This window comes from Phalangium opilio, unplaced genomic scaffold (genome assembly GCF_054372755.1).
Source record: "Phalangium opilio isolate 3A_F unplaced genomic scaffold, DU_Popi_V2 ptg000070l_1, whole genome shotgun sequence".
Lineage (NCBI taxonomy): Eukaryota > Metazoa > Arthropoda > Arachnida > Opiliones > Phalangiidae > Phalangium > Phalangium opilio.
Window position 1 is genome coordinate 9270543 of NW_028324182.1, and position 137948 is coordinate 9408490.

At 37.6% G+C, this 137948-nt stretch overlaps 1 protein-coding gene and 3 long non-coding RNA genes across 5 annotated transcripts; 1 reads left to right on the top strand and 3 right to left on the bottom strand.

Moving 5' to 3' along the window:
• Window positions 1–11342: 11342 nt before the first annotated feature.
• LOC149661437 (uncharacterized) lies at window positions 11343–106098 on the top strand. Of its 2 annotated transcripts, none has more exons than XM_089842955.1 (5): window positions 11343–11461; window positions 45196–45321; window positions 90188–90396; window positions 101084–101216; window positions 104256–106098. In XM_089842955.1, exons 2-5 carry the CDS (start codon window positions 45198–45200, stop codon window positions 104420–104422), a joined length of 633 nt encoding a protein of 210 aa, XP_089699081.1. In that variant the 5' UTR covers window positions 11343–11461; window positions 45196–45197; the 3' UTR covers window positions 104423–106098. The 2 variants fall into 2 exon arrangements, with proteins under 2 accessions (XP_089699081.1, XP_089699082.1); XM_089842956.1 differs by lacking the exon at window positions 11343–11461 and adding an exon at window positions 63376–63816 and having other exon boundaries at window positions 45228–45321.
• LOC149661438 (uncharacterized) lies at window positions 15197–15566 on the bottom strand. The gene is made up of 2 exons (XR_016369109.1): window positions 15513–15566; window positions 15197–15404 (listed from the first exon to the last, which is right to left on the bottom strand). It is a non-coding gene; the product is annotated as an uncharacterized LOC149661438 (long non-coding RNA).
• On the bottom strand, window positions 24334–25762 carry LOC149661439 (uncharacterized). The gene is made up of 3 exons (XR_016369110.1): window positions 25524–25762; window positions 25391–25463; window positions 24334–24424 (listed from the first exon to the last, which is right to left on the bottom strand). It is a non-coding gene; the product is annotated as an uncharacterized LOC149661439 (long non-coding RNA).
• LOC149661440 (uncharacterized) lies at window positions 30786–31441 on the bottom strand. The gene is made up of 2 exons (XR_016369111.1): window positions 31372–31441; window positions 30786–31301 (listed from the first exon to the last, which is right to left on the bottom strand). It is a non-coding gene; the product is annotated as an uncharacterized LOC149661440 (long non-coding RNA).
• Window positions 106099–137948: the final 31850 nt, after the last annotated feature.

Here is a 137948-nt window from a genome sequence, read left to right on the forward strand (position 1 = left end):
TTTACGATTGCGAATAAAGTTAATAGATAAGTAGATAAAATGTTGGCTTTCACCTCGGGATAATATTTTGAGATGAAGAAATATAAGCTAGGTGAACTGGCATGGAATATTTAGTACGGAATAGTCATTAGACTTTTAGTTTAGCTCGATTTCGACGAATATTTATGCAAAGGCCTACTCGAATTTTAGTCGATAAACATAACTCTTGTATTACTACAGAGCAGACAACAAACACTCATACATATTATTGACTAGTACAGTGAGTCCCTGGCCAACACCCTAAGGATCAATGGATCTAAGTGGGCCATGAAGTTTCATTCTCAATGGAGCCCAAAAGAGAAGGGAAAATGGTGGAAAGAAAATGAGTATGATTTCTTACGTACTATAACAACACTTCATTTCAGATTCTAACGAAGGAGTCCCTACTTCTTGTTAATTGCGCTGATAACAAACGATAACTGTTAAACTTAGAGAGCGTACCTTTATGGATAGTTGATTTACGTATCTATTATTCAACCTTTCCTCCCAAATTTTGTATCTACATATTCGCCACTTCCCACCACTTTTATTTTATTTCATTTTTTCTCTCTCTTGATTCTATAAAATATGAAAGAGAACGAATGATATTTTATTACGAACGTACAGTGCGGGAAATGCAACGATTCACCCCTCTTTTTAAAATTATGACGTTAGCCCTGCCTTTAAAATGCGGCACGCTAGCCAAAAGTCGTAAAAAAACTAAAAGGGGCGTAATATATGTGAGGACGAATTTTTAAATGTCAAAAATGCTTAATGTTTCTAGATTTTCAGAGGTTTTATTTTTTAACCCGTTCCGTTTGTATAAGGTTTAAGGTTATTTTTAAAAACCCAACTTTAGAAAAATAACGGAAAAGGCGTTATTACTATTTTTATCTTAGTTTTGAAGCAATAAATGAGGTTAGTGGTGTTAAAACGAAACGTTACGAGAATTTTAAACGTGTTTCAACAAAATAAGCGATTAAAACAATGACAAAAATAGGCATGCAAGGTAGAATAAATTAATTTGCCTGTCAATTTTGATGAATTGGCATTATACACAGATTACTATACATTTTCGAATATGGAAATCTACCAAAACCATACGGTGGTCGAATATAAACGCTTCTATACCTTCAAAGGACTTTTTATCTAGAGAAATTTGTTCTAAATCAAAAAATATTAAAAGAAAATTGTTTCTGAAAGTTCACTAATTAATAAGGAATTACATATATTTAATTTTTGCTATGTGACTTGCCTATAATGTAAGGAGTTCAGGAGCAATTGCCAAATTACTGAACGTGTTTGGTATACGTAGGCTATGTTAAATTTTTAAGAAAGAATTAACAATAGTGTTTGTCAAGTGCATGCGCTTGAACACGCATGAGCAAAGCCAAATGTTTGACCGGACTTCAATGAGCTTTGTTTATTTTGGTCCTGTTTAAATTGCGACGGGCAGTCTGTCATACAGTGTGGATCGGATAAATAACCGGAAACGTTGTCAATAGTTGAAGTTATACTATTACTGACGCGTGTTTTGAAAACTTAACGCTGTTTTAGTTACGAAACGAGACGCCTTTGATCCGAACCACGCTTGTATTTAACAACAGCTCAATCTCGCGCTGGTGCATGCCTAGTCTTAACTTCCTTTTCTACTTACTAACTTACATAAATTAATTATTACGATATATTTGTTCTGGGCGAGCTGCGAACGAGGTAAGCTATTTATTCGGATAAAAATTGCGTGATAGCTTTCTTTCTTTCACCCTCACTCTTGGTTTAACCCTTTTACTCGAAGCTTTCCGGCAACCCTTCTCAGTTAAATTATGGCCTATTCATCGGCCTACGCTTTGTTTACTCTTAGCATAAAACATGGGGACCCCGTTACCAGGCCCTCAGAGAACCGTAACACAAAAGACGTATATACAATATAAGAGAAATCAATAAGTTCTTAATGAATAGGAATGTGTTAAAAGTTCAGCACCAACGGTTTATGAAAATATTGCCTACAATTTTAATTAAAAAATTAGTTAAGCCTAAATAGGATATGAATTAACCAAATTATTATTGGAAATAAATTTAATATGGCTAAGAAGATTAATTTTGAATTTGTTTCTACTCTCTAAAAACATGAAATTTAAATAATATACTTAAAATAAATATAAAATAATTCAAAATATTGTTCGATTTTTACTGGAAGCTCTGATTTAATTAATTAAATCGAATCTTCATCTTAAGTAGGAACTTTTCTATGAAGTAGCTACGAATAAATCCGACTTTCAACTCTTTGTTTTGTTATTCGACCTCATTTTTCGTTTCCAAAGTGCAAAATAAGCCTTTGTTACAAGACTTTACATATTGCTTGGTGATAATTAATTGACTATTGAAAAACCATCGCATTTTTATGATTTCTCTCATTCTAATAAAATATTTTATATTTTTATTTTCCCATTGATTACTTATTCAAACATTTGTAAATAAATATCGAGATTGGGTTGAAACTTTGAAACTTCTTTGCTTAAACTATTTTATTATTAACGATGGTAAATAGAACACTGCGAAACCTTTCGCGAATTAAGTAGAATTAAACTTTGATGAAAGAGAATTTGTGTTTACGGTTTTAACGGTTTCTTTCAAAATATCAGAAGTTTGTTTCTAATTTCAGCGAAGACGATGGGTACTTTAAAAATAAATAAATCGAAGCGAAACTTAGGTATATGAGACATGAAAAGAAGTTGGCACGAGTTATAAAAGTAAATCAATCCATATTAATGGTGCATATATTAATTTTAAACGAGGGTTATATGGAGATTATGAAATTTGCAAAATGTCAGTCAGTTTTTAGAAAAAAAAAATTAAAATGTATTTAATGTATTTAGAATTAAGTTAAAAACTCATTTTCTTATGTTAACTTAGACACCCACGAAGTATGAGTACATAAAAGAAACGACAAAGGGAAATTATTATAATGGCCTAAACAGATAGAAAGGGATTAATATTAATATAATTTTACCTCATTGTGTTCAACCAAACCCCATATTGGTTATTGATTATATGTATGCATGTATATATTTTTAATAAAGGTTAAGGGTGCTTATTGCTTTATATTGCTAAAACCTAAGGGATCCTGCTTAGTGGAAATTCCTCTCTCCATTCTCTCAAACAATAGAGTAAAGAGAGAGGAGAGAGAAAAAATGGCATTTCTCTTCCTGATTTTTTTCCTTTCTCGGAACTTGACACGCGATGCCATTCTGTCACGGGACGATTCACTCGGAGCTCTCTTTCTCCAACGCCACCGTTTTTAGATAAAAGGGCGCAAAAAAGTTCTAGAGAGAGATGAGACGGCTTTTGACACACACGGCAGCGCGTGGGTGAGAAATTATCCGCATCTTCCGCATCCTCATCTGTTTCTCTCCTCTTTCTTTATAGAGTCTTCTACAGTCTTTAGTACCTTGGTTTTTTCCATGGAGAAACACACTTTTTCAATGGTGATTTCAGGAAAAACCAAGAAACTCAAGGACTATAACGCGAATCGTAATCGCGATTGAGAGAGAAAAGGGGAGAGAAAAGAAGGGATTCTTGTCTAGTAAGTTCTCTTTTTTTTCCGTGAAGGTACGCGGCCAAGTTTAAACGATCAGAAATTCAACTACCGGTATGGAAGGAAATGAATAACTAAATCTGACAAAAGCATTAATAGTTATATTCGTTTATTTGAAACCAGTCGTGTCAATCCGTATTTGACGGGACGGAAATGAATGGAACCTTTGGGATTTCAAATTCAAAGTTTAATTATTGAACACAGTTTTAAAGGGATAGTACTAGCGCGAAGAAAGTTTGATTTTCTTGAGATAAATGTTATTTTAAGGGTCTATGGTAATTTCAATCAATTTATAAACGCAGCGGTTACGCTTGTAATTTGGGTCACGACACAAACTTGCGAAAGGGACCCAAACGCGGCTCAAGTGACTACTTAATTAAATTTTAAACAAGGAATCTCTTTAACAGTGAACAAATTGCGTCTCTACGGGAAGAATTACAAATTGCATTTAGAATATATTGCGAAACTGCTTAATTTAAAACGTTCAAACCAAGTGGTTCTTTCAGAAAACAATATACTATCTTAACAAAGAAGAAATATCTTCAATTCATTAAATTTAGTATAGAGAAATTGATGAAACTTTTGGACCATTGGTTAAAACGTTCAAACAGCATCGTAGGTTGAATCTGAAGTCCTCTAAAATTGAGTGAGAGTATCCCTTTATTAAGTTTGAGTCGCTGTTATTCAGAAATGACAATCAAATTCAAATATTGCCGGTTCAATTTACGAAATGAAATTGGTTATTTTTAAGAACGATTGTCTCAATGGAATGTAATGGTCCTTCTATATTCTGATTGATACCCGGAATTGAGCCGATTAAACCTAACGAGAGAGAGAGAGAGAGGAAGAGAGGAAATAAAGCCGAAACGATCAACTCCTCCTGTCTCATCGGAAGGAAGAGGAAGAAAGATTTTATAAGCCGAAGCTTCCTGGTGGTTGACCCTCCCCCTCTCCCTCTTTCTAACATCTCGACAAAACGGGGAATCCTCTATTAAATTAATACTCAAGACTGGCCCCCATACAGAACTGAAGTAGTTAGACGGTCAAGAGAAAAGGTCAACTTATATAAAGGAGAGAGTTCATAAATTAGAGTGCAAGTACTCACGAAGAAAAATTGCGATTTGAAATTAATTAACGTAATTTGACACTTTGAAGAAATTTTCCATCATCGCTAAAAGTCATAGATAACATAATCATCTCTAAGTAAATTGATCGAGAAATTTTTGTCCGGCGCAAAAAGTACCCAAAATTATATAAGTTTACAAATCAATATTTAGGGTTAAAGAAAGGTTTTTGTTGTGAAAACAGATGATGGTCAAATATTTAAGTCACTTAATTTGGTACATAGAGAAAAAACAGGGTTTTCAAGTTAAATTTAGGTAGTAAACTATATTTTCATCCCTTATGGAATTTAGTTAATATATATTGAAAAGAACAAACTTAAGATGTAATGTTACTTATGTAGTGGACGGAGACCAAAGGGGGGTGAGGGAGACATAGATAGAGGCGCTTCAGGTTTTATGGGCACTTTCGTATTATCAGAAGCGAATCTCGCTTGGTCGGCCTAGCGAATCTTTGTTCAATCACACTTGCTAAAACGGGGGAAGTTGACGCGTAATAATACACGATGATAAATCCGGGAGAGAAAGTAGTGTTTCAACAAGAGTAAGAGGGGTTTATCACTTCTGTTCAAGGACGGACGAAGGGAGGGAAGGACGGATTGCGCTTGATTAGTTAAGTACACGGATCGCATCAAAGAACTAATTTCATTTTCTCATGCACCACTAATTAATCTCTTAATTACAGAGTGCGGGGCCGTCTATAGCCTTCCCTAAAACCAAGAGCAGCTTGTCGAGACGCTGGCTGGCCCCGTGGATTTCCTCTTTCCATTAATACCTACTACACCCTAACCTGTTCCCTACTCACTATGGCGCGCTAAAAGCTCCTTGGAGAGAAGCGAAGAGGCTGGCTACAAGTACTACAAAACCGAACAGAATTAGGGTCCATTTAACCACCATGGTTAAGCAACGCTACCGATGGTACGTCCCTATTACTTACGTATTTAAAATATATTTAGGATTAGTTTCCTACGCGATGTAAACTACCAGTGAAATGGATATAATGTCGTCCCATTTATCCAAACTAGATAAAAAGAAGAAGTGAAGTAGTCGCGTCTTAACGAAGTTCTGCTCAAATGTTTTAAGAAATAGATGCTATTTTCCAAGGGAAGACTTTACACAATCCACATGAAATAAGGCTTTCTCATCTAATTGTAGTCGTTGAGAACTGACTTCATTTAAAAAACATGGGGTATCCGAACCAACCAATTTATTTACACGCCCAACCAAATCGAAATTGGAGGAGAGATAAGGGTGAGACAAACTTCATTAGCATAATGAAATGAGGACCTGAGGATAAGTTGGGTAAATGAAAATATACAGTCGTAATTTAAATTAAAGCGCGATTAGATTTAAATATTGATTATTGCGTATGCGATAACTTTCAACCAATCTACGATAATTTCGATAAATTATTCATTAGGATTCGAGTAACGCATAGACGATCGATTCAAATGATATGGTTTGAAAAGGCAAACACGGATTTTGATTTTTATAAAAGTAATTTTGATTTCCTGAACCTTGGTTCTTTTTTTATTAAGTTAAGGAAGCACATAAACAAAGTAATCGTAATGCTTTCTGTTAAAAGTACTTTGATATAGAGAGAAATATATTTATAAAGTTTAAGTGAATTTCACGTAATAGAATCTATTAAAGTATATACTGTTAAATACGAAATTTAAAACTCTAGACTTTTTAGTTGCATTACAAATATTTGATGGGGCTACTAGTTTGAAATGTGATGTCTGTAGTAGTGGTAATTGTAGTAGTAGTTAAAGTTTTCGCTTAAGTTTTGGTTGTTCTTCGACTGAAGATATTAACTAACCGAATTACCAATTTTTTAAAAAATTCTTAAGGAAAGTGGAATAATTGAAGTAAGGTTACTTTTAAATAGAAATTCAATTAAAATAAAAATATTTTTCTTCTAAAAGTAGACCAATTGGAGTGCTTTTCTTTTAATAGAAACGATAGGCCAAATATTATGGCACAACACGTAGACCATCTTGTTCCATTCCCACTCCCCTCTTTCGACTTCATTTTAGATTTTTACCTCATCAGAGGAATGAACTATTTTACCTTTACGAAAAAAAATCATTACTGAAATAAGCTTAACGGTACAGTGGAAGCTGGGCTCTTAAGTAAACAATAAACGAGGAAAAAAGGGAAGAAAAAAAACCCGAAGGGTGACGCAGCCCAAACGCTGAAGAAAATGAAATAGGAACCACCCATACTCCTTCTTTCCTTTATACTATTTCCCTGCTCAGTTTTTGGATGGATGAAAAAAAAACGAATCCAATGATTCTAACGAGAAAGGGAAATAAAAAAGGACTGAAATATTAAACATCTTCGAGACGTTTCGAGCTCTTTTTAACTAAATTCGAAAGAAAAACCCCTTTTTTTCCTTGGGTAGGTATACTGAGACTGTAGGGAGCTCGCTTGAGTGCAAAGGCCAATTTTGAAAGGGGGAAAGGGTTAAGAAAAGTAGAAAGTTAGTTTTAGGAGCTCTAGCAAAGTTTCATCGTACTGAAAATTTTCTTTTTCTTTGGTGCTTGCCGTTTTGCCAAGCTAAATTTACTTTGACGTCCTCTACTCCGTAACATTGACTTTAAAAACTCTTTTTCTCTCCTATAGTTTTATCAATTTTTGATGTTTGGACACCTCTACACTACAGCGACCCGTTTCAATTTGGCAATCAAATTGACTCCTATATGCCAATGGTGCAAAATTTTACAACAAAGTTTGGAGTTTTTTAGCAATCAGCTAGAACTTTTTTGAACAATTTAAAAATGCAAATTTCAGCGAAAACAACGTTCAACTTGTGCACTGGGTATTTTTCAGTTTAAGCCGTATTTGGATATGCTTTGAAAATTGATAATTAAACCTATTTAATTACATAAGCAAAACCCTTATAGATTAAAAGGTAGCCTAAATAAAAATGAATCACCAATTATCTGACTTTAAAATGAAAACCATCTCCATATAAATAACATGGATTCAAATTTGCAGCATTATTACTCTGGTTCTAGACGAGATGCAAGGAATACCTTTGAGTGTGACAATAGCAATACCAAATACATGTGGTTTCAACAATCAAGGCTGGAGTAATTAAGGTAATTAGGGAAAAAAACCATCTCCCAATTGAACTAACACGGTATTAATTATTAGCAGCGTTATTACTCTGGTTCTAGACGAGATACAGCAAAATCCTTTGAGTATAACTTGTTCGCTATCGCTTCATAAAGTTTTCATGGTGCATTTATCATTAGGTTTAAATAATGTAGGCCTTTCGGCTAACTGACTCGGACAGTATGATTCATTTTGTTATAAACAGAGTAAATGATATCCTGGAAAATATAGCCTAGACGTATATTTTGTCTTTGTTTCGGAGGTAGAAAAGTTGGTATAGTACACCTCTTGGGTTAGACTCTTTCCAATTTTCTTTTTATTTTACCTTTGGCGCGCTAAGAAAAAAGCGGGAAAAACGAAAAATCGCCACTCTTCTCCACTCGGAAACACGGTTACAAGAAACAGAACCCCACCTGCTATGTTTCAGCCCGCCTTCTGTACTATATATTGGATAAGAGGAAGTACCGTAAGCCTTCCGGAAAAAGAGGAAAGGAAAATCCAAGCCTCGTTCCTTTCTACGTAATTTTATTATGACGTTTTTACTTTTGTCAGCTCGGCTATAGCTCAAACGGCCACCAAAGAACAAAAAGCGGCATCTAGAAACTTAATGCTAAGGAAAAATAAGAAGAACTTCTGCCTTTGGAAAGTGTTCATGATTTTTAGGGCGAAGTTTTGGCGAATACCAAAAGCAGCAGCGCGAAGTTACAGTATGTGCTTGGAAGAAAAATCTCAGTTTCTTAATTGAATTGTCATCTTTTGTTAAGAACAAAACCCAATTTCTACAAGAAAATACCCTAAATCCTACTAGAAGAAACCCCTTAATCGTACTAGAAAAACCCCTTGATCCTACTAGAAAAACCCCTTGATCCTACTAGAAAAACCCCTTGATCCTACTAGAAAAACCCCTTAATCCTACTAGAAAAACCCCTTAATCCTACTAGAAAAACCCCTTAATCCTACTAGAAAAACCCCTTAATCCTACTAGAAAAACCCCTTAATCCTACTAGAAAAACCCCTTAATCCTACTAGAAAAACCCCTTAATCCTACTAGAAAAACCCCTTAATCCTACTAGAAAAACCCCTTAATCCTACTAGAAAAACCCCTTAATCCTACTAGAAAAACCCCTTAATCCTACTAGAAAAACCCCTTAATCCTACTAGAAAAACCCCTTAATCCTACTAGAAAAACCCCTTAATCCTACTAGAAAAACCCCTTAATCCTACTAGAAAAACCCCTTAATCCTACTAGAAAAACCCCTTAATCCTACTAGAAAAACCCCTTAATCCTACTAGAAAAACCCCTTAATCCTACTAGAAAAACCCCTTAATCCTACTAGAAAAACCCCTTAATCCTACTAGAAAAACCCCTTAATCCTACTAGAAAAACCCCTTAATCGTACTAGAAAAACCCGTTAATCGTACTAGAAAAACCCCTTAATCGTACTAGAAAAACCCCTTAATCCTACTAGAAAAACCCCTTAATCCTACTAGAAAAACCCCTTAATCCTACTAGAAAAACCCCTTAATCCTACTAGAAAAACCCCTTAATCCTACTAGAAAAACCCCTTAATCCTACTAGAAAAACCCCTTAATCGTACTAGAAAAACCCGTTAATCGTACTAGAAAAACCCGTTAATCGTACTAGAAAAACCCGTTAATCGTACTAGAAAAACCCCTTAATCGTACTAGAAAAACCCCTTAATCGTACTAGAAAAACCCCTTAATCGTACTAGAAAAACCCCTTAATCGTACTAGAAAAACCCCTTAATCGTACTAGAAAAACCCCTTAATCGTACTAGAAAAACCCCTTAATCGTACTAGAAAAACCCCTTAATCGTACTAGAAAAACCCCTTAATCCTACTAGAAAAACCCCTTAATCCTACTAGAAAAACCCCTTAATCGTACTAGAAAAACCCCTTAATCCTACTAGAAAAACCCCTTAATCGTACTAGAAAAACCCCTTAATCGTACTAGAAAAACCCGTTAATCGTACTAGAAAAACCCGTTAATCGTACTAGAAAAACCCGTTAATCGTACTAGAAAAACCCGTTAATCGTACTAGAAAAACCCCTTAATCGTACTAGAAAAACCCCTTAATCGTACTAGAAAAACCCCTTAATCCTACTAGAAAAACCCTTTAATCCTACTAGAAAAACCCCTTAATCCTACTAGAAAAACCCCTTAATTCTACTAGAAAAACCCCTTAATCCTACTAGAGAAACCCCTTAATCCTACTAGAGAAAAACCTTAAATCCTTCAAGAAAAAAACCCAATCCTACTTAGAAAAAGTCCTTTTTCAGTTAGAAGGATTACAATTTCTACAAGTACAGTTTGTAATTAGTTAGACTGTTTGACAAAATAAAACTTGGGTAACAGATTGCAACTGTATTACTCGCTCGGTAACTTCTCTGTAAGATTTAGTATAGGGTATAAAATGAATTAACTCGAAAGATAAGAAACATCCAACAAATCCCGTACGAGAAAAAAAAAACTATTTGATAAAAGGCTGGTTCTACGATTCCTCTGGCCGTTCGAAATCTCTATTTGAAATTAGCCCTCATTTGTAATTAAATTCGAAACACCTGTTTTTCGTTTATCCCTCGCGTTTTAAAAGTAAAGTGAGACAGAGCTAGAAAATCCTTAATTAAAAGCCTACGCTCTCTCTTAAATCGTTAAATTCTATTTTAAACCCTAGATTAAAAATAAAGTGACTCACTCTATATCCTTATCCCAAAATGAATAAAGATAAAGCGAGGTTTCTTTTTTTTAAAAAAAATTGAAGCTCGATTAACATTATAAAAGACAAAGGATTGTTAAGAAGAAAAAAAAATAGGACCCAAGTATTATCAGAAATCGTTTTTGGTTCGCTCAATTAGTAAATTTTGGCAACCTCGTTGCTTATTACTCACTCAGTTTTTGTCTGTCCGTCTAGGCCTACTTCTTCATCATTTTGCGTTTAATTAGGGCAAAGATATACACTTTAAATGGATTTAAAATATACACTCGGTTTGGTAAACTTGGGATTATGCTGGTTAGCTTCCATCATGGTACAAACCTAGATTGGAGTAGATAAATATCCTGAAGTTAGCTTTAGAAGTGGTTAATAGACCCCGTTATTTCAAATTCCCAGAGAGCCAGCAACAATTTACCTGATTTTAATAATTATATTTATAATAATTATTGTATCGTTCCTTCAAAATTGCTTTTAAAATATTTATAACGCTAATTAATTGAAAATTTTCACCGTAGCCTACATTAACGTAGCCTAAAATTTAACGCGTAAATGCCCGGAGCACCGCGAGCAAATAGAACTAGAATTATAAATAGGATATTTCATCCCATAACCTCAAGACAATATCGCTTAAATTCGATTAAAAGACCCGTTACAGTATCCTCCCCCTATACCGCAGATGGGGCAGTATTTTGTCTTACTCCCCCCTCCCCTCCTCAACGCCAGTGTACATGTATTTTTTCTTCAAGTTCAGACAAACCTGACTCATTAGTAGTGAGTAATACGTGGCAGCAATTTGCGTCGATAATTGAAGTTATTGAAATCGCTTATAAATCGTCGTTAATTGCGTAAAGATGATTCCAAAAATGCACGTAAGTAGTTCAAGAACGTTAATTAATATAAATTTGTACCCAGGTTTAGCGTAATTTCGATAAATTTTCTTGTATTAGTTTTGAAATTGTCGGCGTTAGGCCTAATTTACGTTGTAAGTTTTAAGGGGGCGGATTTCTCGCGATAGAGGGTGGTGTGCAGTTGTGGGAAAATTGCTAGTGAACTTGGGCATGTTTGGGCTAACATGAGCCTGAGGAAAGGAAGGAGGGAAATTATTGAAAAATTCGTGAATTTGCCCTTCACACTGTTGCGACTAAAAATTGTGAAAATAGGCGAAAAATAGACCAGCAAAAAATAGAGATAGTTGTTTTTTACAATTTATGTACCCTTAAAATCGTATACAGCTGAAAGGGTGTTTCACTAAGTGGAGAACGCTTTTTTGGATGTTTTGAAACATCTTAAAAATTTAAGGCAAACGTTGGGGTTAACTTGTTTATTTAAATATTGGCTTCGAAACAAAATATGGATTATAATAAGTAACGCTCGAGTTATTTTTTTCCCCAAAGTCTTTTCTCTTTTGGTAGGGGTGGTACCCAGTGGTTCAAAAAAAAAATCTTTTCTTGCTTCTAGCTTTAATTATGTCATTGGAGGGAAAGAGGAGGTTGAGGGAAATAATTAATTGTCGAGAAGGGAACAAAGTCCCATCGGTCGGATACTTGCTAAATTAATTATTGTCTAAAATCTTAAAATCTCTTAAACAACTCAAAGTAATTGTCCAGCTCCTTGAAGTTGGGACCCATTTTTTTTAACCACCCCCAAAAAGCTGCGCTGGAGTTTAAGCCTGGTAAGAAAGAATAAAATGTAATGGCTATCCTAGAAAAATTTATTGAAAAAATTTTATCAAGAAAGGAGAACGCGGAGAAAACGACCAGTTGAAAAAACATGGTTCGTATAAACATAAATCACTAAATTATTTTCATTAAATCTTTAATTTTAAAATTAAAGGATGAAAATGGATTAAAGTTAATTATTATAGGCTTTTTTATTTAAGCCTTGTTGTAGAAATCAAGGCGTAAATTGTTTATATTCGAAAACCAGGTCAGGAAATTGTTTTCCACATTTTCTACGAACCATGCAATAATAAAAATAGTAGGTGGGGTGCTTTCCTGCTGAGATGGATTCGAGCTATTTTCCGTCGGCCGCGTATATAGCTATATATCATCTTAAGCATCCAATCCACCGATGTAAATGAGAATCACTTTAAAGTTGGATGGAAAAGATTAATCAACTTCTTGCTAGCTAAGCCTTTGCTCCATATATTTTTAAGGGTGTGAGTCGTTTTCGAGAAATTTCGCCCTTACCTTATGTCCGGCCCTAGTCGATATCTAGCGTTAAATTGAACCTGGGTATAAGGTTCTACGACGTCACTATGAATGGGTTAGAGGGTTATGTAACGAATGGAATAGCGTATGCCTCATTTGCTTCGAGAGGAAATTCACTGAAAGTTTTACGTGATTTCCTTTCTAATAAAATATAAAATAACTTCTGGTTAATTTACTTTCGTGAACGTGAATTTTTACGACTACAAGAACTAAAATAATAGATGAAATATTATGGAAGGGAAGGAAGGAAGGTGCTAATTAAGTATTGGCGAATGATAAATAAATGATAAGATCCTTAAATCTCCAACACTGTTTCCGGGAGAAAAAGAGTGTAGTGGTGACAGTACACAGGCTTTCTATTGTAGACTACGAAAAGATAATATAGGGTTGCCACTACTAAGAGGAGAAAATGCCGCGCTATAACTCCATCGATACGTAAATGAAATTGTTTTAATTTCATGCTTAAAGGATTCGAATATCCAAAGAGACTCGGGCTAATTTTAAAGATAATTCCCCTTTGGTTTGAGCAAGGATCAAAAGGTCAATATAGCCAGGCAATCGTCGCCTTTGACTATGGCCTTTTCTAGAGAAAAGACGACAAAGATGGGCGTTATAAGACAGCGTTACCCTCAAAGGGACGGACGGAAGGGGTTAAACTCCGTATCTTAAAGATGCTCGCTCCATCTCGAGCGGGTCGAACCAAACCCCTAGGGTCCGCCCGCTGCTATAGTACCAAAGTGTCCAACGCCTTATCAACTATCTCTGGTCGGTAGCTCCACCGTGTAAAGCCCAAAGGCAAGGATGGTGTGTAAAGTGTCATCCACGTAGAGACCAGCGTCACTAGACCTAAGGAACCTTGGGAACCTTTGAATTCTACCTCGGTATAAGTCTTCTTTCACTTCGGGAAGGAAAGGAAGATTCGAGAAAAGTCGCGATTTTCGCACGCTATTTCGCTTCCTATCCCTTGGTCCGCGTAAATAGCCTTTTCCCTTTGGACCGAGGCTGGATATACCCACGTCTTAAGACGCTTTACGGTTGCTAGCCATCGATTTTTTTTTCTTTTTACAAGACACGGTCGGAACGGGTCGCTATGATGGCTATCGCTTTTGGTTTAGGTTATTTTCTTTCTGTGTCTAGCATGTATCCACAGTACTTGGACCTCGCTGTCAAGTGTCTACAGTATCGTCTCTTCACTATATGGCTTCTCGCGTTTCGAACATTGCAACGCGAATGAATAATACTGAAGTAGCTGATAAGTAACGAACGGAAGTTGCGCAAGCCAAACTTGACGGAAATGATAGGTAGTAGGAACCGAATTGACACAATTAAACAAGACTTTGGTTTGGGTTTACCAGATTTGAGAATTTCGTGATAATCTTCTTTTTATTTCATACGTACACGGTTTCTTTTTCTTGGGACGCGATGTCTTTATAGGAACATTCCCACTGACTCTCTTCCACCGACTCTTGTAAAAAGCTGACGTCTCTTTTATTATACATTTACGTATGGAGTTGGGTTCGTTTCATTTGGCGTCGCGTCGCTTCGTCTTTCGTCTTTCGAAACGGGTTTGGGCGTATTACGATTGACACTAAACGCCCATGGTCCCGACACCTTATTCAATATAACCCTGTTATTCCTCGAGTTTACCTAACTCTTCTAGTAAACAGATAGATAGGAAGTGACGTTATACTTCACCTCAGATGGAAAGTGTTCGTATATACATAAAAGGGTTTAGGGACCCTGGTATAAAGAGTGGCCTCGTAAAAAGACAACATTCCCTTTTTTAATATCAAGCTATATAGGGCGGATCGAAGCCAGTTGGGTGCTTTGGAAAGATTCCATGCTACATAATTTCTTATCCAAGTCGCTAAGAAAGGTTTCCTGTTGAGGTCAACCGTCAGAAATCGTGCATCTGTGTTGGAGTAAAGATGAACGTTTGAAAACGTTTTTGATTGGAGATCTTGATGTAACACTCTAATCATCGCGTGACACAACACTAATATCATGATTGCTAACATGAAAGGGAAGATATAAACTTAGAGAGTTATTTTTTACTTATGAATCTAACTAAACGAAGGAACGAATGTGCCATTGATTTTTATCCCTTTCGAAACGAGATAGGATAGAGACGGGAGGGTCCATAAGTGTCAGTTTGGCTCTCCTTATCGCGCCTGGAACTTTAAGAAATGTTCCAGCCCTTCTTATTAAAAGGGACTTTAGCTTTAGCTTACGACAGAAGATCACACTCTCATTGAAAGCAAAAGAAAAAACTCTTACATTCATTATCGAAATAAGACGTTTTCTGGTACCGATGCGTGATAACCCAATACACAATCATTGATCAATTAACTGATGCCTGTACCCTTAAGCCTAAATGAGTTTCATTTTGCAAAATTTGCGCAGAAATCAGTTTAATTCGTCTGAAATTTCACATGAATTCACTTTAAGGTTTCTTAATATAAATCGTGTTATACGGATTCAGACTAATACAATAAGAATTAAATATTTCATTAAGTAAAGGCCCGGAAGATATTGATTTACCACACGGACAAACTGAGGTCAACGGTCGAACAGCATTGTCCGATCTTTTCTCTCTCGTATTCTATTGTATTGTTGAAATGAGAAACCGGAAATTCCGGTTTTCGTTCCGTTAGTTAATGGGCTACGATGAGAATAAGATTGATTCCGGGAAATTGTTAAACTTATTTACCATCGTCATGTGTTCCCAGAAACTTCTCCAAATTGGTTGGTAACCTAAAGCTAAGAAAATTATTAAATTAATTCTTAGCGTAATAACAAAGGGTTGCGTTTCAAAACTTATCTACACTAAAATTAAATGATTACTCGGCCGCGAGATTGGTGTAAGCGCCTTTTCTCGGCTAAATACCACCAGGGTTCGATTCCTTGTTTAGATGAGTTGGCCGGCCGCTCTCTTAAATATATATCCTAGCCTAGTCCATTTGATTAAAACTTCAAAAATAATACGGAGCCGAATGTGGGCGCGGGGCGAATGCCTCGTTACGCGTCCAGGGCCGCCAAAGCTAACGATTCTAATTTGATTAAGTATCATCAAAGATTTGGGGGGTTCGAAAACAGAGAGGAGATCCGAGCGTCGATGGGGATGGAATTGGGGGAAGTGTGGCCCCGAAAATGTAATCTTTCGGGCTCATTAATTTCATGCCCAAGCTATTGCTATACCTCTTTCTCTCTTTCTAATTCTCATTTTCTCGCTAGCTCGAAATCCACTCTGGCCTCGTTACAAAGCCCCCCCAACCCCATCCCCTCACCCTTACTTAAATAAACTAGCGGGTAATAAATAATATCGAAAAACAAATAAATTTACGGATCGGAATCGACCGTGGTGGAAGGGCCGGGACCCTTTAATAAGTTGTTCCGAATTTGGTGGACGAGCTTTTCAGTCAGGAAATATTCGACACCTACTTAATAAAATAAAATCAGGGATAAAACGACGGAACAGACCAATACTTTATTACGAATTTCAATAGAGATGGAAGGAAATTAAGAATATTAAACGCGAAATTATGAAATCGCTATTTTCAGGGTGACTCTTCCCATATAATTTCATGATAATTCCCTTATTTAAATTTTGAATAGTTTCAATTCCATAAATTTCATCTTATTTTCCACAAATTTTACACCTTATTTTCCACAAATTTTAACACCTTATTTTCCACAAATTTTACGCCTTATTTTCCACAAATTTTGACACCTTATTTTCCACAAATTTTACAACTTATTTTCTGCATATTTTACACCTTATTTTCCACAAATTTTCCTATAAATCTTACACCTTATTTTCCACAAATTTTCCCCTAAATCTTACACCTTATTTTCCACAAATTTTCGACTAAATTTTATACTTAAAAACGTATTCTTATATTTTCCTATAGGCCTACTTTGAAGAATAAATTTCGGTTAAAGCAATTTGAAGTTTTCATGTTCCCAAAAAGACCAAATTCCACTGGAAAACAATTTTTAAAGATTATCTTAAGGTTATAACCGACCATCTCCTTAAAGTCTGGCATACTCACTCTACAAGCATTCCAAATTAATCAACTTAACCACGGATACGTTTTGGAAGCACTCGAGGTATAGAGATTTCGTCTTATTTTTCCGGTATATTTAACTTCAGGGTCCACGCGACTTTATTAAAAAAACTTCTTAATGAAAGTGAAAAGGGTTGATGGGTAGCTCAGGGAAACCCTGTTAAGTAAAAATGTCGCGTAATCGGGTTGAATGGAAAAGCGGGGAAAAGGCTTAAGCCCAGGATTTAGGGGTATACTCCATTAGATTCGATATAGAGCCCAGTTTCCACGGGCCACTCGCTCGACGGGGGATTGGCAAAGTATATATATATATATAATATAATGGTTAGGGATTCGTCAGTTAGGCGGTGCTGGGATTTCTAATGGTTTATGTAGACGCAATTTTGAAGGCTATGCGTATTATTTGGAAACTGGCTCAAACTCATTACGACTTCATTTATCCAGGGGAAGAGGGAGCCGTCTATAATACTCCTATGTATAATATAGACGACGAACTTTATAGTAATGGCAGTTAAGTCCCGTACGCTTTTTAATAGGAAACTTTATTAGGCTATGGCATTATCACGCCACCCGTTACAGGATAAGAGTTTAACAAGCGACTAGACTGGTCGACGTTGTACACTATAATATCCAGAAATAAATTAAAACGGAAGTACAAGTTATCATCCCATGTTTATCGCTAGATCATAGTTATGGAACCATTATTAGATATTCCTATCTGAGAAGATGATTTACTCAAAGGGTTAGTAAGCGCCATGGGAAACACATCATGAAACTTGAGTTGAAACGATTCGTGCCAATCCTGATACATTTTCAATGAAAAATCCTGAAGACTCGAAAAGAATTTTATATTACCTTCGAGCTTATTCACTTTTGTTTATATGTATGTGTATACTTTTGACCGGGCCATGATATTAGGTAAGGAATAGGATAGCACGGACGACCATTTTAATGAGTGAATTTGAGCCGGCATAATGGCCCGGGCAACTCGGCCACAAACACGACCCTGCTATAAACCCTTGTCACTAACTAGATGCGTCCATGTATACTTGCTTCAGTTTATAACTCTGCACGGAAGAGACATTTGTATTACTAGAACATTGTACACGCCCAGATTTAATCCTTCCATGGAAGGTTTCTGTCTTTATGACATCATATAAAAATGGAGGTTTTTTTTAAATTTTTTCTTAAAGGCTGTGATAAAATCTAAGATTTCCTGTTGGTTCTATTTAAAATTAATCGTTTTACTAAGGGAAAAATGAAATTCAAGAGCGTAGATACAAACGGAAACGATCTCTTTGCGACTGTATTTACTCTTTGACGTTTGCGAAACTGATTTTCCTTCACTCTTCTCTTTTGATATATCCTAACGTTAAAGGGCCAATAACCATTTTAGCTGCCAAAAGTCTCGGCTATAAGCCTCGGCTTTTATAGATACTCCGTTATTTGACCTTTATATCCAGCAGTGAGTCACGTGATCTCGTCATCGTAAAAGCAAACTGCCTTAGCCGCCCTGACCCCTTATAGCGAAGGCGATGTATGTAGGTCTGTCCCTTTCCTTCCGTGGCTTACTGCTACTACTTGTTAACCGTGCCGGCAAGCCAACGAAATTGGATGAAGGGGAAAATAAAAGTATAGGTAGACTGCAACACGCCGCGTTTTCGCAATGGTGACTGCTAGTGTAACAAAGAACAAGTGGTCGATGGCCAGGACTTTATCCATAAGCCAATGGAAAGATATTCACGAGGGATCGGCCAATATTTCGACTTCATACTAAATTAAAACTTGTTGCAGTTAATTGTACATCGGCTTGAAGATTCATGTTGCACAGCATCTAACTTCCGGGTTGCCAAAGGTCATGTTATTTTGAATTAGCATTTAAAGTCATCTGTTGTAAGGAAATATCATATACATTCCTAGGGGTCAGCGGAAAACACGCAAAGGGCAAAGGAAGTTATGTATCAACAGTGTTTATTCAATCCAATCCCATTTGGTCAAACAAACGATGAAATTCATGCTTGGGAAGAACATTTTCGCTTACGTCATGTTTTCGGCAGTCCTTGTTGACTAATGACGTATGGTAAAATAGACTATGATATTTTGGGAGCCCATAATCCTATCCTATTTAGAGCTGGGGTATTTTTATTACCCAATATTGGCTTTGAATCTAGATATTTTCGTGTATTCCAGAGTATCGGACCCCTTGGTAATATAGGTGGAACCGTGGGAGTTATAGTTTCAATGGACAGAAGGATACCAAGATGGGTAGGTGAGGGAGGGCTAGTTTTTGCGGAGGGACACCAGCTGCGTCATAAAGTGGTTCAACAAAGCGTAATCCCGGGGTTCTTACAAAACCGGAAAGCTTGTTTGAGATTACCGACCTAAAAAACCGCAGCTGAAGAAAAAAGGTGATATAAGAAAACGGTGGAGAAAATCTGTAGTAGAAATACATATTAGACCCTACTTCTAAGTATCTCATATTTTTTACCTTCATCTATCTTTCTTTGTTTTCTATAAAATTAAATTAAAAGAAAGTGAAGAGTATCTTTGGTTAAATTTTTATCGTTTTACTCACACTGAACATAAGTTAATGTCTACAATTTTAAGTTCAATTCACCCATTGAAGTTCCTGTCAACCTTTAATCGTCAGAAACCATCCTCTAACGTTTTTACGTTCCAAATACAGCCTATATTCCGAAAAACTTAGTGCGGGTTACTATTTACTTATGATTAGAATTGAGAACAATACCCCATCCTTTGTTTTAAACTAAAGCTTTGCAGTTTCCTCTGAGTTTTCTGCCTTAAAAAATAAAGGAAATTCATAAGAGTTTGGAGAGAAGGGGAGAAATAATACTCCGTAGCACGGTGCACGGTGAAACTTTAATATTTGCTACTTCGTCGCGTAATAAACTGCTAGACGATCAGTATGTACTATAAAGGCCAGAGGCTTGTACACTTTAGGCTAGAGATGGAGTCTGAGAAAAAATTGAAGAGAGGCTAGGAGAGAGGAAGATGCGATAAAGGAAGAGAATTGGAGGGGAAAAAGCAATATTGGAAAGCAGGAGGGCAGAGACGCGCATATCAGACGTCAAACTATTATTGCTCGTCAATGTTTTCTCTCATATAGAGCAAATAAAAAAGTCGAGAAACAAGAAGAAGCGTTTCAAATCTTCATCTTGAACTTTTTCTTTTTACTAAGTTCGTCCCCTCTTCCTCCAACCCTTATGCTCCTTTTCCTCGAGGAGATTGCGCGTTAGACCACGGATGATATATACTACTTCCCCTTGGATGTGTTGTTTATAGCTAACTCAAACACGTCATACTCGTCACCCGCACTGCTTTTAAATGTAGCAATATCTATGTTCCTAATGGAAATTAACGAAAATATTTTGTGTTTACCAAAAACTTTCCTTAAATCTCTGTAATGGGATGGCTTAAAGTTTAAGATCGTATCCTGGTGCATGGTGTTTTAGCAGTCATCCATGGCCAAGGGGAAGCTTTCGTAGTGTGTGACTGTCCTTCCATCATCCTTCGTCTGGTACTTTACTTCCGGGCAAGAAACGTCGAACGTCTTTGAATCCTTCGCGTCTGTATTTCGTCTCGAGTCGAAATCTTTCTCTAAGCTGACTTTAACGTGATTTTGGAAAATACTCGGACGCGTTTCTTTTTCTATCTGTAGCCATGCAGAAATAAAAAGTGGGAAAAACGTGTTACGGATTGTGTGACAAGTCAGCCAAGCGATAACTTATAGATCTTCGCGCTCTCTCTCTTTCGTATACCTTCTAAGATGTTGGTCCCTCGCTCCCCAAATGTCGATTCACCCTCTATAAGTGTTTATATAGCCTTACAGGGTACCTACCTACCCATTAGATTCGTCTATGCCTATAAGGTGTTGAAATATAACGGATGAAGGGTGATTAGAGCTCTCTCGACGTTAAAAATAATCTTTGGAAAGATATTTTAAAGATTTTTTCCCAAAAATTTCACGCGTCAAGTTTTCGTTATGAGCAGAAGTGAAAAAAATCTTTTCCCAAAATTCCTTTAATATTTTGAAGGCAGTTATTTATGAATGCTCCAGGCTAAAACCCATTTAGGATTTCTTATATATATATTTTTTTTTACTATACATATATAGGTTATATCAAATGAAATTTGGGGAACGAAAATTATCCAGTCATAAATCAAGAAAACCGATTTCGTTTCTAGGCTAGGATGGTTAATATTAACCTGCCAGTAATAATGTTAGGTTGTTGCAAAGGGTGCAAGGTTTTAATGAAAAATAAAATGATGCAAAGGTACACTTTCCCAAAAATAAACATTATCGTTGGAGATAAGCGAATTTATTAATATTAAACGCTATATTGATTAAATGAAACTTTTTAGAGTCAACCAATTAAATTGCATTTTATCATTCTTAGCTAATAAACGGACAAATTTATGTGAACAGTTGAATCAATTCCCAAGTAGACATAAATAAATTAAACTCGATATTGATTTTTAAATTAAATGAATTTTTTAGGATCTACCAATTATATTACATTTTATCATTCTCAGCTAATAAATTTACAAATTTATGTGAACAGTTGAATCAATTCCCAAGTAAATATAAATTTAGGATCGAACTGAACATGGCAATACCGCTCGAGTTTTCATATTATATCCGGTCGAATTCTTTGAACCGATAAACTAAAGAGGAAATAAGAAAAATAATAATAAAAAAATGAAAACAATAGTAGAAAAATCATTCTCTCTCAGAGATGGTCATAAGATTGGGAAACGATTGGCTTTATCTATTTTTAGACCTATAAGTGACTTCTATCGTACAAAGAGTGAGTGGCTCGGATCAAAACAATCAATTCATTTGCGCGAGAAAATTTGTAGTATTGCACGTGGGAAATTCGGAAGTGAAATTTCGCGATGCACGTGCAATGTTAATTTAATCTCAATTCATATTTTATTTAGAAATATCACGAGGGCGGAATATTCACAAACAAACTTCACTTTCTTTCTATTTGCCCTTTTCGTTCCGATCCACGCTACAGCATAAAGTCTTTATCCAATACAAACCTCGTCATTTCTCCTACAACCTTTTAAAGGAATAGAAGAAAAAAATTGGTCCTTGTGCGCAAACAGAAGACTTATTACTAGACCAAGCTCAACCTCTACAAGTATTAGTCTTGAGAACTAGCTAGGCCCTGATAGCTTATGCCAGGGCTCTGAGCGACCCAACCGCGTAAAGAATAGAATCTATATAAACGCAAGTAAAAAAAATAGCTCCGTAGTCATGGGATGAACAATATAGATTTCATCTTATTTTTTGAACCCCGGGGAAATCTTCTTCCTCTAATACAAAACCGTCCAGAGAAAAAAGGAGTTTGGAAAAAGATGAGAGAGAGAGAGGACGGGGGTGTAGGAGAGTTGCTTTTTTAGAGGTTTTTAGGAATATGGGAGAAGCTATAGGCAAGCTCGGCAGAGGGGACCGCCTTGCTTAAATATATATTCTAGAGGATGCTCATAATTCGAAGTAAAATAGCCTTGAGGGTCAGAATAAACTTTTCCAAAGATACAAACGGAACGTAAATTAGTCGGAGGTTAGCCAAGCTTCAAATTTGTTTCATAATGTTCATAGGTTATTTAATATAACTTATGGAGAAATTGCTGTCTTTTGAAAATTATCTTTTTCTATCGCGTTGAACCAGAAAAAATATATCAAGGATACTGATGGTATCTCTCCTTCAGTTTTATACATCTGGTTAATGGTCTTCTGATATTACAAAAGCAAAGCTCGCTTAAATCCTGACCGAAGGCGTCGCGCCGCGTTATAAGATGGGCCTAATGTTAAGCGATTCGTCCAGGAATTCCGCTGCCACCGACAACCAGCCAGGAGAAGATGGGGATGGGATGAAGAGGGATGCTGTGGAAGATGATGGGGAGGATCGAGGGAAAGAGAAAAAAACGGAGATTTTTTTCCTCCTGTCGAGAACTAATAATTTATGATCGTGTCATAAGCGAGACGAAGGGAAAATGCGCGGATAGAAAGGATGAGGATGAGGATGAGAATGAGGAGGATGGAAGATGCTGGGGGATGAAAAACGGTAATCCCTAAAGGGGGAATTTTCGTTAACCTTCTTCAAAGTAGAAGAATAGAACGAAAAAAAAAGCTACACGCGAAAAAGAATGATACTCCACACCCGTTGATATATATTCTTAAATCGTTATCATCAGAATTCGTTTAGTTCGCTTGGTTTAATGGCGTTTATGGCGTACTAAGCTTAGAACTTTAAAGACCTATTTGTCTAGGAACATATATAACAATCCCGCAACCAACCACCGCGAGTCGGATAGGGTTTTAGGGGTTTATTTAGCTTGAAGCCTTACTGGCTTTTCTTTTTACGGTCACAATTTAAGACGTCTTTCTTAACCATGGAGGACCTTTAGGGTTCATCAAGATTCCCTCTCCACAACGTTTGGTAAAAAACATGCCTTTAAATTCTATTAAAAACTCAAGGAATAGAGGGTTATTAAAACATTACAGTAAGTTTGTGAACTACTGTTAATTAACTGGATTAGAATTTTAAAAGTTACTCGGAGAAGTTATAGTTTTGGGATGGAACAAAATAGGGAATTCGTCCTAAATTTAAATTTTAGGTAACATAGTAGGCCGTGTAAAATTATCAGTAAATTCACAAACACCAAGGCTTAGCATGATTAATTCGCGACGAGAAACAAAACAGGGAATTGGTTAGAAACTTTCAAAAGCTTTACACGAAGTTAAATTAACTTCTATCGCAGTTGTAATTAATAAAATAAACGCGGCACCACCACATAAATTAATAATTTAAATAATTTAATTTTGACATTTGCAAAACTTAACGGAAATCCTTAAAGACAAATAGTAAGGGGATTAGCCTGTTGTGTATATTCTGAAAACAAAGCCGGTCTAAAACTGTAAACATTGAAATTTTACTCACCAGGTTTGTAAGTTAAATTCGCGAAGGACTTATTAATATTTTATATCTTTGAGAAAATTGGGTAGGAAACGAAAAATAATTCGCACATTTCTATATCGTTCTTAGTCGCAGGTGCAAAACAATTTTATTCTTCTAGAATGAAACAAAAAATATGGATTGAGTGTGAGTGAGAGATGAGGAAATATCTTTCCCAAACTGATTTTCGTATTTCACGCGACGTCAGGATTCCCGTTTTTTTTTTTATTACTATTTCGAAAGCTAGGGAAATGGGAAGAAAAGAGGATGGTATTATAGTTGGATCAATATCATTCGCGGCCAGAAACAAAAAGAAAAGGGAGGGCTAAAACCGATTCGAATGCCAAAGTATGGGGAAATAGAAGATTCCAACTTTCTCCAATCGAACCCAAAAAAAATGCACCAAAAGAATAAACCAAAAAATACCAAAAGTGGGTCCATCTCGCGCCATTACCCAAGGTCCGTTGCTTCCATATATACGTCCCTCCTTGTTTTTATTTCCTGTAGGCAATTTTTTGTTCCGGTTTTTTTTTTTCTCTACGCCTACCATCGAATCGACTTCTTCCTCTCTTGAAAAATAAGAAATAAGACGATATTCAAAGTGGGTCTCCAAGAAATAAATATAAAAAAAATAAAAAAAAACTGCCTAGAAGAGAAAGAGAGAGAGAGAGAGAGAATGAGAAAGAGAGAGAGAGAGAATGAGAATGAGAGAGAGAGAGTGAGAGAGAGAGAGAAAGGCTTTCCGTGTTGAAATATGACTTTTAAATGAAACTTCAGTTCTTTTTTAAACGAGTAAATTTCTTTCTCTCCAACCTCTCCCCGCGCAATTACGGTTGAAAAATAAGTGAGACCTTTATGAGGTCGTATCATTTTTCGATTCAAATTGCATTCGTGATTTCGTTTGACTTCTCAATATTAGATCTAAAGTTTAAAATGATGAAATTGTGTTTTAGAAAGAATGGTAATATTGTTTGTTATTGTTTTAATTGGGATTGAATTTCAAACTGGAAGGTGATTATAATTTTGGATTAATATACTTCTTAGAGAGGCGACGGGGCGTAAAATTAAGGTTCGAAATGAATTTCATAATTATAGTTTTTATTTACTCAAACCGAGTACTTCAATTTTGAATACAACTTGAATTCCATTCCAAAAATTTCAGTTTGTGCATCAAGACTAGGAAGTAATTGTTTCTTTTCCGGGTCGACCTGTTTAACAAGGCAAAACCCACGCGTGGTTTTCTAAACCAATGCGTGAAGTGAGAGGAGAGAAAAAAAAAATCATTTTCCAATTTCGCTCGAATAATTTTGTTAATTAAAAGCTCGACGGATTAATCGGGTTCATGTATGTACGTCTAATCTCCGAGACCTTTAATGAATAGCGCGCGCCCGCTACCCAAAAAGCGAAGAATAGAGAAAGAGAGGACGGAAAAGGTTTTGCAAAGCTTTCGTATATTCAATATAAATAAATTAACGCGACGTTATTATATAATTAAAAAACAGCATTATTTCATTGCCTTAGTTTTAAAATTGTACCTGATTTGCGTTTATTTAAATCACAAAATTCCATAAGGTCGGTAAAACGGAAGTTCAAATGTTTTTTGACCCTCTAAACAATGTTTTATGAATGATTTCATAATTAATTAAGCATTTTATTTAATTTTCTTACTTAATTTTAAAGTTATCATCAGCAAGAGACTAGTGAATGGTGCATGGCGCTTCGGGCATAATGTCATTCAACGTTTTCTAAACAAAATGGCCGTTAGAACTCAGTATCACCCTTTATGAAACAACCGGGTATTTCGTGTTAATTTACTTCCCCAAATGCCTAAATTAAGATCGACGCAAACGCGGTCTGCGGGACCCAAGAAGTAGGGAAAAAAGCGATGGCGTAGGCTGTTTTCCTTCTTCCTTGAAACGTCGGGACCCCAGCCAGGTCGTACGTCGCCCTCTCCATAATAAAAAAAGAGAGAAAAATTTTGCCCGGGTGTAATTAATTTTTGGAGTCATTTCCAGCAGCGTTAGGCCTAGGAGAGAAAGAACAATTTTGCAGCTCGGAGAAAAACCCTAGTTCCCCCTTTTTTGCATAAAGCTTGAACGACGACCCCCTACCTATCTCTCTAATTAAGCAATGGGCTCCTTTTATCCTTCGAGGCATTCAGAATTGAATGAATATGGGTCACGGTATTGATAAAATACCCATATTCAAATTCTACATCCCAGAGGGACAAAGGAAGATTAGCTAATTAGGACAAATTTTTAGAAAGATCACCACTACGACCGCCCCGTTCTCGTCTGAGCTCGAGCTGAACTTAAGGAACCCATCTTTTCCTCAAAAGGAATAGACCATCCTGATTTAAAACTTCTGGTTCCTCTAGATATTAATTCAAAGATAATTTAAATCTAAGATGAATGGGAATGTTAGTGATAAAATAATTTTTATCTCACTGAAAATAACTTTTAAAAGTGGCTAACCTGGAAAATAATAGGGAATTTGAGCTACAAAATTTTATGGTAACTCTATCTGACATTAAACGAATTATGAAGCTAGTTAATTAGACGAAGGAGGCTGAAATTTATACTTCCGAAATATTTTTTTGTTTTTGAAAGCACTTTTCCTTTTAACAGAGCATAGTAAATATACGTTAGCCTATTTTGTTAACGGGGTCTCTCCTTCCCGGTTTTAGTACAATAGCTTTTAGAGCAGTTCATCCCTTTCTTAATATACTTTAGCGTTTAATCCGCATCCTCTCTAATTACTTTAGAATGTTCGCGACGTCGGGCATTAATTAGTCTCCCCAATTTTGTAAAAGAGGGCACGTTAACTCCGCGCCAAAATTCCATGAAGTGTTGATTCTGTCTGATCTCTCTCGGCTGTACAATACCCAAGTTTAATATTTGGCAAAGATCTAAGGAATTTGACCAATTATATTTGAAATCTGTCGCCAAAGTTAAAATATTTTAGAAACCCCTGGTGGCTTACTTCTCCCTAAACAGGAATGGAAGGCGGAGAAAACACTACTATAGGCGTGAGTGATTTTAATTTTGAAATTTGATTTGGATTTTTGCCTTATGTTATTATCATTTTCGCATCTATTATCGGTATATTTGATCGTATTTAAGGTTTTGTTGACCTGCGAACCCCTTTAGGGTTCTTCTCTGCTACAGAATGGATCGTTTTAAGTCAAAAAACATCCATCCATTCATTCATTCAAGTTCTCTTGTAAACAAAAATGTAATATTTATTAGCAAACGTCTGACACTGTTTAATAGAATATTTGGAAACCTTTAGGTTTAAATTTCTTTTATTTCCTTTTGGGAATTGTTGTAGAAGATTCGAAAATAAATGGTTTGGGAAGGGCCCAACCATTTTCTAAGTTGCTCAAAGACTACAAAGAAACGACGAGTGAATTTAAAACATATTGACTCTTCGTTTCAGGGGAGTGTCAAAGGACCTAAAAAGGTCTGTAGCGTTTTTTGGGGCGTCTGCCCATAAGATCTGGTTGGTTTTTGGCGGTAGAGTCTATAACTTTGCCGTGGGACGTTAGATAGGCGCGAAAGAAGCAATCTCTATGGGTCCCACGTAGCCTCTTAGATTCTCCCCCTTTTTCTCGCCTCGACACGGCTCCTTTTGCTAGCAAAATAGGATAATAACGTACCCAGTTCGACCATTTCGATGTTGAAGTCTATTTCTCTTATAATACCACCATTTTTACTTTGAAAACGTACCAAAGTTGAAGGCAGGGTCAATGAGAATCCGAATGTACTTATATTTTATGGAGTGTTGCTTACTACCCCGGTTTCTTTTAAAGTAGACATTCAGGATCTGTTTTCGACTGAAACTAGACTCGACTTTCGGGACTATATATTTTAACCCTATGGCTTTTCCGTCTAGGAATTATGGGCCTTTATTCCAACCTAGGCTTACAGGATAGATGATAATAATAATAAAATTATGAATTTATTATATTCACTCATGAATACAACTTATATTTGCGATGTGTTTAATTTAAAAAGACTTTATATTATGATTTCACGTAGGGTTGAATATATTTACATGAATCCCTGACAAAATCGCGAAATCCAGTACCGATTTCTTTGGAAACGTGTAACTCTTCGATATTGCATAGTTCAGCTCATTATTCATGGAGAATTAAACTAACTCAGTCACTAATATAAGGTTGCAAAATACCATCCGATTCTCCGGAGTATTAGCTTATTCACTTTAGACGCGAAACATTCCAGTATTTTCTCGGTTATTTTGTTTACAGTCGTATAACCTATTTTCGAAATGATTTGAAACTGGTTTTTATTACGTACAAAAATATGGGCCATTTTCATTGTAATTCTCACTTAGGTCACGTTGTTTATTACAATTTATCTCAATAGAAGGCATTTCAGGAAGTCGCTGTTGTTTTACCATCGAAATGGTCCATTTTAACACCGTGGAAGAATCCATCTTGAGTTCGAGAGTAATACGCTCTTTTGTATAGCATCGTGGGAGTTGTAAAGAACAACTTCTTTTTATTTTATATATTAAGGTAACAGTATAAGATTTCAAGTCGAGAGCGGAAGGGAAGCTGAATCGTAGATAAAAATAAAAGACAAGGTGAAAGATTCGCGTTGGAATAAACTCCGAGGATTACCGTGGAGAAATCTTTCCGGTGCAAAAGTGTAAGCACTTCAGCCACTAGACCCTATAGTATGTAGGGATATACCAATGTAGGGTTCAGGTCCTTGGAGCAAAAATGTACTAATTGAATTCGTTCAACCTTGGGCGATTTTGGATCTGAACCATGAATATATATTTTCGGAGTTATCTTGTTCTTACACTGTATTAAGGACGATACACGACCCTGGTTTATAAAAGTTAGAGAAGGTCAAATTTTTTTACCAAGGCTTATACTTGTAGTGTTGGAATACTATCTCTGGTTAGTGGTAAGCTCATACGCTAGAGTATGGAACGCTAGGGGCTTAGAAGGGTGATTACGGGAACGGGGCCGCCTGCTCCCGTATATTATATAGGACGTACCCAACATCACCGTGTCCGGGGGCCCCAAAGTAAACAAGCGGGAAAATGGGGCCGACGCTGCAATTGGAGCTAATTGAAATAGTAATTAAAGCGGATTTAGCTCTTCTTTTAATTTAGTAAAAGCCCGAGCGTTAATTTCGGGGGGACCGAACGGACCAGGGACCAACTAAATTAAGTTTTAACGCCTTATGTGGCTCGTTAATATAGCGCGGTCAAATATCCGCCCCTTTTAGTTTTGACCATGGAATTATCGAGGGGTCACGTACCGTTTTAAATAAAGAACAGGATCCAATTTCACGGTGTATTTGCATAACCGGGTATTGAATCCCTCGGAGCTTGCTATAAAATTGACAAACGATCCATTTGACTGCGGGTTATCTGAAATATCTGCAGTCTTCCTTTGCATTTAAGCCCCTCCTGTATTTCAAATGACCGGAAGTTTTCAAATTTAAATGTTATTTATATTCTACTTAAACCGTATAATACGAAACGACGGTTCGGTTCAGTTTATAAATGAGGAAAATTGTTGGTAATCCTTACCGCAAACAACTACGGAAACCCTTGGTTTACGAGGTGTGATCCCCTAAATGTACCCGTATGTTGGCCTTGCAGGCTTAGAAATTTTAAAGGACGAGTATGTAAGGTGTATGGAATACGTGTACTGTACAGAAATTGAGGTAAGATTTGGTGATTCTTAAGTATGAGGCTAAATCAAGAGCGCCACATGGATCCGAAGGGTGCAGTCTTACTATAAGGCAACGAAGTATTTCCATTCGACTGAAATTGTGCTGTCGAATGTACTATACAGTATAGTTAGGTTAGTTTAACATACTCGAAATAGGTCGAATTAGTTTCGGTTAAATGGAACAAAATGCTGCTCAAAATTAAGGTCCAGATGGTCAAGATGAGACTTATCCTTTAAGAGACGAGAAAGAAGCGCGTGAACCCGTTTTGCCATGCAATTTCAAGCGATCTAAGCATCAGTTTATAGCGTTTCCTCGATCAGGCAGAATGAATTTATCCAACCCCTATATAGTATACATATATTTCTGGGCATCCATTTAGAGTTGTTTATTTTAGGGGAGAGGGTTAGAAACGAATTCGGAATATTTCACCATCGCATCAATACCCTAGAGTTCCTAATCCAAATAAAAGGAAAACTTTCGCAATGGGTGATGGAAGCTGTATATTGGTCGATGAGTTCGGATCCTCTCCGCTTTCTACGATTGTTATTCTAGAGAATCTTTTATAAACGCTAATCTGCATATTCATAGATTTTAATTTTTTTCTTGGCACCCCGTTCTAATATTGGCTTCACAATATTTTTTTTCCAATGACAAAATCTTGGTTTTGCCAAACTTTCAGACTGCGTATGAATTTGAACATACTGGGTGGGTCGGATCAAAACACTTAAAGAAAAGGACCACCCATTTGTAATATATTTTATATTTCAACCTGAAATCATGCATCCATCTACAATTTGAAGAAGATATAGAAAGTATTTTCGTTAGGCATCAGTAATATGAAATTTCCCTCTGGTGATGCAAGCATAATCCGCTTTTGGTGATACTTAGTTCCATAGAATTTGGAACAGTAAAACTTAAGGCAATTTAACTTTAATGGAGATTACTGCGTCTCTTGTATATTCGGTGTTGTGATGTAAGAACTTGAATCGAGGAAATTGACCATATTATTTTACTGTTGCGTTTGGTGTCTGAACCACTCTGTTATTGTATAAACTCCCTTTGCGAAATTTCTTCTCAATCTTCGACTTTCTTCGTTTCGCAAATCCCAAGCTTCTTATTTCTATTCAATCCTTGAACAGGGCAGAAGAAAAAAAACTAAATCTCAGTTTCCGGAGCAACTATAGCTTACGCAAGCGGGTATAAGTAAAAATGGAATAAAAACATAAGCTCTTGAATTTGCCTGAAGCTGATATCTTTCAATAATTCTTTGGATTTTCTCCTACGCCTTTGACTTCTCTTTCTTTGGTGGAGTCTAGAGTTTCGAGCTATATATGTTGCGGATGAGAGAATAAAGACTTTCAAAGTAGGAGGAAGTTGCGTATTATAAAGTCCAAGTACTCCGAGTGTTTTAGCAAAAGAGAGGTTTAAAATATTCGCGACTCCGGAAAAGCTTTCGTTAAATACTTATCGATATTCTAGGCATCTTTTCCGGGAAACTAAAAGTCGACCGAGTCTTAATGAGAGTTTAAGAGAGTCTCTACACCTCCCTGTAATATATGATCCTATACACTGTCGCTTCTCTTACTGGTTCCTTTTTGCTTTGGCAATCTTCCCCCGATGTCCGATGTCCAATTTCTGGTACGTCCAAGTGCGGAAAGAGATTTCTTGGGCGTTTCCTGTTCTTTCCAAACTGTCTCGGCTATCGTCTCTTCTCCAAATTCCGACTTATCTTCGGATTAAGGAGAAACAATGAGACTAGAATGGACGGTAATTTCCCTTAAAAGGCTGCTAGTACTTACTCCCGCGGTAGCTATACTGAAACATCGATCGCCCTACCCCGAGTTAGTCTTAGCCACTCGGTCCACGCGCCTCTCAAAGCAATGATAAAGAACGAAAGAAAGAATACACTTGGTATAAAAAATCCACTTTTTCCGGCCTGAACTATTAGCGACTAGTATACATACCCCCATTGCCTAGAACTCGGAGGCATACATGTATATACGAATGGAACGGAACGGTGCTTAAGAAAGGCTTAAGATACTCCAAAGAAGCTGGCTTCCTTCAAGATTCGCCCTGATTTTTGGCACGAAACTTATGCATTTCGTTTATCAATTGTCGTTGGGGTAATAGGCATAACTTTAGATTCTCTGCATTTTTAAACTTCCGCTTTTAGCTCAGTAACGAAACGTGAAGTGTATTATAAGAAAGGACCAGCTTTTTCGTCAATCTTGTAAATAAATATGTTAAACATGAAAGAAGTATTTCTTAAATTGTTAATTTTGGTACGAAAAACATTTACATTTTTCTGGGGTCAAAAAATAATATTGTGAGGCAATCATAACCCTCAATTTTACCCTACTTATTTTCGGAACCAAATTCATCCAGGGCCACTTAGCCCTTCAGTAGGGCCAATTAATAGAGAAAGAATCTCATTTCTTTTCTTTTTATTTATTTTTTCTTGTGAAGTCCTTATCGAACTCGAAGAATATTAGATCACTGTTAAAAACTTCAGAGAGAGAATGTAGCATAAAAGAAAGAAAAAAAAAATAAATCAGAATCTACCTAGCTAGTACCTGCCGATTCTGGTTCTTCTCCATCCAAGTTTTTAACGACTATTTCCACTATCTCGATAAGTAAGAGAGACTACTTTTGGAGGTTGTAAAGAGACTGAGGGGAATAATGAAGGTACGGGATCTCTCGGTCGTTCTCTTCCTCTCTTAGTGTCTGCATGAGATGCAAATTAGCGTAATTAGGATATCGACTGGAGGAGCGTGAAATCGTTGCTACCGGCGATGGATCGGAGTTGTAGGGGGTTGGGAAAAGAGGTTCTATCCATCCCTTTATTTTTCGTTACTCTCGAGACACTTTTCTTTTAAAGTTAAGCACTCTTACATAGGAGTTTTACTGCCTCTACCTCTTTTGATGCTCTATAGTTAGTTAGACCAAGGATGATAGATACTTATAAACCCTGGATGTGTTTTTTAATTCAAACTAAATTGTCACAAACCCCAATTGATTTAGACCTCATTATTTAGTATAATTACTATAATTAAAATTAAACGTGTCATACATTAAAAATATTTCCAGGAATTGAAGCGAGGGTTTCGAAGTTCGCCGGTTAGACTTTTCGGATCTTATGTACATAGTTTTAACCATCCTTGTTTTTTGCGTAGGCGAGAAAGTAAGTCTAAAGACTAGAGACACTACCACGACAATATCCCGATAAGAAGCGACGCGTAAAAAAACACGGGACAGCTATTGTCTACGTAATGAATTTAAATTTAGTGCCCATCCTTTGATTTTCTCCAAAACGCTGTCGATATGGGGTGAATAATTTTTTTAAATTTCGGCTTCGTACGATACAGAGAAGAGGATGAATCTTCTATTGTTTCCTCATTTTCTTTCGGAAAATTAGTTTCCCCCTAACGATCAATCTCAAGGCGCTAAGACTCTTATACGGCACCTAAAAGGCCATGGCTGTTTTCTTTTTTTATTATTATTAAATTTAAAAGAGAATTTTGCTAACGTAATTATCCAGTTATTTCCCTCGTGAATTCCTTTAGGTTAATAAATTCAAAAAGACGAACGATTTTTTTTCTTTTTCTCCCCTCGCTTCGCGACCGTGTAAAATATTCCATGGTGTTTTAGCAAGTAGGGGGTGGATTTTCCAAAGCGCATGGTTGCCAGGCGATATTAAAACACATTCGTATAGTTGACGATTATTATCCGTTGGTGACGCTTTCCTCATTTTTATGCGCTAATGGGAGTGGACGACGGAAGATTAATGGGGTCGCTTTGGAAACTTTTCCCAAAACCGCCCAACAGTATACCGTGTTAGTTTTAATCCCCCCTCCTCAACTCCGTCTCTCTATAGTCTCGTAGTTACGTTGAATTTTTGTCTATATACTAACGGAGCGGGGAAGAGGGAAACACCACGCTCCTGGTAAAGAATTGTTCACAGACCACTTTCAAATGTGTGTTGAACAGTTGTCGTATATACAGGCTTTCCGAAATAGATTTAGAGAACATTTCCCGCCTCTTTTTCAGTGCTTCCAGGTTCAAATATAGTGCGCGCCAAAAATAGCCAATGAGATTTCTCATTTCTACCCTTTTAAAGGAGCTGTCGTTTCCTGGTATAATGCCATGAAAGTTTTACTTTATGTAGTTCGAAAGATTTGACCCAAATCGTAGTAAAATCTCAGACCCTTTACGTTGCTTTTTTTACGCTCATGGTCCTTTCCTAGATGAAGCTTCTACTTGACGTGTTTAACCTGTTTATAGTTGATCTCATTATCTTTCCATTAGTGCCTAAAGTATAATGAAATATTGTTCATATTGTTTGGCAAGCCGATAGCCAATCTAAATAATTCTAGCCAAACTTTTTGGAAACTAGCCATATCTGGCTACACTGCCCCGTCAGCTTTCCCTCTTTCCTTCCTCCCCGCAGTTTGTCTGGATTTGAAAGAGTATAGCGTAAGGTTGTAGTGTTAAATTGTGATTAAATGATGATATGGTTAAATTAGAATTAAATTTAGAAAATTGTAGGAATTGTAGAAATCTTTAAAAATTTAAAAAAGCAAAAAAATCTATCGCCATGAAAAGAAAGGCGCTGGTCGCTGACCTTTCATGGGGATTAAAAATAAAACTTGGGGCTCCTGAAAAGACTTGGGTTTCCTTGGCCAGGGAAACACCGGTACTTCTACCCCCTTCCACAATATAGCATTTCCTACAGCAATGACGCATCTATCTCTCTCCTACCCTTTTACAAATTTCCCCACCTCTTATTTTTTAAATAAAACTAGGGTTTGCCAACCCACTGTATGTACCAAAAAAAGAAAGATACAATCTATACGAGAGGGTTGAAAGTGTTTTTGAAAGAAAGTTCGGTGTTAACGCGTTGTGCGGTGACGCACGTGTTTCGGAAAAATACCACCGAAGAGACTAACCCCAAAATACGGGGCGTGGATTGGCGACCCGAGAGAAATCGTGGCGCTGAAAGAAGAGAGTTGAAGAGACCCAAGAAAAGGGAGAGAACGAAAGTGATCGAGGGACGAGAGAGGTAGAGTGTGAATTCGGACTCGTCCGAATTACTCCCCTCGCCCTGACGACCTAGGAGCCTAAAAATTTAACTTTAGACGAAAAACGGCAGTTCACCCCGCGATTAGACTCCAGAGAGCGGACGATCACATCCGACGAACGCGGGTCAAGATCCAAGCACCGAAGATGTACCAACGACACGTAAAGTACTCTTTCAACTAATTATTCGTTTTACGTGAATAACCACTTGGTTACTAGGAAGGTTCTCACGAAACCTAGACTCTTAAGAGACATTTCTAAAATAAGAAAGATTATTATTGTGGGTCATTAACCTTCAGTTAATGACAGAATATGTTGTATATTTATATTGATTTAACCTATTAGGATGCATCCATTACGTTAGTGTTGAAAGAATAAACCTTTTTCTCAAAATTGGCAAACCCTGACACCCTATGAATTATTTCAAATCCCCTAGACAATTACTGACCTTAAACTTAATACAAATCCCCTAGACAATTAGATGCGTCTCGCTACCCCAACCCTTTCCACAGGTACGCGAGTATTCCCGGGCCAATGGTGATTTTTGTAGTGCCAGGAGACTCAAGGTAAGTCCTTGATAGTTGAAATTAAAACTCATTAATTAAGAAACGTAAAAAGAATCGCTACAAATGATCCCGGACGGACCCCCATTTGTAGCGATTCTTTTTACGTTTCTTAATTAATGAGTTTTAATTTCAACTATCAAGGACTTACCTTGAGTCTCCTGGCACTACAAAAATCACCATTGGCCCGGGAATACTCGCGTACCTGTGGAAAGGGTTGGGGTAGCGAGACGCATCTAATTGTCTAGGGGATTTGTATTAAGTTTAAGGTCAGTAATTGTCTAGGGGATTTGAAATAATTCATAGGGTGTCAGGGTTTGCCAATTTTGAGAAAAAGGTTTATTCTTTCAACACTAACGTAATGGATGCATCCTAATAGGTTAAATCAATATAAATATACAACATATTCTGTCATTAACTGAAGGTTAATGACCCACAATAATAATCTTTCTTATTTTAGAAATGTCTCTTAAGAGTCTAGGTTTCGTGAGAACCTTCCTAGTAACCAAGTGGTTATTCACGTAAAACGAATAATTAGTTGAAAGAGTACTTTACGTGTCGTTGGTACATCTTCGGTGCTTGGATCTTGACCCGCGTTCGTCGGATGTGATCGTCCGCTCTCTGGAGTCTAATCGCGGGGTGAACTGCCGTTTTTCGTCTAAAGTTAAATTTTTAGGCTCCTAGGTCGTCAGGGCGAGGGGAGTAATTCGGACGAGTCCGAATTCACACTCTACCTCTCTCGTCCCTCGATCACTTTCGTTCTCTCCCTTTTCTTGGGTCTCTTCAACTCTCTTCTTTCAGCGCCACGATTTCTCTCGGGTCGCCAATCCACGCCCCGTATTTTGGGGTTAGTCTCTTCGGTGGTATTTTTCCGAAACACGTGCGTCACCGCACAACGCGTTAACACCGAACTTTCTTTCAAAAACACTTTCAACCCTCTCGTATAGATTGTATCTTTCTTTTTTTGGTACATACAGTGGGTTGGCAAACCCTAGTTTTATTTAAAAAATAAGAGGTGGGGAAATTTGTAAAAGGGTAGGAGAGAGATAGATGCGTCATTGCTGTAGGAAATGCTATATTGTGGAAGGGGGTAGAAGTACCGGTGTTTCCCTGGCCAAGGAAACCCAAGTCTTTTCAGGAGCCCCAAGTTTTATTTTTAATCCCCATGAAAGGTCAGCGACCAGCGCCTTTCTTTTCATGGCGATAGATTTTTTTGCTTTTTTAAATTTTTAAAGATTTCTACAATTCCTACAATTTTCTAAATTTAATTCTAATTTAACCATATCATCATTTAATCACAATTTAACACTACAAGGTAAAGGACTCGGTCAACTCATTAATCACGAAAGAGACCTTCTAAAACAAAACCAGTTAGGCGTCCACCGAAAATCGACTCTCTTTTCACCCCTACGACGACGATACCTAAGACTCTTGGGCTAATTTTCCACACCGAAACTTCCCTTTGAAGTTTTGTTTTACTATGAAAGAATGAAAAGAGAAGGACAAGTCTTGTAAATTGGACAGATCCAAATCGAAAAAACCCTTTCTATTAGGGCTTAAAACTGAAGTTATCAAATGAATTGAGAAATCGTTTTATTAAAAAAGTAATCAAATCTTTGGATTTGGATCATTCTATATTTGAAAAATAAATGTTTTTACAATTTTTCTCTTTTCAATTGCTTCTCTACCAAAATGTAAGCTACACCAAGAAGTTATATCAGTATCTCAGAGAGAAGATATAAGATGCCTTTGTATTCGCGCGCCATAGTCCCAGTCCCCCTTTCAAAATACAAGGGGGGACGTAAAAGGAGGCGCCGGGCTTTTTCGCTCTCGTCAGTCGGAAATTTTCCTCACTCGCGTCGTCGCGCTGACGTGAGTTTTCAAGAACCAATGAGATGCTGGTTGTAATTTAGAGACGGGGATTGACTGCGGACCTACGTTAGGACTGGAGATAAAGCTGGAAATCTGGCGAATTTATATCTTCTCTCTGAGATACTGATATAACTTCTTGCTACACGTAGTAGGCAGCCAAGTCGTTCCAACCCCTCGTAATAAAACCCCGATAAAATTAATTAGTTCTCATAATTTCTCTCACCCCTCGGTGACTAATTATTCTCTATCGTATCGTTCATTTAAAAACAATCCAAGCGTGGTTAATTAAGACCCGTAAGCGACTAGAGAAAACTTACACTTTCTATAAGCGTATGCTTATTTAAAACGCTGCAATTGAAGAAAAATCAAAAGACGTTTTATAAACTCTCTCTTTACGTCTCAGTGTGAAATCTTTGAAATGAATAGAGGCGGGAGACTTTCTGAAAAGACTTTATGCTTGAAAGAGAGTGTGCCAGGAGCTAAAACAAACATTCATTTTAAAAGAGAAAGTGAGGAGAGAGAGAGAAAGGAGAGAAAAGTGTAGGATAGGATGTTAATAGAATCACGCTCGAACTCATTCCGCAAACACGTTATTTAATCCTTGAGAAAACAGAAAAGTAATACGCCATTCATCGAGTGGAAAGAGATCCCGCGTAGATAAAGGGGCGAATTTATATAATGATTACTTGAATATCTGATTATAATAGCCGTTGAGTGAAAATAATTGCAAAACTGTCTTACTTCTGGAAGACCCTACAGTGGAAATCCTACTGAGAAAATAACGCTAAACACATGGCTCCTTCTATTACTCGTGTCTCCTTTGCTTGATTTTTTCCAACAATGACCACGTCCGCTTTCACTCTTAAAACAGAACACGGTTCATGATCATTGTAGGAAAAATCAGTGATTTCAATATTACAAACACATCTGAAGGAATCTTTCTGATGTGCAGAACGAAACTCAAAAAAAAGAGTACAGTCTTCAGCAGTGGTAACCTGGCGACGATAGAGGATTGTTTACCAAACCTTAGTCATAAATTTAACCATTTTATTAATTTCACTTTTATAAATTATTCTTGGAATGATTGAATAAATGATCCTGAATAACAGGAAGGGGATTCCATGAAATTAACGCTAGACTTCTTGGTGATATACGTCTGTCGCTCGGAAAAGTTGCAGTGTGCAAACTGCAGCGTGAAGGAATGACAAAGATTGACGCTATACGTACGCTAATATTTATGGGAAGGAATACTCCAGATTCTTCCCATCCTGAACCTCCATCTCTTTAGTCTTTACCACGCAGTTTACTGGGCCTCTCGCGTTTATTAACTGGCCTGTTCGTTTTGGTGAATGCAAATTGGGAAGAATAGCCGATGGGGAACTGGAACTAGGCTGCAACGCAAACCCTTAACACAAAGTTAGGTAAAATATAGGCAAAGCTTTCAGGTCTATGGAATTTGATAACTTCGTCATCATACACTCTGATTCATTTATATCTGCGGCACCTTTTTCCGCGTGGTGGGGAAGGTTTTTAGGTACTGTAAGAGAGTGCGGCGATAATCTTTACCGTCTGACAAAGAACCGTTGAAACAAAAATGGTTATTTTCGGCAAAACGCGAGGATGCGTGGATGGAGAAGAAAGAGAACAAAAGCGGAGCGGGGAGATGCTGAATCCCGTGGAAGAGACGAAGGGTATCAACGCGATGAATATCGTCTCACGCTTTTTGGCGCGTGTGTCAAGGAATACGCCGGCGATTTGTATTCGACGTTCCAGGGGGAGATCCTTGTACATTTCTGTATGGTTTTCTTTTTGTCCATAATCCCTAAGGGAAGATGGGAGTCTAGAAGAATGAGCCTCTAGTTCTACGTACATCTTTGGTGAGAAAGACACACATACACTCTCTTGTCTTTTCTTCCTTATAATATTTCACCATTACACCCAACAACGTCTCGTACATATATATACGCGAAAGGAACAATGACCAACGGGGTCGCCGGCTTTAGGGAGGTCTCTGTCTTTTTTTTCAATCGCGACACTACCATTTATTCGACGATAAAGCATGCAGTGAAGAATTGTGATACCAACCGAAGAACGGAGTAAACCCTTTGCAATACGGCCCTTTTCTAATGTTAAACTTTAATCCTAAGGCTGATTTAATTTGTCCAGATTCCTTAACTTGTTGGAATTTACAGGGTTTGTACAAGTGCACATGGAAATCAGGCCTAATTAGAAAAAATTTTCTTTTCAAAGTTATAAAACGTTACTTAAAGCGAATTATGTAACAGTTTTTCAATAGCTCTATCCGCAGTACCACGACGTTAGCTCAACAGGCATGGAAATATTCGAGGAATTGGTTGGTTAATTTAATTTGGAAATTTCCAATTCCGTATGAACCCTGAAGAAGTTTTATAAAAACAAAATTGAGACTGTAGTGAAATTCCAAATGTGTTCGGTTGAAAGGGTGTATATTTTGTTTTAAAATAGAATACGCGTAAAGATTGGATAGACTCGGGAAATGAGGAACGAAATTAAGAAGCGAATTTCCCAGAAGGAGAGGATTTGTTGCTTAGAAAAAGAAAATAATAGAGAGATGTTGGTATACCTTTGCCAGGTTTCCCAATCGAGTGTATTCCAAGAGCTAAATTGCTTTTGTCCTACTTAACGCCCTTCGATTCGACGGAATCTTCCCCCCAAAACGCTCGTTCTTTGGGATAGAAGCTAGGCTATACTCTTTCTCATCAACGGTTGGTTTCAATGGGATCCAAGAAAACCAACCCACCAACTTTTACAAACCTGGGATCGAGTAATTCGGGTTTACCTTCTTCGGAAGGCTGACTGCCAAAAACAGAAACTTTCTGGGGGGGGGGGCGGAATCCTTAATCCCTCGTGCTCGCACCAACCTGCCTTTTTCATTCTTTTCCGTGAAACAGGAAGAATAAGAAGATGCGATAGAAAAGGAAGGGTTGTTGAATCTCACTCGGAACTAAAACTAATCATAGATGGACTTGAAAATGCTTAATTTCTAGAATCGTTGGTTCCTTTTGAACCAATTATTAGAAATTTCAGGTCCAATCAGAACAAGTATCGTATTAAAGATAGTTCTCACTGTGGGAAACCGTTTTTATTATAAAGAACTTATCTATATTTAAGATGAAATACCACTGGTTATTTCTCCACACGTCTTGATTCGTATAATTAGATACTTCTTATCCATACCCAATTTATCTTACCATAAACGTAACCTACTCCATCCCAAAGAGTTCTTTTTCTTTTAACGAAACCTATACTAAAACTACCGCCGCTTTTTTTTTTTGGTACTTAACTTTATTCCCGCTTTGCTGACGATCAAGGCGCCTAACGACGATTGGGCGAATCTCAACTAAGTAAAATTGAGCCGTTCAATCTGTTTTCTTCTTTATTCTCAGACTCCTTCAGATCTTCCTCCTATCTCTAATTCGGCTCGCTCCTTCGCTTCTTTTCCATAGAAACCGAGGCCTAGCTATAGTAAGGAACGCTGCGCTGTTTGCTCGTGTCAAATAAATTGGAATAACGACGAATGAAACGTACAGGTTTTTTTTTACAAAAGTCCTTCCATTCTCTTGCCACTTTTTTCTCCTTCTCTATATACCCAATAGTTCGTTCCAGAAAACCTGTGCCCAGTATTGTCATAAGTAATCTAGTTGTAAATTAAGTCTTTAAACATCACATTTGTTTCGTGGCTATCTGGATAACCAATGTTTGCGCTTGTATTACTAACCAAGTTGAGTACTAGTACTAACCTTCCACCCTGAATGAAGTGTTCCAAAACCCAGGCAAGAATTCCTTCGATTTTTGGAAAATGTTTGCTTTTTAGGAACTTAGATAATAATGAACCCATCTCTAGTTGGTGAAAAAAATGACAGTACAACTATTTACCAAAATCAATCAAGACGATACGAAGTTTGAACAAGAGCAAACAAGATCCTTCTTTATATCCCGTTGGTTTTTTCGTAGGACCCAGTTACCTATATAGAAAATTCATGCGGGTAGCAAACACGCAATTCCTCGTCTATTTCAAAAATATCGTATTTTTTCATTAAATCGGCCAAGTACTTTTTCGCTAAATCTCAGGGACAAGCTAGAAGCTAGTCTTTTTAACAAGCCAAATAATACGATCGACTATAGTTGGGTTTCTTCTTCTTCATCTTCTTCTTCTTAGTACTACTACAAAAAGAATTGCGGAAATAAATACAGGGACCATTTCCTCGGAAGACCAATATAACGAGTAAAATCGACACACCCCGGAAAATTTAACAAGAACTTGAAGACATATTAATGTTTGGTGTGCGTGTTCCCTATAGGAAAATTTAATAAAAAAATTTTGTTCTTCAATTTGATAAATCAACGTGAGATATTTTTGAAATTTAAGAATTAGGCTTACGTAAAAGTCTTCGTAGTAAAAACTTAAAAATGATTGGCAAAAAAAATTGTTACCGTTGTCAGAATTCGCAGATTACGATATGTTGAGGAATGTGATAGTACAACCTTTTCTCTATGTATATACAATAATACAAAATACTTTAGGTAATTTTAGACGGATTTCGATGAAATTGGCTTCAAGTTAAGACGAAAGAATTCCCCATCAGCTATGACCTTTCACAGATACAGTTTTCGGGAGAGAAAAAAACATTCCCTGGAAAACTAAATCAAGCCAGGCTCGTATATTCCGGTATGAAAGGCTTCCATTTTCTTTCTTCCTCATCGAAAGCCGTTTCTTCCAAAACGTGTCTGTCAAATATAGACGTAGGGCGTATAAATTCTACCGATGTTATTAGATCCAAGAGCCGAATCAATCTTCAAAACCATTTCTTCCTTCTCTAGCTCGGGACCTTTACGATCGCGAAAGAAAAAAAGGCGAAAAGAAATAGCGAATAAACGCTCTCTTCCTGGCTGGCCAGAAAGAAAAAGAACTATGGCTACTAAGCGGAAAAACTATAAGGGGTGATGCCCCCCAAAAAGGAATGAGAATTTCCTTTTTTTCCCCACGTTTTTTCCGTCTATGTCACTATCTATAGATAACACGTGTTTTCTACAACTAAAGTCTACTATAGCGTGAACTATATATAACGACGGGTAGTATAGATAACCCTTTTCCTGTTAAAAAACAATAGTTTCTCGATTTATTGCGGAAAAAACACCACCAAGTGTCTTACAACGGATCAAGCTGCCTTCCATCAATAGACGTCGAATAAGAAAACGTTGCTAAGCAACCAAAAATTATCCGCGTGACTTAAGATAATTTGTTCAAGATAGAAAATATTTTCGTTTTTGCTTAAGGTTTGCGGAAACATTGTTTAAAGGTTAAGGGAGGTTATGTGCTATTTCCACTAGATGTTTTGTTATTTATATTTTGGGGAAATATACATTAAACTTGTGCTAGCTCCATCAGAGACGCTCTAACAAGGTCCCAATCTCTTGGTAGGATCGCCCATATAGAAACAAAGGGTTAGGACAAACGATTCGCTCGATAGGGAAAGGGTGAAAGGAATGGCCTCCATCAATCATCGGGGGTCGAGTGCTTTTCTTCCTGGGTAGACTTTAATCGGGGGCTAGACTCTTATAAGACCTCCGCAAGACCAAAGAGGAGAAAAAAAGAAGACCAGGATGAAACGGAGAACCCGAGGGACTGGTCACTTCGGTTTGCAAGAACCGTAGGGAGAAAATATTTTACCCTTAATCTACTTTAAAGATTAATATTAAAAACATTTCATACAGGGTTCTCGGAAACTTATGTTTTTGCTCTATTTAATATAATTAAATATTAATCCAGTAAATTAAACGTTCTTGTCTTTCATATTTCACGCAAGAAACTTTGTAAAGTTACTATGCCAAGTTACTATAAGATAAATAATGAATCATTCTTCCTTCTTTCTGAGTTGACAAACAACCTGGTTCTCTAAAAGATTACATTTTTAATAAGAATGCTGGTAAAAGTCGGGTGCTTTTGTAAAATATTTGCGTATAAACAAATACTTTAGTAAATTTCGCTTCAAGGAGAAAGAAAAAAACGTTAACTTATTTGATTTGCCTGTGAAAGGTGAATTATTAATCTTCCATAGAAGAAATTTGACGTTGTACAGATATTTTCTTTTTATGTTAGGCATATACGCAGACAGAACTAATATTCGCACGATTTTTAGCCTTCAGCATTGTCCCTAGACCCAGCTGCATTCATCGCTTCAATTAATCTAATACGTTTATAAATTATGTGTATCTGACTACCTACTATAGATTGCGTTGGTGCAAGTTGAGGCCTTTTACTAAATTATATCACCCACGCTTCCAAAATAAAATATACGTTACAAAATCATAACTGATTCAAAAAAAAATAAAATAATTAATTCGAATTTATTCTAAATCCGATTGATTATAATTAAGAAGAGTTTTGTCGCCGTGTAGGCGGAAAAAATAAATTAAAAATAAACAAGTTGTAGAAATTTTAATTGGATTATAAACAAACTTTATCTCTCCTCTCAAAGAAGACAATGAGTTAAAAAAAACAACTATTAAAGTGCATTAAAGCTTGAACAAATTACTAATTACTTTGGAAAGTCAAATGAAATGTAAAGATGAGAGAGAGAAAGAGAAAGACACCCTTGTATCGCTCTCTTAATGAAATTGAGACACAAGACATCTCTCGTTTGACGATAAAAACAAATTGGTCCCTTTTTTCCGTCTCTCACTCTCATTTATTTTTTAATACCAGAAGTGGATAGGTCCGAAGTTTTCAAAGATTAAATCTTCCTTACTCCTAAAATCCTCGCACGAAATAAATAAATATAACTAACTTCCTCTAACAAAAATTTACATCGGAACAAAACAGGTTTTCCACAGAACCTGAAAAACCAATAATGTCAAATATTTTCTAAAAATACGTTTAAATATTATTAAGAGAAACTCAGTGAAATTTAAAACTGAATTCAAAGTCAGGGAATTTTTCATATTGATTCTTTAGTATTAGTATGAACTGATATTTTTATAAACAAGATCATTACTTTTCTACAAATTAAAATGTAAAATATAACAGGGAAAACCTGTAAAAGTCAGAGAATTTTCAAATGAAAAAATCCATGGTACAACCCTGTAAAATGTAAAAAAAAGTTTTTCAAGTAGATAAAGCCCTTTCCTTTAGCTCTCTTTAGCAATCTAAAGAGCTTATAAATTATTTAACGAAAATACGAAGGGAGTGTATAAGGGAAGAAAAGGGGAAAAATCGTCCTAATAAAAATGTTAAACCTTTTAGGAATTAGGGTGAAAGAAGGAGGACGTAAAAATCGCATCCCTTCCTCTCCACCCCACTTCTTTCCTTGGAACGGTTTTTTTTTTACTTCCCATCACGAAATTCCTTTTAGGAATGTCGACTAAGCGAAACTGAGGGGGGTGAGGAGAAACTGCACGAGAGGATAATTATTTTAATACATTAGAGTCATTTAGCAATTGGGAGGAGAACGAGGAGAGAGGGGGGTAACAACAAATAGAGCCTAAATATACCTTCTTTTCCGTTACATTAAAAAACACTAAACGTCACCCCTTATTTCTACACCCCTCTTTATTTTTTTCGGGGGTTTTTCGGGGTTCAGGGGGTTCTTAATTACCATAATCGCCCTTACGTCAACGCCCGAAATACTCCAACGATGGGCCCCTCTAAGCATTTTGGCGTTCAAGGCACGCGCCACTAACAAAGGAGGGGAAAAAAATCCCACGGATTATATTTCCTCTTCACCAACCTTTTATAATTTAGTATAACATATATATGAATATATATGTATACATCTGTACAGTATCTACATATATTTTTTCCATACATATATCAGGCTGATATCATTATTTTCCACGATATATTAATCAACGAACACGTGTATTATTTGGTATAAAAATTGTTTAGCCCCAGGTATTAAATTATTTTTCCTTAATTCCAATTTCTATTTCTATTTTCCAATGGTTTAATTTACTTCTGGAACAAACAATTCATTTTTATTTGTACACAAATTGATTGATACTTAGTATTGTTATCATCATTAAGCGTTATAAAACGTTTCATAAATAATTTACTATATTTTTTTTCTCTTGCAGATATGGCAATTGAGATGATATTAAATGACAATTTTTTTTTGTCAAATGGAAAGACACGCAAAACGACAATTGCTGGGAATAACCGTACACACCTTTTTGCGCGTAGTACAACAAATACACTAACTGGTAAGTCATTATTCGATTTTTATATCCATTTATTTGGAGGTAGTTTTATTTTTTTTTTTTACTTTTGTTTATGTTCAACACCACAATCGATTTTTAATTCATTTCCCTGAAATTGAAATAGAAGCTGTTTATTTTTATTTTCATAAATATAATATGGTTAAAGGGGTTTTACCAAGATATAACTATTTGATAGCATTTTGACGGTTTTTCTGCCAGATATAAGTATTATAAAACTCATCTCATTCATAGAGTATAAACGTTTTTTATATTGGTCATCAGGGAAGAATGGGGATACTTAATCTGTCAATTCATTGACCTTTGACCCCATTTAGAAGCGATGAATAATTTTTAGACATTTGCAGTACAGCATATATGTTGGAAATTAGTTTTGGAAGTATCGTATGAACCCTGTAAAATTCATTATAACTCGTAGATTGAAACGAAGACTAAACCCATACCTTTTCGAAATACCCTAAACGAGTTATATAATTTCCTAACGTAAAGTCCACTTTAGGTTATTAAATAAATGGTCAGCTAGTTTCGCTTGACATATAAGAGAAGTCGTTTCTTCGGCCACCATAGCTTAATTCGACGCGAAATATATGTAGTTAATCGCTTTTAATTGCGTTATGGGTTTCTAGTCTAATAATAATCTCGCGTCCGTCGTGTTATGTACGTTAAAACGATATTACACCACATAGCCTCGACGTTCGAAGCAGTCCTTGTCAGGTTTACTCTCTAGAACGCGATATACTAGATAATCATGATAGACAGTGAATTAATCCGAAAGTTATCGGCGAATAAGTAAGGAAATTTGGCGTGCAATCGTACATGGATATTCTGCGAAACCTAAATTGGTGGTGACTGTAGTCGAAGGTTGGAATATGCACGAGGAATGTTTGAAAATTGCACGTGCTCGAATTTGTTTCAATGTTAAAAATCAATGACAGCGTGTAATGTTTTTTTTATGCAATCCACGTGGTTTATTATAACTTCCGTTTCATCCATACTCAAGGATGAGTGGTATGTCGCGTGAATTTACCATACCAAGGCCTAAGAAAGCTTTCCCCATCTTTATTTATGACAAGCAAATGCTGTTAGTGAACATTGGATAAAGAAAAATAATGAATACGGACCAAGAAGGCAAAACTTGGCAAGAAGAGAATGATGGAAATTGAGATGGGATGCTATAGGGGGAGGGATATATGTATATATACGTCAATCTGGAGTTCCCACTACTCCCAGGGGCGAACGAATGCTTGTTTTCTCTTTCTCGTATACATTCGAGCGCTTCCTTTTCCACTCGACAAGAGGTTGCGCCAGTTGGACAGAAACGGGAATACTGAACACCCCTTCCATTAAATATCTTTAGTTGTAATGCAGTTTATTTATTGAGGATGGGACCGAAAACAAGATTCTCGAGATAAATTCGAAACCCTTCACGTGTTAAGCTTTTTTTAACATCTTCTTTTCAAAATCAATTCAGTTCGGTTCATTTCTTGAAGAGTCACAATTCCTCTATATACTTTTATATAAAGAAGCCCAAAATCTTATCTCAAAGGGTTAAAAACACCCGACCAAGCCTTATGTAAAATCGTGGGCATCTCTCCTGTTTTCACACAGCTTCTCTGGCATATCAATGGACAGGGTTTTTCCCCCCTTCTTTATTTAGTATTATAAGGCAAGTATGCTAACCTCGCAATAGACAGGAGCCATAATATATTTTTTTTACTATACTATATAAAACCGAAAAAATTTGTCGGGAATCGCTGTACCTCATTTCCATGCTGTCAGGAGCTATTTTTCCAGTCGTTTGTCTCTCAGGGATCTCCTCTTGGGCACCCTCGCCCCCCCCCTCTCTCTCTCTGGAGAAAATTTGGGCCTGCCACGATTCTTATCGGAATAGTTTAAAACGGATCGCGTCGAACTGAGCGTTCCCCTTTGCGCATAAAAGAAAGAAAAGAAAACGGTAGACCGAAAGTTCTTTTCATGGGGATACCATCCTGGGATAGCTACCAAATTCATAGACTTTGGAATACATAAAGTAGAATGTTCTTGCTAGAGAATTAGTACATGGCGAAGTGAAATAGATCTTTTTGTGGAACTAGATTGAATACTGAGTGTTACGTTTCTACAAAAAGTAATAATTTTACTTTAATATTGACTCAAAGGACTTACTAGGCTAGTCTAGTATTTTCCATTGGCGTAGAGTTATAACCCTTTTAAATAATGTAGATCAATTCATAGATCCAATTCATTATTTTGTAGCCAGACATTTTCCTATAAAGGAAAACAAACACAAAAATTTAAAAACAGTTTTTCCTGTTGCAATGGTAGCAACGTAAGCCTTGACGCGACAAAGAGGATTATTCATTGGTTGTTCCTGAGATATTGTCGTATTAATTTGATGGATGGCAGACTGTTGACGTAGTCGGGCATTTAAACTAGAAGGCTGTTTATGATGGTAAATTCAAATTGGGTGGTGTGAAACGTTACCGACAGAAACACAGTAGAAAGAGTCATAACTGAAAATGCTCAGTTATGGTGGGCACCGTAAACTTACCCGCTCTATTGTTACCCTTAGTCTATGTTCCAATGATGGCCTCTCAAACATAATGGTTAGGGAATATTTGGAAACATATAAGGGGGTTAGATCCGGATAGCGGACGTTTAAAAATATTTAAGCCATGTGTGGACACGTCAGCTATTTTACTATACGAAACCACCCGCCTGACGAAGAGGAAAGGAAAGTTACCCTCTCTGGAATTTTTTTTTTACCCTCTTCCTTCTGTTATACTCTTCTTTCAGAATCTATATACGAATATAATTCGCAAAGGATTTTGAAGGGGGATCGAGAAAAATCGAAGCCCGAAATGAGTTATTGGTAGAAGTTCTATTAGAAGCTTAACCGAATTTCTGGCCGAGACTAAGCCTACTTTTCTTCTTGTCTTTACTCTCGGGTTAGTTAGATATTAGGCCTAAAAGCCTACTGTATAATTTAGTGGGAGTGGAGAGAAACGACGTGCTATAACAGCTAAAGAGATACGGAGGCATGGAAAGAGAAAAAATCGATGATGGATGTCCGCTAAAAATTTTGATTTATTTCCATATTTTTAACAATGGATAAAATGTCTAATAGTTTTGCGCATTTTATGCTATGAAGTTTGTAATTCGATAGTTATAATTGCATACAATTACTAGCGAAATCGCCCTGCTTCGATGAACACCGTTGTGATAATTATAATTATTATAATAATAATATTATTGATGCCAAAGAATAATCTACTCGGTTTAAATAAAGGAATTAGTCTTAGTTATTGAATAAAATCTCCAAAAATAAATAATTTTTTTATGAATTTTAGCTTTACGCCTGTAAGGTGGCTTCTCCCTAAACTTAAGTGTGCGGCGGGTTAAACATTTCTACAGGCGCTGATTGAAATAACATGGCGAGGTTTCACCCTTTAAGATAGCTTCCCATCATGTAGCTTCCTATATTATAGAAGTCACCGTGAACAATAGGCGCTTGACAAATGTCCCCAAAATACGTAAGAAAAACATTCGATCCCTTAAAAATATGAAAAACTAAAGATAGGGATGGAAGACAAATATTTTTCGGAAAGTGAAAATAATAAAAAATGGAGGGAAGAAAATTCTGTGTACGTCAAGTTCACGTTTTCCAATTTGTTTGGCCGTCGATATTTGTTGCACAAATACAATAGCGGACTGTCAGAGGCAGGAGTATCTAAAAGTCATTACGCCCTGGCCCTGATAAACGAGGATACCTGTTCGCAGTAGCGGCTAGATTCGGGTCAACTAAACTAAATAAGCCTTGGTTGAATTGAGCCGATAGAAGCCTGGCGAAAACAGTGAGGAGCCCTTCGCAAGAGAAAAGATCCCTCGAATCTCCTTTTTTTATTTCGGGACAGACCAAAACGGAAGAGCCGTAAAGAAGCTTACCATCACCCGAATACGACCCCGGTCTCTTACCCTTAGCTATTTAAAGGCAAGCCTGAAAAGGGATCTAGACGTTCGCTCCTGGAAAAAATCCATCTTTTTTATCTCATTCTTTCGCATTGCTTTTTTTATTTCTGTAAGTTTTGTGACAAATTGATTTTTTTCTCCTGGAAATACATTCTCCTTGTCTCCAATAAAGTTTGTGCCAATGTATAATTTACTAAATTAATTCTGTATTAAATAAGAAATTTAATTCATAAAGTTCAGGTCATTATGTCCAATCATAGAAGTCGAGAACAACAAAAATTCTTTCTGATGGAACCTATAGCGCATGTTCACGATTAGATTCAAATTTTATTATTAGATTCTTCGATACCGTTTGTGTCATTTCATGAGTTCGAAACATGATCACTTGATGCAAAAACAGCGCCATCTTAAATATTTTATAAAGCATATTCCTGTTATGATATTCTCCAAGGGGTGGGTGTAACGGGAAGAGATCGAAAGAGCGAAGGTCGAAAGTAGGGAACAAATTATTCAAATAAAGGCCTAAAATTGCGAATGCCAACGACGACCCAAATCGCGTTTCGAACCTTTTACATCGATCGGTAAACTTTAATGCTTTTACGAATAATATTAAAATTGATGGAAAGGGATTGGTCTTCTAGTTTAGCTCGCTAGGAAACGCGGAGGGAAAGAAAGGGGAAAAAAGGAAAGGAAAAGAACACGAGTCCGCCTGGGAATTTACCAAAAAAAAAATTTGGAATCGTAATCCGATAGTTTCGATCAATCGACTCAGCCAAGGGCTAAATTTTCCTAGACTGGGCTTTCCAAATCAAAACAACGACAAGGGAAATTATGAAAAGTAAATTTTCATTTTTGCAAAGGTTGCTCGGTATACCAAGAACTGTAATTTACCATATGACAATCCATAAACCAATATAATAATGAACGTATTTTGTTTGATCCTAAAGAGGAGGTATCTTTAAGGAAATTTTACAAATTATCATATCGTATTTTTATTTATTTTGTAAAGATGAACGTTTCCATTCCAAAGATAACTATATGAAATTTGGTTGTTCGTTGGAATACTCTATTATTAGTCGCGTAACATTTTTATTTGTATTCTGTCTACTATTTTAAAGGAAGGCAGACTTACTATTTAAATTCAAAAACCGTAAAGCCGGTCTATAGTACGTAGTACACCAAATGCTAGTGATATTGGTTGATACTCTGACAAGATTTCCTCTATACGACAAACTTATTTCTCTGTTGTATTTCTGATATTTGGAGAAGTCTAGGCTTTGTGTTTTTCTTCTTATTTATACCGTCTATCCAGTCACTTTCTATATTCGTCTTTATATTGGTTATTAGGCATCTTGATTCTCTCTGTTGCTTTGTCAGCCATGATTGGAAGTGACTTCTATTCGCTTAAACTTCTTTTTATATATCTAAAGGTCCCGGGTTTCGGCACCATATTTTCTTTCAGGATCGTTCTCTAACTCTGATTTAAAAAATCTTTAGTTTCTAGCACGAAATTTATATCTGACTGAACCTTCGAATAAATAATAAAACCCATCTCTTAATAAATGCTGTATTGAACCAGCAAAAAAAAACAACGTTACTTTGACAGAAGCAATTGTAGCAAAGCTACTGTAGATATTTAACAAATTTACCGAGTTTATAACATTATTTTCCTTTTATTTTGTTCAAAATTTAGTTCAGTTCATCAAAAAACGTCCGCGTACGCCACACGTAATCTGTAAGGGTGATGTGGGTACAAATACAGTTTATGAGTTTATGCTCAATTCCAAATATTATAGAGCGATTGAATTGAAATAAGATATCGCCCGGGACATTCCTAAAGCGATTAAGCAATTTAGTCCATCGAAATCGGGGGGAATGAAGGCCGAATCGTTGGGTAATATTCATTTGTATTAAAGGGTTTCCCATTTCAAAATTGAGTAATAAAAGAGAAAGCGTATACTGTATATTTTCTCCCAATGATGAAATCGCGTTTGATTTCGAATTAAGGCTCGAACCGTAAATTATCCGATCACCAAATTCGCAGTTCGCTATAGCGAGCTCTATAATTGAGAAAATATAGGTTTCTGTTGTCCATCAGTTAGAAAGGGGGGTCCCAAAGCGATGTCCATTTATATTTCAAACGTGGTACGGCGGGAGAGGGAGAAAGACTTAGTATAGATAATGCTAGAAGTGACACGGAAATTCGCGCGATTCTAAACCTATTTAGACGTATATAGACGGGAATGAGGTTTCGACTCAACAGAGGGAATCAGGAGACATATTTTGAAGGAGAGGAGACGCGCGAGGGAAGTGGTAATAGCTGGATGGATCAATTAGAGTTTTGGGGAAGAGTGTCTTATTCTCGCGTAAATAGGAGGCCAACTCAAGATTTATGGATAACTTCGCCCACTTTCGCTTTCCCGCTCTTTAATCGAGTAAGGCGCGCCCGAACATAAGAACGCATAATTCGGAAGTTATCAAATACTTAATAATAACGAATTTATAATTTACGTAAGAATTATGTTTTATTGATGATTTCGTATTAATCTATTTCTAACAACGGTTTTGGTATAATGCACGTCATTTAAACTCCGAGATAATTATTACACGCCAAATTCGAATTTTACGACGGGCCTAGCCGGTGGTGTCTCGACTCTATCTTGATCTCGAATTACGCTATGCCAAGACCTTGGTCCGTTGGGCTAATTGGTGGAAAATCTTAATCCGCGATTAGAATTCTGGATCCTTGCGGCCGCCGATCGTATTTCGTTGGTCAATCTCTCACGCGATGCAACATATCTTATTCTTAACGCGTACCTATGCTTCTCAAATATATTTAAATTCAGAAAAGGACCGAGTCACTAGCTCGGTTGTAAATACTTAAGGATTAATTAAAAATAATCAACGCGAAGGTTTTTCATTCTTGTTAACCGCCCCTCATGAATTAGTTAAATTTCTCATTTATATTGTAATTGAATCCACGGAGAAGATTTTACCATTCTCGAAGAACAGAGTAAATGAGTTAGTAATGGTTTAATTTATATGTTTTAGCGGTATAATGAAACGTAATTGATAATTTAAGGTGTTAAATATTCTTGTGGTAGCTAAATATATTCTCGCAATTGCTTATGTACGATTTTAGGTTAAATAAGCGAATGGGCAACATTAGACAATTAGCTCGGGAATACAACGTCTCAGGCATAATTGAGGCGCTTAAGAAGGTCGAGCCGCCGCTGGTTGTTGCAGCCCCGCTTTGTCGCAACGAACACCTACCGGGTTTCCTTAACCTACCAGTTCGATTCTCCTTCCCAGAACAATTAGTTATTTCGATTATAGGGCCTCCGCGTTTGCGATGCTTATACGCTTTCCAAGTACCTCGAGTCGTCGTAATTAATACCATCGCGCTCGCTCCTCGAGCATCAAGGCGGAAAATTATTCGAGTAATAGAGTTTATTGTACGAATAAATGACAAATATTTACATCGATATTCGTATATTATCCGATTCCTTCAAATGCAAAAGTGGCAACATTTCAATTGCCCCGAAATAAACCTGGAAACTGGGTATGATTGATTTTTGAATCTGTTGGTGATTAACGTCGTTTATATATCAAACAAAAAGGTAATTTCACCAGCCTTTCAGTTTAAGCTCGAAACACTTGGGAATCCTGTCATGTAAGGTGACGTCATTGACCTATGTTGACGGATATGACGCAGGCTATTCCCTTTTCTGTAAGCATCGTGGTAGCGGAATAAGAATTCCCTGTGTTCAACTCTATAATTTCCTACTTTTAGCCTCCTTTCACGTATCAGGAAACTTCCTCTTGTCCCAACCACGGTTAACAGACAGGGATACGTATCAATGGATAATTAAACGTTTTCGAGGTCTTTGGGGATACGTGAGGCTTGGAAATACTTAATTTAATAGTTTGACCTCGTTCCAAAACCCTACTGTAGAAGTTTCGAGAGTCAGCGGCCGACCTGCGGGGGCCGTTTGACGCGCGCGTGACGTCTCATTCCTTCATTCGTGACTAGGTAAATCTTAGAGAATGAAAAAGAAAAAAAAGGCAGGCGATTATTACTCGGGAGAGGAATCATTTGTCTCGGTTATCGATAGTACCAGCGCGTGTATGAACGAGCGGAAACGTGGTAATCGATAAAAAAAGAGCGCGCGAAAAATGTTACAACACGGAGGTAACCAAACATCAGCAGCGGGGGTCCGGTGAGCTTCTTTAATAAAGAAAGGAGCGTGGGTGTTCATGGGATGGAACTATAGTCACTAGCGCTATTTTTAATGGGACAGCGTTAAAATAATATCTTTTCCGTTGGTCTAGATAGAATACCTGCTAGAAATATTAGTAACGCTAGCCTTAGCGACTTTCGTGTTTGCTTTTCGGCGCGTCCCTCTCGCTTTCCAAGGGGTATGTCATTTGTCCGAAAAGTAAGTACTTCACTCCAAGAAAAATCACGAGTATTAGCAATATTTTACAAATCTTTGCTGCGTATAAACAATACCTAAATTTGTGACGTTGTCGTTCTAAATTATACAATAGATAGTTTTAAGGGATGAAACCACAATACTATAAAGAGGAAATGGCCGACACTGTTTGGTTTTCCCCGTAAAAGTCAGTAGGCCTAGTTCACCCAGGAAGAGAAAGAATTTCGCGGGAAAGGCGGGGAATTTTACCTTTCGAGCTATTTCCAACTCGGTACGATGTTAATGTGTCACTTTCCCTAATTGAATCCCTCTCTATATATACAACCGTATACGAAACTTTGCCCGAGCTAACCCTAACTCTTCGTATAGAAGCTATTTGTTGGTTACGTTATACCCTCGTTATACGGCGTTTCGTTTCGGATAATGAAGTCAACAGGGGATGCTTTTATAATAGGGACTTGCAACGAACATTTGCATAGAGAGAGAGAGAGAGAAAGAGAGAAGCCATTCGATATATTACGTTGAGAGACATCTTTTAGACTTTGCGCGCGTACCATAAGCCTTGTCGTATACTGAACTATATTCTCGTACTATTTTAGTACCAGTCCGGTCCCAGAACGCTTTCATCCCGATGCCAAAACTAATAGGAAGAGCGAGAACGTCCTTTTCCCCTATCTTTCTCTTTAGAACAAGGAACTAACCCTTAGTATCTAACCAGAGTTATTGGAAGATATAGTTTTTGAAAGTATTACATTTACATGCTATAAAACATTCCAACGCCATCTTTCATGTAATTTATTTTTCATTTTTGAGTCGTTCTATTGACAGAAAACCTTTCTCTATATACTTAACATGTCAGTAAAAGTCAGGAACTAATTAAAATTGTTCGTATAGTTAATGATGCATTAGAAATCAGTTAAAATAATGTAGAAAACCTTGGAAATCAATTAGGTAATTTAGTTTTGAAACTAACTTAAAATAAATATTTTTTGGAATGGAATTTTCAAGCGGTCAAAACCAACTTTTCAAATAACCCTTGCTGCAAAAGTCCCAATTCCCCTTCGGCTGAATAGCGGGATCCCGCTCGGCTCTCGTGCTCGACCTTCTGACTAATTCATCCTTCCTTATAAATTTATTCTTGGGGTATATATATGGAATACCGCGGTGGCTAAGGCTTTATTCTAACCCTTAACTATGTATCAAGATATACACAAAGTGATAGACCCCATACCGAAAAATAATAATAGAAAACTTTAGTCTCGACCCAAAAATCCAAACTCAAAAACAGTCTCTCTTAGAACGCGAGTTTCACCGGAAATAATTTAGTGAACCGCTGTAAGAGGATTTGTTTCCACGTATAGCGGAGAAAAACTGGGTTATAGAATACAGGGTGGGTCAGATAAAATAATTCAACAATATTAAGGAATTGCACGTGCAGTTAAGGAAGAGCGTGGAATTTTCTGTCACAGTTTCTTTTTGCTTAAGGGTTTGGTTTTTTTATCTAAACCACGCGTAATATACGTTTTAGATAATACATCTTGGGATATAATAACCCCTTTATTGCATATTTACAATTTTATTTTCTTTCAGATAAAACTGGCTTCTTTATTTTTTTCTCTCTCTTCAGTGAGGCAACTAGAGTACAGACTTTTATTATAAACCCAACATCTTGGGGGGATAAGGGGCTAAAAAAACAAAAACAAAAAGAAATGTAACGGCGCAGCCCTCCTTTTGAAATCCCGAGGGAAAATTTCCCTTTGTGTCACGATTATTTTTTTGCCCCATAAGTTTATAATAACCAGTAATAAGTTATATGCATTGAAATAATGTTAATGTTAATTTTCTTTAATGGAAAATCGGTTTATAAAAATGGAAGATTTTGACAAAGTTAGTTTGTTGCTCTTTAAGATATTATCTTCATAAACATTATTCCACTAATAGCAAGAATTGATGCACTTAACTTCTAGAGATTAATTCTTTACTTATGTCTGAACGTATACAGCCGAGTTAGCGTTGCAGTAAAGAAAAACAATGTTTGTTTTTCAAAGAATAATACAATAGCCAGCGGATGATAAGAATTCCTTAGTAAACAATAGGAAAACGGGGTACTTAAGAAAGTACAAGTATCAGTTAGTATGTACTTTTTGACAGTTTCTGTTTTGAAATGTATTTACTTGTTTATATTTCTGAAACCTTACTTATGAATTGATTTTCCGAACTAAAAGTTTTAATTAAGTTTTCCTATACGAACTAGTTCACTTCTCTTGGGTATTTCATGCCTATCAAATAAATATCGTTGATTATTTTTTAAATACTGCGTTGTTTTTACATTCACTATTTTGGGAACTTCTTGGAAGGCTTTCGGAAAAATATAAAAATACTGACTTTTTGGCGAAAAAAATGTTGGAGAAATTGAAAATGATAAAAATGAAAAAAGAGGTTCAGCACTTTTAATTTCCGTTAAAATGAAGGTGTGTTGTTTTAATTGTTCGCGTTATTATAAACAACGTCAGTTCTCTCTGTTGGTCCACTATTTACAGGTACCGTCATTTTACGCGGAAGCTAGGCTGCCTATGGGAGGAGGGAAACTTCTCTTCTACCCATTTTCTAGCTGAGAGAAACGCATTTCGCATGAATATTCAATAATCGTCGCCAGCGCAAAACCGCTTTCATTATTAAATTACTTTACGTTGTTAAAGCGATAATATTTCGTGCCAGCGTTATACTGCAAATCGTAAAAGTGAAACGTACAATAAGTGTTCATTGGGACAAAAGACACCTTTTTCCCCCTACCGACTACCGCAAGGTTTAAATTGTTTTAAATACTAGATAATGCGAAAATTAAGTGAGGTGACAATACATTTTAGTAGCCTCTGAGGTAGTATTTGTCTTTTGGGGAAAACTCCCGTGTAACAATAGAGCTCTACTAGATTCTTGTTGAATCAATCCGCCGAGTCATTCCACGCTTACAGTCACGTGCCTTTGCCCAATCACTACTCCACAACAATGGTAACGCTAATTCAAAATATAGTTCTTTACACGCCCCTGCAAAACGCATTGTACATTCTAAGGCCGCAAATGACGCAAAAACCGAACTATTTTCCATGGAGATAGGAACGAGATAAAGTGAGCGGTCAAAGAAAAAGAGACATCGCGCCGTAAACAAATAGCGCCTCACTTTCTATTACGTTTTGTTAAATCGAAAATAAAATGAGCGCATTTGTTCTTTATTTGTCTATTGTTGGAGTGAGAAAGAGAAAAAGAGACTGGAAGATATAAAAATAAGGTGAGGAGGAAGGTATTTGTAAAAGGGTTATATTATAATAGGTGGACTGTCGCGCTGAATTTGCACGTCCCGGAATCATTTGGAAAGGGCGTGATCATCGCGCACGCCTTCCCGCTTATATTTCTCGACACCCAACTGAAAACCCGCACCAAAATAAAACGGGGACCACTCCCAAACTCCGCCGGGAAGATATTTTAATAAAAGCGAATAGCTTTTAATCCGAAAAAAGGACGCAATTTTCAAATATATTAAAAAATACATAACGCAAAAAAAAATACATTAATGAACGAAAAATTCAGGAATTACTCAGAAATTAGCTTATATTTGTCGCATTGACGTCTTGTCCACTAAATTTGGTTTTGATGCAGTGATCCATGGTTTTCGTATTTCATAACCAACTCCTTCAATGTTGTAGAGACTTCGATTCCTTGTAGTTTAATTCAAAATCGTAGTAATTGTTAATTGACTTAAAATTGGAAATAATTACTAGTTAGGATAAAATAGGTCAAATAATTCGAGTTTAAGCAATGTTTTGCCTTCGCCAAAAAGTATGTTTGTTACCCTTTCTTTAAATATATATTTTCCACGCCTTAATCCAAGGCAGTTTTGTAATTGCAAAGTTTCTAAGGAAACTCTGAAAGGTCACGAGCGCATGGCGTTATAGATTTTAATTTTAAAATAATTACCATTTACAGACTCTCTCATTTGCATTGTACGCGAATTAGCGACGGCCCAGGAAAATTTCTATATTATATAACCAAGGCTATATTTGCAGAATCTCGTTCCCCGTTCCTCCTTACAACGAAGGGCCCAAGATTTGATTAAAGTTTTAAGAGTTATACGCTTTTGATTTTAGTTAGGGAACGTCTTCCATTGGCCAGTTGTTACTTGAATAATTTAAATGAATCCATAAACATGGGCAAATCCTTTATTTATCACTGATGCAAAGGCCCAAAATATAACCAACTTCATCATTCACTATCATTTAATTTCCGGTGTTTTCAAGGTCATATAATAGGTAGTTCTCATCGTTTAACACGTTTCTGCATTGTAAACGCGCTTAATGAGCACTGATGTCTATGCTCATAGCCCAAACACGTTCCGGTAATTAGATAATACTGACTGTAGTTGTGTTTCCATGGAGATGTAACGGATGGCGAAATTTTGTATGTCTGATACATGTTTTTAGAGAAATTTAATTTGACCACCTGGTAGTTGTAGTTTTTACCGTCGCGCTTCCCTAAACCCCCATTGTCATCTTCGAGTGTAAACAGACGCTGGTGTATGTATCTTTATTAATATAAAATAATTAGAATCTTCAATATTTTCGGGATAAAAATAAATTACTTTTCGAAACACAGTATAAAAAAGGATTAAGAAAAATATGTGGTTTATGAATTTATTCAATCTATACGAGAATACAAGGAACTATTTTACTTTACTATTATCATAAGTTTATAAGATACTTCCTCTACTTCGTAATGCTAGAGACTTACTGAGAACGACGCAAGAATTGACTACTTGAGATTTTGCAATCTATCTTCTAAAGATTTGACAGCGACTCACCAGGCGTCGCTTTACTAGAATCTATGGCGTTTCATCTACGTCACTTCATGACAAGCTCAGCTCTCAGTATTCAGTGAGAAACTTATGGAACATATCTTATGAACTTACGATATTATTATACCAACTATTTGTGCAGGGCTAATTATCAGTCAGTCAGGACTTTATAGATGTTATTCATGTCTTATTTAAATGTATTCGTAATATATATTCAATACTTTGGGATTAAAGTTTTCAAACAGTAAAATTTACGATCGCGTAACGAAGTGTAGAGAAAAAAGAACTTTTTAAATCCATTAAATCTCCTTGGGAGATTAAAAAGATTTGCGGATGGAATTATGGAAGAGATTTCTATATATTTCTCCTCTTCCTGATTCTACACCCACAGACAAACCTATAGCGTTATTCTATCCTTGCCAACGAGCGTCGTTGGATCAAGCGAAGCTGATCTATAATCTCCCATAGTGCGAGGGGAGAAGAGGGAAGACCGAGGGATCGGGTATTCTCTGACTTTGAATAAAATATTAAACTCTGAAAATATTAATTATTAAGATCGTGCCCGACCTCTCGGTGGTTAGGTCCTGTTGATGAAAATATATAGATTGAAACTCGAGACATAAATGTTTTATAAGTGAAAAACAAACTCCCAATAAGTGTAACAAAGACATTAGGTAACTTCTCCTGGCTTTGTGAGAATACTCGAAATGGATACTATGGTTTTAAAATAAGTTTCTTATTACTGCAAAACTCTAACGAACTTTTTGTGTTTTAAAAGTAAACAAATAACCCAAATTCCGATATGTATTGAAGCGGCCTCACTTTAGTTATTGTCAGAAATAGGACCAAGGACAAACTTACTAGGGGTTATAATTCGCTTATGTTTAAATAATAACGCGAGGAAAGGACAGACACAAGGTCGTCTGATCTCGTCTATCACCAAACTTTTCGTGTTTTTGCGAACAGCGTATACTCGACTTGTCCTTTTTGGTCGTGTTAGTCCCCGCCAACAAAATCCTGTAAGAGGAGGTGAGGGTCTGATGCAAAATCTATTCATAATCGTCGTTTGCCTACCCCCGTCTGAATACAAGAGCGTTGATTGAGAAACGATGTCGAGTTCGTGGGTAAACCGGGCCTTTAATTAAAAGGCAAATCCGTTCATGCAAATTCATCGACGCTGTATCCCCCCCCATCACCACGCACTCGCTCGGGGGTCGGGGTGATCCCGCGAATGACGCCCCGAACAGACCAGATCACACCAGACCGTATTACGAAAGAGGGTGTCCGGTCATCCGTGTATTCCGAGGTGTAGAATTCGGGGCAGTTTTCTTTTTGACACGCTTCGAGGACCGCGAACCCCAGCCGGTACGGTGTACGTACGTCTCGATCCCCGGCCTGGCCTGGCCCGCGCAATTCCTATTTGCCCTCCCCCCTTTCCCTTGAATCTCACTCTGACACTGGCTGTAGTAAAGCAGATGATCCACCGATATGCCTCGACTAACGCGTTTATAGCCAAAAGCGATACTCAAATATTATGAGTAACGCTATCTTAAATATGTTAGAGCACCCATTGACTCGAATTGTCAATTATATCACAACGCCAACGAGATAAGTATTCGCAAAAGTATGATAATCCGAAGTAAATTACGAAGTTGTTACCAAAGTTATAATAATCCCTAATCCATCCATGTCCCAAAAGAGACTATGTTGATACCAGAATCAAATGTGATTAAATTCCAACTTGAAACTCATTTTGATTAGATTATTTCTGATTCTATATATATCATAGTCCTAAAATTTAGAATACATTTTTGCTTATAACTTCGGTTTAAACCGCTTTGGTTATTAGTAGTTATGGACTGAGGGAACAACGTTTCGAGTTAGTTGTATCGTGTAGAAATTAGTCACGTTTTTACTAAACAGACCACTTTATCTTTTCACGACTCTCATTCGACGAAACGGTAACGAGCTAGATAGAATACTTAGTTTTAGCACCTCGATGCGTGTTGAAGATCTTTTTTATTGTATTTCCAAACTAAAACTTCCAATATACAACAGTTCGAAAACATTGCAAAAGTTATAAAGACATTAATACAGGGTGTTTCTGAAAAGTCCATCACAAATTAAGGGGCGTGTTTATGGGACCAAACTGAGCGGAAAGTACCAAAGAACATGGGGTGTACAACATTTTGTTACGGAGATATGGCCTTCCAAACATTCGCCCCTAAAACAAGGAAATATCCAAAAATGAGGAGTAACACTTAAGACCGACTAACCAGCTTGTTTAAAATTACTAGACAATTTCAATAGCCTTTAATCGAACAATTGATTTCTACCTTTACTAATCAGAAGCGTATAAATGAGTAGAAGTATGCCTACGGTGGTAATGTAAAATTAATCCCAAGTGACATGATGTTTCAAGATCTTCCCAGCACCAAGTAAAATGGTTCTGATTGAAGGGACTTTTATTAGCACAGCGTAAACAACGTTATTTTCAGGAATTAGTCCAAATGTCCACGGGCGGCATTACAAAAACGAGGCAGTCTTTCGAATGATACTTGGACATGTTGGAAGATCCCTGGCTTGTTCCTGTTATCTCAAACCGTAAAAAGCTACGCAAATCTTCATCATCACGGACAACACTCTTGTACGTTAGGTATGACCTTGAGAAAACCTAAAAGGACATCTCGAATGTATTTGAAAAACCCATCTCCAATTAAGGGGCGTGTTGTTTGTTTCCAACAGAGTAAACTCGCCCAGAGAACAATTACAATGCAGAGCCACGTTTCGGCGTTAATGGCCCACAAAGGTGGTCCCAAAAACAAGAACAAACTTTAATTTGTTTCGTTCAGTAAGTGTTTCATGTGTCAAAGATAAAACGCCATGATTAATGCACGAAGAAAATGAATTTATTGACAAGTTTTAACATTTAATTGCAACTAGTTACAAAAATTGTTCAAAGTGTTCACCACCCGCGTTAAGGCACACATTAGCACGTCTTACAAATGATTCCCTTACACGTTGAAAAATGCCTGGAGTTTCGCGAATTGTTTGACAGCCGTGAATTATTCGTCGACGTAGCTCTTCAACATCGGGCACTTCAGTCTGATAAACTAAGTCTTTCAGGTGGCCCCAAAGAAAGAAATCACAAGGGTTCAGATCGGGTGATCGAGCAGGCCACTCCACAGGTCCACCTCGACCTAACCACCGCAAAGGGAAGGTCGCGTTAAGATAATTTCGGACCGCGATGCTGAAATGTGGTGGTGCACCATCGTGCATGAACCACATTCTGTTTACCAAACCTAAGGGTACGTCTTCGAGTAGTTCCGGTAAATCGTCCCGTAAGAACTGCAAGTAAGCCACACCGTTTAACCTGGGCTCTAGGAAATTTGGACCAATTAAATTGTCACCCACAATACCACACCACACGTTTAAACTGAATTGTACTTGGTGACTTCTAACGCAAGTTGCGTGTGGTTTTTTCTTAATCAGCAAACCAATTGGGCGAGTTTACTCTGTTGGAAACAAACAACACGCCCCTTAATTGGAGATGGGTTTTCAAATACATTCGAGATGTCCTTTTAGGTTTTCTCAAGGTCATACCTAACGTACAAGAGTGTTGTCCGTGATGATGAAGATTTGCGTAGCTTTTTACGGTTTGAGATAACAGGAACAAGCCAGGGATCTTCCAACATGTCCAAGTATCATTCGAAAGACTGCCTCGTTTTTGTAATGCCGCCCGTGGACATTTGGACTAATTCCTGAAAATAACGTTGTTTACGCTGTGCTAATAAAAGTCCCTTCAATCAGAACCATTTTACTTGGTGCTGGGAAGATCTTGAAACATCATGTCACTTGGGATTAATTTTACATTACCACCGTAGGCATACTTCTACTCATTTATACGCTTCTGATTAGTAAAGGTAGAAATCAATTGTTCGATTAAAGGCTATTGAAATTGTCTAGTAATTTTAAACAAGCTGGTTAGTCGGTCTTAAGTGTTACTCCTCATTTTTGGATATTTCCTTGTTTTAGGGGCGAATGTTTGGAAGGCCATATCTCCGTAACAAAATGTTGTACACCCCATGTTCTTTGGTACTTTCCGCTCAGTTTGGTCCCATAAACACGCCCCTTAATTTGTGATGGACTTTTCAGAAACACCCTGTATAAGTAATAATGCAAAAGTTTTGGTTCATCCATTAATTATTAGAAGGCGGAGTAGTAGTCGCTGCAGAGAGTATTCACGATGAAAAAAAAATGAAAACAACAAAGAGAATACGATGAAGATATTTTTCTCGAATTACCGCAGAGAAAAAGTCGTTAATATTCAATATCCACACTTTTTTTTTAAATCGAGGAAATAGTTTCGAATTCCCACACCCCGTTTTCTTTAACTTCGCAGACGTTTTAAAAATTTACGAAAGCTTAGGATGAAAGAGCTTTACCAGAATCCGCCTTTGAACGTTTCACTTGCGCAGTTTTACTGCGGTTGAAATAAAGAAATCCAAAATTAACCACTCTTAATACTTTAACGTCTCTCACAAAATCTCTCGATTATTTCTTTCGTTTGTAAACTGGGATGAAATGTTATTACTTCGGGTTTATAAACGTCTATAAGATAGTCCCTCTGAAGTAAAAGAAAAATGAAAATTTTCACCCTATCTCTATCACTTGCGTGGGCTTACCAGATACAAACCACCTATTTAATTTTATATTTGAAACGTCGTAATTCCCTAGTTATAAAGGGCTAGGTAGTGTACATCTTTCTTAAAAACACCACTCTTTTTCCAGGCGCCTTCAGGACGGATAAAAAAGGCGAAACTCAACGAAGGTTCGTCCTGAATCCACTAGAGGGCCACTGACTCAAGTCCGCGGATTGCAGAACAGTTGGGCTCGCCCGCGTAGCGCCTTCAGTCGAAACCCAACTCTGATTCGTACCAGAATCGCGAGCTACATTTTCGAAGGGTAAGCCGGCACACGAGCCGAGCGAGCCAGTCGTCTGAACCGTATTATTTTACCAAGTGGTTTCAACTGGGAAGTTCGTAGCTAACTAAGGAGGCGGTTTTAACTTTACAATTCGGACCGACTTTGAACGATATTTATCTTCATTTCGTGCGGGAGCGAGTAGGTCATGAAAATCTTTTAAATCTTGCAAAGTTTGCGCGTCTGTCTAGATAAAAGATTCGATGGAAATGTGGTGCTTCTACCTAATATTCTTCTGCATCGTTCGCAGTAAGTAACTTTTTCTATTTTTCCTAACAATTCAATTGCCACGAAATTTGGTCACAAAAATACCTATTATCTGGAACATCAATTATCACGTCTCAGTTTGGAACGGCGCGCGCGATCCAATTATGGCGCGGGGTGGAGGGTGCGGCTACAGTTCTCTGTTGGAAATTTATGGTCAGTCCCAAATTATCTTTAAAGTAATATCGCGTACCCACAATTTGACCTACTACTATATCCCTAGGGAAGGGCACCTTAATCTTTATTATTATACTTTTTTTCTCTCAAAGAGATCGTTTTTAAAAACTGCACGTAAACTTGATATATCCATTTTTTATGGGAAGAGGTATAATTTACAGTAATAATATATAGTATAGGATGCTTTCCACTAAACTTCTAATTTTGGGTTGGAAAAACCGGTACAGCGGTGGAAATCAATATGCCTAATTAGAAGAATACCAATTAAGAGCTTTTGCTAAGTTTTGGAATAGACCAATAGACGCGTGCCTTGGCGGGAGCGAAGAAATAGTAGAGGCGCTGTAGACATTGTTATTTTTCCGAGAAAAAATGTTCAAGGAGGAAGTTAGACAATAAAGTTAACGTGAAAGACAATACTTCACAACTATGCCAAACTCTAATGAACCGAAGAATTTAAATTAGCGCCGCTTCTTTTCAATTAGCGTAGGCTGCTCTTAACAAATTATAATAACCGGCTACATTTTTTTGAAGGAGGAATTTTAACTTATTTTCCAACGTACACTTATTTCTTATTGCGTGACCTTTACGCCTACGTCATACACATTTGGATATCCTTCTAATAATATATAATATTCTTAAACGTACCTAAATTTAACTTCTAGGGTATTTCTCTCCCCGCTAATTTAATATAACAATTAACAGCACCCGTTTGTTATTAAATAACCGCAATAATAACAAGGATCTCTTTGACGATTTTCAATTTATTTCCGCATCATTAATTTTGAGCAGTTCAAATTTCAATTGAACCGAAGGGCTTTTGACGTTCAAATAAATAATGAATATATATTAATCATGGTTGAAGTGACGCATCCGTTACTTTTGACTTTAAAGCTTTAGAGTGTTGCGTTTTTTTTTCATTAAGAACGATACGAGACCGGATAACGCCGATTTACGCCTTAGATAAAAGATACACTTTTATTATTATTAAGTTATTCTTTTCTGAAAACGTTTAAGGAAGGTATAGTTTAGATTGTTTGGTCAACGTAGTATTAGCCTCGGGTTCCGCCTTAACCTTGTTCAAATGTGGAAAACAATACCTTAACCTGAAAATACATATCACGCGAATTATCGTATATGCACACATTAAATTCGCTCAAAGGGTGGGCGACGTGTTTACATATTAAACTCGAAACTTTTAACTTTGGAAAACTTTTCACTTAGACATTTTTAATTAGAAACTGCAATAATCAATATTCGGTGCGGAACTCGATGAATAAATTTTAAATATCTCTCGTAAAACTATTCGCGAAAAATTAACGAATTAAAATTTACTGCATGCATACGCTATCTAGTCTCTCTTTAATGCATGGATATTTATTAGATTATCTCTTTCGGAAAAATGATGTATTATGCATGAAGTTAAAACAGTTCGGGCGAAAGAAAATATCTCCTTTCGAAAATTTATTTCAAACAAGCTAATTATACAGAGTTTTTTGAGCGTTTAAACAATACAATCTGGACTTACCAGAGCCTAGCCAATCATTCTATAGGGTAAAGAGGAGAATGGTAATCCCAGGGGAAAATTCAGAGTCCGACTGAACGTTTGTTTCTCTCTCTCTGTCCTCATTTGCAAATAAAAAAAAAAGAGAACCAAAGAGAAAAAATTAAAGGCTGTTTTTTTTTTGTTTTGGAAGAATTGGGGGGAAAAGTCAGAAGTTTCGTCCCTAAATTTTCTAAACTAATTAAACGCTACGTGCGTTTCTCTTTCAAATTTCGGATGGCTCGATTTTTTTGTAAATAAATACATTAAGCTGAAGTTAATACATGATTATTATTACGGTAAGAGATCTGTCACTTGGGTTTTTTTATCTTAGGAGTAAATCTTTTCATTTAATTTACTTCTTAGTAACGAGAGCTTCCTAAAGCTAAGCCTTGTTGGTCCAAAAATCTCTTTAGTGGATGGGTCCTTAATTACAATCGATAGAAGTTCGGAGGCTCCAACGAATGTTTATGAATTTCGTTACAAACGTTCCTCCCAATGGAATACTTTGAGATCGAGGAACGGAACGGAACGGCTGCTAGAGAGGTGGGAGAAAGAAAAGGAGGAAAAAAATCAGTGCCATTTATAGAAAGAGTTGCGTCCAAAGAAATCTTAGATAAAGTAACTCTAAGAGTTGTCGATCAAACTGTATTGTTAATGAAAGTGAATTCTATCATGGATATTACCAGAAGGGGATAATTGAAGAAGGATGACACTATGTATCCTCTTAATACTTTAGTTATGTTTAACATGATTTTTCCCAGGCTTACCGTTTCTCTTTCCTCTCCTGCATGCTCATCAAACTTCAGATGGGCATCGCACCGTCGGGTGAATTATATAACTGTTTGGTATTAAATCCCCAACAATCAACCCATGAAGCTCGTCTTGACGTGGGACAAAAATGCACAAGCGCATGCGCCTTGGCAAATTGTTAAGCGCAAATAGAGTAATAATAAGAAAATTATTTATCGCGTATGTGATTCGGTTCAGTAACCTTGCTCCAAATGTTAATTCTGATGTTGGGAAGAATCATGTTACAATAACTCCGCTTTGATTTTGAGGTAGATATTACTAACCCCTATTGGAATAGGAAAACTACGCGATTATGAAAGCAACGTGGGGGTTTAGGATTCAGGTATTTCAAGGTCATTGTAAATTAAATTATCTCTATAAGATTACTGTTCTCAGCTGCATGTAGAAACGAAATATAAACAATTATTTCCTCCAAGATTTTGGGCGGCCGATAGCGAGAAGAGATAGAAATAAAAATCTGGAAAACTTTTTTCTTCTTCTTTTTTCACTCCTCGGCTGGTCGTTTCTTGCCTCTCTCTCTCACACACACACACACTCTCCTCCAAGTCTGGCTACCCATATATAGAAAACGAGAAATAATGAGGATTAGAGCCAAGATTTTCTCGTAGGAGCAGGTGCGCCATTCCTTTCGCTAGGGAAGACGAAACAAAAAAAATCGCGTACAGCTTTGGAGAGCAACGCTACCACAGTCTGAGAGTGAGAGAGAGAGAGAGAAACAGAAAAAAATCATTCCCCGCACCGCTGACATGTATAAAGACTCGGGGTATAACCGCGAACAAACTATTGGAAAGAAATATACCCTTGGAATTCTATCCCTTAGAAACTCTACCATCTACCTATATAGCCCGACTCCCGAGTGTATTTTACCCTTAAGAAAAAAAAAGGACCCGAGAAGAGTTTCTACGGAGATCACCGCACCTTGGCAAGAGAAAGGGGTCTAGTACTTTTCTTGATATTCGAATTCGGAATTTAAAGGGATGTAGACCTACAATGTGTTATGTATATCAAGCTTATCTTCCATCAAATATATATCTACTAGGCATACGTGAAATTAACAGCGTTATCAGTGCATTGGGAATGGACATCCGTATTTCCGTTGAATCAATTCGACGCTTACAAGTCTCGTGATAACTGACGTTTTCCAATCACTACTCCAGGTAGTAGTAAGAACCGTGCTTCAAAATATAGTTCTTGATACGCCCCTATATCACTTAAATGAAAATAATGAATAGCCCTAACTATTTTTGAATAGACAGACATTTTAAAAGAGTTAATGGAATTTTAGGCCATTGTTTACCTTTTTTCGGTCGAGTATTCAATTCAAATTGTTTTACTAAACACTGCTGTTTTTTCTTTTGAGTATTAAGATGACCTTTGTCCTATCCCTCACATACTTACCCTTAAAAATGCTACTAAAATATACTACAGTATACAGCAGGAAGATATAAAATGGTCCGAAAGTGCCAAGGGGTTTAGGCTAGACTATATGAAAAGAGATATACTGAAGCCATCCATCGCGGATAAAATCGTCCTGGCTCGCTTTTAAACCCTTCTTCCGATAGTTTAACACGTTCCCAAATCCATGGGTCACATTTCGTGGTACCCGCCATCTCTCCGAGGGCATTTATTCCAAATAGCTATAGCTATTCACGTACAAAATTTATGTAAAAAGGAATAGAAATAGCTAGAAAGCGAACGAAAAAAAGCGAAGAATTCTCGACCCTTTCCGGAAAGAAAACTAGACGTATTTCTTCGGATATAAGATGGTTTAGGTAATCAAGGCCAAGTATTATAGACACTATCCTTCTGTCATGGATGTGGTATTGCGCAAAACCAAGCTTATTTTATGTTTATAATTTTATAAAACTTATCAAACGTTATAATTTTGGTTTTTGACGCGTAGAAGATCTAATATACTTGAATATAACACAACTATGTCCTATTTACCTATATTAACATATAGTTTAAGAAACTTCCCAAAAATAGTGTAAGGCTTATTCGCTAGAACTTAAGTACATACGTTTTCATCCTAATTTGAAATGAAGATGATTTTTTTCTCTTGCACAATCTTGAAAGATCTTATGTCTGGAGAACTAGACGACGTGGTCGTACACGTTGTCATTTAATTTGAATAACATAGAGTTTGAACTTCTTATCTATTGCACGGGCTTTCCGAGTTCCATTCAACATGCAATGAATCTTTCGTCCAACTAAATTATATTTAAAAACATCTGCTTAGCATGACGTATATTCAAAGACGATACTATCTAACCCTAAATCTATAGAATATAGCGTGTTGCGGGCGGAGTTGTTTTTTTTTTCTCTGCCCAACTTAGATTTTTTTTTTTGAAATTTGTAGTCTAGACCTAAAGACTGTTCCTTTCGGAAGTAGGTGTTTTGGACCGGAGATCGAAGCAGTGGGAGGGTTGGTTGGTAACTTGGTAAATCAGAGTATACGTATTCATGATCGAAGGGAGTATAAATAAAAGATGGCTGACTTTGACGTGTATGCAGTTACGAACACGCGCCGCGCATCTGGCTCGAGATCATATATGAGCTATCATCTTTCCCAGCTTTCTATTTTTTTTTTCTTTCCATGGGCGCGAAGAAAAGCCCGGGCGATATATAATCATCTACCCTGTTCGACGCCAATATAGGGTGACATACATCCACCCACCCACCAGCGTAAATTATATTAACCTTGAAGTTATCATTAGATGTATAATACTTCTAAATATAAATGAAATACTTTAAGAAATTGACAAAGAAATGTGTGCGAAAACGTCTAGCCCTCTAGACGACTTAAGTTTACATGGTTCTGACAATTTTTATTTCAATTTAGGCTCTCTAATATTGCAGGGAAAACAGTAATTAATTATATATTACGCTATGCCTGTTATAACAACATTCCTATTTCCTAACAAAATTATCTTATCCAAAGCCTTTCCGAGAAGATATATGTTAGTCCAATTCTGGATGGGTAACAACCGATAATTGTAGCACCTCTTCTGAAATACATACTGAACGCCTGAAAGAGTGATTGATACTTTTCTACAACTTCAATTTAATTCACATTTGGGGGCTGGGAAGCTCGAGCTGCCGGGCGAACTGCCTAATGTCCAGGCGCCCACCAAAATGACAGAATCGCCCCCTTATTTCCTAGACTCAAATCAGTCCAGTCTATAACCCGAATAGACTACAAGATAGATATCGTGTAAACCTAATGACAACCGCAATACGTGGTCTGTAACACATACGAGTAATTTATTTTGACAAACTGAACTGATGTATACTGATATCGGGAAAATACTACGCAACATTCGACGTATATTTTTAGATTAGATTCCATAGTGTAGATTTCGGTAATAACGTATCGTTGCTGACTTTCATTAGGTTTGTAACGCGAATAATCGTTACCAGTGTCGAGAAAAACAAAATAATGTGTGATAAAAATTGAGAAAAGTGAGTGTATAGGAGATGCCATATGACAGACAACGCCCCTCAAATATAAACTGAAGACAGAAAACAATTCTAGAATATGTTCTGTCTCTCAACACCTTTCGCGATCTACAGAATACAACATCATTGAGTGAATAAAAAAGGAAAAAACGCACGAAAAGTTTTGTTCTTCTTAATCAAATTTTCTTTACACTATACGAGTCGCGAAATCAACTTACATTCGAAGGAATCCAATTGAAATTCAATCATATCTTCCAGAGACAGAACTGGTACCTAATTTTAAATCTCAATTCGGTATATGATTTGAATTCGAAAGTAGTACGACTAGAATATTTTTTCTTTTCCTCTATCTTGTGTTTCATTCCTTCTCTTAAATCCTTCACGCAAAGTCAATCTTTTTCCCTAAGGTAAAGAAATAACGAGGTTAAATTACAACCATAAGTACATTCTTTCCTGAAGTATGACACTTAACAAGTCTGCGGGAATTGGGTTCTTGTTTCCTGAGCACAAATTCTTGGTATATAAGAAAAGTTGGTCTCTCCATATGATGTTATCAAATTCTGCTTATTAAACTACTTTATACTTGAGAGAACTTTAGATTACTCTATTTCTACCAGCGTTTGAGTTATGTAGTGCCTTTTCTTTGCAGTATTTTTATAATTTTTCTTTCGTTCATTCACGCGTCGAGAATATTAGAGAACTCTCTTCCGACGGTTCCTTCATCTTTTAATACGCAAACAAACGTAGAAGCGAAATATACATATATATGTATATTTTTCTTTAAATCCATTCTTCCTGACCCCCACGTTAACTTCGCAGTTCTCGCGACTGTATTTGGTAATAGACGAACTAGCCCGTCGTCATATACGTGCATGCCCTTTTCGTCGCCCTGCCTTTTTTTGGGGGGGGGACACAATAAAAAAGGATTGCCAAGCAGCCCGAGAAAAATGAACGACTAGCGAATTCTAATAGGGTAGGATATAAACCCCTTTGCGACAAACCTCAAAGAGACGCTGAGGGTAAACCAAAATTTAAAATATACTTCTTTAGCCTTTGTTTTTCTAAAACTTGATCGAAGGGTAACCAGCCTTACAGGGGTTCACGATATAATGAATTTCTCGTAAGCGCCTGTAGAAATGTTTCACACGCTGTACTCCCGTGTTTTGGGAGAAGACCTCGTACAGGAGAAATTATCTCTATCTTTTTTCTTTCATCTTCACTTTATGTCAAAGGGGAGAGCGTGTTAGGGTGCTACTCGCTTATATAACGTTAAAACTTAGCGTGCGACTCCTAACTACAAACGGAACGGAAAATGACTCTTTACATTGGTACTAATGCAGAGTCCGCGAATGACTATAGCGAAAACAAGGCCTAATGTACGTCGACGACGTTTCTTTTCCTTAAGCCTTGGTCCATTGGAATTTTCATTATTATTCTAAGCGAATAATCAAAAAAACCTACAGAGGAAATTGATGGTTAGGTTTTACTAGTAAAACCAATGAGAGAAAAGGTTCCAATTACTTTATTCCGTGTTTTGGTCGAAACGTTAAGCCTTAGTATGGAATTTAACGACTTATTTTTAAAAATCTCTAGCTTGTTTATATATAAATCTTTAAAAATTCTAATTTTCCCGCTATTTAAAAGACGCGTGGAACATTATCCGTACGCATTTTCTTATTTTTAATTGGTTCCCTAGAATTAATAGAGGAAATAGCCTGGATTTCTCTTAATAGAGTTGCGTCTTTATAACCGGGGAAAGAACTGGGTTGGAAGTATAAAGAAAAAAGTTAATTCAAAGCAGCTTTCCGTATGAAAGAAAGGGGGAAACCGGGAACGGAGAACAAATGGTAATATGTAAATACTTTTTATGGTTAAGCGCGGTGAACGAGAGTACTAAACATAATGTAGAAATGATATAAGAAAAATATAATAAGTGAGATCTAACGAGAGTAGAATTATTTCTTACCTGAAATTTTAGCCAGTTTCCTGATAACAGTGCAGTTTATTTAATTGAATTTTGACCTTATTGTCAATCAGGCACGTGTAATAGAAGAATTACTAAAGGTCAAAGTTGAACCCATACCTGAATTATGTATATGAATGTACGTGGCGCTTCAGCTCATGAATTTCGTTGAGAGTTATGATGTTTCCGATTGAGTCCTTTTAATTTGATCTAATAAGATGAAACCTTCTCTGTTCATGGATGACATGAATAAATACATAAAGGTTGTTCATTGGGTTGGAGTTAATAAAAGATTGGAATTATTTTCGCGTGACGAGTTCTGGAGGCGGCCGCCACCGTCGCTCTTGGTGGAACGTTTAGCGATCTGCGCTCCCCTAATTATTTCTCGCTACTAATGGGTTTCTAGACCAACTTTTGCTTGCACGGGCAATGCGAGAAAGAAGAAAAGGGTATGAAATGCGCGGGAGTTGTTTTCTTTAAACGTTACACGTAAATGTACTTAAGGCATTTGCCGTGTTGCGCGTGGTACATATTAGGGAACGCTGTTTCATTCGGCTTCGTTTTTACGCCGTATTAACGAGGTAGAAATCGCTCGCCTTATTTACTCAAGGAAGAATCTCACTAAGAAGGAAAAAAATAAGATAGTAACACGCTATTAATAGAGAATGTAGGCCTTGGTTTATCTACACTCGTTATTTTTTTCTTCCTTTCATGGTAAAACCCACGCTAAAAGACATCTCAGGAAAGCCTTCCTTGGAACGAAAAATCTACCCTTCCTAGAGCTTAGTTAGGAGCGGTAATTCAACATTGACAGCTAGGATTTTCCAACTTAAGAAGTTCCTTGGTTCTTAGATTTTCTACACTCGTATATATGTATATAGGAAAAAAGTTAGATCATGTAATCAGTTAGCACCTTGAGCTGAAATGAAAATATCATTGCTTTGTGAAGTGGAGAATTACTTCAGTAAAATAAACAGACTTGTTTTAATAGGTCAACTTTGATGTAAGTTTAAAGTGCAGTATATTGTTTATATACTTTTAACAAATGCAATGTCGATTTGACATACTTTTGTTAACTCTATTCCAAGTTGCTAACCGAGTATACACTAAATTTTCCCGAAGGAAGGAAGATCCGGAACTAAAGTCTCCCCCAGAGTAATTGCCAAGGTCTTGTATTAAGATACGACGGCTGATTTGACGGCAATTTAAATTCGCGACCCTTTACTTAAGGAGGCGGAGTTTGGGACCATGGCGTGAAGACGCGAATAAAAAAAAAGACCCAAGAATAATTTTTCATCCGCATCGAGAAAAGAGAGATTATAAGGCGAAGGATAAAAAGGACATTTCAAGGGTTTGCATGGCTATGGTAGGAGGGTTTGGGCCACAGGTAATGGCGTGTCGCCTTTCCAAGCTACCACCGTTTAATTTGAGAAGGCCTTAGCTCTTGAGTCGAGAACCCGGAGACACCCCCGTTCATTTTCTTTCGACGAAGGACCCTGAGGGTTCTTTGAAGAAATGGTTAAGAAAAATAAGCCACTGATCCTCGAAGGTAATTAAAAAAAGAGCCTGGTTAATTAGAATAATTTAAATTATTTCTACATCTATTTATCCTAAAACAAAAAGTATAACGTTATATTCTAATTCTTTTCTGCAACTTTGTACTATTTTTTTAAGGTAATTTTGGAGGTTTTGATAAATATTACATTAATCCTTACTAGTAAAGATACGAATGGTTTCCTTCCGAAATTGATAATTGACCATTTCTCTTTTTCACGTTGCTCTTGTTAACGTCATCCTCGCGTTTACAGTGCGTAAATATATTAAGGAATCCCTTACCCATTACTTCAAGGAATTCTGGGAAGAGGCTTGGCGTCGAGTAGAAATCAGCTCTCTAAACTTCTTTTTCGTCGCCTTTAATGGGCTTTTCTGTTTACCCAATGGGAAAAGAAGGCAAAATGAAGCTAAGGTTAAGGAAAAATATAAGCCTTTCATTTTCTCAGGCGATAATTATCCCAACGAGCGCCGGGACGTTTCCTTTCCCATAGAACACCGAGATGTCCAAAGAGGAAAAGAGGGAAAAATTAATAGCTTTACGCCTTATTTTTTCTCCTCAATATTTTTCCTGTGATGTTAAGAGCGCGAAAGTTATTTCTACCCTAGACGATTATTAGTGAGAATGCGGTAAACAAGGTGCCTGTCTTAATTAATCGAGGTTGACTATTATCAAAATACATTGTAGGTTCGAAATGGATAGAGAAAATCAATTAGTTCGTGAGTTTGCATCTTGAATGAAACCACACAATACACACAAATTTTTAATAATACTTAACAAATTACTAGCCTACTTAAACTACTCATCACAACAAACGTACTAATTTCAGGCCAACGAGGTCGCAGGTAACAGCTAGTATAGAAATATACAGTATCTAATCTATCCTTTAACAACAGATTTTCCTCTGAAACCTTTCAAAATTGATACTGAATAATCGTATTTTTCCCCCGCTCATAAAGTAAGCCAAGAAAAAAAAAAGAGTTCGGGGTGGATCACCTATAGCTTCTCCGTCCCTAAGCTTTTAAATCTTCCTCCTTCATTCTCGAGTCCTCCTTAACCTTCAGCCACTAGGGGTTTACCTTCCCCTTTTTTCCTACCTCCGCATTCTTGCCTTCAAACGTTCTCAAAAAACCCTTAACGAACTAACTTGTTTAGAAATGGAGTTTTTAAGCTTAATTTTAAATTAAGTACAGTCGTTAACTGCTATAAAGAACACTAAAACGTTTCCCAGAGGACTTAAGACTCCAACATTGTCCGGGAAATTGGGTATTTTTTTTCTGGGGGACTTCTAGTTATTTTCTGTTAGATTATCCCTGACGAGTGAGATAAGGACTTATAGAGTACATCTGAGTATGGACCGTCAGTAGTGATAGCTATACAGATAGACATTAGTACAAGATGGCGTCCAACCCATCATCCAACGATAAACGGTGTCAAGCTGTTTTGTAAGCCTTAATTGTGTTACTATGACCTGTTCCCTCGTTTTCACGTGCTCCCAGGAACCTAGGTTAGTGATCTAGGGGTGTTTGAACACGCTAGTACAAGTCTCAACGTGGCCGCCATCTTGGATGAATGTCTATCTATATAGCTATCACTACTACCGTCCATATTGCTGAATAGAACTGAAATAAAACTTTAGAATGATAACGGAATCTATTATTTTGGCTAAATTATCTCTGACCCTTATGAGCGTACGGTTTTTGGTTATATACATATAAAAACATATATGTCCGGTCTAAAAAGTATGGGGGTACAATCGTCCCTTCCCCTGGCAATTAATTTAGGGGTGGTTTGGGAGACTTTCTTTTGTCTCGTCCAGTATAAAGGCTCTTGCTTTCACTTTGAGTCTGTGAGAGGACGTGTCTAGTGAAAGAAAGGAGAGGAAAGGCCTTTATGGGCTCTCATGAATCTGGAGGAGAAAAAGAAACACCCCTTTTGGCTTGAAAAATAGGAAATGACGGAGTCATTTATCAAGAGCGCGCGAGATTTACCCAAAAAAACACGTTGGCGTTGAAAAGAGAGTTACTTCGGCCTAATTTAACAAGGGATTCTTGCTCGACTTAACCAAAATTACCCTTTCCATCTATTTTTTTAGTAGGCATCTCAGGATTTATCTCGATATTCCAGGGGGTCCTTTAAACCCTCGTAAAAGAAGAGAGGGGGGTTCGAATAACATTAGCTTAGTTTTAGTTACTAGCTCATTATTCGTCTTTATATTGAGTACAAACACGCCACCAATAACGAGGGGTTGGATATTCAATTCGTACTCTCATTTTAGTCCCTTACACGGATGTTTATACATATATAAATTATTTTCAAGTGTCCACTCTCTTGACCACAGGGATTTTCGCTGGAAGCCCATTACAGGTGAAGTCTAGTTATTATTTTACTTCCCTTTTGTTCGTTTATGGATTTTCTTAACGATTATCGATACACCGAGCTTCGCCGAGCTTCGGAACTCGCCACCCACTGAAAGCTGTAGGATACTTAATAAGACAAAAGAAGAGTTGAGATCCTTTATTAATAATACAATAACTACAAGACAGTGAAACGTGACACCTAAGACACTTCTTACATGTTTTTAAAATAGTTCTTGGCAATTTTGAAACTTCAATATTTTAATAATATATGATAGGAATATTTTAGCAATATATTAATACTAAACAACTAAGGAGAATTATTCTGTAATGCATGAAGGGAAATCATTGTAGAAAAAATTGTGATTCCCAAAACTTTTGAACATTTAATCACTATTTGCATATCCTCCCTTTTCATTCATTCTTCGGCCTTTAAACCGTCATAGATCGAAGGCGAACTTTCTTTTTTATGTAAATATTCAGCGTCAACAAGAAACTTTGATACGCATAATACACGTACCCATTGATTTCAGTTCACCTACATTTTTTTCATTAGAAAATATCACGTCTAAAAGTAAACAATACAAGATTTATGTTGACATTTATTTTCTTCTTGTCCAATTTTTAATCGCCGGAGGGTAGTAAAAAGAAAGCGGAAACTGGAATTAAATTTTTCAAGGAGAAAAACAAGAAAACAGTTGGGTAAGGTCAACTCGTTATCGACCATATCAATTTAATAGAGAATTTTCGTGAACGTCTATCATATATGCATTGACAAAGCCGGCCACGTGAAATAGGCGCGTCATTGAATTGCAATGCCCTACGTTTTCTTTGAGGTGACACGAGTCTCTAGAATCTAATAAACTCGGGATTTTTCCGGAATTTCCTTTCAACATTTTTAAGCTCCCTCGTGTGAGGTTATAAGTATCAACAGGTACGAGGATACCTTTTCAAGCAGTCTTCTTTTTCACACAAAACTCTTTTCCAACATCGTGTCGTCGCCTTGACTTTCAAAGAGATCTATTTTTGCAGAGGGGACTTACTTTCCTTTTTACAAATCCGAGTAAAGCTGACCTCTTTTTTTCCCCGTTTTTCATCTCTCTTCGCCCGTTATTACAAAAACGCGTGTACTTTTTTCCACGCGATGCGCAATGTATTCGGAACGGATTTCACCCAATCCCCGCGATTTCTTTAACACTTCTTGAATCCAGGTCTCCTTATTTCGAATCTCAGCGTTGGTCTCCCTCCTCTCTCTTTTTTCTTCTTATTTCTATCTCAGTTTTTTTTCTCCTTTCCCTGGAAGAAAATATAAGAGAAATAGTTCATCCTTTCGAAGCACGTTTCACAGTTTTTGCGCTCGGAAAAATTCTCTTTTAGCTATAGACCTATATATACTCTGACTTCGTTTACGGGTGACCCGGGGTAAAAAGGTTACCGTGGTTCAAACGTCACCCCAGGCAGTGACGGGAGCCAGCGACCAACCGACCGACTAGCGGATGTTCAAACCGGATTTCGTCCACTGTTTATGTTAAGAAGAAAATCCATAGAAGAACTTCAATTTCTGGTAGAGAGAGTATAAGTTCAACTTCTTTTCTTTGGTAAGGTGCGAGATTACATATAGAGAATGTCCTAGCAATGAATGTAATATATCAGAAGCAGCCTAGAGTGCTTTTCTCTTCCATTCGGATTGACGCTATGATGAAAGCGTATAGACCCTTTCTTATACTACAGTAACGAAATATTTTTTTTTTTGTTTAATATTCATAAAGTTACTTACTGAAACACTGATTCGGTTTTATTGGTTTAATTTGGTAGCGGCACAAATTTAAATACTTTTCAATTGGCCAGCTTCCTTGTTACTTGCATAATAATGTTTCAACGTAGTATGGGAAATACAATAATAAAAATTTAATAATTTATATAGTTACGGTTCTTTGTTAAGAGCTTTTTGATGCTTGCCAAGCGTTGGTAACAATGACACCCACCATATATTCTCCATTAGACTCTGTAGAAAGGTTTCATCCACTGCACACGCGTGTTCGTAGAGAAGATGAAATTTAGGGACAATACTTTTCATTTCAACTCGCGTTCAACGAACGGTAAAATCCTTTGTTCGATCCAAACATAGCTTACGATCCATCATAAATAAGGAAAGTTAAGTTTAAAACAATTTATTATGGAAATTGGGTGGGAGTCGCGCGTGGAACTTTGTAATTCGCCAAATGACGAAAGAATTAAAGGCGATCAATTAAAAAGTTTGTCTCCTTTTAAAAGGCGGGAAAATCGCCGTGACAGGAAGGGAGGGAAACAAAAAATAGATTGTCGCGCGCGCGCCAGGGCGGGCGGCATCGAGGCGTGGTTGGCGAAAGGCTACTTGGACAACTACAGGTATCAAAAAGAAGAAATTCTTCCCACTCGGACGAATTTTCGCGCGCGGGAAAAGGAGTTTAAAACGAATTTGTTCCGGGACATTGCGGACAAGGCGTAAGGTTATTATACGACGACTTTTACCCGTTCCGGAAAAATAGTCCCCAAAAATCAATTGTTACTCGCCAAGCCGGGTCAGACTTTTCTCCTATATATATACATATAGGGTTACTAGGGGGTCGCTCTTCTGTGGCGGAAAATCGTTGTTACATTAGCGCCTTTTGTCTTTGAGCGATGAAACTTTTCGGGGACTTTTCCGGGCGCGCACACCCGAAGAATACCAAATTGGGAGTTGGATGTGGTATGGTCGACGTTTAACGCCAAACTTGTCTTTCTCTTTGGCGCGAGAATAATAAGCGACTCATCTCATCGGTGGCCGAAAGGGGCGACGTATTGGGGTTGGAATAGTAGAAGGACATCAGGGTTTTTTGAAGTAATGGTTTAAGAACAGTACTCCCGTAAATCTTCCTAAAGTAATTTAAAATATTTTAATTTTTTTCTCTCTGGGGGTTTCTTGACACCATCGTTAGACAAATCCTTAATTTATTTTCTTTAGAATGATAGTTCTCGCACCCATAACTTCCAGGAACCTTGGGTTTTAGTAGAAATTTGTAAAAGGACCATTATATAACGCGGGACGAAAGCGACTCGGATCATTATCGCGTGCCGTCTTTCCTCCTAACGCTCCTTCGGATTCAATCCCGTTGACTAGTGACGAATATCAATCAGCTGGAACACGACGGGGAGACAAGAGAGAGAGAGAGAGAGATTGAATAAGCTTAGCGAGGCTCCTAGCTGCTCTCGGATAGTTCGGTTTGGAGTTATAGTGTGGCCAGCCTCGAACACTGAAAGGCTAATTCGAAGACGACGTATTAACATTAACCAAAAGGTCTTAGAACTTGGTCCGTAACTGCCCGCTTTCAAACCGCCCTGCAAATTTCAAGTTGGATTACCCATTTGCATTACAAGACCAAGCATTAAAGTATATATATATAGTCGACTTATCGAGGCGTTCCGAATTAACCGACTATCTATATTTATACGATTGTCGAATTTCCCGATCTGTTAGAGGTCTTCTCGTCTATTCCCTGTTTGGAGAAAGCCATCGACCAATATATTTACTCGAAATTATGGAAAACGGGATATTCGCCTATGCCTACTTTGTTCAAAGTTATTAGACGAAATGAGCCTAAAAGATTCGTTTCATTTTGATAACTTCGCGTTAGTTAACCTATATGGAATAGTGGGAGAGACGCTGAACGTTGAACTTTGTTATTAATCTCAAGGCGAATTAATGTTAGCGGTGGGCAGCTAGCTAGAAATCGGGGATACACCCATGCCGAGTCTATCTATCTTAGGGTTCCCGCGAAACCTTAAAAGCCTTTTCCCCTATTAAGTAAATTCTTAGCGAAAAACGACAAAAATAGAAGCGAAATAAAGCGAAATCTAAAAGCTTTCTCGATGTTCTCCACCATTTATCATTCGTCGTATCATTTGTGTCCCTCTCTTTATACGTCGACTCCCGTCCATACGGGCTACCCAAAAAATATTACTTTTCCACGGGAAGGGATAGTTCAATATAGCTTACCATTCCTTAATGTTTATTCCATTAAAAATCGTGTAGCTCACTAACGAAAAACGAAGGAGAACTTTCTTCAATATTTGCTAAAGAATTATAAAAAGAGTTAGTTTGCTTTTCCGATCTATAAGCGATCGTTGCCAACGAGAGAGAAAGAGAGAGAGAGAAAAAAAAGGAAATCGAGTCCTAGGAATGAGAAAACGGAAAGTGTTGTTGGAGTAAGAATTATTAAGCGTGGTTTTAATCTGTCAATAGATTTCGTGCGGAAACGATAGCTTTTTGCATACATTTTTTCCAAGGCATCGTAGGGAATTATATTAAAGGGAGTTCAGTATTATAGGATGTATTCGAGGAGTGGTCTTTAGGCCAGTAACTCGCACGATCGATAAAGCTATATGGTTAGAGCTAACGTTAAAAGGTTGAAGCTTGGCGTTCCAGGTCGACATTCACTTAGTGTTTCGCCAAATACCGAAGCCTATTCTAAGAGCCCGAACGTTAATGCACGTGCGAAGATTTAAAATTCGTTTATCGATGGTCGCGAGGTACAGTACGTTCGACTATACGTACCGTTACTTCGCTCTCTTTCACTGCAGTCGATTTTCCTTTGCTGTCAATATCTGTCAGTATCTCGCTAACCACGCGGTGCGCCCAGTCCGAACTGCGATTGGTTCGAGACTACGGAAAAAAAAGGAAAACCTTACTCTTATACAGGGTGTTTCTAGAAAATGTGTCATAATATGCCATTTTTAACATATGGAATATACCTCTGAATTTTTGACAAACACCCTGTATGGGAGAGAAGAGGAAGTGCGAGGAAAGCTCCGGGAGAAGCGAGATGATCTTCGTTCCTGGCTCTTTCTATTACAGCAACCGGGCGCTGCGCCTGTCAACTATACGGGAACTGCATGCTGCCAGGTTTCAAATCGGCTTAAGCCTAAAAACTTTTAACACCCTACAGACAGAGGTTTCCTTACATGGTAAATGTGTTTGGCCTATAAGCGATAAATCAAGGGAAAGGCTCTAGTCTCGCTACCCTAGCCCGGGGTTAACTCGGGGCTACGTTTGTCTAACTCAGAAACGCCATTTATATTTCCACTTTCTTCTTGGTTTTTTTTTTTTCTTTTTTTCCCTTTTTGAAGACTTTACGTATAAAAGCTTAAAATTCGAAGAAAGAAGTCTTCACACTTTTTAGCGTTTCGGGATTTTTCTTTTCTTTTCGATCTGGAAGAGGGTTTAGAGGAGATTAGCGGCTTAGAGTGCACGAAAACTCGTACTTCTTTCGTCGCGAGTGTAAGAGTATAAACACGACAACGCCTAAGCCATTACGTTCTCGTCTCTCTCACCTAACTCCTATAGCTCGCCTTTTTTATCTTTACTCTTTGGCCTTTTTCAAAAATAGGCAGTTCAAAAAACAAAAAGTTATTTTTTTCCTAGGAAGATACCTCTCTCGCTCTCTCTTCTTTGAAAAAGAAACGATCTTATTGATTTCAGAAGGAAAAAAAAACCAGAAATGATATTAAAGGAAGGACTCTTCCGGGAATAGGAGATTCCTGACCCGTTTCATCCGAAAATAGTAAACTCGGACGTATATTAACGCGAAATTATGAAACTATAGTCATTATCCAAGAATTATATTAGGGGAGAAAGGGTTATATCATGTCTTTGTATCGAAAATTCACTCTTTTTTGTATTTCTTTATTATATTTTGCAAGTGCACTGCTTTGACGTTGTTTGGATGTAATTGTCTAGCGCAAATTTGTAAATATGATGGCTTCCGGTTAAAAGCCTTCTTCCTTATAGATCGTTTTTTAAGGAAATTTTTGATTGGTCAGAAAGAAAATATGATACAGTTCAAGTGCGCATAAATCGAATTTGAAAAACTTGTACTCCTTCAATATTAGCTCCATCGCCCGCGCAAAATTTTCAGTTCACTCGCTCTTTCGCGCACTCAATCTAAGAAACGAAAAATTCCAGAAGCGGAAAAAATGCTTAAAGCTTATCGAAGTGGCGTGGCCCGTCAACTAGTATCGTTCGTGATTTAGAATCCTCTCTTAAAATCACGGTCGGTACGAATCGCTTCGTCAGGAACGGCGGCCTTCCTGAAGGCTAGTGCGTTTCTCGAAACGAAAAACCACTCACTTTGGAAAGTAGGTCTAGAAATTGTAGGAAAGGAAAAAAGACGGGCTTCGGAATAAATCTGGGAAAGAGACGAGTGCGTCGGGCTTGGTGGTAGAAGGCCAAGGAATCCGTGTCTTCGGATAAAGATGACAGGGAACCTCTTCAGCTTCTGTTGACGCAAATATTATAAGAGGCGCCGCCGGATAGCTCGAGCGTGCTGATAGCGATATAGGCCTAAGGAAAATGCGCCTCGGGACTTGGAAGAAGGAGGAAGCTTACAAATTCAGACGCGAAAACTCTTCGTCTATTTCTGCCCTCTATAACGTATCGGCTATTCATCCGTATAGAGCTCTTCAACGTCCACACTACGTGTTCCCCTTCCGTTCCCCCATTGGGCTCTAACGTACGGCCTAATACCGAACCGAAGGATTTCAAAGGTGTAGAAAGCAAACAGATTCGGATCGATGCATATAGCCAAACGCGGGGTCGCTTCAAAACCTTTCTCTTTTATACCCACCCCCGAGGATAGGGAAGGAGTCAGAGGGACTGCTGGAAAAGAGAAGAGGGTGATACCCTGAGAGAAGAAAAAGAATTGCTGTAGAAGACTCAACCAAACTTGGGGTTCCGTCAGCTAGGGTATATGGCGAGGATAGGAAAAAGCACTTGGCAACTTGGAGAGACAAGTCGTGCCCCTCTTTCCTCTTCGTATATTTATCCGCCCCGGGGCCCCATCCGAGAGGAAGGGAGTGACTGAGTATCTATTCCAACCAACATACGCCACCGTCTTGGTTCCCCCACGAAAAGGACGGGTGGTTTGGCGCGGGAAATCTTGCCCCGGCCCCGGTGGTAGTAGATCTCTTAAGACCCCGAGCTCAAACAGAAACGGGAGGACCCTGGGCTTATTTATGGGATACAACGAGGCATCAAGCTTCCTCAAACCAACTACGGCGTTTTATTCCGCTTTATGAGTTCCAACGCGGCCGTTTATAGATCACGGACACGGACGCAATTATAAACGGCGTCTAGCTTCATGAACGAGAAGGAGAAATGGATTAGCGAGAGGTTATAATAAATTAAACATACACCCCAATGTGACTCGTGAGGAAGTAAACACTGAACCTACCACACGAAATTGCAGTTTCTCCCCACCAAACTGTTAATGTTAATCGCTGTATTTCTAGCCTTAGCTAACCCTGTATTGTTCACTTCCGATAAAGCAAAGATGTCTCTAAATATTGGTAGAAAAATCCGAAAAGTAGTTAGTTGAAAGAAACGGAACATACTAATCGATCCGCAAACCGGGACTGGCGCAACCAGCTGAACTCGACTCTCAGATCAATCTGTATGATAAATATTTTTCCAGATAAAATACCAGTCGCGACATACTGCTCTTTGAATTTTTGGTTTCCTTGCCGAAATCGCATTTTCAACCAGAATAACATCGAAGCATATTATACGTCGTTTATGATTACTTTTCGGATAACCTTGTCGAATTACAAACGCAAAAATCCATAAAGAGGGAATTATTTATTATCTAATCAATAGATAATATCCAAAAAAAGAGAGAAAAACGACATAGTATAAGGACATTTTTATTCTAAAAAAAATTGGTTCATAGTTGCTCCCTCAATCTGGTAGATATTCGATACCCGATGTTCACGAGAAAAATATTAGTTTCAACTACGACTTTTTTCATCGAACAAGAGATTTAAATAAAAGCTTCGTATCTCGAGAAAATACCACAAAGAAACTGTGTCCGCTTTATGAACTCCTCTAGATCGTCTACGGGTCCGTTTTCTCGCTTGTAATCCGTCTATTCTATTATCGTATAAAAATGCGGACCTCGGGTGCATTGAATTATTAAGCTAGATCGAACGGCGCTACTTTGTTTACCATACGCTATTATTTATCCTCTAGTCGGAGGCCTAATGAGCCAATAAAGACGAGGAAAACCTCCCGGCCAACTCTTTTAATTGACTCCAGTGATGGAGTAACCGGGGGCGAGTTAATCCCCGCGATATGGATAAAAAAAAGGTCAAACCTATAGGACCACTAGAAAAGAAAGAATAATCGCCAGTTCCTACGCATTATGCTATTTAGCGCTTCGGATGTCGAGCTTCTAGGGCTTACACAGGGCGGAACTATAAATTGGATCCGTATTATTCCGGGACTAAAGGAGGCCATTTAGCGGATCTGGGGCGCAACGTTGTGGAATGCCCACTTGGTTCGACTCGACTCGACTCTACATGCGCAACCCGCTTTTCAGCCCTTCTCGAGATCGCTCAATTACCGGGTAAAGTTCGCACGTACGAACCCGCCATTCGAGATCCTCTTCGATGTCGGAATTATTGGCTTGAGGCTCGACATCCTGGAGCAATAACTAACTCTAGGAGATACAATAGAACGTTTCGATTTCTAGCAATGACAGACGAGTAACGTATAGCCTTCGAATGTCTGAAACTACCCTTGGAGAAATTATGAAAAATTGAAGATTTGAAGTGACCAAAACCTTCCTAGTTTCTCGGTCCAAGATGGAACCGAGGATGAGGGGATTTTGTCAACATTCATTAAGACAAGGCGTTGAGAACCTCAGTGCCAAGATCTTGGAAACTCGAGTACCAATCCGACTATTTTCCGGTCGAAAGACTAAATACATCGGAGGAATCTACGGTATCGATTTAAAGGTCGTCTTAGATTTGACGTCAAGCCACGAAGTCCGGCGTATATATTATTCCGACACGACCAATTCCCGTGACGTTTGAGTATAGGCGACTTTAAAATGTAGGTCAGAAATAACTATTCGAAGGTCGTCGAGACAAGACGGAAAAGGAAAGAGAAATGTCTCGTGCGATCGCGACCCCGCTTAGCTTCAAGCGCGCGCGGAGGAAAGTTGCATGTATGAGGGAGCGAGGGAGAGAGACTCTATCAATGCATGGGGCCGGGCCAGTTAGAGGTCTACTTCTACAAGCCGGACTATTAAAGCCGGTGGATCTATCGAAATACGTACGGAGAGTTTTTGAAGCGGTTCCGACGTGGAAAGCCAGCTGCAACAAATGACCTGGACGGAAACGGTGGGGGATGCAATCCCCTCGTTTCCTTTATACGGGAACCTGGAGAACAAAAGCGCTTCTATATAAGACCGAAAGGGGAAACGAGGAGGCGCGGCAGCCCAGAGCCCCATAAAGACAATAGAGAGAAATTCACCCGTCTACCTCTTATACCTAGGCCAGAGTTCACTATTCCCGTACACCCATGGAAGAAAATTATCCCGAAGATTGTAAATCCATGTTTCATTTTATTTACATACTCCTTTCGCGCATTCAAAACGAACCAGAACCAGTGTGGCAGCGTCGAAATTTGAAATTCATCGGATTAAACCCGGGGAAGTAATGAGATTGATAGGTTCAGTTTAGTCAACTTCCGGTTCCAGTAATAGGCAACCGCGTGACTCTTACCTAGCTTCTATGGAGCTGGTGACCTAAAGCAGTTAGTTCTATGAAGGCTTACGTTCCTCTTTATAGGCGCCTCGCCCTCATTACGCCGAGCTTCTGACATGGCATTCCCCGCTCGGGCCGATTAAATTCAGTGTCTAATCACAATAGCAGTTTATTCCTTAAGTCTCGCTTCCCCGAGTACTTCCTTACTACGGGCAATGAAGGTATATATACTCCGTCCCCCGCCCACCCATAGCCTAATTTCCTACCTCTCTCTCGCTTTTGCAAACAATTCACTGGTGGGCCCTCCCGGCGGGGCCCCGCACGCTTTAACGACAACGAAGCGAGTTTGAGGTGGATTATAGTTCAATTCCGAATAAGCTTGTTAGTTTAATTTTCTCGGCCGAGCAAGGGGAAGAGCGTGTGGTCCACGTCATTCTGGAAACAAACGACGGACGAGAGAGTAATCCCTGAGTTATATTACCTTGGCACGCTGAAACCATCTTTACCGCGGACATACCGTAAAATATGGAAAAAGTATCGCATATTCTTAAAAGTATCGTCGTTATGAGAAGTATTAACATTGTTTGAAACAATTTTAATAACCATGATTGGTGAAAAAGAAGGTGTGTCTCTATTGGCGTTCGAGCTCAGTTGGAAGTCTACTCTTTTGTAAATAAATTTTTGTCAGTTTTCACTGACATACTTATTGTTGTATCGTTACTACTTTTCTCACTGGGCTTTAGTTTCGGGGCAATCTTAATCGTTTTAGGCCGGATTTAATATACTTTAAGTATTCGGTATCCGCCCTGCGATAAATACGGATTATAAAATAGACGAAGGCCATTATTCAACAAGCTCCCTATATTTTTAAAGAAAAGGAGTATATAGAGAACTGCAGAGAGCTGTTTTAATTATCTTAGAAATAAGTAGCGAACTAGCAGAAAGGACTCACTGGGCAGAAAGCGATAATGGATTTTTTAATGAGGTTAAGAGGTGCGGGAACCTTTCGAAAATTGCCGTTTTTCGATAAAGGTTATTCCTTCACTCTCTCTCTCTCTCTCTCTCTCTCTCTCTCTCTTTTTTATTTTAAACTACTTTAAAATTTCCTCGTCTTTTCAATTTAACTAAAGATTCAATTTCCAAAAATTTCAGCTCCGCGCAATTTTTCTACCTTTTTTTTCTTATTGGAATAATTTGAATTTCTTTTTGGAAAAAAAAAATATCTCGTGGAAAAATAATGAACTCGACAATGCAATATTTTTTACTAGAAAATAATGCACGTGGAAATAATTTGATAAGAGAAAAAGTAAATTAAATTTATAAGTTGCGAAGTTATATTGAAAGTTTGGCTTAATATAACTGAACTATATATAAACTCCTTAGCGAATTTACCCAAATTTCTATAGAAGAGGAACAAAGTTTGATTAAAGAACGATGTTTGGTATCTGGATCAGTGCCGCTGAGAATTAACTTAAAGAACTGGGGGCTGTAACCTTTTCTCTATTAGGAGTTGAAGTCTATATTTTCTTGATTAAATAAGTTTAAAAACTAAATTTTGTGCTATGAAGCGAGTACTTCACTCATCACTAAGATGGTGTTGAAATTCGAGGTCATAACTTAATATCTTCCAGTTAATCCACTTAAAATAAAAATTTTAAAATCAAAGAGAGTGGGAAGAAAGCTCTAGAATATGAATTTTGTATATATAAAAAACGGAGCTTCAAAAAATGCAAAGAAAAAAAGACGGGAAAAATTCACGGCACTCACGTCACGTGACATCTCCGTGCCAAGCGACCGTTTTCTAAAATAGAGAACTTCGCGGATAGAATTTTTTCTCTTCCCGTTCTCCCAAACGCTCTCCAGTTTCCAACGCCACCCTTTTTAGTACAGCGACAGTGGGGAGTTAAAAAACTGCATTGCTATTTACGTTGCATCTCTTTTCTATCTCGGAGTAAAAGTGGACGGATCTTGCTGGCGGATTAGCGTCTTCCTTCTTCCCTACTTTGGTCCCCCTCGCATCTTCCTTTTCGCCTTCTACGTGCTTTACATCCGAAACACGTTCTTTTTTTATTCAGGGATTGCGTGTCCTTAGTAGGACCTGAGAATTTGGTGGGCCACGTTGGAAATGACGTCAGTTTAAATGATGTTTTCCTATTTACAATATATGTAGGATTAAAAATATCAGAAAAGATCTAAACTTCTTCTGATGCTCTGCCAGTTTCATTGATATCAAATTGTCACTCAATTTTTAAAGTCTCCCAATTGTCGCTCACCCAATTTTCAACCCTCCCAATTGTCGAACATCCAATTTTCAACCCTCCCAATTGTCGAACATCCAATTTTCAACCCTCCCAATTGTCGAACATCCAATTTTCAACCCTCCCAATTGTCGAACATCCAATTTTCAACCCTCCCAATTGTCGAACATCCAATTTTCAACCCTCCAAATTGTCGAACATCCAATTTTCAACCCTTCCAATTGTCGAACATCCAATTTTCAACCCTTTCAATTGTCGAACTCCACTTTTCAACCCTCCCAATTGTCGAACATCCAATTTTCAACCCTCCCAATTGTCGAACATCCAATTTTCAACCCTTCAAATTGTCGAACACCCAATCGTCGTCACCGGAATGTCTTTCAACCAATTGTCGCAGATACCAATTCTATATATATTAAAAGAAGAGTTTCAAAATTATTCAAATACATCACCCACGAAATTCTCAGGGAGACACGCTCTCCCTGCCCGTGTGGCTAAAGGACTAAACTAAACTTAAAAAAAAAGAAGAAGAAGAATTCGGGGAGCGAAATCTTCGGCGACAGGTTCGGTCTTTCCTGTCTCTCTCCTCTTCCATACACGATAAACCTCTTTTTCATTACTCCTCTCTCTCTCTCCATCCCGTCCTCTTGAGCCTCCCCCGGATCCTGTCGTTCTTTACAAACTCTAATTCTATTAGGTAAAAAGTAAGGAGGACTTTCTTTTCTTTCGTCTGCATTCTGTGCTGTTTCGTAGGAATACTAAAAAAAAACACCCACCTCCCTGCAGTAATTTCTCCTTTCTCTATATATATTGTACGTATTTTATTTTTTTGTTTTTATAGGGAAAGAGATAAAAAGGTAATTAAATTAATGCCCAAACAATTATTCGCGAGCTCCCTTTGTTTTGATGAACTATTTTAGCGTAATGATTGCGTAAGTCTTTGCTTTAGGATATTTTTTTGATTAGGTGCAGGTATACTCGTTTTTAACGCGAAATAGTGCGTTGGAGGAAGTCGCCAATGTACCTCTTTTAATCCTTTTTCTTATAAAACTAAGTGACAAATTCGTTTGGAAGTTCTTTAGGTGTGTCTAAGTCTTTATTAAGTTTTCAATTTTTATCGACATGCAGAGACTTCTAACTTTAAATTATTAATTTAAATTCATCTCAAAATTCCAAAATCTATTGTTAAATTTTTTTAAGAATTATGTTAGCTTTCTTAAGTTTGACTTAGAAATTTTATACGTCAGAATAAAAATCAGTTGACACGTTCAAATAAATTTCGTCTGCTTATTAAACTTATCCCACGTCGCTTGTCAAACTTCGTTAATTTTAATCTTGTAATTTTTTTTTTACTTTTTTTTTATTCTGACACGCGACTAAAAAACAGAGGCACTCTTTCATTCAGTCAGTCGGGTTTTGAATTACTCATTTTTTGCTGAGCAACCTCCTTATTAAAGAAATAGGATTGAATTTCCCAATTGGATCTTTTTAATAAATGTATAAATTTTTTTGGCAAGGCTTAACGGTACGCCACCTCGAGAGAAGTCATGATAATTAGGTTACACGCGCGATATGTATAATTATTTTCCTTTTTTAATCCAGGATTGGGAACTTTTTAAGTGGGTCATATCCGATTACTCAGATTTTACTCTTTTTTTTCAAATTATATTCAATAGAAAATTGAATTAAATAATACGCTTTTATTTAAATTTTAATCCATGGATTATAATTTAATTTTTATATCAGTAAAGGTAATTGTACAGGGTGTTAAATTGTGTAAATTACCGTAGGATGCTTACAAATTCGTTTGTCTTATAGTAATTATTCATTTCGTATGCACCGAAATGGGTAGCTTTTAGAAAACGTACTCGCTTTTGTAATTTTAAAACTCACGGAAGGGAACTCAAGAGATAAGCAAGAGAAATCGTGGGAATTTTGATGTTTTTTTTCAAGTGATGTTTTTAGAAAAAAGAAGAAAAAAAATAATAATTCAAAAACCAAACTTTCAGTTTCTATCTCTCCTCTTTCGTAATCCTTTAATAAGGTTCCCACCTACGTTAGTTTTGTGTCAAAAGCCCGAAAGGCAACTGAGTTCTGTTATTCTGAAAGTAAATTAACCCGAAGTTCTTAAGATAGATAAGTACTTTTTTGTGAATACCAAATGTTGGAGAAATAACTCATTTATGTAATACTTTGGCTTAATCTAATACGGGTTTACAGAAGAGAAAAACAAAGTTTCTAGAAAGAAAGAAAGAACAAACTTTGTCAAGAAGGTCACTCAGTTTTTTTTTTGTTTAGTCCCTTGTTCCGATAAAAAGGAGTTCTCTTAGGAGGTAGCATCCATTTCTGAGAGTAAAGAGAGAGAGAGAGAAACGACAATCGAGGGTATACAGAAACAAAGACGAAAAGAACTATATAAGTTATTGCACATAGATACAGTTGGCTGTATGTTTGTTTGCACTACTGCCTTTGTAAGGTTACCTTAGGAAAACCTGCACTTCTTACTTGTCTAGAAACCTCCATAATCGACCAAATGATAACTCGATCTTAGTATCTCATTATTTTGCATTTTCTTATGAGTTTGTGTTAATTCGGAATAATTAGCTTCTGTGTTTTATATAAATATATTTATTTATATTATAATTAATTTCATTTTTTTTATCTTTTCTTTTCTAGCCGGTGTTGAGTCGATCAGATTGATTTCAATTCAAGTCCCGGATAAGGTGGATCAAGGCGAAGAAGTGCAACTGAAATGCAAATATGATTTAGAAGGAGATAGGCTTTACATGATGAAGTGGATTAAAGATAATAGCGAATTCTTCAGATATACGCCGAGTGAAAATCCACAAAAGCAATACTTCCCACTTCAAGGCGTCGATGTCGACGTAAGTTGATCATTTTTCTTATCGTTATTAAGTTGTGCTAGTTGAAATTAACTTTGCTATCTCCCTTTTTAAAATTTGAAAGTAATTTTTAGTTTGAAAGTGCGTGGGTTCATTTTAATTCAATTTAAGTTTTCAACTAAGATAAAAGCGAGAAACAAAAGATTCTTAACCTACTTTCCAGTAAAATTTAATGGTGTCAGACCACGAGAGTCTTTTAAATTTTAAATAAGTTAGTACAAACTCCTATTGATCTACATGACGTTGTCCCAAACGGATTGATACATTTTGAATAGTTAATTTACCTTTGTTTGTAACCTCATCAATTCTTTCACACTCTCTAGTCCGAGTATGTTCAAAAGTCTATAGCAATCATATTTAATGACTTTGCTCTAAAGGTTAACTAAAAATACATTCTTCATTTGGGGCCCGGTTGTATGTAAAACTTTATTCTACGAGGCCTTGGCTCCTAAATGACGCAATATACCCGCTTCTATAAAGTTTCTACCACACTCGCTGTCTTCCCCTTCCGTCAGTTTAATGTAAGCCACTAATATTATAATCCTCGGGGCAACTCGCTTTAAACATTGACTCACGAACTAAAGGGAGGTATACTAGAATGAGGCAAGGGTTACGAATTAAGTGGGGACCCGCGTATGCCACCTTGGGAGGCTAACCCCTCTATTGTTCATGCAGGATTTTAAATTAAGAATAAGGTATACCGGACATAGTTTTAACGACGCTGTAAAATAAATAGAGAGCTAGTCCTTTTACTATTTGTCCTAAGTCGGTCGAAACATTTTCCCTCGGGAGATGCGACAAACTAGATAGGTACTAAGTCCAAGGGGATAGATACTCCAGTTAGGACTAAACCGAATCAATTTTCCAATGAATTTTCGATAGAACTCTAGGAATTGCGAGTAAAATTATGACCCACTCTTGTGAGGAAAACCTTTTCTAAGGCTCTAAATTTCAACGCAGGCCGCTGACATTCTTTGCCGAATAGGTTATACAGTTGGGTTTGAGTTTACATCCCCTCGACAAGTAAAGTCTTGGTAGGCAGTGTATTACTTAGGTTGTCTTGTTCTCTATTCAGTGGAAGCTCTCGCTGTTGTACCCCGTTTTATAATAGGGTTTCGCCGCGCTGTTTGCCCAAAGACAAAACTTAGTTAATATCAATTAAGACTTTCCCAATTAAAGGATTACCTAAAAGACTTAATGAGGATCATAACAAAAGCGACACTCTCGGAAATAGAGAGAAAGCGAGGAGAACGCGTGAATGGGATATTTCACGCGCCTAATGAAATTAATAGCTTGCACCTTCCACTGTTCGGAAAACCTTCCCTTTCTCTAGCATATAGGCCTATGATCATTGGAACGCTTTAAGAGTTTAGAGGGGGGCCCTTTCCTTGCGCTTCCGATGTAGTTCCGTCTCGCTTCAGCCACTGCCATTATTCCGAGTGGCCTAGAAAACATCCTTTGTGAAAGTGAATTTCAATGGAATCCGCGCCAGTTCTAACGCGATTACATAAACGTCTTGTACGATACGACGACGTTGAACGTTAAATTACACGTATGCCGCTTTTACAGTCTCGTAAAATTTCTACTGGGCTATTTTTATAAAAATGAACGAGTACGGATTGTCAGTGCGTGTGTTACTTTGCCGGAATGTTAATTACAGCATTTTCCTCATATTCTAAACCTGATTTGGGATACTTGCCATAATTAATGTTAATAATTATCTAACTTGCACATGGGTTTAGTTTAAGCTTGGGGGAGAGAAATCAGACGATGCTAAATTTAAATGCATAAAGTCAACTACGGGCAGACTGTATTATACAAAAGAACATTCCATCCTGAAATAATTTGTTTCGGTTTATTCCGTCTTTATTGAAGGTTGTTCACGGATGTAACCTGTAACAGTCCAAGTTTCACCTTACTTTATCAATAAAGCGGTTTTCAATTCCAAAGCGAGTTGTCGAGAGACTGTTTTGAATGAACCATGCTGCGAGTTATTGAAATTTAATTTCCCCATATACCATGGGCCCCTCAAATTGAAACGCGCGCTGGTAATGTTTACATTCAAAAGTTGACTCGAGGCTGAAAAGAAGCGCGTGCATAGTTTTGAGGCGCTTTCCAGGTCTCGTTTCCAAAGACGAAAGATACAGGATTATTTTCAATACCGTTCTGTTATTCTCTTTAATCTTTGAAAGCGAAGTAAGCACACACACACACACACACATAAAAAAATCTGATTCAAAGGTTGGTAAAAAATATATAATTGAAAGAGATGCGCAGATCCCATCGAATTTAATATTAAGATTACCATAAAATACTCAGATAGTCTTATCTTAGTAGAAACTCTGGTGTAGTTATTGGTATAAAGACGTCGTAAATCCATACATAGGTTTGTTTTGAAATTCAATTTCGAATAAGTTTGAAGTTACATTATTCATGCTGTATGCTATGTAGTATGAAATTGTTACTTCGTGGAATTGCATTGTTATATAAAACGTTGTGCAACAAAACTTTAAAAATCTCGTATTTCCCTTCGTTTATATCTAAAAAAAAGGAAACCCAAAACCTCATTTAATCATTTCCTTACTTCAAAAACATAAGGTTTCCATCAAACAGTTAACAAAGATCTGTAAGTTATTAAATTGGTGAAGCCTTTCTAGATGTTTTGACGCGTGGAAACTACCGCGCTTAGATTATCGCATCAGGGATGGTGAATAGGTCTGAGTCGAGTCTGGAGTTTTGGCCAACTTAGTAAATGATCAGGTGGTTGGATGAAAGAAAACTTATAAGCGTTCTTCGGTTTCTCCAAACGTGTCCTAACTCACCAGGAACAAATCGTCCGCAACCCGCAATCCTCGGTCGCTAAAAACAGATAAGGCAGGCAAGAAGGGAGGAGGGGAAAAACCTGGTCCAATATTCGGTGGTCAGATAGATATTAGGTTGGGGATCGACCAAGGTAGAATGGGTATTCTCGCACGAACGAACTACTTTAAGCTGAGCTTCTATACTTAAAGAAGCCCCGCGTCGAGATTGAGGCATTATTATCCGTTCGATCGAGAAGTCTATCTACCTACACATAAGATGACGTCACGCCCCGTTTGATGACGACTTCCGGATTGAAGCGACCCCGCGATGTAAAGATAGAGACATTAGAAATCTACAAGTTGAAGTAATGTAAATTAAAACTAGCGCTTTTTATTGGCGTTTGCTCCTAGAACTTCCTTCGATAAGTTTAATCGTAATCAGCGCGAACTGCTTTAAAAGAAAAACGACAGGAATAATTTTGGCGACAACTAGTTCTTGAAAAGTGACAATTGCTATATTACTTTAGTTTATAAACTTTTGAAGATAGGTTTCCACTGAACGCCTAGTAGGGTTTCTTCGCCGTCTGCCTTTCACGAATTAGATCCTCGGACACGATAGCCAGGATATAAAGAGAGGTATCTCTCTATGTCCATCGTCCGCTAGCCAAAGAGAGGGGGATGCGAAATTGGGGTTGGGAGATTCAGCTGAAAATAAAGCCGAGGATCAAGCAAATGGGCTATAGTTGAACGTGGAAAAAGGCTAGAGGAAGCGATAGGCTTCGCTGAACGCTTGATCAAGCGTAGAGGCTAGGCAAGCTCGATTCAGGAACGTGCGACGGAAGATGGCTGACGGGACGTGGATTGTTTAGACTAAAATAGAGGACACGGCGTCCGCAAGAACAACAAACAGGAAGTAAGGGGTGTCTGACGCTCTCTCTCCTCCTCCTCTTCTGGTTTCGAATGAGAGATCGATTACTATTTTTTTCTTTGTTTTTGGTCAGGGAGAAATATATACCACGAAGGGACAATGGGTAACTAGATACAAAAACAGGCCTCCCTATTCCTAGATACAAAAACAGGCCTCCCTATTCGATATCGCCCATTTCTCTTCTCGTTACCACGAAAATACAACCATATAAATATTCTAGTAGCGTGTTACTATAATAGCCTTAAATTATATACTGAATCGTAAGTGCGTAATTATCCTTTATAAGTTAAAGGGAGAATGAAACGACCTAAAGAATGTTTTACGGTGTAAAATGAATGAATTTTATAAAAACAAAGCCATAGGGAACTCTTTAGTCAATTAAAGAGAACGAAAATAAAAGTAAGGCCGTCAGCCGAATTTCTACGTTTTTTAATGATGTCTAATTGGTTAAACTTCCTTATAGCGATTTATGAATCAAAAATTGGTATTGGCTTCGCAAATCAACTTTAAGAACTTAAAAATATATATAAAATTAACGGAATATTTTTGGAAAATACAATTTACATTTTATTTTTCCTTTAAACAAACGAATTTAAACTATGTAAACAGCGATTACTTTCATGGTAGTACCATCTGTGCTTCGTGGATATTATGGTTGTAAGTTTAAAACCCAATGAATTAACGAAAATATTATTTTATAAAACAACGAAACGCACTTTTAATTTAATTATTTTACGTAATAACCTTTGGATAATTGATTTAACTTTCCCCGTCTCAAAATAATGGAAAATAAAAAACACTAGAAAGCGAGCGAATTTTAGAAAGTTTCAAGTTGAACTTTCCCTCCGGCTATTTGAGATCTCTATTCTCGCATTAAATCCTTTATTATCTTTCCAATTCAATTAAAAAAAACTTCCACAACGGACGGAATGTGTTGGAAAACTCGCGGTTAATACCGCCTTACTCGAACAGAAAAAAAAAGATTCCGAACTATCATTACGTATTGAAAATGAGAACTGGAATATTTTTTATTCCCTTGGAAAAAAGACAAAGGGAAAGAAGAGAACGTGGCGGACATAAGCCGAGCGCGGTAATAAAATTTGCATCACCGACTATTTTATAAACTATAGCGAATCCATTCCCGAAACGTCGCTAGGGGAAATAGAATTCGGTGGAAGGAAAAAAAAAGAAATCAAAGGCGATGTTTTTATTCAGTCCAAAAAATGAGCGAATGGGAGAGATTGGCTGGGTACGCGCGTTGGAATGGCCTATCTGGAATGGACCCTAATAATTTCATAAATGACAATGTTTTTACGACCGTCATTCCCTTTGAACTCTCTTCCTCTCGGACGGCACTTTCTTGGATTTAAGGGCCTACGTCTCTGGTATAACTTTTTCAGAAGAAATATTTTCCACGCCCCAATCTGTTCACCCACGCAAGCTGCCCTAGCAGGCACTATACTTAAATGACCACCATTTAACCACGGCTACTATAAAATTTAGATCAACTCAAAGTTATCCTCAAATAAGTGTCAAATCTTTCCATTCCTCGTGCGGAAAACTCACCACGTAATTTAATAGCTTCGTGTGAATTTATTCAGAGGGAGTCAACCATACCTTGCAGCGGTGTCAAAAATAAGGGACATTCTCGGAATTCCCATCTGGAGGACGAAAAAGTCCCCAATCCAATACGTTGTCTTTCTCCGTTTTTTTTTATTCTTCCCCGTTTTCATAGTTCTTCTATCTGTTCTTGGAGATGTTGGTGCTTCAGTCAAGGATACGTTCGCACGCTCTCCGTCAAAAGATTACGAAGTCAAATTTATGCCCATAGGAAATCACCCATTTTGAACAAGGATAACGGTATCCCAGGAACGATTCTAGCTCATTCTCGACAAGATCGCGATGATTTAAATCCCAGCCCTCGTTCTTCCCTCTAAGCAAATAAATATTTTGTTCCGGACGAAATATTCAACGCTGTACGATAAAGATTCGGAGTGAACCAGCTTTAACACCGACAAGTCTGACAGTTGCCAAAAATACAGTTGGAAAATTGCGCGGTGACGCGTACTGTTAAGCTACGTCTTCTGTTGCCTATAAATCTCACTGTGTCTGCCGTATAAAATATGCGAGCTCAGTTTCTGTTTCTTCTAAAAGTATTAAACGACTCTTGAATTTGTTATCAGCATCTAAATGGCAAATATCCGACTTCTCGAGGTGTTGAGAAGAGGGAGTAGAGGTTCTTGGTATTTGCATGAAACGAGATTACGCATTCGCTAAAGTTTAATTAGATTCGAACAAGCCGCGTAACTGCCATCATTTCCTACTTTTGGCTTGGAGGTTGGCAAGCGACAATGGCTCCAACAACGATAATAATTTGCGAAGGCCTCGTCCTCCCCACGTTCCTTCCAATACCGGGTACCATACCAAATTCTTTCCCCATACATCTTTACCGTTTCCTAAGGAGTAGATATATAGAACGCTGGGAATCTAGCTGGGACGCAATCTATTTTTGATGAGAGATTCTTCATCGGATATTTGCGGGGACCGCTTCCACGCACCGTCATCCCATAGCTGCTGAAAAGAAGAACATTTCTTGCCAAGGAAGATGTCTCTGGGTTACCCCTTAAGGGGTCGAAAGAGCCTTAGGAAGGAGAGGGAGAGATGGCTAATTCAAAGAACCGCGCGAGCGATATGGCGGAAAGACAGCTCCAGGCCAGGAGAAGAAACTCTTCTTCGGAATGAAAACCGGTCATTCGTATAAACCACCAGCAGCAAGTCCGGGATCTAGATCTTTATTTCGAAGCCTATTTCATGAAGTAACGGGAGTTGGTTATTTGATGTGTTTACCCCTTTAACTTTGAAGCTTCAAAACCCGGATCAAAACGAAATGTACTAATTAAAATTTAGGTTAATCGTCATTTACAGTAAGTACATTTAGGATTGAAACTTAGATCTAACCGACTCGACTGACTGAGCTGATCTACTCTGTACACTGAACTGTTATACAAAAAGCATTAGGCCTATTAAACGATATTTAAGTTGTAATGTACATAAAGTACATTAGGTTTATTTTTAGTAACTAGTTTTTTACCGTGTGTCACGTTCGTAATAGTTTTTATGTCTGTAACGGAACTGTTCCTCATTTCCTCGCCTAACCCTAGTTAATAAGGTAAATTAAAGCTACAGGCATCCTTGAAATAAATTTACTTCGAATAATAACCTTCCGATAAGACTTAAAACTGTTATGGATGAAAAATATATAGCTTGAAAATGTGTTGAAGAAAAACTAAGTACTCCCCTGAGAAACGAAATAAAAAAAACACGATAAAAACGATGAACTCTAGGCCCCCGCACGTCACTTCTCATTACGGATTCTTGATTCTCTCTTCCTCGCTGGCTTCCTCAATCTTCTTCCGTTCCATGCATGGATAAAAAAGAAATCGACCCCTTTTTCCTTGGGTATGGATTTCAAATTTAACGCCTATATCGCCTCCTTCGTTCCTTATCAAACCACCTTCTTTTTAACGACGGGCGCCCCCTGACCCGCTCTTAATTAAAATTTTAAAACTTAAAAGAAGAAAGGGTGAATGTAAATTTTAAGTAGTTTTTAAGACCTCTCTACTGTCTCGTCTTGTAAGTTGATTTACCATTTTTTTGTTCTTTTCCCCTCCTTTTTGTGTCTAAGGGTATTAATTTTTAAAACACTATACTTTCTAGTTAAGCTTATTTACACCTGGTTATATACATCGCGAATACTTTTAAAAAATAATGCAGTCGACCGTATAAGGAAGCGAACGTATATTGAAAACAAAAACTCTTTCTCGAGAAAGCGAAAGCGTGTTAACAAATATTGATTCCTTTAAAAACTTTTTTACTTGTTTTATTTTTTTTTAATGTAGAAAATGCAGTCTCGAATGGATTATGATGATAATAATCTGTTAAAATATACATAATAAAATTTCCACCATTTAATATTCAAAGTTGTCAAACAAACTGCTGGACTACTTCTCAAGTTAATAACTGTTTCTATCCCTGGTTGTTCGCATTATTTTTGGGAATAATGACAAACAAGTACAATGCTGGGTTGAAAAAGATGATAGGTATATGAATAATGCTGTTACCAAACAGAATAATACTTTTTCAACGCTATTCCTTGAATAATAACGGCCGGGATTTAAGAGAATAACGAGGTTTCGAAATATTCCACTCAGCATATCCGCCTACCTTCTCGTTTACTCGATAAAGATGTAATCTCCGCCTATGGAGAAATTAACGATTCGGGGTTATGGATTAAAGCAAAGAGAGAAGCTGCAGGTTACCCGCAAGGCTATTAAAAATCCCAGGCAACGCCTATACCTTATGGCCGTTTTCACTAACGTCATTTCTATAATAAAAAAAGTAAAGATTTTCCCGGCGCACGGGTAAGACGAGCTATACCAATTTAATATGAGGCCGGGAGGCTCTCGAAGAGGATAGGTGTAATAAGACTCCGCACGAAGATTCTGAAGAGATTGGTTGAAAATTTAATAGGAAAACGCGGTTCAAACGAACTATATAAGGCCTAACTAGGCCCTAGGCTCCATGGGCAGAAAAAGATACCTGGATGAGCTTTTAACAAGTGAAGAATTCCTCTAGCTATTTCCTTCGTTCTTGTTGGAGGTCGTCTAGAATAACTCTTTGCTAGATATTCCTAACCCTATAATTGTTCAAAAAGAATGGGTCTGCCATAGGAAGCACCACATGTTCCTCCTCCAACCCGGAATAAAATGGTCTACTGTGTGGTTCCTTCCTGTTGAGTCGAGTTACGGGTAGAAATGGGGATTACAGTAGGCGATGGACGTTGGTTTCTTTTATGGCAAATGCGCATGCCTTCGAGAAATACGCCATCAAGATATATTAACTTAACATGGACTTCAAATATGTTAAAAGAAATTAGTCTTAGGCAAGTAAAACCGGAAACACAATGCCTTGCCATGCATTAAAATCTCAATATAACGGACGAAAAAACGCTAGAGGCTGAAAAGTGCACCGACGCATTACATCGATATCAAAGACAAAAGTGAAAATAATAAATCAGCCAAGAGGAATTTTGCAATCTCTCTCCTGGGTCCGATTTTTTCACCCATTATTAATCACACTCTGAATTTCATTTATCAATTAAAAATAATTATTCCCCGTAGACCCTTACCCCTGCGCTTTTTGCCCTCATTTTGACTTGTAAGAAATAGAATAGTGTCCGCCCCAAGTTCTTCCCGCGCACTAAAGTCTAATCTTTCTTATTCTACAACAAAATAGCATTAGATCTAATTTGAAAAGAAATAAGAGATCTCCACTAATCGAGAGTGCGATCTGTCAAAAAGCAAATAAACCTCCAATTTTTTTACTCGCGTGCACTGCTTTCTGATTAATGTGATTTAACATTGCGTATTCCATCGCCTTAGCTTTCACTAGAACGAAACTATAACATTCCGATCGCTCTTCAAGTCTAGACTCGAGGGGAGAAAGTTCAAGGGCCAAGAAAAAATACATCTGTAATATATCTTAATTCAACTTAAGAGTCTAAGAGATTAAATACGGGACTGGGATTTGACATATAGAAATAGCTCGTTCATACTTACTTCATTGTCCTATACGACTTTGTAAGGGAAAATTATCCCAGTGAATTGGGAGGTCGAGGAAACGAGAGGCGTTGAAACAATTCATATTTTGGAGGTTCCATAGCTATAGTTGCGATAGGGCTTCCCTCCCCGGCACCGAGCTTCGTTTGTCTGTGTCAGAAAGATGGAAGACTTCTCAACGACAATCTGTCTCGAGGGGAGAAACTAAACGGGGCGGATGATAGCGGGGCACGGTATTAGGATGCCTTCGTTTCTAAAAACCGGGGCCAAAGCTATAGTCTAGTTTCGAATATAAGAACAACCTTTCGCGTCGAGACTGATTTATCTCGAACCACCGAAAGTGAAAGTCCTCAACCACTCGGGGGTTTTCAAGTTTATCGAAAGAGAAATGCCCCAAAGATATTTTCAGGTCGTAGTCGGGCATACTCTTACGGAAGGAATGAAGCTCCTGGTTTTTCAAGGAACGTCGGAAGAGGAAAGTGGAAGCGTGTATCTCAGGGTGTCTCTAGTATCGCGTCCGTCAAGAACCATGGGGTGACAACAACGTAGTAGTCGAAGCTTCTTAGCGTCCAGTTCCCGCTGAGAGGCGTTGTCGAGGTTGGCCCTTCTTCCGGCCTGTTCCGTTAAGCTGGCGAAGATGGTTCCTATAGCCAACAACGACGCGTGTCGGCTCTGGGTCAATTAGTGCCACGGAAGGGGGATGTGTCGCTAGTTCACCTGGGACGATGGAAAAAGGAAACCGTCGATTGTTAGAGGAAAGCGAGAGAGAGAGAGAGAGAGAGAGAGAGAGAGAGAGAGAGAGAGAGAGAGAGAGAGAATAGTTTGCAAACCATCGACCCCCAACGGATCAATCACAGTTTTTTGACTCTTTGTTCACCTATCGGTCCTTACCTTTAATACCAAAGTACATTAATCCGAAGCTAGACTTAGAGCTATAAATAAATGATCCATTCGATGCTCGAGGTATCATCAACTTCCGTTTAATCAAGTTGATAACTTTAGGTTCACCTACGTCTTAGTTCGAAGAATATTCCTTTTAGAAATACACGTAATACGCGCCAATATCTAGCGGGAAAACGCCGCTGTGAACGCAACACAAAAAGGGTCAGAGAATAAGGCGACTTTCTCTAAGGAATATCGGGAAGGTCATATATTGGAAGGCGATATACGTAACGTCCCTCGGAGGTTTTTGTAACAATGAGTGATTACTTTCCTTTCCGCGAAAAGCGATACCCTCTTTATTTAAGACGGCCCTTATATCACAGCCTCCTCGAATTAATCGGCTTTCTTATATATATATATAATTTTTTCCTTCCTTATAGATGGCTCGTTCCGGTAACGATACGGTTATCATAAAAGACGTCGTTGCCAACACTTCAGGGACCTTCACGTGCGAGGTTTCGGCTGATTCTAGTTTTCATACTGTCCAGGATTATAAAACGATGGCTGTTCGAGGTACGTTACTAAAATGTTCATTTTCCAATCAAGTAGGCCTAAACTCTAAGAACAGACCTAACAATAACATTTACGTAAGGGTGACGCAAAAGCATCGCTAGGGAAATAGTCGGAAGAATATTTTAAAAGAAGAAATAATCTCATTTCTTCGAGCTTCCCTCGCAAAGTTTTGTGAACTTTTTTTTTATTAGTTTTCTCGGGGGCGCGTTCCCGTTTGGAGCTCAAATTGCTCAAACACATAAATCTAATTCGATAGCGTAAAAAAAGTGGGTGAGCGTGAGAGGGTAAAAGAAAGAAGATTCTAGGAGTAGAAGAGCGTAAGAAAAACGCGTAAATTGGAATCTCGTGAAGGAATATCGAATCAGAAGAGGTTCACCCGCGCGCGCGCGCTTCGCCTTACCTCCCTTTCTTTCCGGTAGTTCTTTAACAAGGCTAAAGCCAGCGTTGAACTAGACTAGAACCGCCAAGAAGTAGGCGCGGAGTATACTGCGTGGCTCCAGGAAAAGAAAAAGACGTATATATTTACACGAGCGAATGCTTTTAGACCCTTTGACTCATGCCTATCTCGCGTATAGCTACGTATCCACTCTTAGCAAGCCATTTCGTCGCTCGAGAGGGTATAAGGGAAAAATAAGAGAGTTGCAGCCGACGGAAGTACAGAGGACCTTTAGCAGGGGTCTCCCTTCTATTCTTATTTCTCCTCCTTTTTCTTTTCTTAACCAGGCGGAATGTTAGCAGTAGATAAGACCCAAAGTTACCAAAATGGCAGTACGTCCCTTCTCGTAAGAAAAGGCTTTAGAGACCAGGGTAAACTTATAGGCAAGAATCTCGTGGAGGAATACTTCGCGTTTATCCGTTTCATTCGCAAATATGTAACTCGGAACTCCTAAGAAAATGGCAAGCGCAAAACGTGATTCCGAGTTGGTAGGCAATATATAGGCACGCACGAACGGAGAGGCACTTCGCTCGCTGACACGCTGATGCTATAAACTCGGTGGTTACTAACGTATCTTCGAATGAACAAGAGACAGAACGAGTAGCAGTCCAATTCACGCGCGAACCACGTCCCGCACGATTCTAAATATGCATGTTCACTGAATGTTATACTGCAATATGGTATATTACGCGTTACACACAGACGCCGAGTGGCAGTATACGATACCTAATGGAGTCTCGCTCTATCCATCAAAGCAGAGTCAGACGAATACGGGGTGTGGTGTACAACGCCAAGAAACTGTGCTCCAAAGAAAAACGAAACAGGGACTGAGGGGAAGAAAAGAATGGAATCAAACAAGATATGCATGGGGATTATGTTGACATTCATGTGTACCTACCTCAAAGCTAAAATTCAAAGAGAACCTGTGCATTCATATCCTCGAATCAAATGAAACCAGTCCAAATAATCGTCCCAAATTTATGTGAAAGTGAAATTGAAGTCTCCGCATGTTTTCCGAATTGTATCACTCCTGAATGAATAATAATCCAAAACACACAACCCCAAAAACCCTGGCGATTCTCAGAGATTTAAAAAAGCTAGCGTGTCCGCTACAGGCTGGCATCCTATAAAAACCACCCGCTTTTACATTAATTCAAATGTTAGAAGATGCACAGCCGTAAGGGAAATGGGCTGGGAGACGGAGAAGGGGCATTGTGATAACAAGGCTTATTTTATATATCGAGAGCGTTCCGATACGGATAACCCTGAGAAGAGAGAGAGCGACCTATGTCCTGCGTCCTGTATTTAGCCGTGGAACAGTGAGGAGAGAGACTGAGTGGGAGTGTCATTTTCAGACTTTCTCTCTCTCTCTTTTCTTGAGATACAGGGGGAGATCGCCTTACTTCCTGTGGCCGGTAATCTTGGACTCACGAGCTTCCAGCTTAATGCGGGGGAACCTTCCTTGCTCGCGCGTTATTCCTCGAGACACAAAAGCACGAGGATCGATTCATCTCGCGTTAGACGATTAAACGACCTCAGATAGATCGAGTTGCCGCCGTTGACCTATCGGTTTCCTAGTCCTAACCCCTTCAAGAGATAGTCGCGTAAATCAATTTTGATGTAACAACGAACTCACATTGCGAAACCCTGAGACACGACAATATTCAATCACGAAAATCAACTTCAAAGTGTTAAACACCCTTTACAGTTTCACAAAACAGTTGCGTCAAAAGACCTTTTTATTAAAGGGTACTCTAAAAATATCGGTGACTATCGCTTCAACCACCTAACCCCTTTCAATCGAGGTTCCAAACAGGCTCGCCCCATTCGTAGCTTGATCGGTCGCTAGCTTCCTCCATTATTCCAATCGCGATATACGGTATAAGCTTTTGCGGTGACTAAATACCGGCTATAATACTCGCTAATACCAATCAACGTGAACGTTATAGACGGATTTCTCTGTGCAGGAGATCCCCCTATGAAAAAAAGGGAATGGGGTTTGAGACCAAGGAAATTACATCGTCCTAATATCCTCGATAGAAAAAGAATGTATAGATGAGTGAAAATTATATCTAGGGATATAAAAAATAATGAAAATCAATACGTCCTTCAATAAGAAACGTGGCAGGCCAAAAAGGACTAGTGTCATGAGTATTCAAGGGAAATAGGTCCATTATGGCATGGTGTGTTTTTACCTACCCTTTAATATATTATGAGGTCGATTTTTTAGACCAAATCCATCATTGGAAACAATAGTTCATGAAAAAAACCGACTCTCTATGGGAAACTTACTGCTTCCGAGTCTGGTACTTATGGGAAAAAATGCCCGCGGGATAAAGACCTTCAACGCCCAGTGCCGGCGGGAAAAAATAGGCCAAATTCTTTCCTAAATGCTGGCTTACCACGCATAGTTTTGGTGCAAAGCAGTTGCAACTATGCTACAGTATAGAAGGGGCACGTTATCTTTAAAGAAATTGCGTGTTTCAGCCCCCTTTTTTACAATTTTTGCTTGTTTGTCTGAGGCATATGTATTTTCGAATGAGAAAATAACCTAAAGTTGTTCAATTTTATGTCCAAATTACCCCAACTTACCCATCTTCTAGACGTACTAATCCCAGACAATTCAGGTCCAACTAGTCCGCGACCTTTGGTTACTTGGAGTTTCATGTTTTCGGCGATATTATCTCTTCTCTTCCTTCAATCTGTCTGGTTTCGAACGTCGTCGATTTGCGTCGTACCTTCGAAAGGAATCATGGGTCAGCTTTTATAATCAACGTTACTGTTCGTACGAATTTATTTGAACGTGACATCACGAGGTTCTCCTTCCCCATTTTTCTAAACAAAAACAAAACACAATTCTAATTCATTTCTATAAACATATTTAAATTATTCGGACAAATTGAAAATTACTATGAAAAACAATCAATTTTAAAATACAATAACAACAAAAATTCAGTAGCTGTTTTTCCCCCTCTCAATTGTTTTTAATTCGTAGTATAACAACAAAACGTGGAAACAAAATTCGTGCAATGTTCAAAAGTGTTAAATTTCCGGAAATAATTCGTAAAAATACAATCGGAAATCTAAAATACAATATTAAAAAAACAAACAAAAAAACAACAATATATAATAACAACACATGCTCCAGATGGATAATGTGCCTTACGCCCTTTGTTTCGTTCGTGGCTTCCCTTGTCCCAGTGTATAAAATTTGGTGAATATTTTAGAGAGGTCAAAGGTTGACCTCCGTGTGCGCGCGCGAATGTACGTCTACTTGAGAATGAGAGCTTGCGCCAGCTTGCTTCATATACTGATGAAGCAACGATCATTGGATAAAAAAAGCAGCGAAGAATTGAAAAAGAAGAAAATGTGTGCCATGTGTTTTTTCTAGTCCGCACCCAATAGTGTGAAAAAAAAGGAACCTTTTCCTCGAACCCTTTTTTGGTTTGCTCTTCGTTTTACCCCTATCTTTCTGCCACTACTAGGACATACAGGGTGTTCTTGCAGAAATTCGGGGATGTATTTTGTGAAAACTCACGAAACTGTCTGTGAAAAAAATCAGCATTTCTTTTTTTTTAAATTATAAATCTTGTAAATTTGTCACACCGTGCAAATAGCTGTTGATCACAACTCCTTAATCTCTATTTCCGAATACGTTAAGGAGTAAAATAATTAACATTTTAACAAATAATTTGTGTCACAGTTAAAGAGAACACCCTGTATATCCACAAAGCTTCCAGAGTGTCGAGAAAAGTAAGTTTTTTTGGTCGATAATACAGGGCCAAACGGAGGAAAAGTTGTTTTTCCTTTAGTCTCGGTATAGCGTCAGATTCCTGGCCTACTCTTCTAGTCTATATGTAATCCGTTGTTGGGAACAATATTTTGTTCGATCTTCCAAAAATGTTACGCGAAAAATGACGTTGAAAGACTAAAAAACACATAAATATACGCGACGTGACTAAATTTAAATTCCTGGAAAAATTCCAAAGAAATAAAAAACAAAACGCGTTCGCTGTGTGTCAAGAAAATATAAACGTCCGGTGATAAATTAAGATAATTTTAAAAATCGTATGATTCGAGTAACGCTTGAAATGTTTAAATTTCAAATCCGACGTGAACTTTATTATAATAAACCTATAACCTAAAAGGAATAAGAAAAAAAGTATATATAGTATACGAGTCAATTGATATTATTATTAATTATAATTATTATAAAAAATTAAAACACTCTTCGCGAGTGAAATGTTAAACAAAATTATATTTATGTGGAAGCCCATTTAAAAAAGACGTACTTAGGTATGATTACTCGAAAAAAATTGTCTTTATCAACTGCGCCTGCGCGTAAATATAATTATAAATTAATTTAAAAAATAATAAATTTCCCCCGCTTGCATTCCTGTAATTAATGTTGATATAGTTACGAATAAAGTGAAGTATTATTGATAAGTTTAAGTAACTATAGAGAAAAACGGCAAAAAAAAAGAAATTGCGGGAATATAAATTTACCGAAACCTCATTTCAAAACAACAATGCTTTTAAAGATTCATATTTCCAAGTGAGTTGTTTCAGGTATTATTTTTTATGGCTATACCTTGGAGGCCTATAAATATGCCTGTCGTGTAAAACCTGCCCACAATCGTGGCTATTTGAAAATTATATGCCAGGGAAAAAGGTCATTAACGAAGGCGGGAAGGCGCGAATATGCAATTTTTTTTTTGTTTCCACCGCAATTCTTAAATCATTTTTCCATTCGTTTAGGAAAAAACCCATGGAGTTTTGCGTCTGATGATGCGGCCAGAATTGTCCGTCCGTTTCCCGCTCCAGACGAATAAATGATCGTAGTTACGGCGGAAATGAAATGGTAAGTGGTAGTCCCTAATTTTCTATTTCAGCCCTATTATTCCATTTAATTCAGTGGCTCCTCTCAGTCTGGATTTACTAAAACGAACGTAGGGTACACCTTATTTATTCGAGGGTGTTTCGAGCTTCAGGGCAGTGACAGTGAAATATTAGGCTATCGGTCGGGGGAGACATGATGAATGGGTGGTATCCGCTAATTCTTCCAAAGAAGGAAGAGGAACGTTACCAAACTTCCAGGGATGGGAAGAGGCTGCGTACTCACTCCCCTTAAAAACGTTTCCGTATGAAGATTTTCATGTTAACATGAATATATTCGTGTATTTGATAGCGTTGGTACAATATTACACCTTCAAGTCTTTTCTTCGTTTATGTTATGTCTCATTAAATATAGCTCTATGGTGGCAGCTTGCTAGGAGCAAATATGAACGGAATAAATTATTGTAACAGACAAAAACACATGTTCATAGTAAGAATATTCCCCACTATCAAATTAATTCAATTAAACAAAGAGTATCTATTAGCTAAGGCTTATAGAAGAAACACCTTAAGAATAACACCTAGAACCGGAGTTTATTTAAAAGACCATTTATAATAATATTACCATCTGACGATTATTTTTATTGCCAATGCACTTCAAAATTGATTTTATTCTTACTAAATATAGTTGAGAATTACGTACGTCTCCATTCTCTTCAGCAATAAAGGCCGCGTTTTAACTGGGAATGCGATATTTCTGCGTTTCCGCATTACCATGACGTCCTAGTAATGCTTGGGTCAGTCGCTCTAGCGCATTTTGTCCCCTCCCTTTACAGTCCTATGGTTCTTTCCTTTTTCTAAAAGCGCAACCAAACTGTTTTATTATTCAAATTTGATTACGCGGTGATCTTTTGTTGGCGGTTGCCGTTTAATCTGTCAAAGAGATTATTGCTAGCACCCTTTCCCGCTTGGAACTCATTCCCAAACATTCTTCGGTACCATTGTTACTTTTCTTATTCTTTATCCGTTCCATTCCCTAACCCTAAGTTCGCTCTTTTTGGAGCATTCTTTTGTCGAAGACGGATTTTCAGCTAGACCGCGAACTTTCACTAGATGAAGAAAAAAGAAACCCAGTTTGCTTGGTGAAAGCCACTAAGAGTTTAACGCTAGCGCCGATGGAAAACATTTCTTAATTTTATCGCGTTTTAAATAAAGAGACGGGAAAGTCTTTATGGTGTGGGAGGAAGAGAGAAACGGCTATTAGAAAAAAATGGTTAAGTGAAGGAATTTAGATGGAAATTTGCACTCTGCGAGTAAAGTGGATTATTGCGGGAGATAGTGGAATATTTTAAAATACTTCGAAACATTTTCTTATTGAAAAATCGAAAAGTTATGGAAACACAAAAATCAAGAATTAAAATCGTTACTTTTAATAAAAACTCGTGCAGATCTTTGCTAAATCGAAATTTCAAAAATTATTCAACTATTCTTGATTTTAAGTACAACAAGGGAAATAATGGGAAATTTAAACGGCAAAGGATTTTTAAAATGGGTAACATAGGAAACGAGTTAACCAGATAGTCTCTTAACCTTGGTCGCATCTTTAACGAATGAATATCCACGGGTTAGGCAGTGCACGAAAAATTTTGGACATTGGCTGTGCATGTCCTAGGGTTCTGTAATGGCTCTTCCCGCTGGCTCCATTCTTCCACTAATGTCCGTAATGAACGCTCTGACTCGCCTGGGTTCTTAACCCTCTTCCATGGGCATGGCATTCGTCCCCAATCGAGTTAAGAAAATGGGAAAGCGGGTGGGTTCGCCCCAGGGCCCATTAAAATGGCAGTGTAGAGTAGTTACAGTTCTGTGTATGGCAACGTCATACCCCTCTATCCCTTACCTTACTATAAACCCCCCTACGAGTATCCACTGTTATAAAGGCGACCCCCAAAAGAAGGGATACACCTCCCTTTCTATCCCTTTCTATACCAATATTACTCCGTAGCTTTCTAAAAGTTTTGGGGCCACGATATGAGACGCTGAATATTTGAAAACCTTTCCCACTAACTCGAGCTTTAATTTTTTTTCGCTCTCTTTCTCTTTTAAAACTAGCGAGAAATAAAGTGTTCCTTCCACCTTTTTTTTTTTCTTAAAAGATTGGGTTGGGCAGCAAGCATTAAGCTCTCTTCTTATTACTTCGTCCGTGTGTAGTTTTAGTCTAAGAAAACTTGTACTAAACTTTAGGACCATTCATTTATTTTAATATTTTTATATTGCCCTAGTCCTTTAACTTTTAAGTGCACGAAAATTTGTAACTCCCAAGAAAATTACTCTTTTTCAAAAGTAAATACTTTACTAGAATCTATCCCTTAGAAAGGGTAAGTTACTTCCACAGCCGTTTGCGAATTTTTTTTCTTTATTTCAGTTTCTGTACTCTAGTTTTATAAAAATTCTATCCCTTATCAATTATTTTTGAAGAAATTCAGGTTTTTAAAGGGAGTATCAGCTATAGATAGAGCCCCTTGAAAGTGTGATGACGTAAGTTACAAACTGTCACCTGTTTCTGTCTATTGATTCCAAAGACCAGACCAACTCTCAGTTCTTTGGCATAAGCGAAGGAATCTTTCAAGGGGCTCTTTCTAATGCCGATAGTCACTTTAAGCAGCTTAAATGCCATGGCGACATTGTAAGGTGTATCATTTTACCACCCCTCAACCATGGGTCGCGAGATTTTTCAAGATTGATGAGGATATAACCCCATTTCTGTGGGGATTTATGGGGTTTATCGCTCACCTCCTGTTGTGTTAAGATTTCCCCGGCTTTATTATAACCGCATCTGGGATCAAAAATTATATGAAATATATCCACCTCAATCATTTTTAGGTTCAGTTATATAAAAAAATCTTTAATTTTGAATTCTTCATCGGGTGGTTTTTTGGGGCAAACTAAATCACTAAAAGATAATGATAACGTCAAGAATATCGTGACAAAGAATTCAGTAAAACGCTTAGCTCATGACCATTGTTCTAAAATTCATATAATTTGGATTGGAAAAGAGCGTATTGCGTCTGGAGAATTAACCTAGATTATTCGTAGCTTCATGGCTATATATATCTAAAAATTCTAATCAATACACGCACTGTATTTTAACTAAAGGATAATAAGGGTATTTGAACGTCAAATTCTAGATTATTCTTAAGCCTAAAATTCTAGAATATAAAGTATTATTTTATTTAAAGAACTTCATTTTTATAACTATATGATAAAATCGAAATTTTCCATTCGTTGCTCGTTTCAAGTCAAAAATACATATATTTTTTTTCTATCTGAATTTTGGATTTAGAAGATAAAGTCTGAGGAATTCGAAATACATCGTGTGGAAGAGATTCAATTAACATTTAAGTATATATTGTGGTTAAATAGCAAAGCTGCTAACGGAAGAAATCACTAAACTCAATTTCAGAGCTAAATGAAACTGAGCGGTTATTAAAAATTTTAATCGTAGTTATTAACTTTTATTACTGAGATATATCAAATTGTAGACGCAGTTTCATAGCTCTGTAGTTTAGTATAGCATTTTTTTCGTTAGCAGTCTTTCGATACTCAGAAAATATTGTGTTGGTTCGATCTTTCCCACGCTGTATATTGCGCAAGTTCTCTCTCTAATAAAAGTCTACTAGGTAGTATACAAGACAGAAACATACATAAATTTACATAGTAATTCAAAATTTATACGAAACTTCTCGACGTTACAATTTTAAGTAACGTATATACGCCAGTTAGTACATATTTCCGTATGTTTTAACCCTATTTAATCTCTGGAAGTAGTAGAAAAAATCTGATCTTCATTTCTGCATTCAAATTTGTTTTCATATTTTTGAGGAGAATAAATGCGAGCGAAGAATATTTTTTTGTTGACTGTGAAAAAGTTAAAAATGAAAAATCCACGTTTTAAGTTTCGTTTCATTTTTGTACCATTTTGACTGGAGAATTGTTTTATTTACGAGCTGAATCTAGGGATACATCATTTCTCTCTGTAACTTATGTCTTTTTCGCCTCTCGCTTCACGCTGTTCGCTTTTAGCAAAGGCAATGTTTATACCTTCCTGTTTCGCTTGGGATTATTTGTTTGGAGCCTCTAGTATTATTTTCCCTGATACAGCGAGAGAACGAGAGAGTGAGTGAGAGAGAGAGGAGTAAAAGGGAGTGGTAGCAGTCAGGGTTTCTAGGTCATTTTTGAAGCGAAGGGAGAAAGTCGTAATGACAGGGGCGTCGCTCATTTCGCCCGTTTGGGCTGGCGACTAGAAAATAATCATTTCCTCGTCGGCGAGGTCCTGATATATCCCGAATGACACTCCTTTCCAGCTTGATTAGAAGTATATTAAGACCGACGTTAATTTACCCATTCTCGTATCTAGAGGTGCCGTAATAAACCTTTCTAACTTCGGTTTAATCCACTCCTACACAACGATTGTTTGGAGAAGCGGTGGACTTTTAGTCTCTCGAGCCTAGACCTAAAGCTTTCTCGGACGCGTCGCGTCGTTAGTGTCATCCAACGCTAAGGTGCCACAAAGTTTTTTGTCTTGGTGTATGCCTTCTCTTGGAAGGAAGCTGTAGTCACTACTTAGGAAAAGTAAAAACTGACCCGATAACTGCTAGCTGTACGTTGCGATATACTAAAGTATTTCAAGACATTGAGTCTTTTAAACTAAGTGGCTAGTTGACTCAAAAGGTTTTTAGTTATATACCATCATGTCCACTTTTTTTCAAAAACAGCTGAAACTTTCTATAAGTGGCAACTCTATACCTTTGACGGTTTCAGGCTTTAAGGAAAGATAAATTGTCAACAATGTAAATTTCCGTTGGTATTTTCGTGACCCTAGTAAGGAAAAAAATATAAATTCAAGTATTTTGAAATGTTTTCTAGTTGTTTATACCGCATAAATCAGGCTTGACATTACGATATTTCATTTACTTATTTTAATCAACAATTTCGCAAAAACGAAAACAAAAAATATCCAGTCTATGACAGCATTTTAAACTGTTTTGAATTGAAGCTTTCTTCCTTTCATATAGCAGACAGATTGATTTCTACTTTATGTCTAGATCTCTTTTCTGAAAGCTAAGCCTACCCATCTCCGTCTTTAAGAAGTGAAAAAAAATTTCAAATAGCTATTCTGCAACACCCCATATAGTTTTTTTATACTACCATAGACTATTTGCAAAGAAATGACAAAACGAGATGCTGCAGCCTTTTTAGAAAAGAGTTCATTTCGCAGAGAGAGAGAGAAAGAGAGAGAGGAGGGGTGATGATGGAGATGGGATTGTAAGAAAGAAGAGCGAGAGGAGAACTTAGAGCGTCTCTAGAACTCATAGGAGATTAAATGGGCCCCGAAACGCGGCAGTATCTTTTCCTTTTCGCTGCTGCAAAAACCTTTATAAAGGCATTGTGTAAAATAGATACCCTAGATGGCCCGGTACCCATCCTTCCTATATGCTCTTCCGTATAGATTTCTCTCTACACTCTTTATGGCAAGTGAGGGGGCGCGAATATGGTCTTTTCAAGAAAAAAAGAGTTAGAAAAATCCCGTTTCAAAATGTTTGCAAGAAGCTCCATTCTCCAAAAGCAAGAATTTTCGTAGATTTTCCCCAGAATTTTGACGCTTGCACCTTTAAAAATTGTTATTAAATTCCATTTTGATAATAATCATAATTACAGTGAATTGAAAAAATATTGATCATTGATTATTTTAGATTTTATAGGCTATTAATAAATAATCTGTTTAACTATTTTCACTTGGAACGGGCTGCGAAACTATGCAATTCAATAAATTAAAAGCATCAGTTAGTTACGCCCGGGAGAAATTAAGTTAATTCACACTACATTTAAAGGTTTAAATCCTTCACGTTTAGGTAGTTCTTTTAGACATCTGACCTATTTAACAGCACGAAACTAATATTTTTGGGAAAGCTTTTTGTTAATGACTTTTTGGAAAGAGGTACGAGTGCGAGTGCTTCTCTTTATATGAAAGGTTGGTTTACCGTAAAATTATAATTATTATTTTGTTGGACACTGGAGATTACGGATATGAGCAGTCCGGAAAACGCTAAGGAAATTGACTAGGAAATAACGTAACATCCTCGAGCGACGCCACGCGTTTTAGGGCGTTTTTATTTTCGCTTTTACGGACGAGCCCAAAGGTTTACGGCTACGATTTTTAAATAAAAGGCGGCCAACGTACTATATAACTATACCTTTAACCTAATCGATTTATACTTCGAGTTTTACTGTAAAGGTAAAACATTTTACGATGATCAAAATTTTACCGACCGTCGTAAAACTTGTTTTTTTAAAAAAAATTCCTTCCTTTTCCCGCTTTCTTTTTCCTTCTCTTCTGAATCGCTTTTTTTTCCTCCGGAACGTTTTCACTCTTTTTTCTTAGAAGTAGAAAAATCCAGGAGGAGAGAAAGGAAAGGATAGCGGGATCTTTTGTGAAACCACCGGCGACAAGTTCTTTCTCCGAAAAAAAGGGCCAGCAAGGGATGGAGCTTAGAAGGAGGAAGAGGGCTATCTTAGCCGCTCATCTTTCAAAGAAATCCGGATCTGCCAGTAGAAGGAACAGAAGGGGAGGGGAAATAGTGGTCTCTCCCATCTCGCCAGCCATCCTCTGGCCGATCATATTTTGATAAACGCGTTCCGCCCTTTCAATTCGGGCCTCTCTAACAGTCTTTTTCTTCTCGGTTGGCCATTATCAATCTTCCCTTGTAGCCGTAGAGTTAACTGTTCGGACCGCCCCTGCTCCAATTAAAAAAAAAGGAGACCAAGAAACAAAATTTCGACAAGACTGACCCCTTATTTCTCTTCCCCAAACAGTCTCCGTTGAGAGCTTGGACTTAGAGATCCGGACAACCGAGGGTATCCCTAAACAAAAGAATTATTGGCTAGAAACGTGGGGAACTAATAATGGAAAAGGTACATCAAGCTCGAAGTTACTTGTAATTACATTGCTTCGATAAAAAATTCTTGATTTTTTTTCATCCAAATTATCAAACCTGGAATATTGAAATATTCGTTGTACTTTTTCCTACCACTCTAGTGAGATTTCAAAACTACAATTTCGGTTTAAGCTACTTCTATCTAGTATTGGAGTAATTTTAGTGAAAAAATGTTGGGTTGTTGCCACACTCAGTCTTTGTTGGCAAGCAATCTATGAGCGGCAATTGTCATTCCATACTCGCTTCCGGTTTTCAGAGCCTGGTTCTTCCTCTCTCTCCCTTTTCAATTATCAGTATTGAAGGGGAAGCTGCTTTGATATTATACGCTTTTCTAGGGAAAGGGTGTTAAAACTGTCAAAATCATCACTTTTTTGTCTTCTGGGGAAAGAAAAGATTCCTCGTATGTAGGGAAAGAAATATTTCTAGCCAAGGCCTAAGGGGTCAAATTCCTTCAAAATCTAAAGCGGATTGCCTTTCTGTCACTTGACTCTTTTATTATTTCTGGTAGACTCGCATTATCATCGTAATCACGATATTCCTGGATTAGGAGAAAGTCAGAGAAAGGTGAAATAATTCAACTATATATAATCAGCTAGTGATAAGAAAGGGTTAAAGGTCAGAGTTCAGATAAATATAAAACCAGCACGTTAAAGTACTGAGCAGACTGATAAAAATTGACGATATTAGCACAGAATTTCAAGTAATAAAATTTTTGTTTAGTATTTTTGGTTTAGTTACGAAATACCGAATTAGGTCTAAAATAGAGGAAAACAGGTTTCGATCGCGCTAAATAAACATGTCGTGTCCGGTTGTAATTAGGGATAGATATTAGGCTTAGTAGGTCCTTGTTTATCGATTTTGATATGTACAGTGAAGTTCGATCGAGTAGAGAAGACTGGGGTTTCGAGATGGTATCTGAAGGTGATAGTCAGTGCGCGATTCAGTCTGTCAACAAGTAGACCTATACCCGCTTTCCAATCAATATTCATAGAATGATAGCTCGAGGTGTCGAAATATCAACGTCTCCACACGCCTGGCCCTCGCTTGTCACGCGCTGAATGACGTAATAAAAACAATAATAATAATAATGATACGCGAAATGGGCGGCATGGTTTATTTTGATTCTCCAATATATTTTTGAATAATTTATTGATTTTTTTTCTTCTTTTTTTCGAAGTATGAAACGATTATTTTATGGGATGCCACCATTACTGTTAAGAAAGGAAAGCCAGCCACCAGGCTGAAACTATAATGTAATTTCACCATAGCCCCTGTAGAAGTGTTTCAACCACTGCACATTTAAGTTCTTAAAACAGCATACTTACAGGGGCAATGTATCTCATCGCTTTAGTAATACGAGAAATATTAAGTCGTTATTATATTGTTTAATATTATTTGAAATGAACTTATAAACGAGTTTTATTTTAATCCCCTGATATTATTTGATATTTGTCGAAGTTCTCAACTCCAATCACCCGTAACTTTACAAGATTAGAGTTTAAAATTTAATTAAATTTATCGAAATGAACAAAATATTTATAGAGCCACAATAAGGTTCAAATTAAAGCTGGATTGAAGAATACAAGGACGAATTTGGTTTAGTTTTCTATGAAGGCGAGAAAAGTCGGGCAAGTTGTTATTACGCGTCAATTGCACTCGCTCTTTCTCCTCGTTCTTTTCTATTCAAACTTATAGTCTGCTAGCTAGCTCTTTTGTTAAGAAAAGCCATTTTTCTTACCTTAATGGCGAGGTACGTGGTACAAAATAGAGTCCAGCTCTAGGCCAAACTTGATTATTTTTCGTTATATATTTTCTTTTTTTATTTATTTTTCTCGCTCGAACCCCTTTTAGGAACCGAGGTTGGTTTATTATCAAAGAGGTCTAAAAAAACACCCTTGGTTTTTCTTAAAAGAGAGCCTTTGTTAGCAATTCCTTGGGTTCCTAAACTGAAAGATGTAGTCGATAAAATTCGCCCCCAGGAGGATCGTAATATTATTCTTAACTCGCGATAAATTGGGTCAAGAATATAATCTCTTTTAAAGCCGGTGTTGTAATTAAATGGGTGCTGGAAATCAACAAGAAAAAAGTCCGGAAAGACTGGAGGTAGTAGCTAAGTTCCCCTAAATGTTTATAGGGTTTAGCTTGGCGCTCTAGACGAGAGCGTTGTAATAAATTAATGACTTTTAAAGTAAGTCTCTCTCTATTACGGGACCGAGGTTTTAATAATTTAACGGTACGCTTGAAGTTGGAGAATTACAGGGAATAATATTAAAATAGAAGTAGATTAACTCGACGTTATATAAAATAAAAGGGATCTTATTTTAAAATATTCAAATGCGGAAGTACGTTTAAATTAAATAAATCTCAGTGTTAATATAGTTTTTGCAAATAAAATGGAGAGCAGACAGCTTGTAGATGGCTCCTTTCGTTTCTAGACACCTTAAATAGCACCGAGCGTTCCCTTCAAGATTTTCCGAGAATCTCAAGCGCGTAATATCTGCCGCTAGACCTTAATTTAATTTTTTTTATTTTTCTTGTACGCTCTGGGTTTAAAAGGGGATTTTCTAATAGCCTAAATTGCAGTTTTAACTTTTGACAGTTTTAAGACAAGCTTTATTTTTATTTCCTTCGTCATCTTGGGATGGAATTTAGGCGGGACTTTTTTTAACTTTTTAAACTATGACCCCGTAACGTATACGAAACGCTAGGATTGTAAAAGTCAACCAGTTATATTCGTTATACAGTTAAATTCCTTAACCTTTGAGAATTCTTACTTTTCCTCAACTGAGAGGGTATTATTGCATTGGTGTAAAAGGTTTCAGCGAGTGATAATGTTTATTTTGGTGAAGTAACGTAGTCCTGATGCTCGATTTTGAATTTATCGCTAGTGACTTCTCATAAACGTAACATTATCGCCATGTAAAGTGTCGTGGGAGGAAGGAATAAAGTTTCCCTCGATAAATAGTCCCTTTCCCCGGTCGCTTAAGCGCGAATTATCCAATTCATTTAATCGCGGAATGTCTTCAATTAGAAGTATTTACGACTTTTCGTTTTCGCTTCCTTTACCAAGAAAATACTTTTCTTGGAGCGGATTTGTCGAGTTTACGAGGCAAAATTAAAAGCCGCAACTACGCGTGTTGGAATAGCTTATTCGACATGGATCCCCGGCCCTCGTACATTTTCTACACGCTTGAAAAGCCAAGAATTCTCTTAAGTTTACCCCGAATATTGAACCGCTTTTTTTACCTCCAACTGGAAAATAAAACGCAAACGTAGGTAAATACTGTTTAGCTGTATTGTGTTAGGTGATATTTAGTTGATTCATGGACGTTGGACATTATAGAAGAGGATCTATCGATTAAGGAAGCGTAGGGACGGAAGCCTTACCGTTTTTTATTACGTATAGTATGTCCCGAACCCTATCATTTTAGCAAGGGAATCGCCTTGCAGCTAAAAGGGCGTTCACTGTTTTCGGACACGCGGTTCCCTCGCCGGCCTATAATTAAGCTCGCCCCTACCACCCCTTGCACCGTATCGTTTGGATCGCGATGAACACTAAGGTATATGGAAAAAATATCGGCGCTTTATATTTTGCCCATTCCATCGGGATTATATCCCTTAGGCATAAAAAAGAAAAATGAAATAATTTCGTTAATTCGTTTTTTGGAAGCTCGAATTTCGATCCTAGGTAAGGGAATGGCGTAACGCGGCAATAACAAAATAGGATTACCTATTTCATATATTAAAAAAAATCCCCTTTGTATCAATGATAGCTTCTCTTTCGGCAGAACGCGTGTATATACCCAGGTCGCGACAATATATTCCTGTTGAAAAATTTACAAACCCAAAGTTAGCATAGATGAAAATCCAACTTCAAATAAGCCTTGTGGAAATAACCTTCTTACGAATAATTTTCGCGACTAAAGAGCCGTAGCTCAACAACCTCGTTAATTTATTAATAGTTTAATAAAAGAAAATGATTAAAGTAACTCGATTTATTTGAAGAATCTTAAATGCTTTAGCTCATAATCATTACGGCATCTTTTGTCTTATAAGTTACTTTGTTAACGAAGCGGAGAACAAGAAGACTTTCTCTCTTCATCTTTTCTCGCTCTTTTGGAATATTACCTAAAGACAAATGGCTATCTTTTGTTAATCACCAGAGTATGAAAAGACTTTTGGCTAAAGATAGTTTTGGCGGCCCCGACCGAATTTATCTAAGCCCGCCTATAATAAAAGGTTATTTTCGTTTAATAAGTTTCCTTTCTCCCTATCTTGATTAAAACGGAAGCCATCCACGCGAAGATGAGATGATCTACGAGGGTTCGCGTGTGATATACGAAACCCGAATAAAGATTGCTTATATTGAGAAAGTATAGCGTGGGCAAGATGTAGGACATAGAGTTATCTAATATTGCTTCGATCTAATATGTTGCTGGGGTTAGCGTGACTCTATTCCGCATTCACACTTAGCTAACAAGTGAATGCAGCCCATAGCATTTCAGACATTTCAAAACGCGCGTAAAAGTTCTTAAACCGTAGTTGGAAGAATTCGCGAGGGAATTCTAGTCTATTTACTAAACTAAAGAAAGTGATTCCGTTTAAACTGCTTTATACGGTTGTTTTCTCTTTATTCTCTTTCAGGCATGGTGGTTCGAACGTGTAACTCCCAAAACCTCTTCGGGTATAGAAGGAAGGGAAGAGTCGAGGCGACTCTTGTTCTAGGGAAAGTTTTCATCGGAGCACTTTACACGCATTAGTCCGTTAATGAATGGACGCGCGGGATTTTCCGAAGTTGATCATTTTGCCGAAGAGTAGGAATGCTGGGTAAAATGCGGGACCCCTCCCGACGTTTTATACGGCGATGGGGGCCCCTTCCTTCGAAAACTTAAAGGAGTCTTACAGTGGAGGAGGTTCCTCTAATCCCTTTCGATTATACGGTACGGCTGTTTGAGAAGCCAGCCGGCTCACTTAAACTTGTTCATCCATGGCTAAACGGCCCCGCGAATCGTCTCTTCCTCGTACGTGGTGGGCTAAAGTCAGTCGGAATTTCCGAGAGATAGGGGCAGTCCAGAGTACGAACATTGCCTAGAAATATCCCGATAAACCCTTAGTCTGGAATCTGCTCTCTAGATTCACCCTCTCAGCGACTGTTAAGACGTACGACTGGTTTTTAGTATCTTCCTCTATGAGTTTCGAGTTGAGGGATTAGTCACTCACTATATCGTGCCCAACCCAATAGATTCCGAGGCTTCCGTTAAAGACTTTACGGCTAGTTTTCAGCGAGTAGAATCTCACCAACGAATGGGGGATTCAAATATTTTGATTAACCAAGCGAGAATATCGTTCATAATCCTATGAGGTATGCCCAAGTCGAAAGTGCGTCGGACCTCTCGGCGCTATAGTTTCCGTCGTTTCATGACGTCACGCTTAAATGTATCCTTCCTCGAAGGGTTTTTCCACGAGCACCAATTCAGAATCATTCCCTCTCCTTTCTTCCTGGACCCTTTCGAACTCCGTTGGCAGTCACGTCTTACCACGGCAATACCATACTGAGTAATTTGAACGCTATTGAAGTAGGCCACGTCTCAGCCCTACAATTTTATCAAAATTGTCTGTATTTCTTCTTCCGTACAAGGGGTTTTATAACCCCTCGACCGAGGAGGCGATCTCCTTCTCCCCTCACTCTTAAGAACCAAGAAGAGCTCTGGAATTATACGAGAAGAGGACGTATTAGGGGAAAGAGAGAGACTGTAGTCTAATAATTCTCTTGGCAATTTCGCCTTAGAAACAAGGAAGGGGCCTTTCCTATTCTTCTTTTCCCGCTTCCACTTTGCCCATTCGCCCGCCTGCCCGCTCTCTTAATTGGTTTTTGCTCTCATGTTCCGGCATGATGGTCAACCCATTAACGTTGGTTATCGTTCATTCCAGTCCAGGGCTCTATATAGGGGCCTAGGCTCTCTAGACGGAGACCAGATTAAACGCTTTAAAACAAGCTGTTCTACGCGGGCACTTAGACCCGCGACGGGGCCCATATTCCCGTCTAAGCGTACCGTAGAACTCCCTCACTTTAAACATAAAGAATTTGCTGAAATCACCCAAGAATCTTGCAAAAGCCAACTGAAAAATAGCGCATTTATCTAACCTTCAAGAAGGGTTGTGTCAGCTTTAGCAGTGTCTGGCACTAATCCCTGAATATATTCTTGATGGAAAGAAACAGATTCAGGACAGGTTGTAGGCTTCACTTTTATATTACATTTTACTCTAATTTGTTCCCCAAATTTTAGTATTAACGTCATTTTCTCTCCACGCTTACGTCCTTATATGCAAAAGAGCTTAGATTTTTCATTTTGTTAAAAGCGCGCGAAATTGTTTAAACATGCAGCGAGGCACCGTTTCCATCCTCGAAATTCCAATTCAATTTCTCTCATCTTTTAATGTCATACATAGTATTTGTTTAACGTATAGAATGCTTTGCTAAGCCTTGTTTACCTTCCTTCATCGCTGTTAAAATTATTAGTATCGTCGACTGTTTCTCTAGAGCCGGTGACCTTCTGTACCGTTTTTAACAGGTTATATGCTTTATAACTAATTTTAACGTTATATACGGTAAACACCAAATAGCGACATACAATTTTTATTATACTCGGTAGCGGCTCGAGTACCAAACGTAAATCACCCTGTAGTTATCAAAGGCTTCATTCTTGGTAGGGAAACTAACTAGCTTATTCCTCGATGCGAGGAGTGTGTAAGTAAGATTTCCGACTTCTGTTTAATCTACTTTAAAAACTCATTTCGTACACATATATTCCTTTTATCGGTATGGTCTAGACCGAATGTTGATGTCGCGAGCTGTGTGAAGAACCGTTGCTCCCAACCTTTAATCAAGAAAGAGCGTCGCTTTGAATTTGTACATCTTCGTAGCCGAGGGCTATAGGAGGTGCGGGAGGGAAAACCTCGGTCCGTTTCGCTAATTAGCGTTATGTTGATCTCTACTCTTCCCTTAATTCGTATTTTATTAATTAAATTTTCAAGCCGCGCTCTCCGCGATTTTCCTCGTCTCGTTTCAAAGTTCTCCTCATCGTGAGTCGAGTCTATTCTCCCGCTGACTTTCGCCGACTTCTAAATACGAGATATTCACTCTGTCTCATCTCCGAGCCTTTTATATCAATAACACCATAGGGTTCATCCAAGAATTATATCATCAGATATTGAAGTCTATAGCAATATAATTTGCATCGTTAATTGAATGCTAGTTTTGAGTTCAGTTTCAAATTTGAGTAGGAAATATTGCCAAGAAGCTTGACATTTGAATTTTCTTCAGTTTTCTATACGAGAAATATCTGCTCTTCGTAAAGAATAATAGGGTTTTGACTAAGGGCAATTACTGTTGGAAAGTGTTTCGAGTTTGGTTGGAAACTTTCAAGTACTGTGAAATTAGAGCTACAGACTGTCGTTGTTGCACTTCGACTCGTGTCCTTCTGAAATGGTCGATATTGCGGAGTGCTTTGGCTTTTATTCGAAACGATACTCTCATGAATTGTGCATGTTTTTCTTGTTCTTTTTCTTAAAAGGAAGTTTTCCCTTTCGGCTTTCGTACCTAAGAATAAATCTACCTTCTGGAGTGGTTGGTCCCAACGAGACGCGGTATTGGATATCCTAAAACGTCCTCCTATCAACCTGAAAGGTTTTTTCGTTCGTTGGCGGCGTTCCGTGGCGCGCGTTTGTTGATTTATTTGGCCGATGTCGTCTTTCCTTCCTTCTCCAAGCAGGCAAACTCTAATTTCCAGCAATTGGCTTTTCTCTTTCGACGTTCTATTTTATTTATCTTGTTTTTTATTCCACGTCGATTTCTCTCCGACTCGAATCTTTCTACTCACTTCTCACCCCCTTCGTTTCGTCAATAGCGAGTTTTTCTCTTCGAAATTCTTTAAAGGCGTTTCCCGAATCGGCGGGCGCTTTCAATTTTGCGCCGAGCTCCTTTTCAACTTTCTTTGATCAAGAAAAGTAAAAGAAACTTCTGTTTTATCGCCTTTCTCTTTCCCTCTCCATCTTGCCCCAGTTCAACTTCACTCTACCCAGCAGTATAGCTCTCTCTCTTCCATCCTTTCTAGAGGAAAAGGTCTTTTGTATCGATGACATGTTACCATATACCGGGAGAACCTCTTTATTTTTCACTGGTTTCGACTTTCCACTATATAGCCGCAAACAGTACAACCTACTATGTTTTCAGGTTTGATTCTTTTTTTAAACCCTCTTCTTTTCTTGTATCGCACCGCGGGGTTTTTTTCTCGTATTAACTCGATACAAGTTAAAAGCTCCGTATAACCAAGGCCCTGGCTTAATTTTAACTATTATTAAAGTATTCCTAAGATATGTTTTAGTGCTTGAGAATAGGTTCCCAATCGCACGCTGGAGGTTAGCAGAGTTGAATTACTTTACGATAAGTATCAATGGCGTATCGACAGTCGTTTAACCTCCGGGAAACAAGGTTTTGACTACCGAGAGAAGAGGCTAGCTCTAGCGTAAGGAAAATAAACCCATGGGCGTATTGAAACTGGAAAAGGATCGTCTTTCACCGACTGTCTTTATAGGATCCTCACGTTCAACTCTTTCTTTACCGATGCTCCGTTCCAGCTTCGGGGGTCGTATCTTTGGTTCCTTCTAGACACATATATTCTCTTTCACTATACTGTCTCTTCCGGGAATTGCAATTAAAGTACCGTGCAAGACGGTGTAGCTAATTTTCCACATCATCGATACGAACCGGCCCGACGATCGAAGCGAGAGAACCAAGGAATGAAGCCACTGGGCAAGCGAGCACTCAAAGAAAAGCGGAAAAGCGATAGACATCTTTTCACTGTATCCGTAAGAGATATCTTTGAAAAGAAGATCGTGACCCGTTTCTAAAACTAAACTAATTTTGTACATTCTGTTTCTAATGTCAAGGTTTTGATGGTGACGATTAATATTTCAAGATTTTTTCAGCTGGACTGTAATATTCTTGAAACGATTTTGATATTAACCAATCAAAGTGTTACGCCAACAAAGTCTGACCAAGTTCAAAATTTCTTAACAAGTTTTGAGAACTAACTTTAATTGAACCACCCATTTTGTCTAATGAATGATTAATTATTATTCTCTTGACAAAAGCGGTCTAGACTGTCCAGATTTTATTTAATTCCCTGGTCAATTAATCGATTGCTCAAAGTTGAAAGGGCGACCTTGGAATAAACCCTAAGCTTATTGGCGTACTTTTATTCCTTTTGTTGTTTATTGGCATTCAACCAACCCAACAAATAATATCATCCATCCTCCCAAGAATATGGAACTGTCTTTAATACTAAACAGAATCAAGAAGACCCAGATCAAACGCTTTAATTATTAGTGAGACTATTGAAAACATTCATAGGGGAAGTTACGTCGAAAGCCTTCTAGTATCGGCAACGCAGCTTTTTATTTAGTCGAAGCACAAAAAATATCTAAAAGAAAATAGTGTAGTCTTTTGGAGGCTTGGTTTCTGACCAAAATCTCGTTCATGAACTCATTTTTCTATAGGAATCTCGGGAGCAAACTATGCGACTCAAAGACTAGAGAATAATCGGAGAGGTCAAAGGCGTTTCCTCTCTCTGCTCGGACGAACTTCAATGGGTTGACTCCTTTTTGGTATTTCTCGGCTTCCTTTTGGTTTTCCTCTATTTTTTTCACACACAATGCTCGTGTCTTGGCGATAAGCAGTTTCTGTCTCGAGTCGTATTTCTTAATAAAAAAAGTAATAAAAATAAATAAAATCTCTCCAGTTTCCAAAAAACAATTCTGCATTCCATTCCATAGGGATTCTCTGTTACTCTGAGTAGGTGTAAAATTTCTTGGATTTCTTCTTAATATTTGAAAATAGCCCAAATTCCTTATGGGTTTTTTTTTTCGTAAAAAGGCAAATAATTGAAAGTGACTTTTGATACAATAATTAATATATTAGAATTAAATTAATTTTCCTTGGCTAGTTGTGTATTGCAGCAGTAAATAATCATAGGCTTTACTAACAAACCCGACACAATTAATTGGTAAAATATCGATTCGGGTTGGAGTTAAGCATCGCGACATCTTCATAGTAGTTTTAGATAAGTGTTGCTAACTTTTATTTATCATTATTTAAATTTAATGCTGTTTTCTGAAAGACACCGTTATTTAAAATTATTATTTTTATTATTTAGGGTGCTGCAAATTGGACGTATGAAGATAATTTTGTACCGTTGTGTGGCGTGGTGGACATAACTTGAAGCTTTCCAGTTTCAATCAGAAAATCGATAAAACCAAAAGATGGCCCTCTGCTCACCAAGAATGGCAAGTATTTAGTGGCATCTATTTTATTTCTACAAATAATGCGTTTTAAAATTTTGGTGATAAACTTAATAGCAATCGCTTAAACATGAAGCAATTTTAAGGAAAAACTTAAGGAAATGTAAGGGTTATTTATTTGCTTTCTGTATACATAGGGGGTACGATCAATACTCAAAATTGATTTTCGACGACTTTCGAACTCTCTCTCTCTCTCTCGCATACTAGACTTGCTAATTTAAGCGGCTAATATCCATAAGTTTGACTTAATCGAACCAGTTGACCTAACATGCATGCAAATCTCATTTGAAATATCGAAATTGGTTTCAAAACACGAAATCCTTATTTCTTCGATCGTTTCGGTAATATTCATACGCGTATTGATGTTTTTCAACGCTTGCCATTCATCTATATGATGTTTAATAAGCGGATGTTAACTGGCGCAAATTCTTAAGCACATCGTCTCTTAAGCGTCTTTTGTATATAAAAAAAGTGGGACAAGGATATGGCTTGACGAAGACTGACGAGCGAAGCGTTTTTAAGAAATTTGGATGAGAGAAGATGAAAGTGACGCTCCCCGGGTCGAGCTCGCGCGGCGCGAACGTTTTTGCTTTTTCTCTTCCGGAAAGAGTGAGCTGCCTTTGCACGAAGAACTCTCATTGCTCGTTATCAAAATTTGTTGGTCCTCTTCTTTTCTTTCAGCCTAAAACTGTTCTGCCAAACGTAATTCGAGAGCGAAATGAAAATCAATCTTGCCTGACAGCTTGTTAAGTATTAAACCCTCTATGTCCTCCTCTAAGAATCTCTCTGGATCCCTTAGCCCCCATTTTCCCCAAAACTTTTTGACTTTTTTGCTGGGGTCTTTTCGTCGTGGGTCGTCTCTCGAAGGGGCTCTTTCGCCGGGTCTTCTTCCATTTCAAGCAATAGGACTTGGTTCTCCAATGGAGAATCATTTGAGACTGACACTAGCCTTAAGTCCCTTCATTCCGAACCATTTCCCAAAGAGGAGTCTGTAGGAGTCCAACTCCTGGCGTTCTTCCACACACCACACACTCTCTCTCTATTCCCTAAAGGCTTATTTCTTGCTGCTAAACTTTTTCGGGGATCCATTCCATGTGTGAGCGGGCTTTTAGAAAGAAAAAACCGGCCATGATGTTCGCACAAACTGTCTTTCTTTGTCGGAATTTTCTCTTATTTTTTATATCATGGAGAGCCTGTTGTTTCTCCTCCTACCATTTAATTGTTCTCTAAACGCTTTTGTCTCCGAAGTTTCTCTTCATTTTAAAATCTTCCCAGGTTATATGACTAGCACTGCGGAATGCACGAGGAGGTGGTAGTTTAAAAACAGTGAAGGAGAAGTTTGGAAATGAACGTTGTTTCTTTAAACTTTAGACCCTATTACTAAACCGTATAATCAGAGGTTGTAAGGGAAATGTAGGAATGAAGACGGGTGCATGGAATTAAAGTTGTAATGGGTTTTGGTAATGGATAATCAATCGTCTATTTGTCGCTATATAGTAATAACGTTGTCGTTTGAAATGCGAACAAACCGCGGAATTTCGACTCTATCCGTTAAGATTCGGTATCGAGTCTCGCTTAGATCCAATCTATAAATTGCTAGCGCGTTATATTCCATTGGGGAGTATAGGAAAAGGATAGGCTCATTCCAAACGTTGTCCGAAACTCTCGATAAGATCGTGAGAGAAAGAAAAAAATGGGACGAAGCCTTACTCCTTACGCGCTTACCAGAGCGAGATTGAGAAACGCCAAATGTTCCTCCTTCCAGAACTTCTGTTAATCTACGAAATAGGCCTTTATATATGTAGTCTAATAACGCCCGCTAGCAGTTTAACCTTCCTCTATCACGCTTCGACCCGAGGCTTTAGCTCGAACCCTATCGGCCGATTCGCTTTAATACTCATTTTAAGGCTCGCTAGAGTCGCCTGAAACGAGAACCTCTTCTCTTAATTTAGACGGAATAAAACCCCCAACTTAGGCGAGACTCTAACCGTTAATCCCGAATTTAGGCTTTAGGATTATTTCAAAATTGCTGGGAAGGTTAAAAACTGTATGCTGGAACAGAATAAACTATATTTGCAATGACCCTACATCCAATTGGGACTTATGTATGCACCCACTCAAATTTGGGAATTTAGTCAGCACCTTTCACGCACTTACTAAATTGTTACGATTGCAATTCTGGTCCCTTTTTTGTATACAAGCTCACTGTGTAAGGTTATTTAAAATATACCCTCCTAGTATATCTATTTCATATGAGTTTGGTGCCAGTTTTTCGTAAGACATCACCAATAATGACTTGGCATTCCCTATTATCAAGGGTGAAAATTATGGAAAATTCACCCTAATTCAGGGGTTGTTTACGAGGCGCGATTCCAGCTCTCCAGTTACTCCCTGGTCTTAACCATTTGTCTTTCAAATTTCACTGCAGAGAGAAGAGAAAAGTACTAACCATAGCTACCCGGCAGCCATTTATGAGTATTCTCACGCCTTTCGAGCTATGTTAAACGGCATAATTTAACGACTACCCTGTTCACTCCCTTACTTCTAATTTACTTTCGTTCTCTCTCTGCTTTCTAGATAATGATAATAGATTTCCCTTTTTAAAGGGGCGAAGGGCCTTTTCGTTATTTTCTCTGATGTTACAGTACTGAACTGAATTGATTCAATATTCCCGATAAAAATAACTGACATAGTAGCGCGAGAATTATTCAAAACACGAGTCTTGGATCAGGAGAAGATCAATGATATTTTCAGGAAACGTGGACTCTCGTTTAATATTCATGGATATCGTGAAATTATTCATAATAGACCTTATCTAAAGCACCTTCTTTCCAACAACCCTTTATATATTAGGTTAAAACTTAGTATTGCAAAACTCGCAAACAATTAATAAAGGTCCTAGTTCAAGCTGATAAGGGTTTTGCCAGAGCTTCGTAATATACACTAAGGGCTCTAAAACTCTTTGGAACTTTGCTTTTATTTAATCGTAATTTTCATTTAAAACCATCGAAAATAATTCGAGTTTTAAATCAAAAAATAGATATAGCTGTAATAGAAGTGAGTTATATGGAATTTAAAATTTCAAGTTAGTATTTAATTTTTTTTTCTGAAAACGTATTTAAAATTCCTCGATGAAAATTGTAGTGACCTATATTGTTTATTTCTGTTTCCGAGTTCGGCAAAGCATTAATGGAAAGAACCGTACTATTTCGCCGTATATTTCTAATAATTGAGGAATGGAGTGTTCTTTTTAATTAATTTTCGTTTGGTTTTTCCACCTCTGTACCAGAAGTAATCGTTCTTGTAATCCATTTAGACTATACTTTTTCCGAACCTATTTTGGGTATTATTTTTTTTTTCCAGTCCGTTATATAAAGTAAAGAGCGGAAAAAAGGCTTCTTTTGACAGCCGTTATAAATCTTTCAAAAGCTGCAGATCCGCAAATTAAAAATGCTCATTAATCATTTCTCGCTCCAGAAGCAATTATCTGTTGGGGCGCTTCCCTGGCCTCGCCGCAGTTCGCCCTTTCTAATTCAATTTCACCGACGGATTCTCCCATTGACGAGAAGAGAGAAGGCATAAATTGGACGAAATAATTCAAAGGTTTATTACAATCCCCGTATTTGAATTTTTATCACGTGAAAAATATTGGTCATCCAAGTTTCCAAGAATACCAGCACCGTGCTGTGGAAATAAAAACATAGGATCACTTTCTTGGAGGATGGATTTTGTACGAGTTCCGATTTCCCCCTTAAGGAGGTGAAAGTTTCATTGGCATCAATGTTAACTTCGGAAGATACAAACGTTCCTTATATCCAGGAATGAATTAACCGATAGTTCACTTCAGAGGTAATTTCTCCAAGACTAGATTTGGCCCTTGCAATAATTATTTTTTGTCTTTTTGCGGCGCAAAAGGGTTGCGTTTCGAGCGGGCGTCGACGTATGATTAGGAATTCGTAAGGAGACGTTGGGTTTGCTGTTCGGACTTAAGATTCTAAGCCCCCATCGGTAAGCGCGAGAAACGCCGACGTTTTGGTCAGACGGATTTGAAGGAGTGATTTGTGAGCCGCGATAATTCAATTTGCCCTCTCAATCCTCTTCCTCAACCTATTCCCATTCCTTCCTTGTTTATTTTGGAAAACGGACTTAAAGCCTCGAAGGAAGTTGTTCGTACGCACCTCGGGGTCGCGTGATTAAAAGGCGTCGGACTAATTACGCTACGCTATAGATTTAACGTCCAGCGTGTAAGACGAGGCAGAAAAGAGGCATAGGGACCGACTAAGTTTCGACTGCGGTCCATTAAGCTAAATGTTGATCTATTTCCTCCTCCCGCTACACTCACCCCCCGCATCCACATACTCCTTAATTCGAATCTCGACAGACGACGCGTCGTTTGAGGCTGCACCACCATGTTTATTTTGTCCCTATGGGACGTTTCTAAACATTTCCCGGGTCTCTAGAATAAGGTGGGTAGGAAGCTTGCGAGATAGCACCAGCTTTTAACTTTCCTTTAAAAGTATTTAGAACATAAGTAAATAGGTTGGTTTCGTACGACCTCAGAAAGAAACCCCATAGAAGCTATCTAAATTTCGAAGTTTCCCGCTTAATTTTTAAAGTATTCTCTTAGATGGAGTTGTGGGCACTATCGATTTAACTTCTGCTATGGTATCATTTGTTCGGAGCTGGGAATAGAACCCCGGAGTTTCTTTGTTCTTTCATCGCAGTGGAACGTCTATCCTTCTCGTCTTCCTTTTCCGTACGTAGGCAGCTTGAGAACGATCTGAGTCCAAATTTGAAGCGTCGGACAATTGTTTATTCGAGTGATAATGAAAACCTCTAAAACGCCTAGAGTTGTCCGGTTTTCATTAATTTTAAACAATCATATTTTTAAAATTATTGTAACCGCAAAAATACGTGGTTTACCAAAGTGGCACGTCGTAACTGCGCTTTTAGAAGAACAAAATAGCCGCTGCCTAACTTATCAGTGGAGCTATATTTACTTATATTCAGTCCTAATTCTTCCACAGAGGAATTTTGCTAATCCTACATTCTCACCCTTGCGAGCGCGTGCTTGGAATGTTTACTCTCACCTTTGTTTCCTGTTTCCTAACCCTTATTTCCGACCCCGGTCTATTATATACCTCGTCTGTCGCTGGTAAACATTTAACGTCCCCGTGTCTCCAACTAAAATGCAAATTAGATTCGGGCCGGGTCCCGTTAAGGAGCGAAATTTATTCGGGCAACGAAGTCCCGGAGATTGCTGGCGTTTATGGCATGGATAACTCGCGCGGGATATCCCAACGCATACAAGCCCATCTCAACACTTACTGCACTGACCTAGATCGCGTACGCATTACATTCCTCTCGAAACTACCTACAATCATGTTTTGAAGCTCTATTTCTTTATTTCTTAGTTTTCTAATGATTTTTGTGGCTTTTCAATGAAGGAAAAATAGAATCTCGTGTAGTTGCAACGTGCACGAGTGCATCCCGTTATAGAAAGAAATTAATTAGGGTCGGATATATTTTTATCCTATTGGGTCGAGCTCTTAATAGGAGTGTAATTTGACGGAAATCTAAAGGACCCGGCGCTAATGACGATTCGTAATCGTATAATTCGCCATATAGGGAATGATCGGTTCTGCCATTACATTCGTTTCGTTTCGTTCGTTCTTAGATTTCGCTTTTATTCCTTTTAAATAAAAGCTAGGCAAAGAAGAAAATAGAAAGACTCTAGTCTCGTTTTGAAATCTGTTCTGGCTGTATTATTCGGACCCCTCCCTTTTTGGAAAAGGTCCGGACCGATAATACAAACTGGGTCCAGTACGATTACTATAGGGGTGCCCGTCACGCGAAGTACTCATTTGGTCCTTTTCCCCCTTCTATCTTTTATACAATTTTGAGGACCAAACTGAACCCTATCGAAATAAATAAACTCAAAGAAATTCGTATTATCTTCAGAGGATCCTTTGATCTACAGGGTTTTTATTCAAACTGTGGGCATTTTCAATGCGTCAGTATGAGCACCTATGTTACTGTCCCATTTGATTTTTCGCTTCTTTTGAATCCGTTTTCGGATTTCCATATCGCCGATTCCCAAAACTTTCAAGTTTTCGTTCAAACGTTTTTAGAAGCGTGTACCATGTGTAATGAGACATTTAGTTTTATGATAACGTCTGCTTAATATACGTACAGATGTTCGTGGTTTAAAGCTCTTTCGCTCTGTACGACAATGGCTTTTATACCGTCGACTTGGGAAACAAAACAGACCACGGTTCGGTGTTAGGCAAGCGAGCTTCTCCGGAACGTTTTCCTCCTCGTCTTACTCTCTCCAAGTAATCTCGAGAATGTCTCGGCCGTCGCCTCCGAGACCTTCTCTCTCTCTCACTCTCTCTCTCTCTTCGAAAGACTCGAAACGAAACGAGATTAGAGCCAGTCTAGACCTAATTGCCAAAATTTATCCCTAGAAAAGCTCCCGACTTTCTCGCTTTCACTGCAGTAATTCTACCCGACTTTCTGTTCTCTAAGCCCTAGCTCGCTTCGTTCCCTTATCGGAATCGCCTACAAACAAACCTTGTCCCAAGTTTTACAGAAAACCATGTTAGAAAATTCAGAAGTCTGTGACTTGTTGTGTATGAATAGCGAACGTTTATGGCCTTGCGTGCCTTATTATAAGCTCGTTTGACTTTGTCGCCAATTGGTCACACAAAATGATAATAGAAGTGTTTTATCTTCCAAATTTAAAAGTTTTTGCGATGATACTCAACGTTTTCTAGGCGACGAAACAATCTTCTTCTGCTTATACTTTGTCGTATCCTTTCATAGGCCTATTGTTGCCAAAGACCAGACAAACGGACAAGCATTCAAAGGCTCCTTATAACAAGCCATAGTCACTTTAGAGCACCAAGCCTTCTGATAGAAATAGAACCCGCGCGCCTCGTATCGCAAGAGAAACAAATTTAATTATCTTTTCAAAATTAAAATTTAGGGCATCTCGAATTATGGTTCTACCATTCCCTTTCTCTTTACCATAGTTTAGCAACATTAGGGCTCCAGTACAGAACCTGGATAACGTTTCCTTCAAGACGGAGAGCCCGGAGGGGCTCAGAACGAATGAGAAAAGCGTGTTCTTTTACGTTTGAACTTAAATTAAACTGCCATAATTATCCCTTCCCGAAAGCGAAAAGATGACAATTTTTAATTTCGTATTCGCTCCTTTCTAGTTCTAATTAACTCTAGGGAGTTTTAAAATGGCTTTTGCCTTTTTGTACCGTTGTTTTGCCAGGCTTATTGTTGCTTCGTTTATTGCTCCTAGGCCTTTTATCTCACGGTTAGAGCACGAGATAACGCCACTTAATTGCAGTTGAGATTCTCCAAAACATCTTAAAAGCACTTTGCAACATAATTCAACCCATATTATAACGCGTTAAAAAACGAATGGTACGATAAATTTTATTCTATAAAACGTAACGGAAGTTACAGTACATAGAAAAGAATTTTATCCCTTATACAATATTTATTAGAAGAGATACAGAATACAAACGGCTAAGAATATGTTTGCTTGTTATTGATTCAAGTTTGATACTGGGCATCTCCGTTATCTCAAAGCAACTTGATGTCCTAAAGAAAATGCTATGACATCAACCCTTATTATTTTGCCAATGAAAATAAGTGAAACAAAGATATGAAATGCTATCAACTAAATAATAACTGTTTCAAATTTCCCACACCATAAATGTAATTTATCTATACAATGTATAGTTTTTAACCTATTTCTTAAAGAAAAAAATTGTAAGAGAAAAATCAGATGATATAAGAAGAAGGAAATAAGTAAGGGTCATTTCTTTATCCGAGTATCGACGTTCTTGCAAATTGAGAGTGACTTCTTCCTTTCAAAAAGTTTATCCCAGTTTCGAATTGGAGTATACGTTGCAGTAATAACTGTTTAGCGAACGTGCGAGCTTCTTCTACTCTATCCTTCCAGTTTCTTTAACGAGTCAATTTCGAAAGAGGGAAGAATCCAAAAGCTTCTTCGTTTTTCTCAATTTAATGGGTATTGAAAGTGCGAGTTTATGTCGCTGCACGAGAGCTAGAGCCGCACCTGTCAAAAGTTAATATCTTGGATGAAAACTTTCGTCTTCTTTCCTCATTTCTCCCACGCTTTCCTTCTCCCCGATTCAATCTCCTTCCTGTTTTCGATTTCTCAATTTTTTTATACATATTTATATATTTTTCGTTATTACCGCCATGAATGTACATAATTCACGTTTAATATTATTTTAAACACGATCACGATGCTCGGGATTACATATTAATAACTCCGGGTTAATTGAGCTCCAATTTCTTTTCAAGTTAGCGAGATTAGTAAGTTGACTAATTTATGGTGTGGTTTTAGCTTTATTTCTGATGCAATCGAGACTCGGAAGTAATCGGAAATTGAATAGATGTTTTTTCTCATTCCAGTTGGAGTTTAACGATTTTTGTCGGCTTTCTTTGTCGAGACTGGCTCTCTTAAAAGTAGTTTACTCTTTTGTTTAGTCAAAGGGCCTTTCGCCTTAATGAACAAAATATTGCGCGCCCCTCGGTTCGAGGCGAAACAATCGATGAAGTAAAGAAAATAACGTCTTGTATAAATCGTAAAAGAGAAAAGAGGTCCTGGTCCGTATCGATATAAACTCCTGACACAGAGGGCGAGAGAGAAATTGAGCCATCGTTTCCTAATTAGGCCTATCAGTTCGCGATGAAGAGATTCGATTCGAAGAGGAAACTTGAGAAAGTTCCAATTTCTACTTTTCCATTTCTAAGGAAGGCTTTTCGAGATTTGGCGATAACGAAATAGATCCATCTTTTTCTCCGAGTCGCGCGCGAATTTTGCTCCTTCTGACAGAAGCTATTTGGCTCACGCCTGCCTACATACATAGTCGGCGAATCTCGCTCTCCTTTCAAAGGGGATGCCCAGATGTATGACGGCACCCGCGAGATCGACTTAAGCCTTCCAAGTGTAAATCCGATTCTTTCCAGTACTAGTAGAGAGCCCAGGCACCCGCACTCGACCATTCCCGTCCAAAAGTTTCTCCTACCCGCCAATCGTACTTGGACAAGGTCGAGTTCAAACGCGTAGAAATATTGTATAGTAAAAACTACTAATTATGACGTTAACGGCGATTCGTTGTAATATTCGTTTAACGAAAATTTGTTTAGAAATATAATAGTGGTGAGTGGTGACCCTCAATTGACCTCGATAAATTGTGGCTATGATATTTTAAAAGTTATTGTACACTTGTCTAAGATATATCTGTTAATGTGAACATGATAGAAATATTCAACTGCGCATTAATTTAGTTATAACTGCAAATAAAACTTTTTATTTAGTTTGAACTAGACCGGGAAAGTTGAACCTTTAGAATATATGTGGAAATAGACGAACCAATTTTTCGCTCAGTTCGCTCATGCGGCGAACTTTTTCTAGCTTTCTCGGCTGTTTTTCTTTCCTTAAAGTTTTTTTTTCTTAGTTTCCTTTCCCTCAAACTTTGGTTGTTATTATAGCCGGCTGGGAATCGTTTGAGTTTGACCCATCCCCTTTTCTCTCGCTTCACACCCAAGTAGGCTAACTACGAGGTCAATTGGCCGGCTAGCCCTGCAAAGTCGTACGTCTTCCTCAGAACCGTTTAAACCCCAAAGTGTCTTAGATTAACGCTTTCGATTCTACCCTACCACCTTACTCTCCAAAACGTCACTTACCATTCGTGGCTTAGAGGCTAGATATCTTGGAAACTAGCCGATCCGTCACGAGGACCTCGTTGATCATCCGGAAATACCCCTGACTGCACCCTCCTGCCAATTAACCTACCATTACTTTAATTGTTTGCCACGAATCCAACATTTTCCTTTCTTTCTTTCTGGGTATTTTTACGTTTTAATTATTGCATGTCTAAATTGTTTTGGAAAAAAAAGTTTTATTGCTCTAGCTCATCAATTTTCAACCTGTATACATGTATAGATAACTGCATATTGTCTGGATAGAAAATTGTCAAAGACTAAAAGTTTTGACATAGTTTGACGGTATATGAAGTACAATCAATCATTAGGCCTAGTAAAAATATTTCGTCGTTTTTATTTCATTAACTGTAACAAACTTCGCAATATATTATATTTAAACTTATTATTATGCCTTTAATTTAATTTGTAATATTCCCTCTTCAAAAAATACATTGTGTAATTTTTTTTAATGCATCCCACTTAAAATGTGGTTATTTTTCGTCTAAAGAGGGCCAAGTCTATTTTTGACCTATTTCCAATTTATTATAATCTATGTTTTAGATTAGTTCTTGTTTGGAAACGCCTACCTAAATTTGAAAAAACTACTAATTATTAGTGGCGAGTTGGTTTAAGTTAACGATTATACATTAATTATTTGCAAAAATAATTAGCTCTATAACCTTTTAAAAATACAGTGTAGAAGTTTTGATGCATGTCTCAGACTGAAAATATCATTGAAACGAGGGGGGAAACAGCTTTTTATTTGTAAGAAGGCAAAGTTCGTTTTTTTGGCCCATTTCCAATTTACAGCAATCTAGTTATGAGTCACAGTTCGACAAAGAAAACGGTTGCCTAAACTTGTCGCGGTTTTCAGCAATTGTTAGTCGCTAGTTTAATTGAACGTTTTAAGTAATTATTTTATAAAGTAATTAAATTAGTTCTGTACTTTAATAGATATTATTATTTTAAGTTTGTTTTGTATTAAAATAGTTATTATAATTTTAAATTAACAATGAATAGTTGTGCAGAAAGCCCTAATTGGAATTGTTGATCCTGGACCAAGGCTCGACTGAATTTATGTACTTAATCAATATGGGTAAGCATAAATTTAAATTGAACGTTGTTCAAGGATATCTTAGGTTATTTGGTCACATGATTTCCGTATTGGTAGGATTGCACTTTACGTGACCCACCCAACTAACAATGGTTTCTTATTAATTGGACCCTGGGGAGTCCGAAAAAAATAGTTAAAAAATTATTTGGCCGCCGCAAGTTGGTCAAAAAAATTTTTGAAAATTTTAAAATCCATGCACTTACCGGTAGTATTTTAGAATTTTTTCACTATTTTTTCCGAACTCCCCGTGGTCTAATTAATCAGAATCAAGTTTTAGTTGGGTTAGTTAAGTAAAGTAAAATCCTACCCACTTACCGCCATTGAAGTCGCTATCCCCTTAACGCATTCTGCACTCAATCTTGCAAAATAATCCGAGGGTGACTGTGAAAAATTGACGTACTCGCGCCGGAGTTATAGCTATGGAATTTTTTAAGCTTACGGAAACGTTTATTTCTGATAAAAGGACGGAAATATAAATGCGAGAAAAACTGAAATGTTTTGGGAAAATCGTTGAATTTTTTGGGAATTCGATAATTGATAACGGTAAATTTTGGGAAAAGCCGTCAACTTATTCGGGGATTTTTTTTTTAATTCACTCAACATTATTTTGTAAAATGTGTCAAATCCTTGGGATATTTGTCAAATGTGAATGGGAGCACATAGGTTTATGATTATACTCTGCACCGTATTGGGTAATACATAACAGAGTGAATGGGAGTACAACTATATTTTGGAAAAGGCGCCAATTTATTTCAACCATATTTTGGAAAAGGCGCCAATTTATTTCAACCATATTTTGGAAAAGGCGCCAATTTATTTCAACCATATTTTGGAAAAGGCGCCAATTTATTTCAACCATATTTTGGAAAAGGCGCCAATTTATTTCAACCATATTTTGGAAAAGGCGCCAATTTATTTCAACCATATTTTGGAAAAGGCGCCAATTTATTTCAACCATATTTTGGAAAAGGCGCCAATTTATTTCAACCATATTTTGGAAAAGGCGCCAATTTATTTCAACCATATTTTGGAAAAGGCGCCAATTTATTTCAACCATATTTTGGAAAAGGCGCCAATTTATTTCAACCATATTTTGGAAAAGGCGCCAATTTATTTCAACCATATTTTGGAAAAGGCGCCAATTTATTTCAACCATATTTTGGAAAAGGCGCCAATTTATTTCAACCATATTTTGGAAAAGGCGCCAATTTATTTCAACCATATTTTGGAAAAGGCGCCAATTTATTTCAACCATATTTTGGAAAAGGCGCCAATTTATTTCAACCATATTTTGGAAAAGGCGCCAATTTATTTCAACCATATTTTGGAAAAGGCGCCAATTTATTTCAACCATATTTTGGAAAAGGCGCCAATTTATTTCAACTATATTTTGGAAAAGGCGCCAATTTATTTCAACTATATTTTGGAAAAGGCGCCAATTTATTTCAACTATATTTTGGAAAAGGCGTCAATTTATTTCAACTATATTTTGGAAAAGGCGTCAATTTATTTCAACTATATTTTGGAAAAGGCGACAAAATATTGGTCAATTAACAAACGTCAACATCAATATTTTGGAAGTCATTGCAACTATATTTTGGAAAGAGTGCCTATTTTTCGGCAATTTGATAAATGTAAACACCTTTTCAAAAATATTGTCCTTTACATTTACCAAATTCAGGAATAATTTGATGCCTTTTCCAAAATATCGTCCTTCACATTTACCAAACTCAGGGATAATTTGACGGCTTTTCCAAAATATCGTCATTCACATTTATCAAATTCCCAAATAATTTGACACCTTTTCCAAAATATCGTCATTCGCATTTATCAAATTCCCGAATAATTTGACACCTTTTCCAAAATATCGTCATTCACATTTATCAAATTCCCAAAAAAATTTGACGGCATTTCCCAAAATTTCAAAGATTTCCCCAAAACATTGCAGTTTTTCTCTCATTATATTTCCGTCCTTTTATAAGAAATGAACGGTTTCCGTAAGCTTAAAATATTCCATAGCTATAACTCCGGCGCGAGTACGTCAATTTTTCACAGTCACCCTCGGCTTATTTTGAAAGATTGAGTGCAGAATGCATTAAGCGGATAGCGTTCGTAATGGCGGTAAGTGCATGGATTTTAAAATTTCCAAAAAAATGTTTGACCAACTTGCGGCGGCCAAATAATTTTTTAACTATTTTCTTTCGGACTCCTCAGGGTCCAATTAATTAGAAACCATTGTTAGTTGGGTGGGTCACGTAAAGTGCAATCCTACCTAAGTATTCTTAACTCGGTAATCTGCAACATCGTGGGCCAAATAGGGTAAGGGTTAAAGGTTACTAAAAATGTCTATTCCCTTGGGTTATACTTAAATTTTGAATATTATGATACATTTGGAATTGAATTGGCTTCATTCGTACGTCCGTACTATTTTTCAAATTACCCTAAAAGCATCTAGTGATAGTCTAACAGAGTCAATACGGACCGAGTCAATTAAGAAACATTTCTGAAAATAATTTCGACTTTAGTGATACTTTTAAAACCCTATATTTACAAGAGCTAATTAATTTCCCAGGCACATACCTTAGGGGTGTTTCTTGACTCGCTATTTATTGGCTCTGATTTGAATCACCCATGATTCCACTTTGAATAAGAGGGTCTCTGCGGAATATTTGGTAACATAGGGGAGATTGGTTTCGACCGCAATCAGCTCGAAGCGTTTTCTACCTTCGCCCAGTTTAATGAGGTCCCTCTACAGTGGTCCCCACTCTCCGAAATCCTTACTAAAACCGTTCATTAAGTATTAAACGGGATGACTTGAGCCTTGGTTTGCCTTCCATTCGATTCGATTCGCTAGATCAAAATGGAATCTATGTAAATCTCCGGGTTAGAAGCTGACTGATTTTGGCCAAGGCAAATACAAACATTCGTTGGTTGGTTTAGAATATAAACCTTTTATGCTGATAGATTTCCCATCTATAAATCAATAAAGCACTTTACCATCTAAAGGCATCATCTCAATTTTCCCTCCGAGGAAAGGATTCTAATTTAAAACTCATTATTATTTACCGTACGTTCCCTCAGTTAAAAGTATTCCTTTTAAGTTTGAAACTTCAAATTTATCGAAACCCCTAGACGCCATTCCATAATTTTGAATTTTTAATCGTTTGTAATGTTTCTCTTAATGCAAAAGCACCTTATTAACTATATTTTCTACTTGGAATATTTAACTAAAATTA

Bases quoted from the DNA above. Each gene is read 5' to 3' on its own strand.
- LOC149661437 (XM_089842955.1), top strand. From the start codon at position 45,198: ATGGCAATTGAGATGATATTAAATGACAATTTTTTTTTGTCAAATGGA. The intron at 45,322-90,187 runs GTAAGTCATTAT...TTTCTTTTCTAG, and splicing joins TACAACAAATACACTAACTG to CCGGTGTTGAGTCGATCAGA. The intron at 101,217-104,255 runs GTACGTTACTAA...CCCATCTTCTAG, and splicing joins TAAAACGATGGCTGTTCGAG to ACGTACTAATCCCAGACAAT.